The sequence below is a fragment of the Pelophylax lessonae genome (assembly GCF_965119305.1).
Source record: "Pelophylax lessonae genome assembly, chromosome: 2".
Taxonomy (NCBI): domain Eukaryota; kingdom Metazoa; phylum Chordata; class Amphibia; order Anura; family Ranidae; genus Pelophylax; species Pelophylax lessonae.
This window is the reverse complement of record NC_138769.1, coordinates 730,864,874-731,007,996: the sequence shown is the minus strand read 5'-3', so window position 1 is coordinate 731,007,996 and position 143,123 is coordinate 730,864,874. Positions and strand designations below refer to the sequence as shown.

At 46.8% G+C, this 143,123-nt stretch overlaps 1 protein-coding gene across 1 annotated transcript; it reads right to left on the bottom strand.

Moving 5' to 3' along the window:
* Positions 1-30,146: 30,146 nt before the first annotated feature.
* On the bottom strand, positions 30,147-84,194 carry TRIM3 (tripartite motif containing 3). Its single transcript, XM_082248516.1, has 12 exons — positions 84,089-84,194; positions 79,383-79,527; positions 64,723-64,960; positions 64,470-64,621; positions 58,747-58,927; positions 52,506-53,229; positions 49,097-49,200; positions 48,841-49,008; positions 48,187-48,367; positions 43,057-43,127; positions 33,519-33,659; positions 30,147-31,515 (listed from the first exon to the last, which is right to left on the bottom strand). Exons 2-12 carry the CDS (start codon positions 79,493-79,495, stop codon positions 31,363-31,365), a joined length of 2,226 nt encoding a protein of 741 aa, XP_082104642.1. The 5' UTR covers positions 79,496-79,527; positions 84,089-84,194; the 3' UTR covers positions 30,147-31,362.
* Positions 84,195-143,123: the final 58,929 nt, after the last annotated feature.

Genomic DNA, 143,123 nt, shown 5'->3' with positions numbered 1-143,123 from the left:
CTGGTTCCAACCCCCCCCCCCCCCCCTGCGGATTTTTACATTTTTTTTTTTTTTGGGAATGTTATATAGCAGAATGTGAAAAATAGTGATTTTTTTTTTTTTTTTCAGAATTGTAGCACTTTTTTGTGTATAGCACAAAATAAAAATCACACAGGTGATCAAATACCACCAAAAGAAAGCTCTATTTGTGGGAAAAAAAGGACGTTTAGGTACAGCGTCGCACGACCGCGCAATTGTCAGTTAAATTCACGCAGTGCCAAGTTGAAAAAAGTGGCCTGGTCATTAAGGGGGCAAATCCTTCTGGTTAGTGGTTAAAATAAAAAAAACTGTTTAGACCTGGTTCACACTGGTCCAACATGTCGCATGACATGTCAATATCAATGGTTCCCAATAAGAGCCGTCTTAACTGGTCCCACTTTGAAAATGCTTTCTGCACTACTTTGGTCCGACTTGGGCATGATTTCAGCCCATTGATTTGAATGCAAGTCGGGATCATCATCTTAACTGATCCGACTTGTGCTCTGAGTATCTTGAGGGGGAACCCTATGCAAAAATTTGAAAAAGAAAAAAAAAAGTTTTTTGTGTGGGGTCCCACCCTGAGACCATACCAGACCCTTCGTTCTAGTATGGATTTCAGAGGGAAAACCCCAGGCCAAAAAAAAAAAAAAAAAACACGGCGTGAGGTCCCCCCCAAAATCCATACCAGACCCTTATCTGAGCATGCAGCCTGGCAGGTCAGAAAAGAGGAAGGAAGAGAGCGCCCCTCCCTCCTGGACTATACCAGGCCACATGCCCTCAACATGGGGGGGGGGGGGCTCTGTGCCACCCCACAGCAACTTGTCCCCATGTTGATGGGGACAAGGACCTCTTCCCGACAACGCTGGGCGGTGGTTTTAGGGGTCTGCGGATGGGGGCTTATTGTAATCTTTAACAAGGGGGGCCCCCAGATCCTGACACCAACCTATGTGAATGAGTATGGGTCTGGTATGGATTTTGGGGGGGCCCCCATGGCATGTTTTTTTTGGCGTGGGGTTTCCGTTTAAAATTCATACCAGGCATTCATACCAGACTCAAAGGGCCTCATATGGTTGGATCCCGTTCATTGAAGTCTCAGGGCAAAGTCAGATCAGAAGTTGTATGACTTTCGTGTCGTATGAATGTAAACATAGCCTAACCACTTGAAGACCAGGCTTTTCTGGCATTTTTGTTCACATGTAACAATCCGATTTTTTTTTTTTTTTTGCTAGAAAATTATTTGGAATCTCCAAACATTTATATGTGTTTTTTTTTTTAGCAGAGGCACTAGAGAATAAATTGGTGGATTTTTCAATTTTTTTTAATGTCACATGGTATTTGTACAGTGGTATTTTAAATGCAATTTTTGTGAAAAATTTTTACTTTTTCTTAAATATTAATGCAAAAAACAAAACCACAATACATAACCCGATTTTTTTTTTTTTTTTTTTTTTGTAAAATATAAAAATGATTTCACACCGAGTAGATAGATTCCAAACATGTTATTCTTTAAAGTTGCGCACGCCCACACAACGATGAAAAACGACATCAATTTTACTATCCATAGGCGAAGCATTAAAAGCCTTTACAGGTTACCACTTTATATCTACAGAGGAGGTCTGGTGCTAGAATTACTACTACTGATACTGATCTCATGTGTGGGACAATCGCTGTTTGCATGCGTGCGGGGCCTTTGTGCGCTAGGACGGAGAAGGATGGGGGCACTTTTTTTTTTATTTATTTATTTTTACACTTTTTACATTCCTTGTGACAGCCATAAAAATGAAAGCAAAACTTCTTTGTGACAGCAATAGGCCCCTGACAGGTGCTCTTTATGGAGGGATCTAGGGTTAATCAGACCCCAAACTCCTCCTTTGCACTTGAAAGCATTCATAACGCCAAGATCTGGGTTTTTGAATACTTTATATTTAAAAAAAAAATGGCGCTATTGACAGCCAGTTAAACCGGAATACCGTATATACTCGAGTATAAGCCGAGTTTTTCAGCACATTTTTTTGTGCTGAAACCGTCCCCCTCGGCTTATACTCGAGTCAAGGAAAAAAAAAAAATTCCCTGTCCGCTCCGACGGGCTTAAGCTTTAAAAATGACGCCGCCCGTCGCATACATGTCACCGCGCACGCGCCGCCGCCGCTCGTGTAATTTCGGCTATTCCCGGCCTCTCCTGAGCGGCGGCGCCGCTCGGGAGAGGCCGGGAATAGCCAAAAGTATACGAGCGGCGGCGCATGCGCAATGACGTGTCGGCGCCGGGCGGCGCCATTTTTAAAATGAAGGCGCCTCTGGGACGGGTAAGTGAAACAGCTTCACTACCTGCCATTATGCAGGGCTGCGGGCATACTACAAGGGATGCAGTGCTGCGGACATGGTCCACCTGTACCATGCCCACAGCACTGCATCTCCTGTAGTATGCCCACAACCCCAGGTCCTCTTGCACCACGCCAGTACCCTGCATTCTCCTGTACCATGCCAGTACCCTGCATTCTCCTGCACCATGTCAGTCACCCTGCATTCTCCTGTACCATGTCAGTCACCCTGCATTCTCCTGTACCATGTCAGTCACCCTGCATTCTCCTGTACCATGCCAGTACCCTGCATTCTCCTGCACCATGCCAGTCACCCTGCATTCTCCTGCACCATGCCAGTCACCCTGCATTCTCCTGCACCATGCCAGTCACCCTGCATTATCCTGTACCATGTCAGTCACCCTGCATTCTCCTGTACCATGTCAGTCACCCTGCATTCTCCTGTACCATGCCAGTACCCTGCATTCTCCTGTACCATGCCAGTACCCTGCATTCTCCTGCACCATGCCAGTCACCCTGCATTCTCCTGCACCATGCCCGCCGCCCTGCATGCTCCTGCACCATGCCAGTGCCCTGCATTCTCCTGCACCATGCCAGTGCCCTGCATTCTCCTGCACCATGCCAGTACCCTGCATTCTCCTGTACCATGCCCACCGCCCTGCATTCTCACCCTAGGCTTATACTCGAGCCAATGATTTTTCCCATCTTTTTGTGGTAAAAGTAGGGGCCTTGGCTTATACTCGGGTCGGCTTATACTCGAGTATATACAGTAGGTGTAATTGCTTCCGGGTTACCATAGTGAAGACCCGATCAAAGCTGATTCTGGCTTTATATGGGTCTCTGGTCAGCTGGCAGATGTGCTGGCTGGTAGCTCGGGTCTCCCGGTGGGACAGGAGAGCCCCAGAGAGCTGCGGGAGGGGGGCGGGCAGCTGCAGGCATCATTCTGGCACAACCACTTGAAGTCAGATAAATGATGTACCAAGTAACTGATTTGGTGGCAAGTGGTTAAAGAGGTTTGCATTGGGGATCTAGAGTATTTGTGAGCAGGAATACTAAGAATTATGTCTTAACCACTTCAGCCCCGGAAGATTTGGCTGCTCAAAGACCAGGGCCTATTTTGCGATTCGGCACTGCGTGACTTTAGCGGACAATTGCGCGGTCGTGCAACGCTGTACCCAAATTAAATTGACGTCCTTTTTTTCACACAAACAGAGCTTTCTTTTGGTGGTATTCGATCACCTGTGCGATTTTTATTTTTTATTTTTTGTGCTATAAACAAAAAAAGAGCGCCAATTTTGAAAAAATAACAATATTTTTCATATGAAATTCTCAAAAAAAAAAAAAAAGTAAAAATCAAATTTTTTTTTTTTAAACATTTTAGGCCAATTTGTTTTCTGGTACATATTTTTGGTAAAAATAAATAAGCGTATTTTGATTGGTTTGCGCAAAAGTTATTGCGTTTACTAAGTACGGGAAAGATTTGTCATTTTTTATTTTAACTAGTAATGACGGCGATCTGCGATTTTTTTTTTTTTTGCGGGGCTGAGACATTGCGGTGGACAGATCGGACCCCTGACTGACATTTTTGACACTTTTGGGGGTACCAGTGACAATACTACAGTAATCAGTGCTATAAATATGCACTGTTACTGTAATAATGACACTGGCAGGGAAGGATTTAACTTTATTGGTGATCAAGAGGTTAAGTGTATCCCTAGGGGCGTGATTCTAACTGTCGGGGCGTGGCTTGTTAGATCATAACAGAGACATACGATCCTACATAGCAGGATCACATAGCCTCTGTCATGATGTAAGGGAGAATGACAGACAGCTGTGTTTGCATCAGCCGTCTGTCCTTCTCCCTCTCCTGCGGGAGATCGCGAGTGGCCGGCAGTATAGGTGTGCGCAGCCTATTGCATTAGGGTGTGCACCCCAAAGCACTAGGGTGTGCACCCCAAAGCTCAAACGCATGCCTTTCTCTGCAGCCTCAGCTGCACTGCACAGTGAATGAATGGAAAGTGCGCTGTGCTGAGCGGCTTCCTGTTCATTCACAAACTGAAGCATAGTAAACCTAGTTGTGTTCACAATGTTCATTTGGAAAAGGAAGGAACCAGTAAATTACATATTTACTAGCCCCTTTCCCCACTCTCCATCCTGCAGCGTAGTGATTAGGGTGTGCCCAGGCACACCCCCTGCGCACGCCTATGGCCGGCAGACATTGGAGCCGCCGGTCACTAGGCTGGCTAGGCAGGGAATGAGCTGGGATGGGGAGCGTGCTCGCCCCCTGCAGGCTCTTTGGTAAGTGACGTAGTACTACGTCACTTTGCCTGTAAGCGGCTGCCTGCCGCAGTAAATGTACAGGAGGCAGTCGGCAAGTGGTTAAAAGAGAAGTATGGGGTTTGGTGTTATTGCCCAGTTATACTTACCAGGGTGGATGGAACTACACTAAACGAAGGGTGTGTCCCTACGCACCATAAGCATTAAAATATAACTTTTATTTATTCCTATAAAACGTTGTCTGGACTGTATATATATGTACAAAAAGGAAGGGCGAGTTTATTGGTTGGCCAATAATGTACTGATTTAGTGCAGGGTTTTTCAACCTTTTTTCACTGAAGCACCCTTTAGAATTCTGCAATCGCGGGGCACACTGGGAGGTGAGTTTAAGCACACTTGCATGTTTTTTTTTTGCGTTCCTGCACATTGCAGATGAAGCACCCTCCTAGAAAGGTGCTAGGTAGGGAGTATAATTAGCTCTGCCTGCTTTTCAGGAGAGCGGTAGGTAAAACCTAGTTGCTCTATCTGCTTAACAGGGGGGCAGGATTTCTAGTCAGGCCTGTTGCATGTGTCTATGTGTGATTCATCTGGTCTGAGGGAGTGTCCCCAATGTGTCCAATAGGGGAGCTTGTTGGACAGTGGAGGAAACCCAGCCAGTGACGCACAGGCTTTGTAACTGTCCCAGTGGGTTGGCACAGACAGTGGTGCATCCTGGGATATGTTATAAAAGCCAAGGGTCCATGTGACAGGGTGTCTTTGGGCAGGAAGCCAGGTCCCAGGAGGAGGGTGACGGCTGTCTCTCCTCCTGTTTGCTAAGGAAGGTGGTCACAGGCAGTTGGCCTAGTGAACCAGTGGTGTGGCTAAACCCAGAGATCCAGTGAAACTGTTTTTCCAAGAGTGGCTCTGCCTTCACCTCCACAGTCAGTGTCTGTGAGTACAGGGGAGTTTGCCAAGGGGTCTGCCCAGGAAGGAGACAACTCCAGTGGCTAGAGTCGGCAGACGGGTGTCAGCACACAGGCAGTGATAGTAAAGTGGGTGCCAAGTTGTTAACCCTGAAGAGAATATTTAAACAGGAACAGTCTATTTATCTTCACTTCTGTGGCAAGGTGAGGCAGCGGCCTTGCCACACACTAAAGATCGTCCTCAAGTTTGTGCATAGTTTATAGTTGGAGTATCCCACTCATCCCTTCTCCTATCCAAGATCTCAATAAAAACACAAAAACAACATCCCCTGGATTGATTATTGTCTGAGACAAGAACTGTTACTGCCGTTTATCTACTGTCAGTTGCTAATGGTAACCCAGGGGACTCAAGAAAGTGTAATTCTTAGCAGCTCTCTAGGGGGCAGTGCTACACATCTTTCAATGGGCTGCCTTATGCGCAGAGTTGCCTTGTAGCTGTAGATATATGTGGGTAGTATGTACTGACATGACAGGGCAGTAGACAGGGGGTAGGGCAGTCAGTGATTGGTATGGTAGCAGCAGTCAGCGGAGTCTCTGGCAAGAAGTGTCCACTCTGCGGCTCTCCGTAACACCATGGGAGTGTAGAATCGAGCCTCCTGCTCTGGGCTCCTGGATCTCCTCCTACAGGATCACTGGGTGCAGGTCCAGGCTGAGACTCTCCTTGGAGCAGGAACTGGTGGCACTGAACTGGCTCAGCAGTGGCCCCCAACCAGACACCCCTCGAACGGGACCTCTAAGGCGCTTCGGTCCCACCAGGCGCTTCGGTTACCGCACCACTGAAGATGAGAGGGAGGGAGACTTTCAGGGCTGTTTTCTCTGCTCCTTCTGCTGCATCAGCCGTAGCAGTCATTGTGCGAGGAGTGCAAAATGGCCACACCTCCGGTCCCGCCCAACACCTCCTGCAGCAAGGGTAGAAGCTGGGAGAGGGGACCTGCAGAAGGCAAAGGCAAGGGGAATGCCACAGACAGCCCCTCTCTTGCTGGCCTGTTCCTTCTAAATAATCTACGCAGGCGAGTGAGGGGAAACCAGGGATGCTGTGTGGGCTCTCAAGGCCCTCCTTAGCTACCAATGACGTCATTGGTTGGCAGGACGTGGGTGGGGAGCCCGCACAGCATAGAGTACCCTAACAGATTTTATGCATGTTTAAAAGGCACAAGACCAGCACTGTAATTAAAAAAGGTTAAAGTGCAGTAAAGATTATTATGTTTAACTGTCTTACGTAGTTGTGCTCTTGCTGAGGCACCCCCGAGGACTCCTTGCGGCACACCAGTTGGAAAATCCTGATTTAGTGCACACAGTAATAAATGATCAAGGCAAAAAAGAAAATGCTACAATGTAAACTAGTGAATGTACAGCTTGTATAACAGTGTAATTTTGCTGTCCCCTTTAAAATAACTCAACACACAGCCATTATTGTTTAAACCTCTGACAACAAAAGTGAGTACACCCACAAGTTAAAATGTCCAAATTGAGCCCGAAGTGTCAATATTTTGTGTGGCCACCATTATTTTCCAGCACTACCTTAACCCTCTTGGGCATGGAGTTCACCAGCGCTTCACAGGTTGCCACTGGAATTCTCTTCCACACATGATGACATCACGAAGCTGGTGGATGTTAGAGACCTTGCGCTCCTCCACCTTCCATTCGAAGATGCCCCACAGATACTCAATAGGGTTTAGGTCTGGAGATATGCTTGGCCAGTCCATCACCTTCACCCTCAGCTTCTTTAGCAAGGCAGTGGTCGTCTTGGAGGTGTGTTTGGGGATGTTTTCATGTTGGAATACTGCTCTGCGGCCCAGTCCCCGAAGGGAGGGGATCCTGCTCTGCTTCAGTATGTCACAGTAAACGTTGGCATTTATGGTTCCCTCAATGAACTGTAGCTCCCTAGTGCCGACAACACTCATGCAGTCCCAGACCATGACACTCCCAGCACCATGCTCGACTGTAGGCAAGACACACTTGTCTTTGTACTCCTCACCTGGTTGCCGCCACACATGCTGTACACCATCTGGACCAAATAAGTTTATCTTGGCCTCATCAGACCACAGGACATGGTTCCAGTAATCCATGGCCTTAATCTGCTTGTCTTCAGCAATCGGTTTGCGGGCTTTCTTGTGCATCATCTTTAGAAGAGGATTCCTTCTGGGACAACATGCATGCAGACCAATTTGATGCAGTGTACGGCGTATGCTCTGAGCACTGACAGGCTGACCCCCACCCCTCCAACCTCTGCAGCAATGCTGGCAACATTCATACGTCAATTTCCCAAAGTCAACCTCTGGATATGATGCTGAGCAAATGCACTCAACTTCTTTGGTCGACCATGGCGAGACCTGTTCTGATTGGAACATGTCCTGTTAAACCGCTGTATGGTCTTGGCCACCATGCTGCAGCTCAGATTCAGGGTCTTTGCAATCTTCTTATAGCCTAGGCCAACTTTATATAGAACAACAATTCTTTTTTCAGATCCTCAGAGAGTTCTTTGCCATGAGGTGCCATGTTGAACTTCCAGTGACCAGTATGAGAGAGTGAGAGCGATAACACCAAATTGAACGCACCTGCTCCCCCATTTACAGCTGAGGCCTTGTAACACTAACGAGTCACATCACACCAGGGAGGGAAAATGGCTAATTGGGCCCAATTTGGACATTGTCACTTAGGGGTGTACTCACTTTTGTTGCCAGTGGTTTAGACATTAATGGCTGTGTGTTGAGTTATTTTTAGGGGACAGCAAATTTACACTGTTATACAAGCTGTACACTCACTACTTTACATTGTAACAAAGTGTCATTTCTTCAGTGTTGTCACATGAAAAGACATAATAAAATATTTACAAAAATGTGAGGGGTGTACTCACTTTTGTGAGATACTGTACATCCCCACAACTAAGGAATTTGTAAACCCAAAGAATGACCCAACGATCCAATTGAAATTGTTCTATAATTGCAGCTCAGAAGGAATGATCTGCACAGCCAAGTGTCCATGTCCCAAGTTATATGTGGGGAAGACCATTTGGCAGTTTCAGCAATGGATTTTGGAGCACATTGGGGATATGACAATTAACTAGAGATAGAACTAGACATATGTGACAGATGCATTGTAAGGAACCATACCAACTGAAGTTCTGGGTTATTGAACAACCAAAACTGGGTGCAAGAAAGGCAAACCTGGATAATTATTATTAAAAACAGAGGCAAGGTGGATTTTTATGCTAAACTCGCATGCACCATCAGGCTTGAATGAGGGTTTCCCCTATTTGCCGTTCATCAAGAAATGATTAGATCTTGCAGTGTGCATCCCGAGTTCCACTTTAAATGGAATAGAAGACCATAATAATTTTCTAGACTGTAAAAAATGGTTAGAGAAGGCTAGGAATGTAAAGAAGGTTTTTGCTGAGATCTATACAGGAATATAAATTTGTCCTTATTAAATTGTCTCAATGACATTTAGCCTTCTTATATGTACATTCAAAGATGTCTCTTGGCGATTTGAGTGAATTTTTGACAATCCCCCAGATTGGGAGACCGTTTTTTTTTTCCCCCCAATAGATAGTGATATTCCCCACTGAAATTGCGTCTGGATGTATATTTACGTCATGACGCGATTCCGCGGTAACGTGATGACGCAAATGCAGAAATTACATGGGAAAACCCTATAAATAGAGGGAAGAAGGGGGAGGCCGCCATTTTGACTCTAACCCTATGGGGATAGTTTGGTCCCCTTCATTTTCTTGCTTTATTTTCGGACACTTTTTATTTGGTGCATTTTTTTTTCACTCCTGATGAAGCTTATTTATCAAGTGAAACATGTAGAGTTACAGGTTTTTTGGAGTACATGTCGCTTGGTTCATAGCTGCACCAGCTTTAGATATACATGTTCAGGGTTTGCTCCCCCAATTTTTTGCTTGTTTATTATGTATTCGGTCTGACCAGACTTCTGGGGTTGAGCACCCCACCCCCCACACACACACCTGTACTCTATCAGTGTCCACTATCAAGTAGATATAGGAGGAGTCCCTTGTAGTGCATTGGCACATCTCTCCCAGCAAGGAGTGTTGTCTCCAAGGGTTATAGAGGCTGGATTCACCCCTTTTTTATGGATAGTGTAGGACCCACTGACAATAGGGTACTTTGACGTAGTGGTGGGCTTGAGCACGATATGGCCATATGGTGGGACCAAATCCCCATTTTTATTTATGGATTGTCTCCATATTTGATAGTCATTTCTTTTGCATGTGTGCACTATTCTTTTTTAATATACATGTCGCTTGGTTCATAGCTGCACCGGCTTTAGATATACATGTTCAGGGTTTGCTCCCCCAATTTTTTGCTTGTTTTTGGAGTACAGCATGGTTTGTGGGGAGGGTGTTTTTTTTAGGGTTGGCAGGTAGTATTAGTGCTATTAGCACCTAGCTTTTTTATGAGGCAGGCTTGATCAGCATTTCTAGCCTTTAGAAACAGACTAGATCTTGCATTTGTTCGTTCGTTAGCCAGCCATCTAAAGGCCTGTACACACGATACGAAACCCGGAAGTAAAATTTTGTCCGACGAATGATCTGCCGATTTTCTGATAGTATAGTGCTTTTGACAGCCGATTACGGATTTTCCGATTACAAAATCTGGATGTGCAGGCTATAAAATTTTTATCGTATGCGAACACAACGTCCGATTTTCGTTTAATTAGTACAGTTTTCGTCCGAAAAAAATCGTAAGAGCAAGACTAGGCATGCTCAGAAATGAAAGAACATATACAAAACAATTCAACACATGACATCACTTCTGAAGTTGAATTCTGTCGTACGAGAATTTTCGTATGAAAGGAAACTCACTTTCCATATGAGACTAGCATGCAACAAAAAAACGGATGAAAGATCGTTCCGATAATCTGATCGTGTGTACGAGGCTTTACTCTGCGAGCTATTTACATCAGGAAGACTTGACGAGCAAGAGGAGCCTGACAATTGAATGGTGTGTAGCTGTTTAGTTTCTGACAGACTATATTCTCTGAGATAGCTTTATGGGGGAGAGATTTGCTATAAGGCAGGTTTGAATATTTTTTTCAGATTAAAGCCCCGTACACACGCACCGATTGTTGGCCGACCGATCGGCCGTCTTTTGTCCAGTGTTGTTGTGTTGGTTGAAATGTGCTCTAGACTGCACACGAATTTTATCGGCCAACAACAACCAACTGCAGAAGTGATGTCATGTTCTGGTCTACTTTTCGTGTGTTTTTTCTTCACTGAGCATGCCCAGTCTTGATCATCACATTTTTGTCGGCCGAAATCTGTACTGACTGACGAACAATCGGCCGTTCTGTTGTTGGCCAACAAAAATTTTATAGCCTGCACACCAGATTTTGTTTGGCCGAAAAGTCGCAGTCGGTTGGCAGAAGCATCATACTAACAAGCCGATAATCGGCCGATTGGACTTGGCCAAAAATTTACGGCCAACAATCGGTGCGTGTGTACGGGCCTTTAGACTAGGCAGGCAAATATTTGCTACTCCAACTGCCAGACAGCCACCAAGCTCTGTGATCAGAGAATATACAGATATCAGCTCCAGTGGATAGCTCTATTATAAAAGAAGATAATCATGATCTTTTTAGACATTAGCCAGAGGCGTCTAGTCTTATTTATTAGGTAAGCTTGATGAGTAAGAGGAGCAAGCATAATCAGTGGTGTGTAGCTACCTAGATTTTTATAGACCATTTTGTCTAGATAGGCACACTTTGAGACTCCATAAAGAGTAGTTGCCACCTTTTTCCTCATCGTTTTCTCTTTTGCCTTGATCATTTATTACTGTGTGCACTAAATCATCAGTAAATTTTAGGCCAACCAATAAACTCACCCTTCCTTTTTGTAAATATATACCGTCCAGACAATGTTTTATAGGAATTAATAAAAGTTTTATTTTAATACCTATGGCTTATGGTGGGTAGGTAACGCACCCTTCGTTTAGTGTAGTTTCAGTTTTTTGCCAGTACAGTAAACCCCCCTCCATTGCGGGGGTTACGTTCCGGACCCAGCCGCGAAAAGTGAAATTCCGTGAAATAGAAAAACCCTATTAAAATGCATTGTAGGCATGATTTTTTTACTATCACTGTACGTGTAGAAGCATTTTAAGGTCTTTAAACACACTTTTAAAACAATAGAGACTCATTTAAACACATAAAAGATACTTAGAGACATAGCAAGAGCTATGAAAAACACAAAAATCTTTCAATTTTAATGATTTATATAGTAAAATAACATTACAAAAAAAAACGCGAATTATCGGGACCGCAAAAACTGAACCGCGATGTAGCGGGGGATTACTGTATGGTATTTTTTTGCTAAATTTCAGGTATTAGTCTGTGTTGATTACCTAGGTGGGTGCAGCATCGGTCCGGTGCTGCATCTGTCCCCCGCCGCCTCTGCACTGAGAACCGAGCGATCAAACACTGCCAATCGCTTGATTCTCACAGCTCCCTGAGCAGAGAGCTGCTGTCAGTCAGCAGCTCTCTGCTCTGCCTCCTACTCGCTCATTGGAGTGCTGGGCTATGGCTTGCTGAGAGGCTGAGCCGGGTGTCGGTCCAGAAACCTGCCAGATTCCGACTCCATGGTCATGATAATGTGGTGCCTGGACCAACATCTGTGACGTCAGCAGAGCACGGATTTCAGACTACTCTCTGCTGAAAACGGGCCACAGGAGTGCAGAACTAACTGCACTCCTGTAATCCATAGGAGATGTACAGCCAAAGCTTGGCTGTACATCTCCTTTAATATAAAATATTCTGATGGCCATTATTATTGCTGCTTCAGCTCTTCTTTTTTTTCCTCACTACTTGACCTCCTGTCAGCACTTGCTTGCTGTGGAAGGGGTAGGCCTGGAAGAGCTTAAGATTTACACCGAGGCCCTAAAAAAAAGACTGAAATCATTGACAGTAGGAACAAGGAGGCTCCGTCAAAATCATGGTATGGGGCCCAAAGATCTATAGGTATGCCTCGGGAATTCCGTTCCCCAACATAGGTGGGCAGTGGCTATGACAGCTCCTCCTCCCCCAAAATTACTGGGGTTCAGTGGAAGTACAAAGAATACAAACAGTGGTGCTCAGTTTGAGAACATCTGTAAAGATTCTCATCCCACATACAGTATCTGCCAGAGTGGTAACATCACCAATGGTACTATATAAGCACTCCACCTGGCAGTGCCCTAATAGATTCAAAGCCAAGTGGTGTAAAGGGCTTCCAACCGTTCCAAGACCCACTCTGGCTGGATAGGCGTTAAGCCTCGTACACACGCATCGATTATTGGCCGGGAATTTTCGGCCAACGTCCGATCGGCCGATTTTCAGCTTGTTAGTATGATGCTTTCGACAACCGACTCCGACTTTTCGGCCGAATAAAATCTGGTGTGCAGGCTATAAAATTTTTGTTGGCCGTCAACACAACGGCCGATTTTCCGTCAGTCAGTACAGATTTCGGCAGACAAAAATCTGATGAGCAAGACTGGGCATGCTCAGAGAAGAAAAACACACGGAAAGTAAACCAACACATGACATCACTTCTGAAGTAGATTTTTATTGGCCGAGAAAATTCGTGTGCAGTCTAGGCACATTCCAACCAACAAAACACAACTCTGGACAAAAGACGGACGATCGGTCGGCCAATAATCGTTGCGTGTGTATGAGGCTTTAGTATGTGCAAATAATAAAGCTCCTATTGAGCATTAAAGTAGAGATGGCTATATCTGTCTATTGTTTAAACAAGCCTTTCTCAACCTATTGACCACAGAGGAAACCTTAAAATATTGTTTTGGTCTTAGGAATCCCTAATGAAAATTTTGTATACAACTCATGGATACCACTTGTGGTCAATGAGCCTAACATTTCCCTTAAGCTGGTGGTCAGTGCATACAATGCCCTGTTACACTGGTGGTTATTGGGAAGAATGCCCATTACACTGGTGATCAGTGAATTGCTTCCATATGTTTGGGGCCAGTGAGAAGAATACCCCTGCCATTGGTGGTCAGGTGAAACCCCCCCCCCCCCCCCCCCCATGATCTTTGGTGGTTTGGTGGCAGTGTTTACTTCTCCAAGAGGAAGCAGATGCTCCCCTGGCTCTGCCAAATGGTATTGGTGCCAGACCTATGCAAGCGCCATAAGGAGGGAACTTAATCCAACACTGCTCAAGGAACTACTGGCAACCCAAGTTGAGAAAGGCTGGTTTTAAAAAGAACACTGCCATCCTTTTATGTGACAGCTGCAGAACCCATTTTACATTCTGTGCCCGGTATAGAGTATGTTAAGTTTGTTTCTGAATATAAAAAATATTTTTTTTTTTACTTCCCAATAGGGTTTTCAAATTGCATTAACATACTAGAATAAAACATTTGTCTGGTGCTAGTCTTTTAAATAGCTACACAATATAGTGGGGTCCAATGATGAAGCCAACAGGTTCCTGCACAGGAGCTCACTTTTGTGATGTCTTCCTTGGGCCCACCGCTTTGCTGGCTTGTTATAGCGAGTATTGGTGTTTGTGGTGTGTAATGGAGATGGTCAGCAGTAAAGAGACACTTTGTGGTGTGATATGGGTTTTATTTGCAGTGAGCTGTTCAGTCGTGTCTTTCCATACATCATTTATAATACAGTGCATTAATCAGCTGCCTAAGTTTGTCATCTCCCTGAATTTTACCTACCATATGCCAATCATTCCATGACACCTCACACACCCAACAACACTTCCCATTGCATACTACTTTATAATATAGTCTAGCAAGTCTGTTATGCTGGGCTGACCAGAGTCACCAAAGGGCACAGGCCCCCCCATGTGAGACCAATTTTTAAGCCTCCAAGTCAACTACTGGCCAAGAAAAAAAACACATTCATTGTGTGTTGACTGCTAGACAGCAGCGAGCTGTGTCCTGGTCTTCGTGACCGTAAGAGGAGTCCCAGCACCCATATCTAGTAAAAACGGACCCCTGTGCAGTGGCACAGTCTGCACATTTGGCATGTCTACCCCTGGTGATGAACTTGGGACCACACTGTCATATTCCCTCCTTCCTGCCTGTCTTGTAGTGGGCCTTGATAGTAACCTATTTCCCTAAGAACAGGCACCTTGTACTTAAATCTCTCAGAGAGGCTATCTGCTCATTGGAGAAGAGGCAGCAAGCAGAACCTGTGCTAAGCCCCAATATATACATATCTATATTTAAGCTACGTATCATTTGTACTTCTATTCATAGGGCTACTGTTATACACTATGGCCATGTGCCAGGCATCTGGTGGCACCATGACATTGACAGGGCAGTGTAAGAATATTTTTGAAGTTCTTCATGGCTGTCATCTGTATGGCATTGTTCATCATTTGACAAGCCAGTGATCTGCTAATAGTAGATTCATGCTGGATGTGCCACTGTTTTATCAGCTGCCTGCTGGTCTAGGCCAGTGAAGCAATAGAGGAGGAAGACAGCGCTTGAACATTTAAAAGCAAGTCATGCCCCTGATTATATCTGTATTTCTATCTTGACAGGTTTCCTTTTTAGGTCTGCTTTTTATGAAGCCCCTTGTTTTTAATAGACCTCTACATACAGACGCATAATACGTAGACCATGAAAAGATTAGCAAAAGAGAAAAAAAAATTGCATTGCTGGACATAAGGATGCAGTTGATGTAACTTAAGCATCTAGTCAGGAGATGGTCGGGGCACCAGTCCCAAAAAAGGGTGAACAAAATATATTTTGTGCCCATCTGATTCAGTTTACGTAAAGAAAACCTGTCAGCAGAGAAAATGTGATTTTTGACTTACCGTAAAATCCATTTCTCTGATGTTCATTGACGGATACAGCTCCGTATTCATAACCATTGAGTTATATTGCCCCCTACAGGGGTAGGACACTAGGCAGAAAAGGATTCTTGCTACACCCATGGGCAGCCCCCAAGGGTATACTCCCTCTCTCTGCTAAAGGGGCTCAGATTTGTCAGTGTCAGGAGAATAATAACTCCACAGAGGGGTGGGTGCTGTATCTGTCAATGAACATCAGAGACAGTAAGTCAAAAATCCCATTTTCTCTTTCGTTCATTGATGAACACAGCTCCTGGTATTCATAACTCTTGGAACATCCCAAGGCTAAATATTAGCCAACCAGGCAACAGGAGCTCAACCAAAACAACTGGAGCTCACCTGAAAAAAACAATACACCCTCAAAGAGGATCAGGTCCTTTTAAACAGCAGCCTGCAAAACCTTGCAGCCAAAAGAAGCATCCGCAGATGCCAAACACATCCACTTTATAAAACTTTGTAAAAGTGTGCACCAATGACCAGATGGCAGCCTTGCAAACCTGCGTCACTGACGCCTAATGATGGAAGGCCCAGGAGGCACTAAGCGCCCTAGTAGGGAAAGGAGGAACCTGACCCTACTACTATGGGTCTGATCCATCTGAAAATAGTTGCAGAGGAAGCAGACAACCCTTTTCAAGGTCTGTCCGTGAGCAAAGAGAGGCTGACTTCCTGAAATGCTCCGTAGCTTCCAGATACATCCAAATTGCCTGGACCACATCCAAGGCATGCAAGGCAATTTCACTGGATGTTTAGGCCTGGGACACAGGGAAGGCAACACCATGTTTTCATTCAAATGAAAACCAGAGACAACCTTTGGAAGGAAAGACGGACAGGGGCGAAGAACCACCTTATCCCTGTGAATCACCAGATAGGGTGAACGACAGAATAACACCGCCAGTTCCGAAACCCTGCGTGTGATAGCCGCCAAAACAAAAGCCACCTTCTGGGACAGCATAAGCAGGGGAATCTACAGAATATTTTCAAAGGGAGGCTTCTGTAGAGCTGAAAGCACCAAAATTGAGATCCCAAGGCGGAAACGGAGTCCGCACTGGAGGGACCAAATGTCAGACACCCTGAAGAAAGGTACACACCAGGGAGTGTTTGGCCAAAGGTCATTGGAAGAAGACCACCAAAGCCGACACCTGGCCCTTGATTGTACTCAAGGTCGAATTCTGTTCAACCCCCTGTTGAAGGAAGATTAAGATTCGAGCCACCGACAAGGAGCGAGGATGAACCCCAAGTGATTCACATCACGCAATGTACGTCTTCCACATACGATGGTAGATCTTCCTAGAAGTAGATTTTCTAGCTTTTAACAGTGTAGGAATCAACGATTCAGATAAACCTATATACTTCAGCACCTTGCATTCAGCAGCCAAGCCGTCAAAGCCATTAACTGTAAAGCAGGATGGAGGATCGGTCCTCGGGACAGCAGATCTCTCCTGAGAGGAAGCTTCAAGGAATGTCGGCGACCAACCGCACAAGATCGGCGTACCAAGCCCGATGAGGCCAGAGCCACAAAGATGACCGGAATCCCTTCTGCCTCGATCCTGCTTAGAAGTCTGGGCAGGAGCCTGAGAGGACGGAAGGCGTAAATCAGCCAATACTGACCCCACGGGGGCCACCAGCAGGTCTATGGAATCCACCAGAGGATCCCTTGCCCAAGCCACAAACCTCTGCACCTTTCTGTTGAGCAGAGACACCAACTTATCTACCTCGGGGGTACACCACCGGAGACACAGCTGATGAAACACCTCCGGATGTTTCATCAGCTGTGACCACTCCCCTTGGTCTAACGCCTGCCGATTGAGGTAATCCACCTGCCATTTTTCCACCACCCCAGGAATGTGTACGGCGGAGAGGGCTGGATTGAACAGTTCTGCCCACCTTAGAATGCCGGCTGCCTCCAGAGTCACCAGGAAACTTCTTGTGCCCTCTTGGTGGTTGACATAAGCCACTGCCATGGCATTGTACGATTGAATGTGCACTGGAAAACCCTGAAGCCGATCCGTCCAATGATCCAGACACAGTCTGATCACTTGGAGTTTCAAGACATATCGGTAACCTGAACTCTTCCAGGATCCAGATCCCCTGAGCAGAATGCATGCCAAATGCGTGCCAAGAATGCCTCCCAAGCAGGACAGGCTGGCATCTGTAGTGACCACTGTCCAATACAAGGGGAAGAAGGATTTTCCTAGCCGAAGCGCCACAGAACGAAGCCACCATATCAGGGACTCCATCGTTCCCTGACTCAGCTAGATCTGATTGTCAAGAGACTGTGGAGTCTTGTTCCATTTGGTTAGAATCTACATTTGCAGGGACCTTGTATGGGACTGTGCAAATGGAACTGCCTCGAAGGTCGACACCATCAGACCCAGCACCCACATGCAAGTCCAGAGGGATGACCATCTGTTGGACAGCAAGAGGCGAATTGCAGCCTAAAATTTCTGGAGTTTGTCCAGAGGAAAGAGCACTCTGGCTAAGGCTGAGTCCAGAGTCAGGCCAAGATAGTCCAGCTTCGTGGACAGAGCCAGAGCAGACTTCTGTAAAGTCAGAATCCAGCCGAACTCCCATTCTTGATATTGATAGAGGCGTGGAAATGTCCCTGACGCAGGGATCCCACCACAGTTTGAATGTATTCCATTCTGAACTTCTGTACCCGCACAAAGCAGTTGAGCGCCTTGAGGTCCAGGATTGGATGCACTTTGCCTTCCTTTCTGGGGACTGTGAACAGGTTTGAGTAAAAACCCTGAAAATGTTCCGAAGTCGGAACCGGGATAATCACCCCTTGAAGGAACAGGTCTTGTACCGCCCCAAACAGGCCCTGTAAGCAGTCTAGGGACAGGCGCAAATTGGAAGGAAAAAACCTTGCCGGGGGACAAGAGCGAAACTCGATCTTGTAGCCGGACCACATAACTTTGTGGACCCACTTGTCTTGCAGTAGTGAAGTCCACGGATACGGAAACCAGCGAGGACTTCCCCCACCCCAGATACAGGTGAGGGCGCAACTTCATGCGGAAGGAGCCTTATCCACGGGATCTGGAGAAGCCTAATTTTGGCTTGCCAGACCAGGCCCGTTTGGATTCTCCTGAAGAGGCCCTGAAAGGCTTCGAGTCCTTGTCAGTCGACCCTGAGTTACGAAAAAACTTTTTATGAGCTGAGAAGGAAGGCCCACATCTACGACGAGGATCCTTGCCCTTAGTAGACTGCGGAAGAAAAGTACTCTTCCCCCCCTGTGAGATATTTATTGCTATCATCCAGAGTAGCTCCAAACAGGCGATCTCCTTGGAAAGGGAGATCAGTCAAGGCCCTTTTGTGAAGTCTGATCCGTAGACCAGCACTTGAGCCAAAAGACACGCCAAAAGACCACTGACAAAACAGAGCCATCAGGGGGGCGCATCCAAAGAGGCAACGCAGATAAATTGCAGCCCCTGGAGCCCCTGCAGATCCGCCAGCTCTGCAAAGGCAGGGGGGAGCTGTTCCCCCCTCCAGGTCATGGCATAAGAGCTTAGCCCACTCGTTCAAAGTTTGCAACACTAGGGCAATGGTGAATACCGGCCTCATTGCCGAACCAGCCAGAGTGTACATACTGCAGGCAACAGCCTCAGCCTTCCGGTCAGCCGGATCCTTAAAGGCCAGGGACTCAACCAGAATTATGGTTGCCTTGTTCAATCTGGAAACCGGAGGGTCCACCACTGGAAGCACAGTCTACTTCTTAAGAAGGGACTCACAGGGGTAACGCCTAGTAAAGCCAGGAACCCCACAGGGACGCTTTGGTTGGTGTGTATAGGAATACACAGGCTACAACAAAATGGCGGCTACACGAGGCATACAGGGACCCAGGAGGGAGACCAGGCCTCAGGAACAGATCCAGGCAGGATTGGGGGGCCCTAGCAGGAGCCCCCACCAGGTCTAACCCCTCTCACACAGTCGATCGTCCGGTTGCTGGCGGTGCACCCCCCCCCCCATTGCTAGTAAGCGCCCTGCCCCCACACAAGGAAGAGTGGCCAGACCACCCAAACAGCCCCAACATATGTGGAGGGGAAAAGGGGGGCAGGTGAGGGACTCGGCAAGGTGGGGTGCCTGTGGTAAGAAGGGGAACCCGGGGATCCGACCGTCCCAAGGAGGGGCCCATGTCCACCCCAAAAACTCCCCAGAAGGAGAGGGGGGACAAGAACTTACTAGATATACCAGGAACAAGGTGGGCACCCCTTCAGGCAGAACCCCTCTCCAACTAAATGGGGGGGGCTGTCGGCCAGGAGGAACGCTGCCGCTCGGGCTGAGACCCGGTCCTATGCGACCCCACAAGGAGTTTAACTCGCAGGCCAGCCTCCGTCCAGTGGGGCTATGTCACAGGCCGACCTAGCGGGGAGCCAAGGTCTGTGCATGCTTGCTGGCCAGACTGAGGTGACCACTGAATCTAGATTATCCAGCCTGTCGCCCAGTCCGGCAGTTGATTGTAGATCTCACAGAAAACAACCAGGAGAAAAAAATTTCTATCTATAAAGAAAAAAAATTGCCAGGACCAGAGATCCCAGCAAGGAACTAGGTCCTTACTCCTGACTAGGCAGAAAAAAACTGATTGGTTATAGCAGAGAGAGGGAGTATACCCCCTCAGACTGCCCATGGGTGTAGCCAGAATTATTTTATTCCTAGTCTCCTACTCCTGTAGGGGGCAGTATGACCCAATGGTTATGAATACCAGGAGCTGTGTCCGTCAATGAACGAAAGAGAAATACAGGATGTTCTATTGCTGATCCTCTTTAGAAAATACAAGTTCCCTGGTGGTCTCCAGCATCAATACCTCCCAACTGGCCTAGAACTAACAAGCAGATCTGAATAGTCATAACTCCAAATCTATACTTTTAGAAGAGGTCAGCAATAGAAGACAGGTCGTCTTTAACACAACCCTCTAAATCAATATGTCCCAACAAAGCCATCTATCCAAGACGAATGCAAATACTGAACTCTCCTGCAGCCTACACTGCTGAATGCCCTTCTGATTGGGAGAAGTGACTCCCAGACGTTTGCTGGGAAACATACACTGGCAGGACCAAAAATTTCACTTCAGGCTCCTGCTGACCGCCACGTCACTACTGTATCATGTAGTAGTCAAAGGGAGTAAAACTACCAACTACTACAATGCAGCGAGAGCTGTGGGGGAACCCAAAAGATGGGGAAGCAACACACTCCTGGGTCCGCTGCAGATTCCGTTTCCAACTACAAACTGCTACAGGATACAACAGTGACAGAGGTGGATAGGAGGAACCCAAGAGACAGCCAAACCCGTAAGTGTTGCTCTTCCAGCTCCTGGGTCCACAGTTCTGTTTTTCCTCCTGCCAACCTCCACATTACTGTTATATCAGTAGTAGATTCAAGTCAGAGTGATAAACTAGTAAGTTTACCTTTCTGATCTCAGAGTCCTGTAGCAGCTGTCAATGGTTTCTCCCCCTAGGCTGCACCTATCAAAGGATATAGCCATGATGTGGAAGTTAACAGGATGAACCAGTGAGAGCCGAGGACCAGGAGATTGGAAAATGACACTTGCAGAGTTGCCAGTCTCCTGGGTTCCCCCCACAGCTGTGCCTTCTCCCTCTTTTTATTATTTACTACAGAATACAGCAGTGATCTGGAGCAGGGCCGCCTTAATGCATGGGCAATCTCAGGCACTACCCAGGGACCCCATGATAATCTTGCATAACAACATACTTACTGACTGTACCAAATTTGCCGGGACAGTCATGCTTTTTACTAAGCTGTCCGTGCAGCATCCCAGAACCTGTACTGTGGCCTTTGTGTTTAAAATCAATTTTATTCAAAAGTACTAATGAATATATGTTTAATTCTATCAACTATTTATACTGTAATTATTGAGAGTGGTTGCGTAAATTGGGGCAGGCTGTGTGGGAGCCCCAGTACATTACTTTGCCCAGGGGCTCATAATGCTTTTAGGACAGCCCTGATGTGGAGGTCAGCGAGAGCAACAAGTGAGATCTATGGGGAACCAGGAGATAGTAAAACACTTGCAGAGTTGCCCATCTCCTGGTTCCCCCACAGATCTCACTTGTTCCTCTTACTGACCTCCACATCACTGTTGTGTGATGAAAGTTGGATTGAGAAGCCACAGAGAGCTGCGGGGGGAACCAGCAGATACGAACACTTGCAGGGTTGCCTAGCTGCTGGGTCTTCCCGCAGCTCTTGGTGGTTTCTCCCTTCACTTTCTATCACAGAATACAGAAGTGACATGAAGGTCAGCAAGAGGGGGACCAAGAAATAGACAACTATAAAAGTGCCATTTTCTTATCTGCTGGGTACCCCCCACAGCTCTCTGTGCTTTCTTCCTCTGACTTCCACCTACCACTTCTGGGAGACCGCGCTGGACTGACTGCCTTGGTTGAGGGTCTGTGAGTGATGGTGGGGGTGTGTTGGAAGAGTATGCTTCCTGATGGATCCGCCTTGGCGGAAAGATGGGAGTGAATCCTTTTGAGGGACTATGGCTGCTTCCTCTGGGTAGGACCTCAAGGTCATTTCCATATGTACCTGTGAGGGTAGATAAAAGGAGCGCCCGGTATCCAAAAATTGAGGTGAAGAAGTTAAGGCTTTATTGGAAATAGTAAAGCATGACATAGCCAACGCGTTTCAGGGGGAACAGAGACTCCCCCTTTTTCAGGGCTGCTGCTGTGTGATGTGATGGGTAGGGATGTACCCGAACTGCTGTGTCGGGGACCCTAGAATCTAGAGGGTGGCTGCATACTTCCGCAATAGCAGCACCTACTACAAGATACAGCAGTGACATGGAAGGTTGGTGGAAGGAACCAATGAAAGCTGTGGGGGACCAAGGAAATCATCAGTTCTGCAAGGGTCTGTTTCCCAACAAACTTCAGGGGATCCCTTCTTAAGATTAGAACCATATTCGTCAGCAGGAAAGGCTTTCAAAGGTATGCCTTTGTTGGGAGGTTTTAATACAGCGATAGGGTTGCTTTAAAGATAACTGTTCCGGAGAGAAATATAGGAGCTGCTGTTCCTGACTTGCCTTTAAATCTGAAAGTTCAAAGGGCTGTCTGTCTGATCCTGGCTTCATTACCTAGTGGGGTCACTGACCTTGAGTATGTATGCAGGCCGGAAATTTACTGGCTGCATACTGGCTCCAGGTCAGCTAGAGCAGTGGTCCTCAACTCCGGTCCTCAGGGCCCACTAACAGGCCAGATTTTAAGTATTACCTTGGGGAGATGCAGACTAGAGTACTGCAATCACTGAGCAGCAAATTAGATCACCTGGGATGTATTTCAGTTATCTTGCAAATCTGGCCTGTTAGTGGGCCCTGAGGACCAGGGTTGAGGACCACTGAGCTAGAGAAATTGGGACAGCTCTGGAACTTGCACCTTTAAAAAAAATAAAAAGTCAACAATGTCAGTTCCCATTGTTCTGTCATTCCAGGGTTACTTTAGGTAAAACCCCATTTCCATCCTAAAAGGCACACAAACCCCCTTCTTAAAAAAAAAAAATCTCCCTTGTGCTTAATCGTATGTATTAAGTAATAACGGTTTAAAACAGAACTTTTGTACAGAAAAGTAACAGAAAACTATGATCAGGGTAAGCGCATGGGGTGATTTTCTGGTGAAGCAAAACGCATTAGCTCTGCCCTAGTCTGATAAATGCAACACACAGCTGTTGGGGAGAGCTCTGTACCGACCCTGGAAGAAGGTGGCCAAACTCCAGGCAAACAGCTAATAAGTTGGATGATAATTTGCATTGGAGTTCAGCCAGTTTTGTGCCCTCACTTTTTACTACTAAAGTTATTCAGTACTCCTCGATCACCAGCCTGTGTTTAGACAATCAAGTAGTGCAAACACAGATTTTCGCTCCTCCTATAAAGCATGATCATGCATTTGGCTGACAGTGCCACGCCGGCCCCTTAGCCCCCATTCATATTATACAGTGTGTTCTTACAATTAAAGCAGCCAGGTCATTTTGAATGGGCGGCCAGAGCATCTGAACACAGAAAATGGACATGTACTAATAATAAAGAGCACCATAATGCACAGAGGTTCCACATTTGTGTCTTGTACTGCCTCATTATGTTTAAAAATGAATGGCACCACAACATAATGTGTATAACTTGATGCCGTATGTTACCCTTTCGTCGCCACAGCCATTTTTTGCACACATTAAATCCACATTTTAGGCTTGGAGATTACTTACAAGGCCTTCAGTTTACAGTTAACCATAAATGATGGTCCTTAAATAGTTGCTCTCACTTTGGCACGCGTGGCAATACCCATTATGTTTGGCGCAATTGTTTTAATTAAATACGAATTTGCAGACATGGGACGGGGATTTTTTTTCTGGGGAGGGGGGTTAGAAATGATTGGAGGCTGTAAGGCTCCATTCACACTTGGTGACTTTGGAGTGCAACTTTAACGTAACTTTGGATGGGTGCGACTTCTTGTCTCTCTGCAAAGTCAGACCCACTGTTGCATGTAAAACATTCAGGTACGACTTTCATGCAACTTTTGAAGGTTAACATTGAAGTCTATGGCCCTCAAGTTGCACAAAAGTCAGACCAAAGTAGTATATAAACTACTTTGAAGTCGCTAACTTCTGAATCCAGAAGTGATCAGAGCTCAATGATTCCATGTTCATACTAGGTAGAGGAGATCATCGAACACATGGGCTCTCTCCACTCTGCCAGCTGCCACCTGGGATACATAAGCCCAGGAAACATATGAGCAGCAAATTACCACACATGCAGAAATGATTGGGTAAGGCTTCATTCACACTTGGTGACTTTGGAGTGCAACTTTAACGCAGCTTTGGATGGGTGCGACTTCTTGTCTCTCTGTAAAGTCAGACCCACTGTTGCATGTAAAACATTCAGGTATGACTTTTATGCCACTTTTGAGGGTTAACATTGAAGTCTATGGCCCTCAAGTTGCACAAATGTCAGACCAAAGTAGTACATAAACTACTTTGAAGTCTCAAACTTCTGAATCCAGAAGTGATCAGAGCTCAATGATTCCATGTTCATACTAGGTAGAGGAGATTATTGAAAACATGGGCTCTCTCCACTCTGCCAGCTGCCACCTGGGATACATAAGCCCAGGAAACATATAAGCAGCAAATTACCACACATGCAGAAATGATTGGGTGGCTGTAAGGCTCCATTCACACTTGGTGACTTTGGAGTGCAATTTTGGATGGGTGCAACTTCTTGTCTCTGCAAAGTCAGACCCACTGTTGCATGTAAAACATTCAGGTACGACTTTCATGCAACTTTTGAAGGTTAACATTGAAGTCTATGGCCCACAAGTTGCACAAATGTCAGACCAAAGTAGTACATGAACTACTTTGAGGTCGCAAACTTCTGAATCCAGAAGTGATCAGAGCACATTGATTCCATGTTCATACTAGGTAGAGGAGATTATCGAACACATGGGCTCTCTCCACTCTGCCAGCTGCCACCTGGGATACATAGGAGCAGCAAATTACCACACATGCAGAAATGATTGGATGGCTGTAAGGCTTCATTCACACTTGGTGACTTTGGAGTGCAACTATGACGCAACTTTGGATGGGTGTGACAGCTTGTCTCTGCAAAGTCAGACTTATAGCGCTTTTCCACTGCATGGAACCGAACGGTTCGGCACGCTTTTGTGCTTTTCCACTGCTGGTACCGCATGGTGTAGTGTAGGAACGGTTCGGTACGGTACGGTAGCGCTTTTCCACTGCATGGAACCGAACGGTACGGTACGGCTCTGAAAAAACAGTACCTACTCGATTGTGGTTCCAACAGGTACCAAACTGGTACCATATCCCACAATCCTTTGCATGCAGTCACTACTAGCCACTGATTGGTCAGAGAATCCCATCCACCCCGTTGTTATCCCACCCACTTAACTTTAGTACTACTTTAGTGGAAAAGCAAACCATACCGTACCGAACCATTCCAACACCGTACCATGTGGTACCAGCAGTGGAAAAGCAAACCGGGCCGAGTAGAGCCGAGCCGGTACTTGCAGTGGAAAAGTGCCAATACTGTTGCATGTAAAACATTCAGGTACGACTTTCATGCAACTTTTGAGGGTTAACATTGAAGTCTATGGCCCTCAAGTTGCACGAAAGTGAGACCAAAGTAGTACATGAACTACTTAGAAGTAGCTGCGACTTTAAGTCACACATATGAATGGTTATCGTTGGAAAACAGAGTCTGCCTTGTCACACGACGATGTCCAAAGCCGCACAAGTGTGAATGGGGTGTAAAACTGAATCACTTCCACAAGAAAACAGTCGGCTGGGAAAATGTAAACCAACTCCTGGCCTCTTTAGCAGCCAGGAGTTTGCGTACAGGCGGGCACTGTTGCCGACTTATGATATCTTCATTGAGGTTAGTGGAAATTCACCTGAAAGCTTTCACATTTTTGCTGACCTGACACATTCATTTGTATTTACTTATCAGCCTAGAGCGGAGATTGCATTTTGCAGTTCAGGATCACCGTCAGAAAACAGACTTTCCCACAAATCACCAGATTCTATTACTTGGCTGATTACTCGCAGAATTAGCAGAGTTGTGGGTTGGCACATAACTTGCAAACTGCCATTAAAATGTCAAAATAAAAATTAAAAAAAATATTAATAAAAAAAAGTGGCATGCAAAATTCTCCTCCGACTCCTCCGCTGTAAAGGAGGAAGGGGCGGAGAGGAAGAGGAGGAGCCGCCATCTATAAAAGGCGACCTCCTTTTATGTAAACCGTCTCCAAACAGAAACGCTATTATAAATATTAACATATAAAACAGGACAATAAATTACATGACTACACACAGCACAAACACAGACCTGTGAGTTTAGTGTCCCTTAAACCGTTCCTTTACCCCATTTTTCTGCTCCAGCTAATCCGTCTCTCTTCTGATCCTGCCTGTCCGCTTTTATCACCTGCTTCATCCATCCTCTCCTATCCACAGAGGATCACATGAGCGGGAAAACCAGACCGCGGCCCATGGCTGAAGGTGTGTCATTACTGGGTTTAGGAAGCCAAATATTCGGTCTAAAAATATAATTGGACGGGCTTTCTCAGGAACAACTCATTTTATAATGTAATCTTAATCCTCCTGTATTTTATTGTATTGTAACTGTATTGTCTCCCTTTTATATTGTAAAGCGCTGTGTAAACTGTTGGCGCTATATAAATCCTGTATAATAATAATAGTGCATTGGGGTGCATTTTTAGTGCACCTTACTGTGAAGTAGGGATCGACCGATTATCGGCACAGCCGATATATATCAAAGGCCGATCTGCACTTTCCCCGATATATCGGAATCGGCCCCGGAGGTTACCGATATTTCGGAAAGTGCTTGTACCGGAGTGATGCCTGCAGTTAGAGGCATCACCTTGGTACCGGCGTCCATAGCCAAGGGTCAGCTGTCTTGTAATGACAACCGATGTGGCTGAGAAGCCTCTTGGCTGTCATCACAAGGAGCGGGAGGGGAAGCCCCCATTCGGCTCTGATCGGGTCTCCATGCAAAAACCCGGAAGTGATGTCATGACATCACTTCCGGGTACTGGCACCAGATTAAAAAAAATTACAGCATTCAAAACAGCCAAACTTGGCGTTTTGAATGCTTTTAAGTGCAGAGGAGGGGTTTGGGGTCTTTTAGACCCCCAGATCCCTCCACCAGAGTACATGTCAAGTAAAAAAAAAAAAAAAAAAAATTTACAAAAATATCGCCCCATATCGGCCGATACCGATACGCGATGACCAAAATATCGGTCTCGGCAATGAAAAAACGTAAAAATGTAGCTTAACTTCCTATTTTTTTACCACCCCCAAGCCACAGGTGTGAGCTGGCTCTTAAGAGAGAGAGAAAAGCTAGTCATACACTGTGGGGCTGAAAGAAAGAAAGAAAACTAGCAATTTCCCCCTATCATGCTAAACAGCATAGATGGAGGAATGCCCCCTGCTGGCTACTGTAATCAGACAGCTCCTGCTTGAATATCCAAACAATGGCTGCACATGATTGGATGCAGCTGATTCTCGGCTGACAATTTTCTGCCTTGTTACTTTGATTTTCAGATTGAAGAATATTGGACAGGGGGGGCCAACTGGGCTGTGCAAGGCTTGAATTGGAGCCACACCAAAAAAAAAGTGACAGTGGCTGCCGAAGAGGGGAACCCTTGCATGCTGCCAGGGGTGAAGTGGAGATCAGCTATGGGTTACATCCTAAATTCAGGTGTAACATGTTGCTATAGTTAGAATTTGTATTTAAAGTGGAACTAAACCCTCCTATCCTTTTGAACCAAGGAAGCTGCCATCTTAGCTTCTTTTTGATCAGCAAATGCCATGGTGCTACACATGTGGTTTGACAGTTGAGGACACAAGCAAACCTGACCGTTGGCATCCCCGGCATTTTTTAAAACGTTAAATTGATGGGTTTAGTTCTGCCTTAAGCAAGTTAAGCTGAAGAATCACCATGACATCCACAGAACTGGAACCTTCTAAAGGAGAAAGATTGCACTTGTTTGAAAGGCGTTGATGTTTTCCCGCTCATGCAGCACTACGCTCGCCCTCTGTACAATAAGCCGCCACTGTCCCATATCCCTCATTTCGGACTATCCTAACCTACATCGTTCTGCCCGCTCATTCTCTCAGCTGGAGCAATGCACACTCACTCCCCATCCAACGCTCCACCACAGTCTACACCTCTGTGCCGTAAAGTTACACTTTACCGCTATCCTTCCACAGTGACTGATCGACCTGTCATTGCCGATGAGAGACCACTCACCTGCGGCGGGTCACCTCCCACCTCTACATTGTCACCATATCATAAAGACAGGGCATAGCACATTGCTCATTGCAGTCGCCGGTCTCTAGTACTTGTGGCACCGTGACGAGTGGCAAAATTATATGGCAACATAGTGTAAAAAACAAAAAAAAAAAAAAACACAGAAAATCATAAAGACACAAAATAAAAAAATAATAAAAATACAAAAACAACTTGAAATGCAGAATCGAAAATTCAGATAGGCCCCGGCCAGCGCTGTGCACACCAGCAAAATGGATTACTTACTGCAGGGGATGGATGGGCTAGTGCTTAGGCCACCAAAAATCTCAGTAGGCACATTTAAAGTGGATTTCCATAAAAAAAAAAAAAATTCTGATCCGGATACCTTTTACCAGGCTGTTCTTTCCCCACAATGTATTCCTCGATTTTGGCACCATAAGATAGGTTTTGGCTACTAACTGGCTTTTATGCAGTATGACACCCCCAGTGGAATAGTCTACCCCACTAGCACTACAAATGTGAAATGCTATTCGGCTTTTCAGCCAAGTTACAGTTATCACCAGCCTAGTTAGATACTGACCAAATGGCACTTTCTAGGGTTGGTTAAAAAAGCGTGCCAACGTGGAATGATGCGTGTGCTGTAAAGTGGTGCTGGTGGGCACGACCTGCATGGCTAGCCAGCCACGTTTTGCAGGAAAGAAATTTGCTTGATTCCCCCATCAACACAGACAGTGTTGATGCGGGAATCCCTCCTGCCGAGCCCTCGTCCTCTTCCGGGAAGGGTCCCGGGGGAAGCCGTCACCGCCAGCAGAACACAGTGATTATTGCTAGCGGCTATAAGAGCCGCAAGTGATAACCGCAAGTAAAATCTGGCAGGCTGGTCGATCGATCAACTTGGTACATTCAGCCTGCCCATAGACCGTTCGAAATCTCAGCCGGTTGCTGCTGAACCAGCTGAAATTCGAACCGTCTATGGTCAGCATTAGTTCTGACCAGGGCTTTTTTTCAGCGGGAACGCAGTTCCGGCACCTCCAGAACTGAATGTATGTAATGGCATGGGGTGCTGGGGTGTGCTGGAGGGTCTATTGATGCTGGCTAATAGGGAATCTATTGCTGCAGAGGATGGGGGGTCTATTGTTGCTGGGGAGGTCTTCTGTTGCTCATAGGGATTTATTGTTGCTGGGGAGGTCTTCTGTTGCTCATAGGGATTTATGGTTGCTGGGGTGGGTCTTTTGCTGCTGGTGGGTCAGTTGTTGCTGGGAGGGATATATTGTTCAGGGAAGGTTTTTTTGTTGCTGGCTGCTGGAGGGTCTATTGATGCTGGCTACTGGGGAATCTAGTGTTGCTGGAGGGGATCTATTTGCTGATGGAGGGGATCTATTTGTACAGAAGGTCTATTGGTGCTGGGGAAGTCTGTTGTTGCTGGTGGGGTATCATGTTGCAGGGAATCAATCATTGCTGGGAGGGATCTACTGTTGAGGGAGGGGCCTAATGCTGCTGGAGAGTCTATTGATGCTGGAAGTCCATTGTTGCAGGGGTGGATCTATTGTCGCTGGGGTGGTGTCCATTGTTTCTAGATCTATTCTATTGCCTTTCTTGTTATCGTTAATTCTCTAAAAGGGGTGATACTGGGAGGTGGGTAGGAGGTGAAGGAATGGTGCTCAGGGGTGGGTAGGGGACAGAGTTAAGGGGTGACTCAGAAGGAAGGAGTTCCTGCACCTATTCTCTGAGAAAAAAAGCCCTGGTTCTGACAGAACCCTTCTTGTGGTAACCAGAAAGAAGCCAATAGCTAGAAAGGTGGGAAAATCCGCCCAGAGTTTTTCTTTTGTTTTTATGGAAATCACTTTAAAGTGTGACGGTGCAGTATTTGGCACAAACTTTGTAGATCAGTACAATCTGTGCACTGACATACATGCTGAAAAGGTTAAGACATGAATAAAACAAATATGTAAAACAAAAAAAATGAAAAAAAAAAAAAAGGCCACAAGTATAAGTGACCTGGGGTTACAGTCACCTTGGAAAGGCTGAAGATGAGGATCCCCCCTACAGGGGTGGATGAGAGACCACCAAGTCTCTGGCCTTGAGGAAACCATCTATGCAGAAGAGGCCGCCATCTTGTGTAACAATGAGGAAGCCCCTAAAGGGGTAATGATAAACAAATGAATCTTGGGTAGACCCTGTAACACTGGGGAGACCCTGTTTATCCTTCAGGCATTTACATTCAAAAAGCCGGCCCCCTTGTATCTCCTGGTAGAAGAAAAAAAAACGCCTTGGAGCTCCCTCTACCTAGAAGACACTGGGAGATGCCATGGGATGCAAAGCGTATAAAGCCACAGAACCGGTGTGTATTACTGGCTGATTAGGGTGGATGTGCGGAAACCGGTCCTTGAAGGACTGCTCCGATATACTTTGCGGCCAGGACCTGTTACTTTTGGGGATAATTCAGTCTCAGTCCATCAGAAACTATAACCGGTCAGTGCAAATGCCCCACAAGCAGCCACCTTTACCACTGCCGCGATCCGGTAGACATCCATGGTCAAAGTGTCCTTGTAGGGGAGAGCTCCATGGTAGAGATATTTAGTTGGACCCATTGGATTCCCGCAGTTATCCATGAGTGCAAAAAGCCAGTGAACAGTCCTGAACCACCATTATGCAAAGCGCATTGATAAGTAAAGTCTGTAGGTCAGTGCCCTCTTTGGCCTGTAAACAATGAAATCTAGACCAGGGATGCCAGAGAGTCCACAATTCTCTGTTACCGACATTCAGCAGTGGTCCTTAGCAGATTTGTTGGGACCATAAAAGTTCTTAGTACAAGGAACTGCAGAGTTGGCAGAATACCCTTAGATATATATAGAAAGCAAGCAAAATCTTTTTTTTTTTTGGGGGGGGGGGGACATTAACAGAACAAAGCCTGGGAGCCTCACAAACAGCTGGGCAGGTCAGCGAAAGGTCATTAGACGTCATTTGTGCTAAGAATGAACCGTTTGGCAGGAGGACAGAAGGTTACAGCCGTTTGTACACATCGCATCTGGCACTAGGACGAGCAGCTGGCACTGGCGGCTTAGAACAGACAAAGAGGAAACACCACTTCGGGCTGAATATAGCGCTGGGAAGAGAGCTTGAAGACATCTCGGACATGGCAAGGACAGCATGGTATGGTGCCAGCTGGGTCTCCTGTCCCTAAAAAAAAGATTATTGGAGATACCGGTACACCTTGAAACAGTGGTTTCCTGAATCGGCCACCACCACATGACCTTCAGAGGTGAGGGCCAGACCTTGCGGCCCATACAGAGGGTCTGCCATAGTGTTAATGTAGGACAAGAAGGAGCCAGAACTGTCAAACACCTGCATGGAGGAAATAGGGAAAAGAGAAAAGAGTTTATTAGTTTCATGGCATCTTGGTAGCATCCACAGATGTTTCCAAGCTATACTCTACTTGAAGGTTTTAGGAGTATCTAATTTTCCCAGTCCTGGTACCAAGCACAATGGGCAGCAGCTTAGCCAAAAGATCTACTCAAAAATCTAATATGTAAAAATCCCAAGTAAATACTGGCTTCGGTCCAAACTTGGGTACAGATCGAAACCCAGAAGGAAGCCATCACTCCCCCCACTGCCATCCAATCAACTGCGGTCAGGGCAACCCTCTCCAGGCAGCTGTGTGTACACTGGGATGCTCTGGACATCACTGACTTAATATGGTCAATATCATTGACCTATTTATATAGCCCAAGTTTGGACCAAACCCAAGCTCATCTCTAATGCTAACCTGTCCTACAGTAGGAGCTCCGGGAAGTCTGATAGAGCCCGCCTCATTTCCTGGTTGGAGGATGTACATCATCATCCAGTCTTTTCCTCCCCTGCCATTTCCATTTTGGTGATTGGATTTCAGTTCTTCCAATCATAGATGCTTAAAATCACATGTGGGTGTTACCTAGGACAGTCTGGATGCAAATGTGGGCCTCATGAACACAGGGCTTATTTTTTTTCCTCTCTCCCAGGATGCCATTTGCTCTGGGGCAGGAAAAAGCAGCATTAAAAACGCGCCTAAAACCCCGTTTTGCAAACAGGTTTAGGTGCATCAAGAGTCTGGGCGTTCATTCCACTGGCCAGAATAATAATTTATTCTAGCCTTTGGAATGAATAAGCATTCAAGTGGTAAATATGTCTAGTGCTTAATCGTGTTTAGGCATGTTGGAGAAAAACCTCCTCTCAGGAATCGCTGGCAATGGGTTTTTCTGCCTGTAAACACCTATATGTGCAAGGACACATAGGCTAACATAAAGGGGGGTTTAGAACAAGGAAAAAAGAAAAAAAGTAAATACTCCCTTAAAAGTTGCATTTTTGTTGCCCAGAATGCATGAAGCCTTCCTTTACCTGCCTAGGAACACTCACTTTTCCAAACTGACATCCTTCTAGCCATCAAGGCATTTTGAAATTTGCATAAAACTCTTTTTATAGAAGAGCTCCAGTCTCCCCCAAAAAATAAAAGTCAGCAGCTACAAATACTGTAGCTGCTGACTTGTAATATAAGGACACTTACCTATCCCAGGATCCAGCACTGGCCTCACCCGTGCCGACACTTTAGTTGGCTTCGGGTGCAGATGCCGGCATCTTAGCTTTGGGAAACAAGCAGTGAAGCCTTGCGGCTTCACTGCCGGTTTCCCATTGCGCATTGTGAAGTGTCCCACAGTCTTCTGGGACCTGTGATGTGTACCAGAGGGCCGCGGGGGGAGGGGTACTTCTATTGAATAGCCACGGCGATCTCAATGGGAGTGGGAGCAGGTACCTGTAAAAACCAGGTACCCGCTCCCCCCCCCCCCAAAAAAGTGCCAAATGTGGCGGGAAGAGCTTGCAAACAAGTGGACCTCCCCTTTTTGGATGAAGTCCGGCTTTAACAGCCAGACTACTGCTTGCAACAGGGCTGAGGGCTGTTGAGAGGAATACTGAGGCATGTAAAGTTTTTAGGAAGAAAGTACAGCACCCTGCCGCCCCCTCCCACCAGCCAGGATCTGCCTGCATTGTGTAGAGAAGCAAAGAGACCCAGTGATGTCAGCAGGTATAAATAAGGTATGTAATGAAAACAGATCGGTTTGATTTGAAAACTGCATGTTGTTTGCAGGGAAGTAAAAATATAAAAACCTATACCCAGCCTCATATATGGAAACTCCTAAATTAGAGTTAGGGTCCACACTTCAGAGATGCTATGACCATGCAGTGTGGCTTTTTTTTTGCAAGTTTGCTAGCAAACTATATTTGATTGCAACTGTTGCAACACTAAAAAGGTGAGTAAAATAATATCTCAAAACTCCCCATCAGGAACCCCCCCACCATCGTTACCAGATCCGCACCTGAATCCGGCTGTTGCCCCAGTCAGCCACAATAATGTTCCCATTAGAATCCACAGCGACACCGGTGGGAGCATTAAACTGACCATTTCCCTCTCCGTGTGAGCCAAACTTAAAGAGGAACTCTCCTTCTGCATTGTAAACCTACAAAGGAAAAGAAAAAAGGAAATAGGAGGAGAAAGACCAACATGTGTGACCAATCACCCAACAGCAATTATTCAAGAAGAATGAAAATACAATTTAATGAAAACTGCTTCGCTGTATGGCCAAAAGATTTGTGGACCATCACACCTATATGAGCTTGTTGGAAACCCCATTCCAAAGCCAAAGAATTTGTGCCGGTTCAGCCATAGGAACATTTGTGAGGTCAGGTACTGATGTTGGATAAGAAGACCTGGCTCACTATCAACATTGAATTTCATCACAAGTCATGGACATTAATGTGTAGAGGGGCTATAATAGCCTGCATTTCCCAAGGAAGGCTTTCTCCAAGATTTTAGAGAGTGTCTTGTGGGAATTTGTGCCCATTGGTGAGGTCGTGTACTGATGTTGAGTGAGAAGACCTGACTCACAACAAATGTTCCAACAAAGGTGTTTAGTAGGGTTGAGGTCAGGGCTCTGTGCGGGTCACCCAGTTCCACCACACCAAACCAAGTCTTTATGGAGATGGCTTTGTACACAGGGGGTACAGTCATGTTGGCACAGAAAAGGGTCTTCACCAAACTTTCATGGAAGCATCTGAGACACGATCTCGGCAAGGCGATGCCACATCCCAGAAAAATACATGTACCTGTGACGGTGTTCACCGTCACTGGGATTTAAGGACAGATGGGTAATGGTTTGGATTGCTTCATATTTGTCAGCAAGGTCTCCATGTAGAAATATTGAGATTTGTTCCCATTTGCCATGAGGTCTCTGACCAGGAAGTACAACTCCTAATATGGTCATTCCAGGAAGTTCAATGAGGAGACTGACTGTCTAACAATGTTGCTTTTGTCTGAGGTGGCTTTCCATTCACCTATTGTCGGGTGTGCTAATGAACTCACCTGCTGTCTGATAAGGGATGTATTGACACTCAGAGTAATGTGTATTGGGGGCTTGTTAGGGAACCATTCTTCTGTGTCTGGCTATTGTGTACATTGATTGCCCCCTGGGGCTTCTGTCTCATTACACATAACAGTCCTTCTGGTCAAGCTATCGCACCAATCCCTGCGGACTCATTTTCAAGTCCTCATTTGCATGGCTAAGTAGGACCTGAAGGGGAACTGCAGGTACTTTGCAATTGACCAATAGGAGGGCGGTTCTTGGGGGCAGGATGTTCCAAATTCTGTATAAAAGTGGGTTGTGTACTTCCAATAAACGTCTTCCTGTTTGAACTTACATACAGCCTGCCTGGTATTTGTTCTAATGGATTCCGAACGGCACATAGCTGTAGTTCGGATCCCGGAGCCTGGGTTGACCGAACCATCAGACGTTGCGATCTGCAAGCTGACTCACTGGTAGCAGAGGAGTGTCGGGAGAGCGGAAGCGAGTGAGCAAGGGTCTCGTCACAGTACCAAAGAACTAAAAGGGGGAAGAAAAGGAACGAATCTTCATCTCCTGGAAATAATAGGGCTTTAAAGCGGAGTTCCGGCCTCAAATACCTTTTTTAACTAAAAATACCCCTATAATACTAATCCATCGCCCTTTACAGAACCGCTATTCTCATACTTACAAGGTGTACAGTATTGGATTTTAGTCAAAATCTTACTTTTAAAAATGCTGCCTGGGTACGGCCATCTTAGACGTGGGCATCTGAAGCCGCAGTGTAATCTGCTGTGTCCTTCTTCCTGATTCTAGGGAGTGTTCTGGGAGTTTTTCCTGATTCCAGCCTCCTGGGAGTGATAACAGCTCCCAGGATGCAATGCAAAGGAGGAAGTGATGTCGGTGGCCGTGGCCACAGAGGGGGGAGAAGGAGGAAGTACAATCAAAAATGCCCTGAAAATAAGGTAAGGGACCCCCCAAAAAAATTGAAAATGCCCAATTGTTGATCGGCATAGCGAGCACTCCAGGAAACACTAAAGTTGCAAAATAGGCCGGAACTCCACTTTAAGGGCATCTATTGGACTGATCTCAAGAGGAATAAACACTTGGATACATATATGTAAAAAAAAGTTTATTGTACAAAAAAATCATATAATATCATAAAAACCATTGTGCAAACATACATGAACGGTCATATAACAGTATGCTCCGAAATTAAGAGAACCCTTGTGCATAACAGACACAGCATATTCAATGCATTCGATTCGGACCATGAAATGGGCGAGACTTTAACAGTTTTTAGAGTATGCAGTGTTCACTTGCAATGGAAGCGCAGCCAGAGAATCGCTACGCAACTTCTTCAGGCGATCCCGTGGAGTTATGGTGACAAACACATTAGGTGTCTTCTCTTCTCCCCAAATATGGGCTTGAAAGGTTACCAGGAGCATGTAACTTTTCCAGAGGGACTATACCGTATGTGTCTCCTCTTTGTTATGTTTGCCGATCCTAATGTGTGCCCGTCAGCCTCTCCGGGAGACGCTTGCAGTGTCTCCTGCGAGCGTCTCCTGGAGAGGCTGGCGGGCACACATTAGGATGAGCAAACATTTGGACTCTACACAAGAGGAGAAACATACGGTATAATCCCTCTGGAAAAATTACATGCTCCTGGTAACCTTTTCAAGCCCATATTTATGGAGAAGAGAGGACACCTAATGTGTTTGTCACCATAACTCCATGGAAATTGCCTGAAGAAGCTGCGGAGCGAAATGCGTAGCGATTCTCTGGCTGCGTTTCCATTGCAAGTGAACACTGCATACTCTGAAGACAAGTCTGGCCATTTTCATGGTCTGAATCTAATGCATCGAATATGCTGTGTCTGTTATGCACAAGGGTTCTCTTAATTTTGGAGCATACGGTTATATGACCGTTCATGTAGGTTTGCACATTGGTTTTAATGATATTATATGATTTTTTTGTACAATAAAACTTGTTTTTAGATATATTTATCCAAGTGTTTATTCCTCTTGAGATCAGTCCAATAGATGCCTTTAAAGTCCTATTATTTCCAGGGGATGAAGATTCTTTGCTTTTCTTCCCCCTTTTAGTTCTTTGGTACAGGTCTTCATCAAACTGTCACAAGGTTGGAAGAGCACAATTGTCTACAATGTCTTTGTACAATGTACCAGTACCCTTCACTGGAAACACCTGAACCCAACCATTTGTAGGACTTTTGGCCATATAGTGTAGCTTTCTCATGTATTAGCATGTATGATAATTACCAAACCATTATTATAATTCTCAAATCGTAAAGTGTATGAATAGGCAAAACACAAATATGTAGTACATCCATGCAAGACATGAACGCTTCCCAATGAAAACTCTAGCAAAGACTGGTTAGACCTTTATCAGCAGATATATATATATATATATATATATATATATATATATATATATATGTATATATATATATACATATATATATATATATATATATATATATATATATATATATATATATATATATATATATATATATATATATATATCTCTATAAATAAATATCAATCAATCTAATATATATATATATATATATATATATATATATATATATATATATATATATCTCTATCTATATATACACATACATACAGTGCCTTGCGAAAGTAATCGCCCCCCTTGAACTTTGCGACCTTTTGCCACATTTCAGGCCTCAAACATAAAGATATAAAACTGTAATTTTTTTGTGAAGAATCAACAACAAGTGGGACACAATCATGAAGTGGAATGAAATTTATTGGATATTTCAAACTTTTTTTAACAAATAAAAAACTGAAAAATTGGGCGTGCAAAATTATTCAGCCCCCTTAAGTTAATACTTTGTAGCGCCACCTTTTGCTGTAAGTCGCTTGGGGTATGTCTCTATCAGTTTTGCACATCGAGAGACTGAAAATTTTTGCCCATTCCTCCTTGCAAAACAGCTCGAGCTCAGTGAGGTTGGATGGAGAGCGTTTGTGAACAGCAGTTTTCAGTTCTTTCCACAGATTTTCGATTGGATTCAGGTCTGGGCTTTGACTTGGCCATTCTAACACCTGGATATGTTTATTTGTGAACCATTCCATTGTAGATTTTGCTTTATGTTTTGGATCATTGTCTTGTTGGAAGACAAATCTCCGTCCCAGTCTCAGGTCTTTTGCAGACTCCATCAGGTTTTCTTCCAGAATGGTCCTGTATTTGGCTCCATCAATCTTCCCATCAATTTTAACCATCTTCCCTGTCCCTGCTGAAGAAAAGCAGGCCCAAACCATGATGCTGCCACCACCATGTTTGACAGTGGGGATGGTGTGTTCAGGGTGATGAGCTGTGTTGCTTTTACGCCAAACATAACCTTTTGCATTGGTTTCATCTGACCAGAGCACCTTCTTCCACATGTTTGGTGTCTCCCAGGTGGCTTGTGGCAAACTTTAAACAACACTTTTTATGGATATCTTTAAGAAATGGCTTTCTTCTTGCCACTCTTCTATAAAAGGCCAGATTTGTGCAGTATACGACTGATTGTTGTCCTATGGACAGAGTCTCCCACCTCTGCAGTTCATCCAGAGTGATCATGGGCCTCTTGGCTGCATCTCTGATCAGTCTTCTCCTTGTATGAGCTGAAAGTTTAGAGGGACGGCCAGGTCTTCGTAGCTTTGCAGTGGTCTGATACTCCTTCCATTTCAATATTATCGCTTGCACAGTGCTCCTTGGGATGTTTAAAGCTTGGGAAATCTTTTTGTATCCAAATCCAGCTTTAAACTTCTCCACAACAGTATCTCGGACCTGCCTGGTGTGTTCCTTGTTCTTCATGATGCTCTCTGCGCTTTAAACGGCCCTCGGAGACTATCACAGTGCAGGTGCATTTATACGGAGACTTGATTACACACAGGTGGATTCTATTTATCATCATTAGTCATTTAGGTCAACATTGGATCATTCAGAGATCCTCACTGAACTTCTGGAGAGAGTTTGCTGCACTGAAAGTAAAGGGGCTGAATAACTTTGCATGCCCAATTTTTCCGTTTTTTATTTGTTGAAAAAGTTTGAAATATCCAATAAATTTCGTTCCACTTCTTGATTGTGTCCCACTTGTTGATTCTTCACAAAAAAAATTACAGTTTTATATCTTTAGGTTTGATGCCTGAAATGTGGCAAAAGGTCGCAAAGTTCAAGGGGCCGAATACTTTCGCAAGGCACTGTGTGTGTGTATATATATATATATATTTATAAATAAATAAAAAAAGACGTCTATTGTCCTAGAACACAGACAAAAAACCGGAGACCAGGGTAGAGGAGGGTTATTCTGTCCAGACCACCTGTAGGAGGCAATATAACCCTACAATATCTGATTTTGTTTTTAACACAGAACAGCCCTGATCCTCTTCCTTTTGGGCCCCCCGTCGGCGCTAATGGCTCATTCCCCCTGTGAAGTGCCCCCAATAGCAAGCCTGCTAGAGGTGCACTTGAGCAGGCTCATTTCCGAGCCATGCTCCTGTGAATGGATATTGCCCATTCACACATGGAACATGGTTCAGCTCTGCCACCTCCTCATTGGTTCACTGGCTGTGATTGACAACAGCAGGAGCCAATGGCTCCCCCTGCTGTGTGAGCCAATGAGGAAAGAGACACAGGAGAGCTGATGCTCTCATGCACATCGCTGGATCAAGATGGGGCACAGGTAAGAAAAAGGAGGGCGGAGCTACACACAGAAGTTTTTTTTTTTTACCTTAATGCATAGAATGCATTAAGGAAAAAGATCTTTTGACTTTAGAATCACTTTAGGGGATGAGAATGAAATACCTGTTGGTACCTGTAAATGTCAATGTAATCCAACGATATCTGAACTAATTTGTTCCTCAGTGGACAAGAAATAAATGCCTGGTAATCTGTTAGACATCCAGCGAGCTCCTAATTTCTTGTAGTGAGCTGACAACACTCTCCCTTGCACTGTATTTCCAAGCGGTATTGTCAGGCCTGCTAACTTCTCTGCTGGACTAAAGTACACCTCCATATTATATTATGAACATGACATGAGGGAGGTGTTTAGTAGTTCAACAGGGTAGAACTTAGGCAGAGCCAATAACACTTATTGTGATGCAGTATCATCAGCCAACAATACAAAGTTAGGAGCTCACTATATTTCTGGCAGATTCAAAGGGTATTTTATTATCCTTGCAGTGTTTTTAAAGCTAAACCTTGGGGAGACTCGCGTGTATTGGAGAAATGTACCAAATTATACACATGATCCATTCAGGGACACAGGAAGTTATATTATGGAGTTATATTGCCACCTACAGAAGAATTTGGACACTGGCAAACAAAGATTCTGTAGGCCAGCCCAGTATAAACCCTCCCCAGGAATCAGTAGCAGATTATAATCAGAAATGCAAAGGGGTGCAACCTGTGCCCCTCAATGGACTCCAAGAAACAGATTTTACAGCGAGTACAAAAAACTGAATTTTTGTAAAATCTTACCTGTAAAATTCCTTTTCTCTGAGTCCTCCGACAGTCGCCGCCTCCTCTAAGTCATCACTGTTGGGTATTGACTTCCGCTCCGCAGGAGTAGCTAGGCATAAGACTTAGTCAAAAGAACAAAGGCATTTGCATATACACACCCATGGGGGCTGTTCTACTGGTCAATACCCTCCTGCAGAGACCACTCCCAACTCAGTTTGGTAGCATAGCAGTAGGGAATAAGAACACAACCCCAAAAGAGGGGCGGGGCGGCGACTGTCGGAGGACTCAGAAAAAAGGAATTTTACAGGTAAGATTTTACAAAAATTCAGTTTTCTCTTACGACATCCGACAGTCGCCGCCTCCTCTAAGTCATCACTGTTGGGATGTCCTAAAGCAGTGTAGACATGAGGGGTGGGAGACGCAACCGTAGAAAAGGCAACGCAGTACCCACATCAGAGAAAGGAACCTTACCAGCACAGTAAGAATACCTTCTGGGCAATAGAAAAAAACAAGGCTCAACAGGAGCAACAACCCAGGAAAGCAAACACCAACAGCCAGGGACCCACAAAAAAACACAAGGGTCCTTCATGGCACTGCCGCACTGAGAACTTTGCGGCCAAAGGAGGCATCAGCTGATGCCAGAACATCTACCTTGTAGAATTTGGAAAAGGTGTGCGCCGACGACCAGGTCGCAGCCCTGCACACCTGGTTCACCGAGGCACAATGCCAATAGGTGCAATAAAAAAGGGAACCGTCCCTTTAACACCGCTGCGGAGTGCGCAGCCCATTCCTGACGCTAGGCAGAAAGAAACTGAGTTGGGAGTGGTCACTGCAGGGGGGGTATTGACCAGTGGGACAGCCCCCATGGGTGTATATATGCAAATGCCTTTGCTCTTTTGACTAAGTCTTATGCCTAGCTACTCCTGCGGAGCGGAAGTCAATACCCAATAGTGATGACTTAGAGGAGGCGGCGACTGTCGGAGGACGTAAGAGAAATCCAATTTTTATTTTACTCCTCCATTGAAGGATACAGGGAGTCATATACTGTTGGGATACCCAAAAGAGTCCAACTGGACAGGTGCCTAAAGCAGTGACATCCACTAACAGGCCTAATGGAATCAAGACTGGGGATGTGTGCAGCGTTGAAGGACTATTGCCCAAACTGGCATCAGATGAAGCCCAACCTGCACCTGGTAGGATGGGGCAAGACCAGGTGATAGGATAGCTCAGGAACTTAGTTGAAGGCATGCTGGTAGTGAGAGGGGCTATCCTAAGCTAGTCTAAAATTAATTTGATAGCCAGCATCCAATCCTCCTGTAGATGGCAGTATAACAGTACAGTATTTGACTTCCCGTGTCCCTTTTTTGATAAGGTCAGGCAAATATTGAACCTCCTTGTATATTGGCAGTCTGACACAGGATAACGCACCCATAATACCCATGTTGCTTAAGGGATTGACTCATTATGGGATGGTAAGCTAAGCTTGGAACGCCGCTCAAAGTAACCTATGACTAAGCCCCAGTGGGTGAGGCTTTTTGGCAGAGACATGTAGGCTGAAGCCATTCCTTACATGTCATGTTGGCTGGCTGGGAGAGCAGCACTTTTTTGTTTACTGCTCATTAAGGGATGTTGCTAGGGGCATTCTTACCTCATGCATTTTAGGATAGAAGTTAGTTTTGAGTCACTATTGAGCAGGTCTATAACTCCTATATAGCTGCACACATTACATGCATTAGTGTAATGTGGTGCGATTAATTCTGAATAGGACCCCAACACACCTTGCCGATAGATGGATGCTGCACTGCCACAAATGTTACATGCAATTTTTGGTGCACTCTGGTTTATTACACAGACCATTCCAGTAATTGGCCTACATTACCGCAACGCACCTTAAAGCGGTTGTATACTACCTAAAAAAAAAAAAAACCCCTGCAAGACAAAGGCATAATGAGCTAGTATGCATCGCATACTAGCTCATTATGAAATACTTACCTTAAAACGAAGCCCCGACACGTACCCCCGGACACCGCTGTGGGAGCGGACATGCTCTCTCAGTGTCTCTTCCGGGTTCGGCGGCTCTGTGAGTGGCCGGAGTCGCGATGACGTCACTTTCCGGTGTTCTGTCATAATACCATACCCCATCAGAATTCAATACCTCCATCATTTCCGGTGCGGATCAGCTGTGGCTTTGTCATGCACCAGCTGTAGCCGCGTCACACATCTTAGTGCGCATGCGCGTAATATGTAGGGAATTTAGATAACATCGTAATGGATCATGCAAAAGTCCTAGTGCGCATGCGCACCAACAGGTCGGACAGCGGCATCTATTATAACAGACATCCATGCGATCTCCATGCCCCACACTGGACTGACCCGACAATCCGATCTGAATGCCCCACACTGCACCGACCCGACAATGGCACATAGCTATCAAATGGAAAGTGGGCGTGCGTGTGGGGGCAGGGAATAGGATTGTCTCATTTTTGGGTCGGTGCAGTGTGGGGCATGGAGATCGTTTGCATGTTTGTTATAAGAGATGCCGTGGCCCGACCCGTTGGTGCGCATGCGCACTAGGACTTTGACCTGACGTTGCAATGTTATCAAAATTCCCTACCTAGTCCACACATGCGCACTAGGATGTGTGACGCGGCTACAGCTGGTGCATGACGAACCCACAGCTGATCCGCAAACCGGAAATGACGGAGGTAGGGAAATCTGATGGGGTAGGGTTTTCTGATAGAACACCGGCAAGGAACTCTGAAGGTCCACCGGACCTTCAGAGCGCATGCGCCGCTAGCGTCAGCAGCTGAATGCAGGGCAAATATCTCCTAAACCGTGCAGGTGTAGGAGATATTAATTGTACCTACAGGTAAGCCTTATTATAGGCTTACCTGTAGGTAAAAGAAAAAAAAAAAAGGAGTATACTACCGCTTTAACATGAAGCATACAGCGACTGCGTTAACACACAACAAAAGGGTGAACCCAGCAGATATGATTTCTTGGGGCACAGAGTGTGAGAATAACTTACCTTAACAGAATGGTTGTGGAAATCTGTCACCACAATCTCATTCTTGTTGTTAACCGCCACAAAATGTGGCCCTAAAAGAAAAAAAAATATATATATAAAGGATATTATATTACAAAAATAAAAAGTAGTATAATAGTAATAATAGTGTAATAGAGAGAGAGGAAAAAAAAAAAGTAAAAAGCTTAATTAAATAGAAATAATAAAAAAAAAGGGGGTTTATTTAGTAAAGTTGGAGAGTGCAAAATCAGACTTCTGCACAGAAACATATCAGCTTTTAACTTTAATTTGGCTTTGGCAATAAAACCTGGAAGCTGATTGGTTTTCTATGCAGAAGGGAGCCCAATTTTGCACTATCCAGCTTTAGTACACAAACCCCCTTGTCTTTAGCCAGTACTCCCACTCATCTGCTCTCTTGTCCAGACTACAAGTACAGAGCAGCCTGTCAACAAAACTCCACCTACTACCACCAATGTCTATAGTCTTATAGACCAGTGATCCTCAACCCTGGCCTACAGGGCCCACTAACAGGCCAGGTTTGCAAGATAACTGAAATACATCCCAGGTGATATCATTTGCTGCTCAGTGATTGCAGTACTCTAGTCTGCATCTCCCCAAGGTAATACTTAAAATCTGGCCTATAAGTGGGCCCTGAGGATCGGAGTTGAGGACCACTGAATATAGACTACTTAAAGGAATATCTAAACCCAAGAACAAAGATGTATATATTTCGGCTCACCAGTCCTTAGGTGTGGTGGCTGCATTCATTTTCTTTTTTACAGGCCAAGCACAGAAAAATACCCGCTGATCCTAACAGAAATCCAGCGCCTTTGTCACTTCCTGTGGACTGAACTGAAATTAAAAAAGCTTTCTCAACTATATTCTGTAAACTACAAAGCAACACCCCTCTGGAGAGCAGGAGGTGTTTCTAATTAATATCAGGAAAGCAGTCTTGCACCCTAAGACAAAGATAATCTAATGAGAGCACCAAACATCCAAGAGTCCAAGGTAATATGATAAAATTGCAACAAACAAAATCACCTATAAACCCACAAAAGGTGGAAAGTATGACCCCCAATGACGAAGTCCGATATGACAAAACGCGTTGGGGCGTGACCAGACGGCATCCACTTCCTGGTTACCGTAGAGCTGTGAGTGTCTCCAACCATTGCTTTTTTACCAGCGTGGGGATGGTGTGGAGGATCAATGGCAGCCCCATCTCTTGGTTTGTAACAGCTTGATGCGAGTTGTACTTTGTCTAAAAGTGAGTGCAAGGTTTGTTGCTTTTATTTAACCACTTGCCGACTGCCTAACGCCGATCTACGTCGGCAGTCAGCCCCTCACAGGCAAAGTGACGTAGGGCTACGTCACTAGCTTGTGAGGGTCTAGGGAGCGAGCGCGCGCTCCCGCGTGGTCACGGACCCCCCCCCCGCGCGTGTGACCGGCGGACCCGATGTCCGCCGGTCACTCGGCGATCGGCGGGGGAGAGGGAGAATGTCAGGCAGCTTGTGTAAACAAGCCACCTGTCATTCTCCTTGCTGTTAGGATACTGATCACTCGGATCTAGTATGTAGATCCGTTGATCAGTGTCCATACAGCTCAAGCCCCAGCCAATCACAGTAGAAAGCACGCCCCTAGAGATACACACAGCCCCTCCCTCCCAAATAAAGTTAACCCCTTCACTACCAGTGTATTTTTACAGTAACAGTGCATATATATAGCACTGATTACTGTAGAAATGTCACTGGTAACCCCAAAAGTGTCAAAAATGTCAGTCAAGGGTCCGATCTGTCCGCCCCAATGTCGCAGTACCGCAAAAAAAAAAAAAAAAAAACGCAGATCGCCGCCATTACACGTTAAAAAAAAAAAACAAAAATGACAGAAATCTTTCCCTTTGTTAGTAAACGCGATAACTTTTGCGCAAACCAATCAAAATACGCTTTTTGCGATTTTTTTTACCAAACATAGGTAGCATAAAACAAATTGGCCGAAAAAGTAAAAAAATTTTGATTTTTAAATTTTTTTTTGGGGAATTTCATATAAAAAAATGTGAAAAATATTGCTATTTTTGCAAAATTGACGCTCTTTTTTTGTTTATAGCGCGTGATCAAAAAATCGCACAGGTGATCAAATACCACCAAAAGAAAGCTCTGTTTGTGGGAAAAAAAGGACGCCAAATTCGTTTAGGTACAGCGTCGCACGACCGCGCAATTGTCCGTTAAAGTCACGCAGTGCCGAATCGCAAAATACCCCCTGGTCGGAATGGGGGTAAAATCTTCCGGGGCTTAAGTGGTTAATACACTTGATCCAAAAAACTTTATCATGCTAGTGGAGGCTTCTGTTTATACCCTTACATGTGAGCACATGAAGAGATATCTTATCAGAGGAACAGCTGGCGTTTTGAGAGGAGTATTTGATTAAACCACATGCCTATTTGCCTCATCAATACAAGTGGGTAGGCAACTCTTATCTGGTGAGTCCCCGTTTTGCCCCGTGTGTTTCTGACACTGTGTTGGCGGAGTGTGTTGGTGACCCTATAAAGACACAAGTACCTCTCAATCGGACAGTTTTTTGGACTCTTATGGACTTTTATTGGTGGATTTTATATGTTAACTGCAGATGAGCTGTCTGGTTTGCTTGCACAATTAATACTTGTGTGCATCTCTATAGAGGTGTACTGGGGTTTTATGTCATCCTTTTAGTCTTGCGCTACTGGAATTTTGTATTGTGTTCTCCATTGTAACCTATGATATTTCATGTCTTTTAATATGATAAAATTGCTTCATAGCAGAATAAAGCCTACAGATTTAAGGACCAAACCCTCCCCCGTAGCGAATCACAGTGCAGGTTTATCTGGTATCTGCTCACCTGAGTCTGTTCTTAAAATTCTTAAGCCCTGATGATAGAGTAAGGAGGGGGTGTTTGGCCCCCAAAATTAACTGGCTATCATTAAATCATCTTGGACATTTGTTTGGCGCTCTCATTTGATTGGTATGGATTCTCAACTCTGAGTCCTTTCCCTGAAGGTAGTTCCATTTTTTACGAGAGTGCTGCTGAAACTGAGCCAGTGTTCCCAGCAACAATTTTAGTGACCCTTAGAAAATCTGAATTCAGTGCCTCTTTTGTTCTTGTGTTTGGTCATCAGGGTGCCGACTGTCTCTCCCATGGCTTTGAGATGGCTTGATGACTCAGGTTGGCGCATACACAGTGCAGTGGAGACTTCCGAGCGCATGCACAGTTTGCCCCAAAAGCCTCCTGGGATGCTTTACCTCAGTACCCCGAGAGGCTTCAGGCAGGGAGGGGGGCATCATTCTTGGCAAGGCTAGAAAGTAGGATTACAAGTCATTTGCACTTAGAGAGTTCTCTCTTAATTCCCCTGCAAATGTACAAAAGACATGAAGGGGGGACACCCCAAAACGCGTAAGCGGTTCTTTGGAGGTCCACGTCCCACCACGGCCTGCATCAGTAGAGGAAGCCCAGTGGAGAGTCTTGGTGGTCCTTGATTGCATGTTTGCCAGTGTTCCAACTTGTTTTGGGAGTACAATGTGTATGCCATTTTATTTTAATAAATTGTTTTAAAGATAATGCGCTAGGCTGGTGCGCCCTCTGTCCGTTCCTTTTTTAAAGTCCTGCAAATGCCTGTTGATCCTGCTAGTGGAGTACAAATATTGCAGTTTCCTGTGATGGTGTGACTGCAAAACCTATGTAAGCCCATGTAAGCCACGTAAAACCCATGTAAGCTGTGCCTGCTTGCACTACAGTGGGAGGAGAATATGTTGTACGGGGTGTGGCTCCCAGCATTATCACTGCTGATTTACAGCATCCGCCACACCTAGTCCCACCCACTGCTTTCTAGCTTGACAGCACTGCCTCTAATGAAACTCTCCCGTGAGCTGCAGTGTCTGGAAGGGGGAGCACTGGAGACACAAACGAACGAGCAATTAGCTCAGTCAGGGCAGGTTAAAGTTAGTGATCAACCGACAAAGCCGATATATCGAGAGCCGATCTGCACTTTCCCCGATATATTGGAATCGGCCACCAAGATCACCGATATTTCGGAAAGTGCTGTACCGGAGTGATGACTGCAGATAGAGGCATCACCCCGGTACCGGCGTCCATAGCTGACGGTCGGCTGTCTTGTAATGACAATCGATGTGGCTGAGAAGCCGCTCGGCTGTCATTACAAGGAGCGGGAGGGGACGCCCCCCCTCCCGTGGCTTGCCTGGGTCTCCCGCCCCACCGGGAGACCCGTATAACCAGCCTGCACGGCCGCCGAAGACGCGATCAAAGGCGCATTTGGCTCTGATCGGGTCTCCATGTAAAAACCCGGAAGTGATGTCACTTCCGGGTACTCGGCGCAAGAGTCAAAAAAATGACAGCATTCAAAAGAGCCAAACTTGGCGTTTTGAATTCTTTTAAGTGCAGAGGAGGGGTTTGGGGTCTTTTTAGACCCCCAGATCCCTCCACAAGAGTACCTGTCAAGTGATAAAAATAATATTTTTTTAAATGTATGAAAATATCGGCCGATACCGATATGCATTGACCAAAATATCGGTATCGGCAACGAAAAACCGATATTGGTCGATCACTAGTTAAAGTAGGTCATTTGTTTATTTTATAAGCCTTGAATTACATAGTAACTGAGTAGCCAGAAAAAGAGAAAACAAATTCAGCCACCACATCTAAGACCCCGTTCACACAGGGGGCGACGCTACTTGCTGGGGCGACCTGTGAAGTCTCGGCGCGACATGCACGGACTTCATATCATTGAAGTCAATGCAGGTCGCCCCAAAGTAGTACAGGACCCTTTTTCTAAGTCGGAGCGACTTGTGTCGCTCCTATTAGAACGGGTCCTGTGCATTTTTAATCTATGGCAGGCGACCCAAGTCGCCTGACAAGTCGCGCTAGTGTGAACCGGGTCTAAGCATTGGTAAGCTGCAAAATATTACTTTTTTATTTTTTGGTTTAGATATGCATTAAGTGTGCTAGTCACTATTAAGCTGGTTCTTCAGCTAGCTTTCCCCCTTCTGCCATTCTTCAGTCCAGACGATGTCAGTTTTCCAACTCATCTGCAGCCCCATTAACCTCCCTCCTACCAAGAACCTCAATTTGTTTTACTCTGATCAGGATTACCGTCTAGTGTTCCAGACTGCTGCTTGTCTCCTGGGCTTCGGCCTCCAAACCTCCCCACTAATTTTCCATTGGATTGAAAGATGAAGATGCAGCAGGATTTGTTGTCCACTACTATCAGATGACCGTTACGGTCTATGGCTACTCCTTTGGGTCCCATTAAACGGCCGACACCAATTTTGTTCTGTGGTTACAAGACAGGCAGATGAAAACAGATGGAAAAAAGCCAGGAATACAAAGTATTATTATTTTCAGGTACTTGTATAGCGCTGTCAATTTACGCAGCGCTTTACATATACATTACACATTCACATCAGTCCCTGCCCTCAAGGAGCTTACAATCTAAGGTCCCCAACTCACATTCATACATACATAGTAGGGCCAATTTTATACAGGATCCAATTAACCTACCAGCATGTCTTTGGAGTGTGGGAGGAAACCGGAGTACCCGGAGGAAACCCACGCAGGCACAGGGAAAACATGCAAACTCCAGGCAGGTAGTGTCGTGGTTGGGATTCGAACCAGCGACGCTCTTGCTGCTAGGTGAAAGTGCTAACCACTACACCACTGTGCCGCCCAAGTAATTGGAGTGGATGATGACACAAACGTTTCTTTGTATGGACAGCAGTGACACAAAAGTCCAACCTGTAATCATACCTTGAACTTCCCCTCTGGAGAGAAAATGCTGACCCAGCGATTGTCATAATCCGCCACAACGATGTCACCATTTGTGTCCACAGCCACACCTGTTGGACGCTGCAACTGCCCCGGGGACCGTCCACGAATCCCAAAACGCAACTTAAACTGGCCCTCATTGGAGAACACCTGCCATGGGGAGAATACATCAGACCTAGTAAAAAAAAGAATATAGGAGAGGAAAAACCAAACTGAAAATGGCAAAATCCAACCTCACCTGTATGCACTGATTGTTACTGTCCGCAACCACAATCCGATTGTTACTGGAGGCACAGATGCCTTGCAGGTTGGAGAATTCACCTTTGTCTCTACCACGGCTTCCTGAAAGACACATCTGCTATGAGACTGAAGTACTGGCAGCCTGACACCATATCTGTCCAATATTATAACTATGTATTATACAGTATATGATAAACATTTACTATCGACATTCATAAACTATATTTAAAGTGGTTTTAAAAGCTTAAAGCGGAGTTCCAGCCTTTTCACTCACCTGTACAACGGTCCAGCGATGCGGCCGCCCGAAGCCTCGATCCTCTCCCTCTGGTCTCAGCGGCGCCGGCATCACTGCTGTGGGCACGCGGCTGTGACAGTTTGCGGCTTCACAGCCGGGTACCCACTGAGCATGCGCGAGTTGCGCTGCGCATCTTGATTGGCCGGCAATCTTCTGGGACATGTCAAAGGTGGGAGGGGGAGAGGAGAACTTCCGTTCAGGGCGCCGCGGCACTCCGAGCGGAAGTGGGAGCGGGTACCTGTCAAATCTAGGTACCCGCTCCCCCCTCAAAAAAATGACATGCCAAATGTGGCATGTCAGGGGGTTAGAATACCTAAAGCGGAAGTTCCACTTTTGGGTGGAACTCCGCTTTAAGGTTTTATACCTTCATGCATTATACACATGAAGGTAAACCCCCCCCGCCCCCCCCAACAATACTTACCAGAGCCGATCAGCCTCAGCTCTCTGCTGACTCTCCCTCCTCATTGGCGGAGACAGCAGATGGCGCCATTGGCTCCCCCTGCTGTCAATCACAGCTAGTGAGCCAATGAGGAGAAAAAGTGAAGGGCCGCGGCTCTGTATGGGAATGGACACACAGAGCCGCGACTCGTAAACGAGCCTGCTTGGGTGCCCCCCATTGCAAGCTGCTTTCTCTTGGGGCACTCGGCAGGAGAAGAGGAAGAGAGCTGCTATGTGCACAGAGCAGGTAAGTATAACCTGTTTTTCTTTTTTTTGTAAAGAGAGCCTTTAATATTACTTTAAATCTTTCAAGTATCCTTGATTTTCCTTAGTTTGTATGTGTTTAGCCTCGGGACTAGCCGAGATGCTTGGCAGCCTAAAATAAATACTCTGAGTGTTGCATTAATGGCAGCACATTTGGAGCACTTTGTTGCGTTGGTGTTCTAGTAGTCAGATTTTTCACCCACCAGATCCCTTTGCATTGAGATACAGTGCCTTGCAAAAGTATTCGGCCCCCTTGGACTTTACAAACTTTTGCCACAATTCAGGCTTCAAACATAAAGATATAAAACTGTAATTTTTTGTGAAGAATCAACAACAAGTGGGACACAATCATGAAGTGGAACGAAATTTATTGGATATTTCAAACTTTTTTAACAAATAAAAAAACTGAAAAATTGGGCGTGCAAAATTATTCAGTCCCTTTACTTTCAGTGCAGCAAACTCTCTCCAGAAGTTCAGTGAGGATCTCTGAATGATCCAATGTTGACCTAAATGACTAATGATGATAAATAGAATCCACCTGTGTGTAATCAAGTCTCCGTATAAATGCACCTGCACTGTGATAGTCTCAGAGGTCCGTTTAAAGCACAGAGAGCATCATGAAGAACAAGGAACACACCAGGCAGGTCCGAGATACTGTTGTGGAGAAGTTTAAAGCCGGATTTGGATACAAAAAGATTTCCCAAGCTTTAAACATCCCAAGGAGCACTGTGCAAGCGATAACATTGAAATGGAAGGAGTATCAGACCACTGCAAATCTACGAAGACCTGGCCGTCCCTCTAAACTTTCAGCTCATACAAGAAGAAGACTGATCAGAGATGCAGCCAAGAGGCCCATGATCACTCTGGATGAACTGCAGAGATCTACAGCTGAGGTGGGAGACTCTGTCCATAGGACAACAATCAGTCTTATACTGCACAAATCTGACCTTTATGGAAGAGTGGCAAGAAGAAAGCCATTTCTTAAAGATATCCATAAACAGTGTCATTTAAAGTTTGCCACAAGCCACCTGGGAGACACCAAACATGTGGAAGAAGGTGCTCTGGTCAGATGAAACCAAAATCGAACTTTTTGGCAACAATGCAAAACGGTTATGTTTGGCGTAAAAGCAACACAGCTCATCACCCTGAACACACCATCCCCACTGTCAAACATGGTGGTGGCAGCATCATGGTTTGGGCCTGCTTTTCTTCAGCAGGGACAGGGAAGATGGTTAAAATTGATGGGAAGATGGATGGAGCCAAATACAGGACCATTCTGGAAGAAAACCTGATGGAGTCTGCAAAAGACCTGAGACTGGGCCGGAGATTTGTCTTCCAACAAGACAATGATCCAAAACATAAAGCAAAATCTACAATGGAATGGTTCACAAATAAACATATCCAGGTGTTAGAATGGCCAAGTCAAAGTCCAGACCTGAATCCAATCGAGAATCTGTGGAAAGAACTGAAAACTGCTGTTCACAAACGCTCTCCATCCAACCTCACTGAGCTCGAGCTGTTTTGCAAGGAGGAATGGGCAAAAATGTCAGTCTCTCAATGTGCAAAACTGATAGAGACATACCCCAAGCGACTTACATCTGTAATCGCAGCAAAAGGTGGCGCTACAAAGTATTAACTTAAGGGGGCTGAATAATTTTGCACGCCCAATTTTTCAGTTTTTTTATTTGTTAAAAAAGTTTGAAATATCCAATAAATTTCGTTCCACTTCATGATTGTGTCCCACTTGTTGGATTCTTCACAAAAAATTACAGTTTTATATCTTTATGTCGAAAAGTTCAAGGGGGCCTCCACTAAGATTTCCCATAGATCATTCTACCACCAGAATCTTCCAATGGGTCCTTTTACTACCACCAAGTCCCCCCCCCCCCCCCGTGGGTCTATCTGCCACCATCAGGATCCTCCGCATAGATTTCTTTGCTACCACCAAGATCCTCCCATAGTTCACTCCTGTACCTCCAAGAACTCCTCTTAAGTGCTTCTACCATCACCAAGATGCCCTCACAGATCCTTCTACTACCATCAGGATCCCTCTATAGATTCCTCCGTTAACTGTTAACTAGATTTCCACCCAACTCCTCCATTAGGCCCCTGATCAATCACAAAGATTTGCCTAGAGTATACCTGGCTATTATCGAAAACCCTTCAGTGGATCATTTTGCTTATCTAATATATAGATAGTTTCTTGAAGATCTTCATACTAAAGCAGAGAATTCCTTCAAAATTTCAAAGCAGAAACTCGATTCCCTTCCCTAGGACATATTTCCTAACCCATAAAATTCTCTGAGACTCTTAAAAGAAAAAAAAAAAAAAAAACCTTACAAATTGTAAATTCCAAATCAGCTTCCCTTTGCTGATCTTCCCTCCACCCTTCAAGTCTCCATTCACTCACCAACTCGCAGGATCATCTCATCTTCAATTGGGTTCTCCTTCTTCTTGTTGGTGCTATACATACTTGATGGTCTTCTCACAGCCTTCTGTCGTATGTGCCCTCCGCTGGGGGACTTAACTCTGCGCTTGACATCCTCTGGTGAGGCCGGTACATCCCCAGGTTTTACAGCTCTCACTTTAAATGGACTTCCGCGTAGTGGCTGTCCATAAAGCCTCAGAGAGAGTTGGTGCTCTCCTTCATGACGTGGGGTATAGAGCACCTCATAAGTCCCGTTCTTATTGTCAGTCACCTCCCCGTCCTGGGAGGCTCCATCTGGACCAGTCAGCTGAGCTTGTAGGATGGCGTTGCCACTTCTGACCAACTCTCCATCTTTGTCTTTAGTGGTGACCGTGACAGAAATCTGGTGTCCCACCAAGGCTTGGCGCAGACCCTCCCCTGTTGCAACTGAGGAATGAGCCACGGCGCTAGTAGTAAGAAGGGCCCCTAAATTTTGGAGGGATCGGCGGAGGCCATCAGTCTCTACCCGGAACTCAAGCTGTGGGTTCTGCTGAGGGTGGAAAGGGAAGTCACGTGAAGCCAATTCATTTAATCTCTCGCTCATCTGCTTCCTCACCAAGAGAACTTCTGTCTCTGAGCCATGGCCAAGAGCCTGTTCCGTAAAACGCATGCTGCTCTCCATGTTGTCAAGGCCTTGTCTTAATGCTGAGAGCTGCGCCTGAAGTACCTGGAGTTGGAGAGACAAATTTGCAAGATAAGAAAAATATAAATAAATCGTTCTGCACTCCTGTGACCCGTTTTCAGCAGAGAGCGGTCTGAAGTTTGCTCTCTGCTGACATCACAGATGTGGGTCCAGGCACCGCATCATCACGACCATGGAGTCAGGATCTGCCAGGTGCCTGGACCGACACCCGGCTCAGCCTCTCGGTCAGCCGGTGAGAGCCTGAGCCGGCCGCTAACCACCCCTCCACAGGTCAGCACTCCTATGAGCGAGGAGGGGGCAGAAGAGACTGTCAGTCAGCAGCTCTCTGCCTGGGGAGCTGTCAGAACCGAGCGATCGGCGGTGTTGGATTGCTCGGTTCTCAGTGCAGAGGCGCCAGGGGACAGATGCTGCATCCACCTAGGTAAGTATAAATATGCAATAACCCCAAACCACATACTTCTCTTTTAAAGAATATGCAAACCCAAACTTTCTTATTACTTATACACTATATTACCAAAAGTATTGGGACGCCTGCCTTTACACGCACGTAAACTTTAATGGCTTCCCAGTCGTAGTCCGTAGGGTTCAATACTGAGTTGGCCTACCCTTTGCAGCTGTAACAGCTTCAACTGTTCTAGGAATGCTGTCCACAAGGTCTAGGAGTGTGTCTATGGGAATGTTTGACTATTCTTCCAGAAGCACATTTTTGAGGTCAGGTACTGATGTGGACGAAAAGGCCTGGCTCCCAGTCTCCGTTCTAATTCATCCCAAAGGTGTTCTATTGGGTTGAGGTCAGGACTGTGCAGGCCAGTCAAGTTCCTCCACCCTAAAACTCACTCATCCATATCTTTATGGACCTTGCTTTGTGCACTGGTGCGCAGTCATGTTGGAACAGGAAGGGTCCAACCCGCAACTGTTCCCACAAAGTTGGGAGCATAAAATTGTACAAAATGTCTGGGTATTCTGACGCCTTAAGAGTTCCCTTCACTGGAACTAAGGGGCCAAAATAAACCCCAACCCCTGAAAAACAACCCCACACCATAATCCCCCCTCCACCAAATGATTTTAACCAGTGCACATTTTATTTCCATTTTATAGGAGTGATCACATAACCTCTGTTCTCAACTGCATAAGAGCAAGCTTGTTAAAAGGGGGCTTCCAGATTCCAATAAGCTCCCTGCCTGCAGACCCCCACAACCACCAGCCACAGTTGTGGGGGTGAGGCCCTTGTTCCCATTAACATAGGGACAAGGTGCTGTTGAGGGAATGTGGCCTGGTATGGTTCAGGAAGGGGAGGGGGGAGCGCTCACTCATTTCCTTCCTCCACCCTTTCCTAACCTGCCGGGCCGCATGCTTGGATAAGGGTCTGGTATGGATTTTGGGGGGCCCATGCCATTTTTTTTCTATTTTGGCATGGGGTTTCCCTTAAAGTCTATACCAGACCCAAGGGCACCCATGGGGTGGAGGGGGCAAGCTGTTTTCTTTTCATTTTTTAATTGTTGGCATTTTTTTTTTTGACAGCTGGCGAGTCATCCGTTGTTAAGGACTCGGCGGCCGACTTCCCGGCCCGCTCCTTACACTTCCATAATCAGACTGCACTCAATATTGCTGGGATACACTGACATTCTTAGCCCCATGCTCACCTTACAGTAGATCTGTAGGCTTTACCTAACTAGTCTTAAAAATGTTCCCTTCCCCCCTCCTAACACCTATTCTGACTTACCTGTGTAAGAAAAATCTGTACACTTACCTATTTTAAGGCTGCTCTGGTCTGGTCACATGATCTCCCGTGTCAGCCAGCGCCAGCTGCAGGAGAGAGCGCTCAACACTGGCTAGAATGCCTGAGCTCCTGCTTCTCCCCTGCAGCAGCTGCTGACTGAGACAGGGGAGGCGGATGATGTGACTGCCCCAGTCAACGTCACACTGTTAGCTGGACCTAAACTAGTCGGCTGGATTATAAACTTGGTGTCATTCGAAGACACGGGTCACATATTGGGTGTCAACATTGTTTATTTGTGTTGGAATGATTCCAGTCCTCAAACTTTATCAATGGTCTCCTGCCTGCCCTTTTCAGGGACACAGAAAGTCATTTACTGTTGGTCCATTTCCAACACCAGCCAACAGTGACTTGATCCCCTCCAACAGCCTTCCAGCAGTTGGGTTTGTGAGTACTTGAGGCCTTGCCGAACCCTGAGCTATGATGCTTTCCACTTTTTTGGTGCAACATTTCTGGCTGTAGACACAGGAGTAACCAGTCCTGATAGTTTATGACTTCCTTCCTCAGGTACTCATGAATCCAACTGCTGGAAGCAAGTGTAGAGACAGGTGGCCACAGGTGACTGCAGGAGGGCAGTAGGAACAGACCAACAGTATATGGCTTCCTGTTTTCTAAATAAATGAGCAATAAAATGTTTCTCCCTCTTGGGAAGTACTGCCCTCATCCACAGTGGGGACAAAACCAGCAACAGAAACCAGGCTTAGGTTTTAAAAGACAGGTGGAAGATTAAAAACAAAAAAACAAACACAGATACTCACCGAAGACCATTGGTTGCTCAGTTCTCAGCCCTCAGACTGTCAGTCACCTGCTCTCTGCTCTGCCCCTCCAGTGCTCACTGGAACGATGAGCTGTGAAGGGGACAGTAGCGGCTGGCTCAGGCTCTAAGTGGCGCACTGAGAGGCTGGGCCAACCACTGCTCAGGCATATGGGTGGATTCCGACATTAACCACTTGCCTACAGTGCACTTTCAACCCCTTCCTGCCCATGCCAATTTTCAGCTTTCAGCGCTCTCACATTTTGAATGACAATTGCGTGGTCATGCTACATTGTACCCATATGAAATTTTTATCATTTTTTTTAACACAAATAGAGCTTTCTTTTGGTGGTATTTAATCACCACTGGGTTTTTTCTTTTCTTACAAAAAAAAGAGAAAATTTTGAAAGGAAAAAAAAAAAAAAAAAAAAAGTTCTTATTTTCGGAGAGTAAATTTTGAAAATAAAATGTCTTTCTCCTTCAATGATGTGCGCTGATGAGGCGGCACTGATGGGCACTGATAGGCTGCACTGATGAGGTGGCACTTATGGGCAATGATGAGGTGGTACTGATGAGGAGGTGCTAATATGCCGCACTGATACAGTTGTGTTCAAAATTATTCAACCCCCAATGCTGTAAAGGGTTTTAGGGAATTTAGTGTACATTTGTAAAGGACTTCTTAAAGAACCATATGCAACTAAAATGACATCAATTGGTTTTGTAATACAGTAGTAAATGTTTCTTTTGTGAATTCTTCATTGACACAATTATTCAACCCCTTAAAGACTACCACTCTGAAGAACAGAGGTTCATTGAAGTGTTTTCAATCAGGTATTGAAAACACCTGTGGATGTCAGGAAGCAGCAATAAAGCCTAATAAGCACCAATTAGGCAGCTTTAACCACTTGCCGACCGCTCACATGGAGCGTACTGTGGCACAGTGGCTCGTTCCCGTCCAGCGACGTAGACCTACGTCGCTGGACTCCTCCCCCTGTAGGCGGCGCTCGCGAGCCGCCGGAGGCGCGCTCCCGCTGTTTTCATTCACAGCGGGAGTCGGGCCAGGGGAGGAGCAGCTGCGTTCGCCGCCGCTCTTCCCCGGTCGGGGAATCGAGTGAGGAGATCCGCCCGCCTGTGTAAACAGAGCGGGCGGATCTCCATAGTGACAGGGACTGACAGATCGGAGTGTTCAGCATAGCTGGACATCCGATCTGTCCTTCTGTCACTCAGTCACCCCCCACACGTTAGTAAGCACCAGGCATACATTAACCCCTCCCTCTCCAATAAAATTAACCCCTTCACTGCCAGTGTCATTTTTACAGTAACAGTGCATATATATAGCACTGATTACTGTAGTAATGTCACTGGTACCCCCAAAAGTGTCAAAAATGTCAGTCAGGGGTCCGATCTGTCCGCCGCAATGTCGCAGTCCCGCAAAAAAAAAAAAAAAAAAAACGCAGATCACCGCCATTACGCGTTAAAAAAAAAAAACACCAAAAATGACAGAAATCTTTCCCTTTGTTAGTAAACGCAATAACTTTTGCGCAAACCAATCAAAATACGCTTATTGCAATTTTATTTTACCAAACATAGGTAGCAGAAAACAAATTGGCCAAAAAATTTAAAAAAAAATTGATTTTTACATTTTTTTTGGGGGGAATTTCATATAAAAATTTTTTAAAAATATTGTTATTTTTTCAAAATAAACGCTCTTTTTTTGTTTATAGCGCAAAAAGTAAAAATCGCACAGGTGGTGATCAAATACCACAAAAAGAAAGCTCTGTTTGTGGGAAAAAAAGGACGTAAATTTCGTTTGGGTACGGTGTCGCACGACCGCGCAATTGTCAGTTAAAGTCGCACAGTGCCGAATCGCAAAAAGTGGCCTGGACGGAAGACAGCAAAATCCTCCGGTGGTCAAGTGGTTAAAATGACTGTGATACTCAGCTCCTTCTAGACATTTACTGGTGTGGTTACAAACATGGTGAAGTCAAGAGAATGGTCCAGGAAGACAAGAGAAGAGGTGATTACTCTTCACAGGAAGGGCAATGGCTATAAGAAGATTGCAAAGATGTTAAACATACCAAGAGACACCATAGGCAGCATCATTCGCAAATTCAAGGCAAAGGGCATTGATGGGCATTGACTGGCAGTACTATAGGCACTGATTGTGGGCACTGATGATGGGCAGTAATTGGCACTTTATTTACATTTTGTGTAATCAGGGCACTGATGATCAGTGCCCTGATTACTTGTATTTGTCTCCCCTATGAGGAGGAGCCGCTGACCGGCTCTCCTCGGCTCACACTCTGACAGTGTGAGGCGAGGAGAGCCGAATAACGGCACTTCCTTATTTACATGTGACCGGCTTATTGGACACAGCCGATCACATGGGTAAAGAGTCATATCATTGACTCTTTACCGAGATCGGGGTCGCACCGTGTCCTAGCAACACGGCACGGCCACGATCGCGCCCCCCCAGGGGCATGCGAGAGTGGCTGTTCTGGTGTGTCGTCATATGACGGCGTCCCAGAACAATAGCTGCACCGCTCAAGCGTCATTTGACGGCAGGCAGGTAGCAAGTGGTTAAAGTATGGATCCCTCTAGAGAATGGACTAGAGTGACATCAAAAAAACAAAGTGCACTCCACAGGAGTAGCAGGGCCAACAGAGATTTAGCCCTACTTCTCCTTCAACTCTCTCCCACTCTATCCAAAACTAAAAACATTGGGGGTCATTTACTAAAACTGGAGAATGCAAAGTCTGGTGCAACTCTGCATATAAAACATTCAGCTTCTAGTTTTTTTTTGCCAAAGCTTAATTTAAAAAGCTGAAGATAGAAGCGGATTGGCTACCATGTTCAGCTGCACCAGATTCTGAGCGCTCCGGTTTTAGTAAATCTACCCTGCTAGGTGGAGTTTGGCTTTTAAAGGCCACTCCATCCAAAAAGTTTTTTTTTAATTATCTGGTTAGATACTGACATGTCCCCCCCCCCCCCCCTTAAAAGACATACCCACCTTCTGCTTGGTGATAGAGATGGCCTCCAGGTCTTGCAAGAGAGCATTCTTTCTGTGCTGCAGGGCTCGCTCCAGCTCATCAAATGTGGTACAGATCTCGTTGACAGCAGCGTTCTTCCGTTCGCTCAGCTGCCGACTGATGTCCGTCACAAGGTCGATGGCGGATGTCAGCTGAGGAATTCTGCCAGGGAAAGGAGAAGCTTTGTTAAGGCTACGTTCACATCTTGGCGTTGCTAATTACAGGCATTTTAAGGCGTTTTTTCAGGCGTTTTTAGGTTGACTAGTGACCAATGGAAAAAAATTAAAACGCCTGTAATCTGCCCAAAAAGAAGCTCATGTACTTTTTTGAGCGTTGGGTGTTTTGCTTAAAACGTCAAAATGCTCAGATGTGAACAGGGGCCATTGAAATGAATAGGATTTGTCTTGTTGGGCGTTTTTTGAGCTGATCCTAGAGCAGAAAAACTCCCCAAAAACGCCCCAAAACGCCTACATGTGAACTTAGCCTAAGGCTACATTCACACCTGAGCGTAGCGTTTTCCGCGCGTTTTTTACCGCGATTTACAGGCGTTTTTTTGTGCAGGCGTTTTTAGATTGAATAGAGACCAATGGAAAATGCCTGTAATCTGCCCAAAAAGAAGCTCATGTACTTTTTTGAGCGTTGGGCGTTTTGCTTAAAACGTCAAAATGCTCAGATGTGAACAGGGGCCATTGAAATGAATAGGATTTGTCTTGTGGGGCGTTTTGAGAGCTGAGCAGAAAAACTCCCCAAAAACGCCTACATGTGAACTTAGCCTAAAAGGAGCCCGTTTTTTTTTCTCTTAAAAATAGAAGAGCTCACTGAGACAAGAATCCCATAATATGGGGAATCACACTGGTTTCTTTTTTTCACAATTATTTTTCACCAGTCCTCCCCTCACCCCCCCTTTTTTTTTTTCTCTTCTTCTCATGGGGAAAAACAAAGTTCATTATTCTCAGAAATGCCATATTTTTATGTATGTTAAACGTGATTTATATGTCTTTCTTTTTTTTTTTATATATATATATATATATATATATATATATATATATATATACATATACATATATATATATATATATATATATATATATATATATATATATATATATATATATATATATATATATATATGTATGTTTTATTATTTGTATTACCGTATTTTTCGGACTATAAGGCGCACTGAAAATCCTAAAATCTGATCAAAAACCAGCAGTGTGCCTTATAATCCGGTGCGCCTTATATATGAACCTTGAGTATTGAAGGGATCTCAAAACAATTTCTGTTTCACATTGATTGATGAACTCCGATACGGAGGATGAAGAGTTCGAAAGGTTTCATGGAAGATGAATAGAGCCTACTGTAAAATAAAGCTGTTTAAGGGCTCTTTCACACGGCCGCTCCGTGTGTCCGCAAATCATCCTATTTTTTTGCGGATGATTTGCGGACATAATGTAGGTCAATGGCATTGCGGATGTCAGCGGAATACCATCCGCTGACATCCGATTTTCATCCTTTCAGTTCTGTTCCGTTTTTTGGAACGGAACAGAACCCTATTTTTCCTCCGTGTAAAAAACGGAAAGGAAGGAAAATCGGATGTCAGCGGTGTCATCCACTGACATCCGCAATGCCCATAGACTTACATTATGTCCGCATATCATCCGCAAACGGATGGGATGATATGCGGACTTACGGAGCGGATGACACAAATGTCATCCACTCCGTGAAAAAAAAAAAAAAAAAAAAGTCCCGCAGCGGAGCTTTCACACGGAGCGGCCATGTGAAAGAGCCCTAAAAGTTTAATAAAAGTGAGTGATTTTTTTCTGTATTTTTTTTAGTGTTTTGATTCTTTTTAGGCTGCGTTTAACCACTTGCCGACCGCCGCAAGTACATATACTGCGGCGGTCAGCCCCTCACAGGCAAAGTGACTTACCGGTACGTCACTAGCCTGTGAGGCTCTGGGGAGCGAGCGCGCCGCCGGAGGCGTGCTCCAGCGCGGTCACGGAACCCCGCGCGCGCGTGAGCGGCAGACCCGATGTCCGCCGCTCACTCACGATCGTCCGTGACAGCGGGAGAAAGGCAGACGGCTAATGTAAACAAAGCCGCCTGTCATTCTCCCCTGTGTAGGAATGGTGATCATACGGTTCTACTATGTAGGACCGTTGATCACTGTTCCTACACCTCAAGCCACAGCCAATCACAGTTAGAATCACGCCCCTAGGGACACACACAGCCCCTCCCTCTCAAAAAAAAAAAGTTAACCCCTTCACTACCAGTGTCATTTTTACAGTGACAGTGCATATGTATAGCACTGATTACTGTAGTAATGTCACTGGTACCCCCAAAAGTGTAAAAAATGTCAGTCAAGGGTCCGATCTGTCCGCCGCAATGTCGCAGCCCTGCAAAAAAAAAAAAAAAAAAAAAAAAAAACGCAGATCGCCGCCATTACTCGTTAAAAAACAAAGAAAAACAAAACAAAAATGACAGAAATATTTCCCTTTGTTAGTAAACGCGATAACTTTTGCGCAAACCAATCAAAATACGCTTTTTGCGATTTTTTTTACCAAACATATGTAGCAGAAAACAAATTGGCCGAAAATGTTAAAAAAATGTTGATTTTTACATTTTTTTGGGGAATTTCATATAAAAAAAATGTTAAAAATATTGTTATTTTTTTTAAAATAAACGCTATTTTTGTTATATATTATAGCGCCAAAAGTAAAAATCGCACAGGTGATCAAATACCACCAAAAGAAAGCTCTGTTTGTGGGAAAAAAAAGGACATCAAATTAGTTTAGGTACAGCGTCGCACGACCGCGCAATTGTCCGTTAAAGTCACGCAGCGCTGAATCGCAAAAAGTGGCCTGGACGTAAGACAGCAAAATCCTCCGGTGGTAAAGTGGTTAAAAGTTTAATAAAAGTGAGTGATTTTTCCCTGTATTTTTTTTAGTGTTTTGATTCTTTTTAGGCTGCGTTTAAAGGCTACGCCAGTCCATGAAAAACGTTTGCAAATCGAGGACCTGCCAGTAAACCCCGTGCGGATCAACGTTGCACAAAAAAAGTGCGCCTTATATTCCAGTGCGCCTTATATATGAAAATAGTTTAAAAATGTACTGTTAACTGATACTGCGCCTTATAATCCGGTGCGCCTTATGGTCCGAAAAATACGGTATATGTATTGTAGAAAATAAATTAAAGATATTAAAAAAAAAAAAAAAAAAAAAAAAAAGGAGCCCGTGTCATTCCAGTTTTTACAGAATTATCATGCACACGATGCTGAAACTTGAATTAGGACATTAAGGGCTCTTTCACACGGGCGGTCCGATCAGATCCGCCTGTCAGTTTTTTAGGCGGATCTGATCGGATCCTCTATGCAGCTCTATGGGGCAGCGGATGTCAGCGGAGACACCTCCGCTGACACCCGTTGCCATCCGCATCCGATCCTGTCCGTGAAATCCGGACGGATGGAAACCCTATTTTTCCATCCGTTCAGGGATCGGATGAGAGCGGACAGGTGGTCCGCTCTCATCCGATCCCCCATAGAGAGCAGCGGGGGCTGTGACACCTCCCTCTCCGCACTGCAAGCGGAGACGGCGCTGTCATCCGCCGGCTCAGCGGGAATCGGCGGATCGATCCTCGCTGAGCAGCACGGATCCGCCTACGGAGGCGGACCGTGTGAAAGAGCCCTAAAGTGTAGGTCCAGTCAAAACTTTTTTTTTTCTTTTCAGTTTCGATGGAGTGGGTAAGGATTAGAACCCCTGTATGGTTTTTACTGCTATCCAGCGCTTTATTAATGAGATTTTCCCTCAAGTCCTGTCCTGTTGATAACGTTTCACCAGTCAGGAGGTGAGAGAAGATCAGCATAAAAACGCTTTTTTAGTAGCGTAGAAGCTAGAACCCCTGTCAGATTTTTATTTCCATCTGTGTCCCTGTTGCTGATTATGCCCTACTTCCTGACTGCCATTTTTTTTTTCAGGTAGCACGTACCTTTTTTGATAGGTACCTCCTCCTGCTGTAGGACCAGTCTCACTGCTCATGCAAGCACAGTGGGAGGCTGTCTGGGATTCATCAAGTCGTCGCAGGTAGTACCCAAATCAAAGATGGTGGCACTAGGGACCTACAGCTATGACAACAGCTAAGCCATGACAGCGCTGGACTCCATGGACTGGTAAGTACTTGACAGTGAAGTGGTGTGAACTGAACAAATAGGACGTAAGGCAATTTGTCTTGTCCGTGCATTGGGACTGGGCTGAGCAAAGTCGCCTAGTGCAGCCTATTGCATTTGGTACAAATAGAACCTGGGTCTTGGTAAATGCAGTCAGTGACCACATAAGATCACTCCAGAGACTTGTCACTGAAGCAACAGGCCGTTCTGTAAATAATAGAATTTTTGTAAGAACTTACCGTAAAATTATTTTCTCTGAGTCCTCTGACAGTCGCCGCCCCCACCCCTCTTTTGGGGTTCATGGACCTATATACTGCTTGCTACCAAACTGAATTGGGGATGCTGCTAGCAGGGGGGGTATTGGACCAGAGGGACAGCCCCCTGTAGGTGTGTCTATACAAAGGTTTTGTGAATGTTTGCTAACAAAATCTTCTGCCTAGCTTACGCCTGTGGATAAGACCAATACCCAGTAGTGAAGACTATGAGTGGGCGGCGACTGTCAGAGGAGGTAAGAGAAAATAGAATTTTTGTAAGAACTTACCGTAAAATTATTTTCTCTGAGTCCTCTGACAGTCGCCGCCCCCACACCTCTTTTGGGGTTCACGGACTATCTACTGCTTGCTACCAAACTGAATTGGGAATGCTGCTAGCAGGGGGGTATTGGACCAGAGAGAGTGGACATATCCACAGGAGTGGACATCCCAGTAGTGAAGACTGTATGAGTGGGCGGCGACTGTCAGAGGACGTAAGAGAAAATAGAATTTTTGTAAGAACTTACCGTAAAATTATTTTCTCTGACAGTCGCCGCCCACTCATACAGTCTTCACTACTGGGTATTGGTCTTATCCACAGGAGTGGACATCCCAGTAGTGAAGACTGTATGAGTGGGCGGCAACTGTCAGAGAAAATCAAATTTTTGTAAGAACTTACCGTAAAATTCTTTTCTCTGAGTCATCTTACAGTCGCCTCCCCCCACCCCTCTTTAGGAGTTCATGGACCTATATACTGCTTGCTACCAAACTGAATTGGGAATGCTGCTAGCAGTGGGGTATTGGACCAGAGGGACAGCCCCCAGTAGGTGTGTCTATACAAGGTTTTGTGAATGTTTGCTAACAAAATCTTCTAGAAAAGAAAGAAAGAGGAGGCGCAAACACCTAGTGCATTACCCGTGGTCAATTTGCAAATTGTTTAATAAAAAATGCCAAATGCATACTCACAGACGTAGAGATAAAAACATGTTACAAGAATCCACCATGTGTGAACTGGGACACGTCCTTCAGTCAGGACCGCTAACGCGTTTCGGGGGTCAGGCCCCCTTCCTCAGAGCTGAATTTTTGTGTTTTTGTAACAAAATCTTCTGCCTAGCTTACTCCTGTGGATAAGACCAATACCCAGTAGTGAAGACTGTATGAGTGGGCGGCGACTGTCAGAGGACGTAAGAGAAAATATGTTTATGAGACAGATCCTGCTGCCTCCAATCATGGTGGATCTACCTCAGACACAGCCCACCAAAGAGATGACCTGAGCCCCCTTCGCCATTACCTGCCCTTGATGTTGTCCAGCTGGCTGCGGAGTGACGCTTTGTGCTGCTCTAGAACGTCTTTCAGCGGGACGGTGCAATGCTCTCTGTGTTCTCCCTCCGTGCATTCTACACACATGGCGGTCTCGCAGGGTCCGCAGTAATACTCCATGGTCTGCAAGAGGACAGAGAACAGACTCAGTGACCGACGGGGGGGGGGGGGGGGGGAGAGAGAAAGCTTTTCTACATTAGATCTGCAGAGGGTGCTGCACCTACCTTGCCCTGGTGGTTGGGGCAGGAAAGCGGGGTACCAGAGGGGTGTCCCTCTCCTGGAAGCACGCTTTGCTCCTGGCGGCCGCCGCTCTCCGGGCTGCGTTGGAGAACCTCCATGAGGTTTGTGATGAAGAAGTTGTTCTGCAGGGCGGACACCCCCCGTTCTGGGAGGATGGAGGTCTGGCGGCATACTGGGCAGGAAAGGGTCAGGCTCTGCGGCGGGATGTAGCTCTGCAGGCACCTGCAGAACCAAACAAGAGAATAAGGAGAGCGTACAGAAAGGAGCCCAACACTCTAACACAACAAGTAAAACAATAGAGGTAAACCTAGTCAGTGGATCAATAAAAAGGGATATTAGGAATTTCCCCCAAACATAACTAAAGAAGTGGTGCTGTGCAGCTTTTAGCCCTACGTCGGTTCGCGCAGGAGGGGCTGCCTGCTGCAGTATATCTGCGGCGGGCGGTCCGGAAGCGGTTAAATAACATTTTGTGCCCGTGCCTGTACTGTATATAAAAGATGCTAATTTCCACTGTATCAGAGCGTCTCCCGGCGCTCACGTGACTTCTCGGCTCTCTGATTCTCTTCTGCCCTCCTCCCCGGATGACGTTAGCAGGAGTGATCGGCCCCACCCGCGGGGGAGAGCAGAGAGACGAGGAGTCACAGGAGCCCCGGGAGACACTCTGATACAGTAGAAATCAGCATGTTTTATATACAGTACAGGCACACAATGTTATACAACAAAGGGAATGGCATGCTTATACTGTACTACACCACTTTAACAATGTGAGTCTAATACTGCTCATACAGTGCCTTTACGAAAGTATTCGGCCCCCTTGAACTTTGCGACCTTTTGCCACATTTTAGGCTTCAAACATAAAGATATAAAACTGTAATTTTTTGTGAAGAATCAACAAGTGGGACACAATCATGAAGTGGAACGAAATTTATTGGATATTTCAAACTTTTTTAACAAATAAAAAACTTAAAAATTGGGCGTGCAAAATTATTCAGCCCCTTTACTTTCAGTGCAGCAAACTCTCTCCAGAAGTTCAGTGAGGATCTCTGAATGATCCAATGTTGACCTAAATGACTAATGATGATAAATAGAATCCACCTGTGTGTAATCAAGTCTCCGTATAAATGCACCTGCACTGTGATAGTCTCAGAGGTCCGTTTAAAGCGCAGAGAGCATCATGAAGAACAAGGAACACACCAGGCAGGTCCGAGATACTGTTGTGGAGAAGTTTAAAGCCGGATTTGGATACTAAAAGATTTCCCAAGCTTTAAACATCCCAAGGAGCACTGTGCAAGTGATAATATTGAAATGGAAGGAGTATCAGACCACTGCAAATCTACGAAGACCTGGCCGTCCCTCTAAACTTTCAGCTCATACAAGGAGAAGACTGATCAGAGATGCAGCCAAGAGGCCCATGATCACTCTGGATGAACTGCAGAGATCTACAGCTGAGGTGGGAGACTCTGTCCATAGGACAACAATCAGTCGTATACTGCACAAATCTGACCTTTATGGAAGAGTGGCAAGAAGAAAGCCATTTCTTAAAGATATCCATAAACAGTGTCATTTAAAGTTTGCCACAAGCCACCTGGGAGACACCAAACATGTGGAAGAAGGGGCTCTGGTCAGATGGAACCAAAATCGAACTTTTTGGCAACAATGCAAAACGTTATGTTTGGCGTAAAAGCAACACAGCTCATCACCCTGAACACACCATCCCCACTGTCAAACATGGTGGTGGCAGCGTCATGGTTTGGGCCTGCTTTTCTTCAGCAGGGACAGGGAAGATGGTTAAAATTGATGGGAAGATGGATGAAGCCAAATACAGGACCATTCTGGAAGAAAACCTGATGGAGTCTGCAAAAGACCTGAGACTGGGACGGAGGTTTGTCTTCCAACAAGACAATGATCCAAAACATAAAGCAAAATCTACAGTGGAATGGTTCACAAATAAACATATCCAGGTGTTAGAATGGCCAAGTCAAAGTCCAGACCTGAATCCAATCTAGAATCTGTGGAAAGAACTGAAAACTGCTGTTCACAAACGCTCTCCATCCAACCTCACTGAGCTCGAGCTGTTTTGCGAGGAGGAATGGGTAAAAATTTCAGTCTCTCGATGTGCAAAACTGATAGAGACATACCCCAAGCGACTTACAGCTGTAATCGCAGCAAAAGGTGGCGCTACAAAGTATTAACTTAAGGGGGCTGAATAATTTTGCACGCCCAATTTTTCAGTTTTTTATTTGTTAAAAAAAGTTTGAAATATCCAATAAATTTCGTTCCACTTCATGATTGTGTCCCACTTGTTGATTTTTCACAAAAAATTACAGTTTTATATCTTTAGGTTTGAAGCCTGAAATGTGGCAAAAGGTCGAAAAGTTCAAGGGGGCCGAATACTTTCGCAAGGCACTGTATATATTAAGGCAAAATGTAACACGTTGTTCGTCTTTCAAAACGTTCATAAACCAGGTTACTCTCAAACCAATGTATTACTGTACTGTGCAGAATCCATACATACAGAATAGGAACAGATACTGAGAATTACTCCCGGGCATACAGGACAAGAGAAGTGGTACTGTGCAGAGTCCATACATACAGAATAAGAACAGATACTGAGAATTACACCCGACATACATGACAGGAGAAGTAGTACTGTGCAGAGTCCATACATACAGAATAAGAAGAGATACTGAGAATTACTCCCAGCATACAGGACAAGAGAAGTAGTACTGTGCAGAGTCTGTATATATCGCAGGGGTACAAATTGTACTTGTGACACACAAATACTCATGAGAAGTAAAAGTCTAGAAAAGGGAAGTCTGGAGATGATCCTCCTGTGTCGGTATCTATAAATGTCCCTCATTGTCTGAACTTCCCTTAGTAACTTCCTGTGTTTGGGGGGGGGGGGGGGGGGGAGCATGCTATAGTAGTTCCTCATAGTTTACAGAGTTCCTCATAGTTTGGAGAGTTTCTCAAGTTATATGAATGACAGAACTTCAGCAGTGGCCTACACGTGGCTTCCTGTTTAAAGTAGAACTCTAACCTCCCCTTAAAAAAAAGTGCATATCTACAGTGCCTTGAAAAAGTATTCATACCCCTTATAGTTTTCCACATTTTACCATGTTACAACCAAAAACATAAATGTATTTTTTGGGGTTTTATGTGATAGACCGACACAAAGTGGCACATAATTGTAAAATGGAAGGAAAATGATAAATGCTTTAAAGAATATTTTACGAATAATTATCTGAAAAGTGTGGTTGCATTTGTATTCACCCCCTTTACTCTGATTTCCCTAACTAAATTCTAGTGGAACCAATTGCCTTCAGAAGTCGCCTAATTAGTAAATAGAGTCCACCTGTGTGTAATTTAATCTCAGCATATTATACAGCTGTTCTGTGAAGTCCTCAGAAGTTTGTTAACCACTTGCCTTCTGTGCACTTAAACACCCTTCCCATCCAGGCCAATTTTCAGCTTTCAGCGCTGTCACACTTTGAATGACAATTGCACGGTCATGCTACACTGTACCCATATGAAATTTTTATCATTTTTTTCACACAAATAGAGCTTTCTTTTGGTGGTATTTAATCATCTCTGGTTTTTTTATTTTTTACAAAAAAAAAAAAAAAGAAAAAAAAAAAGACAGAAAATTTTGAAAAAAAAAAAAAAAAAAAAAAGTTTTTCTTATTTTCTGCGAGTAAATTTTGAAAATAAATTTTTCTCCCTCACTGATGAGGCGGCACTGATAGGCTGCACTTATGGGCACTGATGAGGTGGCACTTATGGGCACTGATGAGGTGGCACTTATGGGCACTGATGAGGTGGCACTTATGGGCACTGATGAGGAGGTACTAATATGCCGCACTGATGAGCGGCATTGATAGGCGGCACTGCTGGGCACTGAGAGGTGGCACTGCTGGGCACTGAGAGGTGGCACTGACGGGCGGCACTGATGGGCACTGATAGGCGGCACTGATGGACACTGACGGGTGGCACTGATGGACACTGACGGGTGGCACCATCAGTGCCCACACTCAGTGCCCATAGTGCTGCCAGTCAGTGCTCATCAGTGCCTAGAAGAGCAGGCACTGATGGGCACTGACTGGCAGCACTATGGGCACTGATTGTGGGCATTGATGGGGGCACTGATGGCGGGCACTGTGGGCACTGATGGGGGGGCAAGGTGTGTGGTTTTTTTACCTTCAGTAATCAGGGCACTGGTGATCAGTGCCCTGATTACATTTGTCTGTGTCCCCAGCGGCTGTCGGCTCCCCCTTCTTCCTCACACTGCAGTGTGATCGGAGCGCGCGGGGGGGGCGTGTCACTGGAGGCCGTTTAAAAACGGCCTCCCGAAAATTCGAGTCCACGCTGCAGCCGTATATAGGCTGTAGCGCGGATGGGAGGGGGTTAAAGAACCTTAAGCCTCGTACACACGTTCAGATAATCGTTCGCATTTTGTTGCATGATACTAATATCGAATTCAACAATGCGTAAAAAACGTATGATTTTTGTCGTACGTTTCGGGAAAAGCTTCCTGGTTGCGTAGCTACGTATCAGATGGTGCAAAACAAAAACAATGGCAGCCAGGCTTTTTCCGTGCTATTTTAGTGTTTCTGATCATGCGCGGTCTTCGTTGATCGATTTTTAGCGAACGCATAGCGTACTGATGAAACGATTGTCGTTCGCAGGGCTATCGTACGACAGAATTTTTCCTGTTTGTCCCTTCAGATGTTGTTGGACAAACTGTCGTGATCGGCTGTCGAAAGCTGTGTACTGACGATCAGATTATCGTGCGATCAGGTCGAAAGCGAGTTTTATCATACGATTATCGGAACGTGTGTACGTGTTGGTGAACGTGCAGCATCGTACAGGCCAAGGAACACAGCAGACAGGTCAGGGATAAAGTTGTGGAGAAGAAGTTTAAAGCAGGGTTAGGATATAACAAAAATATCCCAAGCTTTGAACATCTCACGGAGCGCTGTTCAATCCATCATCTGAAAATGGAAAGAGTATGGCACAACTGCAAACCTACCAAGACATGGCCGTCCACCTAAACTGACCGGCCGGGCAAGGAGAGCATTCATCAGAGAAGCAGCCAAGAGGCCCATGGTAACTCTGGAAGAGCTGCAGAGATCCACAACTCAGGTGGGAGAATCTGTCCACAGAACAACTATTAGTCGTCCACTCCACAAATCTGCCCTTTATGGAAGAGTGACAAGAAGAAAGCCATTGGTGAAAGAAAGCCATAGGAAGTCCCAATTGCAGTTTACGAGAAGCCATGTGGGGGACACAGCAAACATGTGGAAGAAGATACTCTGGTCAGATGAGCCCATCTGAATTGAACTTTTAGGCCTAAAAGCAAAAAGCTATGTGTGGCAGAAAACACTGCACATCACTCTGAACACCCCATCCCCACCGTGAAACATGGTGGTGGCATCATCATGTTGTGGGGATGCTTTTCTTCAGCAGGGACAGGGAAGCTGGTCAGAGTTGATGGGAAGATGGATGGAGCCAAATACAGGGCAATCTTAGAAAAAAAAACCTGTAGAGTTTTCAAAAGACTTGAGACTGGGTCAGAGGTTCACCTTCCAGCAGGACAACGACCCTAAACATACAACCAGAGCTACAATGGAATGGTTTAGATCAAATGACCCAGTCACAGTCACAGTCCAGACCTAAATCACATTGAGAATCTGTGATAAGACTTGCTGTTCACAGACGCTCTCCATCCAATCTGACAGAGCTTGAGATATTTTGCAAAGAAGAATGGGCAAACATTTCACTCTCTAGATGTGCAAAGCTGGTAGAGACATCCCCAAAAAGACTCGCAGCTGTAATTGCAGGGAAAGGCGGTTCTACAAAGTATTGACTCAGGGGGGTGAATACAAATGCTCCCCCCACAGTTTTCACATATTTATTCGTAAAACATTTTATAACCATTTATCATTTTCCATCCACTTCCCAATTATGTGCCACATTGTGTCGGTCGATCACATAAAATCCCAATAAAATACATTTACATTTTTGGTTGTAACATGAAAAAATGTGGGAAATTTCAAGGGGTATATATTAGAGATCGATTGATTATCGTCAAAGCCGATCTAGCGAGGACCGATATGGACTTTCCCTAAAATATCGGAATCGGCCTTTTTTTTACCGATATTGCCGATATTTAGGGAAAGTGCTGTACCGGAGTGATGTCTGCAGCTAGAGGCATCACCCCGGTACCGGTGTCCATAGCCGACGGTCGGCTGTCTTGTAATGACAACCGATGTGGCTGAGAAGCCGCTCAGCTGTCATTCCAAGGAGCGGGAGGGGACGTCCCCCCCCCCCCCCCGCCGCCTTCGGTGGCTCGCCCGGGTCTCCCATCCCACCGGAAGACCCGGGAACCCTACCTTCACCGCCGCCGTCTGACCTGGTCTCCATCTCTTTGAATTCGGCGCCGCCGCGTGCCCGGAAGTGATGTCATGACATGAAATCACTTCCGGGTACTGGCGGCGCCGAATTAAAAAAAACGTACAGCATTCAAAACAGCCAAACTTGGCGTTTTGAATACTTAAGTGCCGAGGAGGGGTTTGGCGTCTTTTAGACCCCCAGATCCCTCCACCACAGTACCTGTAGACATTAATGTAATGTTCGAAATTATCGGCAGATATCGGCCGATACCGATACCCGATGACCAAAATATTGGTATCGGTGGTAAAAAAACAATATCAGTCGATCACTAGTATAAATACTTTTTCAAGGCACCGCACAATTCAACACCAACACAGTGGCTAAACATTTGCATGAAAAAACTAGACCTAAAAAAAAAAAAAAAAAAAAAAACACAAAGTCGAACACTTTTTTGAAGACGCTAGCCCCGGTCAGAGGCTGAAGGGGACACAGAGCAGCAGCAGCAGCTGGATTGCACGAGTCACTATGGGTGTATGTTACTGGCACAAACAGGTCCTGTAGCCTTGGGATAATCAGTGCTGTGTGTGCGACGCTGTATAAGCTTGGCACAAGCCTTGAGTACACTGAAGTTAGTACCTCAAATTTGTCTTGCTATAAATCAATGTCCACCCGAAAGAGGCCTGGGGAGGGCACAGTTAAAAGGGAAACTACGATGCCACCATCAGGCCTTGAAGGTCCTAGCCATATTTCCTCTGTGTCTACTCCCCCTGAAGAGCCAGAGGCAGCTAGCCAATCTGAGCCATTACAGTTGTCAGGCACAGTAGCTACTCCAGGTGCTTCTGCCATAACCTACGTCACTAAGGACGACTTGCCATTGGCATTAGCCAGCCTTGAGGGTAAGGTATCTGGCATGATTTCAGCATCTCAAGGGGAGAGGAAATGTGACAGATCCCTCTCACCTGAGCCACCCCCTGAATCAGTTCAGGATTGGGCAGAGGATGTGGAAGAAGTAGCTGATGGTGACCCTATGGAAGGTCAAGCTGAGGTTTCCACTTCTGGGGAGTCAGGGTCAGAGGAGTCTTCATCAGCCTCTTAAACCCAGAGATTGTTAGTTCAGTCTCTTACTGAAATGGTCTGGACACAAATTTCCTCCCTTGGAGACAGCTGAAGTCTCTTTTCATCTCTAGGCTCATTGTGCCCTCCTCATAGTCCTCGGACGTTTCCCATACATCCACTCTTGGAGAAAAGTAACTAATAATGATTGGGATCATCCTGATAAGATTTTTTGTTCCTCCTAAAAGGTTTTCTCTATTGTATCCTATGGAGAAAATGTTTACTAAGGAATGGAATATACCCACTGTGAATGCTGCCATTTCTTCGGTTAACCACTTACCGCAAACTGACGTAGATCTACGTCGGCAGACTTTGAGGGGGTACCGTGGTTTGGTAACGACCGATGCGGCTCAGGAGCCGCTCAATCGTTACCCGTCCCACCAGGAGCCCCGAGCACCCAGCTGGCGCGTCCGCCGGCTGGATGGAGTCCCGATCAAAGCCGGAAACGCCTTTGATCGGGTCTCCGATGACGTAACCCGGAGGCGGCGTCCATGACGTCACTTCCGGGTTAGTGTGCTGCAAAAGGCGGCAAATTTAAAAAACGGCTGTATGCAAAAACGCTATTTTCGGCGTTTTGCATACAGGGAAGTGTAGTGGAGGGGTTTGGGGTCTTTTAGACCCTCGATCCCTCCATAAAGAGTACCTGTCACTACATATTGGTGTCACAAGGGATGTTTACATTGCTTGTGACAGCAATAAAAGTGATCAGATTTTTTATTTTTTTTTTAAAAACCTGTAATAAAATTAAAAAAAAAAAAAAAAAATTAAACAGGAAAAAAAAAAAAATTAGCCGCCCCCGTCACTGTTAGCTCGCGCACAAAAAAAGAAGATCTCTCTTTCTGGCGTTGGACCAGCTGAGGGCCCAAAGAGTGATAATGGAGGTTCCAGAGAACGAAAGGTTCAGGGGTTTTTGCTCAAACCTGTTCATAAACCCCAAACCAAACGGGAATGGGAGACCTATTCAGGATCTCAAAGCTGAAAACCAGTTTCTGAACGTTCGTACTTTCCGTATGGAGTCAATTCGTTCAGTCATAGCCTCCCTGCAGGGAGAGGAGTTTCTAGCATCCATAGACATTAAGGATACATATCTTCACATGCCTATGTTCAAGGATTTCTACGCTTTGCAGTAGAAAACCGTCATTTTCAATTTGTGGCCCTGCCCTTCGCGTTAGCCATGGCTCCAAGAGTGTTCCTAGCTCCAGTATTGGCTGTTCTAAGGTCCCGAGGGATATCTGTAATAGGATATCTGGATGATCTATTACTTATAGATCGATCTGCTTCGGCTCCAAGCCAAAACGTCCTCCAGATAGTACAGTTCCTAGAATATCTGGGTTGGATGCTGAACTTGGCAAAGCCAGCATTACAGCCGATCCAGAGTCTGCAATATCTGGGTTTCCTTGTGGACACAGTACAGGCAAGAGTATTCTGGTCAACAAGAAAGGTCACAGACCTGAAGGATTTAAGCCATGTCTCTGCACTTCCTGTTTGCCAGATTATTGTAATCTCTCCAGCCAGTATCTCACTCCTGTCTTCCCTGCTGCCGTCCATATTTTGCTACCACTCGTTATCAACCCTTAGATTGTTCCTCGACTATGCTTCCACCTAATCCCAACTTGCAAATACTTGTTACTGACCTTTGGGCCGTTACCGACTACACTTCGGTTTGATCCTTACCTGCCTTATCCGCTACTGGACCCCCAGCTTGCTCACCTGAGGACCACGACCTGGTGCTAACATGCAGCAAAATCCATCTCCACTATCAGGAGCTCTCGTAAACAGCAGTTAGTATCTAAGACTCTGCACCGCAGTTGAGCCTGAGTGATCCGCAAGGGTGATTGCCTGTATACTTATCCTGCTGGTCAGTAATAGTCCCACTACTGCTATAGCAACTGGTCTTCGAGCCTGACCCCTGATCGTGACAACATGTCTATGAAGACATCAGTGTCTTACTTCACATCAACACCATGGTGTACACGTCTATGAAGGCATCAGTGTCTTCACATCAACACCATGGTGTAAACTAGGGATGCACCGAAATTTCGGTCACCGAAGTTTTCGGCCGAAAATGAGCCTATCCCATTTCAGCCGAAAATGGGTTAAACATGCCGAAATGAATGGCCGCCGTGAGGAAGGAGGAGGGCGCAGCGCAGGTTTGAAAAGTCCCGCCTCTGGCCGGCCGCCCGCCTCCCTGTGATGTCACTACTACTACGATGTGCATGAATGAACTGACACACCGGGCGGGAGGGCGGGCGAGCGGCCGCTAATAACCATAACTATGTGAGCGCTTCACTTCACTGTCAGGCATGTATCTCCTCTGACAGGGAAGTGAAGCTCACATAGTTATAGCCATTAGCAGCCGCTCGCCCTGCCGCCCGGTGTGTTAGTTCATTCATGGACAGATCGTAGTAGTAGTGACATCACCGGGAGGCGGGCCGCCGGCCAGAGGCGCGTCTTTCGAATGAAGGACACCGGAGGAGCAGAGTGTCTGACAGTAAGGACACTGAGGCGGGGGGGGAGCTGAGGCGAGCTTACCATTGGTATTATGCAGCATGAGAGGGTTAATGTATTGCCACTGCTGGTCACTGATGCATTAGTGACCGACCAGTGGCAGTTAATTAACCCCTTTGTGCTGCATTAGTGCAACCAGTATCAGTGTTAATTAACACTGGTTGCACTGATACTGGTTGCACTAATGCAGCACAAAGGGGCTAATTAACTGCCACTGGTCGGTCACTAATGCATCAGTGACCAGCAGTGACAATACATTAACCCTCTCATGCTGCATAATACAAATACCATTGGTAATTAAATTAACCTCTTGCCAACCCATCACAGTACTGTGATAGGGTGGCAGCGACAGGTGTACGTCGCTGCCTGTTTTTGGTGTATGCCCCTCTTATATCTATTTTAAAATTATTTGGGGGAAAAAGTCATTTTCGGTTTTCGGCCAAGGGCATCCTGCATTTTCGGTTTCGGCCCAGAATTTTTATTTCGGTGCATCCCTAGTGTAAATGTCTATGAAGACATCAGTGTTTTAACTCACATCAACACCATGGTGTACACGTCTATGAAGACATCAGTGTTTTACTTCACATCAACACCATGGTGTACACGTCTATGAAGACATCAGTGTCTTCCCATCAACACCATGGTGTACATGTCTATGAAGACATCAGTGTCTTACTTCAGATCAAGACCATGGTGTACACGTCTATGAAGACATCAGTGTCTTACTTCACATCAACACCATGGTGTACACGTCTATGAAGACATCAGTGTCTTACTTCACATCAAGACCATGGTGTACACGTCTATGAAGACATCAGTGTCTTACTTCACATCAACACCATGGTGTACACGTCTATGAAGACATCAGTGTCTTCACATCAACACCATGATGTCTATGAAGACATCAGTGTCTTACTTCAGATCAAGACCATGGTGTACACGTCTATGAAGACATCAGTGTCTTACTTCAGATCAAGACCATGGTGTACACGTCTATGAAGGCATCAGTGTCTTCACATCAACACCATGGTGTACACGTCTATGAAGACATCAGTGTCTTCCCATCAACACCATGGTGTACACGTCTATGAAGACATCAGTGTCTTACTTCACATCAACACCATGGTGTACACGTCTACGAAGACATCAGTGTCTTACTTCACATCAACACCATGGTGTACACGTCTATGAAGACATCAGTGTCTTACTTGACATCAAGACCATGGTGTACACGTCTATGTAGATGTCAGTGTCTTCACATCAATAAACACAAAAAAATTTTAGGCGCTAGTCCTTAATACAGATTCCTGCTTGGTCATAAACCCAGATGTTGTTATACTATGGCTATGGTTTGATTATAATCAATTGCACCTAGGCTGCCCAATCCTTAACACGGGATGATGTTCAAAGACTGTCAATAACAAAAAAGAAGGATGGCTAGCTGGGTCCTGTGTGCGGCCGCTACACAGACCCAGAGCCGATATGTACTCCGTGGCCAGGTCCTCCGCAGTAGCCGGAAATGGCGCGTGGGTGACGTCACCGGAAGTGACGATCAGGAGCTCAACAGGAAGCCGGGCTGGATCTTTGGAGATGACTTGCAAGCTTCTGTTTGCCGCTGACTTGGGACATCCGGGATTACCTTTTTTCATATGGCAACACCTGATGCAATTGGATTCCCCCAGTTTACCATCAGGGTTCCCAACAGCACCCCAAGGAGATCGGGAGACTACTGGACTGGTTTGGAAGACTGTTTATATTATTTATGTCTATTTCTGCATTAAACTTTCATGGTTCATCCTGAGACAGATCTTTGTCCAATTTCTACACAGTAATTCTCTTTATGTGCACAATAGAGCGCCCTCCTTCTTTTTTGTTATTTACTTTACATCAAGACCATGGTGTAAACGTCTATGAAGACATCAGTGTCTTCCCATCAACACCATGGTGTACATGTCTATGAAGACATCAGTGTCTTACTTCAGATCAAGACCATGGTGTACACGTCTATGTAGGATGTCAGTGTCTTACTTCAGATCAAGACCATGGTGTACACGTCTATGAAGACATCAGTGTCTTCACATCAAGTATATTAGGGATGCACCAAAATTTCGGCCACCAAAATTTTCGGCCTAAAATGAGCCTATCCCATTTCGGCCGAAAATGGGTTAAACATGCCGAAATTAATGGCCGCCATGAGGAAGGAGGAGGGCGCAGCACAGGTTTGAAAAGTCCCGCCTCTGGCCGGCTGCCCGCCTCCCTGTGATGTCACTACTACTACTACGATGTGTATGAATGAACTGACACACCTGGCGGGAGGGCGGGCGAGCGGCCGCTAATAGCTGTAACTATGTAAACCTTCACTTCCCTGTCAGGCATGTATTTCCTCTGACAGGGAAGTGAAGTGCTCACATAGTTATAGCTATTAGCAGCCGCTCGCCCGCCCTCCCGGTGTGTTAGTTCATTCATGGACAGATCGTAGTAGTAGTAGTGACATCACCGGGAGGCGGGCCGCCGGCCAGAGGCGCGTCTTTTGAATGAAGGACACCGGAGGAGCAGTGTCTGACAGTAAAGATGCTGAGGCGGGGGGGGGCACTGAGGCGGGGGGGGGGGGGGGAGCTGAGGCGAGCCTACCATTGGTATTAGTATTATGCAGCATGAGAGGGTTAATGTATTGCCACTGCTGGTCACTGATGCATTAGTGACCGACCAGTGTCAGTTAATTAACCCCTTTGTGCTGCATTAGTGCAACCAGTATCAGTGTTAATTAACACTGGTTGCACTGATACTGGTTGCACTAATGCAGCACAAAGGGGTTAATTAACTGCCACTGGTCGGTCACTAATGCATCAGTGGCCAGCAGTGGCAATACATTAACCTCCTCATGCTGCATAATACGAATACCATTGGTAATTAAATGAACCTCTTGCCAACCCATCACAGAATACTGGGATGTATAAAAAAGGGGATTCACTCCAGAAATAAAGAGATTATTCTCCCGCTCTACAAGACTCTGGTCCGGCCACATCTGGAGTATTCTGTCCAGTTCTGGGCACCGGTCCTCAGGAAGGATGTGCTGGAACTGGAGAAAGTCCAGAGAAGGGCAACAAAAATAATTAGGGGAATGGAGGACATCAGCTATGAGGAAAGACTACAAGCACTGAACTTATTCTCTCTGGAGAAGAGACGATTGAGGGGGGATATGATATCAATGTACAAATACTGTACTGGTGACCCGAGCATAAGGAACAAACTATTCAGAGAAAGGAGATACAATAAGACACGTGGCCACTCACTAAAACTAGAGGAAAGGCAGTTTAACCTTAAAGTGCGTAAGGGGTTCTTTACTGTCAGAGCAGTAAGGATGTGGAATTCTCTTCCACAAACAGTGATATCCGCAGGGAGCATCGATAGTTTCAAAAAACTATTAGATGGGCACCTTAAAGACCACAACATACAGGGGTATACAATGTACAACATACAGGGGTATACAATGTACAACATACAGGGGTATACAATGTACAACATACAGGGGTATACAATGTACAACATACAGGGGTATACAATGTACGGGTAACAGCAAACACACACACACACATCATAGGTTGAACTGGATGGACTGATGTCTTTTTTCAACCTCACTAACTATGTAACTACATATACTGTGATAGGGTGGCAGCGACAGGTGTACGTTGCTGCCTGTTTTTGGTGTATGCCCCTCTTCTATCCATTTTAAAATTATTTGGGAGAAAAAGTCATTTTCGGTTTTCGGCCAAGGGCATCCTGCATTTTCGGTCCAGAATTTTCATTTTGGTGCATCCCTAGTGTGCACGTCTATGAAGACATCAGTGTCTTCCCATCAACACCATGGTGTACACGTCTATGAAGACATCAGTGTCTTCCCATCAACACCACCGTGTACACGTCTATGAAGACATCAGTGTCTTCCCATCAACACCACGGTGTACACGTCTATGAAGACATCAGTGTCTTCCCATCAACACCACGGTGTACACGTCTATGAAGACATTGGTGTCTTCCCATCAACACCATGGTGTACACGTCTATGAAGACTTCAGTGTCTTCACATCAACACCATGGTGTACACGTCTATGAAGACATCAGTGTCTTCCCATCAACATCATGGTGTACACGTCTATGAAGACATCAGTGTCTTCCCATCAACACCATGGTGTACACGTCTATGAAGACTTCAGTGTCTTCACATCAACACCATGGTGTACACGTCTATGAAGACATCAGTGTCTTCCCATCAACATCATGGTGTACACGTCTATGAAGACATCAGTGTCTTCCCATCAACACCACGGTGTACACGTCCATAAAGATATAATCCGCCTCCTTCTCAAACCTTCTTAAACCTATACAATGAAGTCTGCTTAGAACATTATGACCAGTGGCTATTATTTACATTCCACCCTGGCCAAAAGAGCCAGTCTTCAGATTAAGGACCACATAAAGGAACCGATGAACACTGCCTATAGGTCCAGTGCAATTATCCATCAATAAATCCATACTAGCCAAAAAGGTAAATGGTACATGCCATCAGAGATCTATAGAATGTCATTTAGTCAGGAAATAATAGGAACCATCCATGGAAACATGCACTCACCTCTCACAGAATGTGTGTAGACACGGCAGGACCTTCGGAATGTGATAGCGCTCCAAGCAAATACTGCAGACGAGGAACTGCTTGTCAATCTGACGCACCACTGGGCTCGCCATGGCTGTATTTACACAGTGACCTGTTTAATAACCTAAGCAGAAAAAGGCAAGAGAATGAAAAAAACAACATCTGAGAAAAATGGGACACGGAACAGATTACATGGTGGACAGAGTGGGAGAGAATGTTCTAAAGGTGGACAGAGAAAAGGAGAGAATGTTCTAAAGGTGGACAGAGAAAAGGAGAGGAGGCGGCTGTACAAGGCAGGTGGATAGAGGGAGTCCTTTCTGTATCGTACTGCCTACTCTTTTCATCTCTTCCTTGTTGAACCTCTTCTACTTTACATTGCAGATAGGTGGATGGAGGGAGAGGAAGCTCTATAGGACAGATAGATAGACAAATAAGAGGCTGCACTGGGTCAAAGGAGAGAGGAACTGGAGGCTCTACAGGACAGACGGATAGAGGAAAAAGAACAGTCTACAGGACAGACGGATAGGGGAAAAAGAACAGTCTACAGGACAGACGGATAGGGGAAAAAGAACCGTCTACAGGACAGACAGATAGGGGAAAAAGAACCGTCTACAGGACAGACGGATAGAGGAAAAAGAACCGTCTACAGGACAGACGGATAGAGGAAAAAGAACCGTCTACAGGACAGACGGATAGAGGAAAAAGAACCGTCTACAGGACAGACGGATAGAGGAAAAAGAACCGTCTACAGGACAGATGGATAGAGGAAAAAGAACCGTCTACAGGACAGACGGATAGAGGAAAAAGAACCGTCTACAGGACAGACGGATAGAGGAAAAAGAACTGTCTACAGGACAGACGGATAGAGGAAAAAGAACTGTCTACAGGACAGACGGATAGAGGAAAAAGAACTGTCTACAGGACAGACGGATAGGGGAAAAAGAACCGTCTACAGGACAGACGGATAGGGGAAAAAGAACCGTCTACAGGACAGACGGATAGGGGAAAAAGAACCGTCTACAGGACAGACGGATAGAGGAAAAAGAACTGTCTACAGGACAGACGGATAGAGGAAGAGGAGGCTCTACAGGACAGATGGATAGAGGAAGAGGAGGCTGTACTGGGTCAAGGGATGGTGGAAGTGGAGACTCTACAGGATGGATAGAGGAAGAGAAGGCTCTAGAGCAGTGATGGGGAACCTTGGCACCCCAGATGTTTTGGAACTACATTTCCCATGATGCTCCTGTACTCTGCAGTGTAGTTGAGCATCATGGGAAATGTAGTTCAAAAACATCGGGGGTGCCAAGGTTCCCCATCACTGCTCTAAAATATAGATAGGTATCTACAGAACAGAGGGATAGAGGAACAGGAGGGCTCTACAGGTTGGACAAACAGAGAGAGGAGGATCTACAGGACAGACAGATAAATAAAGAGGAGGATGTACAGGACAGACGGATACAACCTGTATAGGAAGAAGGGTTATGGGAAGAAGAGGCTCTACAAAACAGTCAGAGGAAGAGGAGGCTGTACAGAACAGATGGATAGAGGGATGGAATAGATTAAGAAAGTGGAGGCTCTACAGGCTTGGGTAGCTATAGAAAGAGGAGGCACTACAGGACAGACAGAAAGAGAGGAGGCCCTACATGACAGGCAGACAATGAGGAGGCCCTACAGGTCCATGTACAGAGGAAGAGGAGGCTCTATAGAGAAGGATATCGGAAGAGGAGGCTATTACAGGACAGATGGGTAGAGGGAGAGGAGGCTGTACAGGATAGGTGGATAAAGAGGAGGCTGCACAGGACAGGTGAATAAAGGAAGAGGAGGCTGCACAGGACAGGAGAATAGAGGAAGAGGAGGCTGTACGGGACAGGAGAATAGAGGAAGAGGAGGCTGTACGGGACAGGAGAATAGAGGAAGAGGAGGCTGTACGGGACAGGAGAATAGAGGAAGAGGAGGCTGTACGGGACAGGAGAATAGAGGAAGAGGAGGCTGTACGGGACAGGAGAATAGAGGAAGAGGAGGCTGTACGGGACAGGAGAATAGAGGAAGAGGAGGCTGTACGGGACAGGAGAATAAAGGAAGAGGAGGCTGTAGGGGACAGGAGAATAGAGGAAGAGGAGGCTGTACGGGACAGGAGAATAGAGGAAGAGGAGGCTGTACGGGACAGGAGAATAGAGGAAGAGGAGGCTGTACGGGACAGGAGAATAAAGGAAAAGGAGGCTGTACGGGACAGGAGAATAAAGGAAGAGGAGGCTGTAGGGGACAGGAGAATAGAGGAAGAGGAGGCTGTATGGGACAGGAGAATAGAGGAAGAGGAGGCTGTAGGGGACAGGAGAATAGAGGAAGAGGAGGCTGTAGGGGACAGGAGAATAGAGGAAGAGGAGGCTGTAGGGGACAGGAGAATAGAGGAAGAGGAGGCTGTAGGGGACAGGAGAATAAAGGAAGAGGAGGCTGTATGGGACAGGAGAATAGAGGAAGAGGAGGCTGTATGGGACAGGAGAATAGAGGAAGAGGAGGCTGTATGGGACAGGAGAATAAAGGAAGAGGAGGCTGTATGGGACAGGAGAATAAAGGAAGAGGAGGCTGTATGGGACAGGAGAATAAAGGAAGAGGAGGCTGTATGGGACAGGAGAATAGAGGAAGAGGAGGCTGTATGGGACAGGAGAATAAAGGAAGAGGAGGCTGTATGGGACAGGAGAATAGAGGAAGAGGAGGCTGTATGGGACAGGAGAATAGAGGAAGAGGAGGCTGTACGGGACAGCTGAATAGAGGAAGAGGAGGCTGTACAGAACTGATGTGTAGAGGAAGCAGAGGCTGTACAGGACAGATAGAGGATAAGGAGGCTCTACAGGAAAGAGACTAAAGGAGAATCAGGGTGAATGTATAGGATGACATATAGGAGGCTGAGAGGGGGGAGGAGACACAGACATCGATGGAGGCTAGATTGAAACTATACACATATATATATATATATATATATATACACAGTGAGCTGTATGGGAGGCCACAGGGATGGAGGCTGGAGATGGGGGGAGGCCACAGGGATGGAGGCTGGAGATGGGGGGAGGCCACAGGGATGCAGGCTGGAGGCCAAAGGGATGGAGTGTGGAGACAGGTAGAGGCCAAAGGGATGGAGGCTGGAGGACACACAAACACAGATTGGAGACTGGAGATGGGTGCCGGATACCGTTGGAGGCAGGCGGAGGACACACAGACAAGGATGAAGGCTGGAGATGGGTAGATGGCACAGGGATGGAGGCTGGAGATGGGTAGATGGCACAGGGATGGAGGCTGGAGATGAGTGGAGGACACAGGGATGGAGGCTGGAGATGAGTGGAGGACACACAGACAGAGACTGGAGATGGGTGTAGGACAGTGGTCCTCAACTCCGGTCCTCAGGGCCCACTAACAGGCCAGATTTTAAGTATTACCTTGGGGAGATGCAGACTAGAATACTGCAATCACTGAGCAGCAAATATCACCTGGGATGTATTTCAGTTATCTTGAAAATCTGGCCTGTTAGTGGGCCCTGAGGACCGGAGTTGAGGACCACTGGTGTAGGAGACACAGATGAAGGCTGGAGATAGGTGAAGGGCACAGGGATGGAGGCTGGAGCTGGGTGGAGGACACACAGACAGGGATGGAGCTGTGTGGAGGACAAAGTGACAGGTATTAGAGGCTGGTGATGGACACACAGACGGAGACTGGAGATGGGTGGAGGACACAGGAATGGAGGCTGGAGATGGGTGGAGGACATAATGGCAGGTATTAGAGGCTGGAGATGGGTGGAGGACACAGGGATAAAGGCTGGAGAAGGACAGATGAAGGCTGGGGATGGGTGGAGGACACAGGGATTGAGATGGGTGGAGGAGATAGTGACAGGTATTAAAGGCTGGAGATGAGTGGAGGGCACAGGGATGGAGGCTGGAGATAAGTGGAGGACTCACAGACACAGATGGAGGCTGGAGATGGGTGGAGGCCACACAGACATGGATGGAGCTGTGTGGAGGACAGGTATTAGAGGCTGGAGACGGGTGGAGGACACACAGGTGGGGGCTGGAGATGAGTGAAGGACACACGGACATGGGCGGAGGACCTAGTGACAGGTATTAGAGGCTGGTGATGGGTGAAGGACACACAGACAGGGATGGAGCTGTGTGGAGGACAAAGTGACAGGTATTAGAGGCTGGTGATGGACACACAGATGGAGACTGGAGATGGGTGGAGGACACAGGAATGGAGGCTGGAGATGTGTAGAGGACATAGTGACAGGTATTAGAGGCTAGAGATAGATGGAGGCTGGAGATGGGTGGAGGACACAGGGATAGAGGCTGGAAATGGGTGGAGGACTCACAGACATGGATGGAGCTGTGTGGAGGACATATTACAGGTATTAGAGGCTGGAGAAGGGTGGAGGACACACAGGTGGGGGCTGGGGATGGGTGGAAGGAGATGGGTGGAGGAGATAATGTCAGGTGGAGGGGGATGGGTGGAGGATATACTGACAGGTGGAGGGGGATGGGTGGAGGATATACTGACAGGTGGAGGTCGGGGTGGATTGTGGGTGGAGGGAGTCAGTGACAGGAGGAGGGGGATGGGTGGGGGACACGGAGGGTGGAGTCGGATGGTTCAGGGTGCGGTAGGTGAGCTGTCGGTGGGTGGGGGAGGGGTCGGTCGGTCGGTACCGGTGGGTCTCCTCCGCTCAGGCCTCCCCGGCTGCCATTGTAGCGAACAGCTGAGAGCGGCGACGTCACTGCAGCGACTCCCATCACACGACCCCGCTTACGTCACTGGGCTCCGCCCTCTGACGCCGTGACCTCACCCGCTCGGCGCCCATTGGCCGCTTCAGATGCGGTGGGAGAGCGGGAACCGCGATAGGAGAACCCTGACTGACAGAGTCCGGGGCCCCGCCTCCCGGACCGAGACTTCCGGTGTGAGCGACGTCACCCTTTCACCTCACCTCACCTCTCTACCTCCACCTCACCTCCGTCCTACCTCCACCTCACCTGTATGATATATCCAGCACTCCTCCCTTCACATCTTCATCTAACCCCCTCCTACACCCCCCCCCTTCCTCATCTCAGCCCCCCCCCCATCCTCATCTCAGCACCCCCCCCCCATGTCCTCATCCTAGCACCCCCCCAGTCCACCATCATTGGAATTCATACAGCGCCAGGAATCGAGGCGTTTGGCGATCCGCGTCCCCTTCCTCAGGAGGCGCTGAGATTCCAGCGTTTTTCATATCCCCAACATCCATAATCTGTGGGAAAACCCCCCAACAGGTGAAAAGAGGTCCCCAATAGGGGGGGGGGGGGTGACATTAGCTATAACTTTTTGCCCACCCACCTAATATTGAGTAGGTCCCCTTTTACCACCAGAACAGGCCGACCAATCACTGGACTCCACCAGATGTGTGAAGGTACGCTGTGATATCTGCACTAAGCTGATCCTTGGAGTCCTGTAAGTTGGGAGGTGAAGCCTCCGATGTTCAACTTGTGATCTGGAGAATCTGAAGGCCAAGTCGACACCTCAGACTACTTGGGTTCCTCAAACCATTCTTGAATTCATCCGTCCTGGCCACCTTCTTTCATTGCATCAATGAGTCTCCTTCCCCCACCTCCATCAATGAGCCTTCCCTCCCCAACACCATCAATGTGTCTCCTTCCCTACCTCCATCAATGAGCCTTCCCTCACCAACGCATCAATGAGTCTCCTTCCCCACCTCCATCAACGAGCCTTCCCTCCCCAACACATCAATGAGTCTCCTTCCCCACCTCCATCAATGAGCCTTCCCTCCCCAACGCATCAATGAGTCTCCTTCCCCACCTTCATCAACGAGCCTTCCCTCCCCAAGGCATCAATGCGTCTCCTTCCCCACCTCCATCAACGAGCCTTCCCTCCCCAAGGCATAAATGAGTCTCCTTCCCCACCTCCATCAATGAGCCTTCCCTCCCCAACGCATCAATGAGTCTCCTTCCCCACCTCCATCAATGAGCCTTCCCTCACCAACGCATCAATGAGTCTCCTTCCCCACCTCCATCAACGAGCCTTCCCTCCCCAACACATCAATGAGTCTCCTTCCCCACCTCCATCAATGAGCCTTCCCTCCCCAACGCATCAATGAGTCTCCTTCCCCACCTTCATCAACGAGCCTTCCCTCCCCAAGGCATCAATGCGTCTCCTTCCCCACCTCCATCAACGAGCCTTCCCTCCCCAAGGCATAAATGAGTCTCCTTCCCCACCTCCATCAATGAGCCTTCCCTCCCCAACGCATCAATGAGTCTCCTTCCCCACCTGCATCAATGAGTCTCCTTCCCCACCTCCATCAATGAGCCTTCCCTCCCCAACGCCATCAATGAGTCTCCTTCCCCACCTCCATCAACGAGCCTTCCCTCCCCAACACATCAATGAGTCTCCTTCCCCACCTCCATCAATGAGCCTTCCCTCCCCAACGCCATCAATGAGTCTCCTTCCCCACCTCCATCAACGAGCCTTCCCTCCCCAACGCATCAATGAGTCTCCTTCCCCACCTCCATCAACGAGCCTTCCCTCCCCAAGGCATAAATGAGTCTCCTTCCCCACCTCCATCAATGAGCCTTCCCTCCGCAAAGCATCAATGAGTCTCCTTCCCCACCTCCATCAATGAGCCTTCCCTCCCCAACACATCAATGAGTCTCCTTTCCCACCTCCATCAATGAGCCTTCCCTCCCCAACGCATCAATGAGTCTCCTTCCCCACCTCCATCAATGAGCCTTCCCTCCCCAACGCCATCGATGAGTCTCCTTCCCCACCTCCAATAATGAGCCTTCCCTCCCCAACACATCAATGACTCTCCTTCCCCACCTCCATCAATGAGCCTTCCCTCCGCAACGCATCAATGAGTCTCCTTCCCCACCTCCATCAATGAGCCTTCCCTCCCCAACACATCAATGAGTCTCCTTTCCCACCTCCATCAATGAGCCTTCCCTCCCCAACGCATCAATGAGTCTCCTTCCCCACCTCCATCAATGAGCCTTCCCTCCCCAACGCCATCGATGAGTCTCCTTCCCCACCTCCAATAATGAGCCTTCCCTCCCCAACACATCAATGAGTCTCCTTCCCCACTTCCATCAATGAGCCTTCCCTTCCCAACGCATCAATGAGTCTCCTTCCCCACTTCCATCAATGAGCCTTCCCTTCCCAACGCATCAATGAGTCTCCTTCCCCACCTCCTTCAATGAGCCTTCCCTCCCCAACGCATCAAAGAGTCTCCTTCCCCACCTCCATCAATGAGCCTTTCCTCCCCAACACCATCAATGAGTCTTCTTCCCCACCTCCATCAATGAGCCTCCCCTCCCCAACACCATCAATGATTCTCCTTCCCCACCTCCATCAATGAGCCTTCCCTCCCCAACACCATCAATGAATCTTGACTGCCCATGACCCTGACACAGATTCTCCGGTTTTCCTTCCTTGGACCACTTTTGGTCGGTCCTGACTGCTGCAGAATGAGCCTTCCCTCCCCAACGCATCAATGAGTCTCTTTCCCCACCTCCATCAATGAGCCTTCCCTCCCCAACGCCATCAATGAGTCTCCTTCCCCACCTCCATCAATGAGCCTTCCCTCCCCAACGCATCAATGAGCCTCCTTCCCCACCTCCATCAATGAGGCTTCCCTCCCCAACACATCAATAAGTCTCCCTCTCCACCTCCATCAATGAGCCTTCCCTCCCCAACGCATCAATGCGTCTCCTTCCCCACCTCCATCAATGAGCCTTCCCTCCCCAATGCATCAATGAGTCTCCTTCCCCACCTCCATCAATGAGCCTTCCCTCCCCAACACCATCAATGAGTCTCCTCCCCACCTCCATCAATGAGCCTTCCCTCCCCAACGCATCAATGAATCTCCCTCCCCACCTCCTTCAATGAGCCTTCCCTCCCCAACGCATCAAAGAGTCTCCTTCCCCACCTCCATCAATGAGCCTTCCCTCCTCAACACCATCAATGAGTCTCCTTCCCCACCTCCATCAATGAGCCTTCCCTCCCCAACACCATCAATGAGTCTCCTTCCCCACCTCCATCAATGAGCCTTCCCTCCCCAACGCATCAATGAGTCTCCTTCCCCACCTCCATCAATGAGTCTCCCTCCCCAACGCATCAATGAGTCTCCTTCCCTCACCTCCATCAATGAGTCTCCCTCCCCAACGCATCAATGAGTCTCCTTACCCACCTCCATAAATGAGCCTTCCCTCCCCAACGCATCAATGAGTCTCCTTCCCCACCTCCATCAATGAGCCTTCCCTCCCCCAGGCATCAATGAGTCTCCTTCCCCACCTCTATCAATGAGCCTTCCCTCCCCAACGCATCAATGAGTCTCCTTCCCCACCTCCATCAATGAGCCTTCCCTCCCCCAGGCATCAATGAGTCTCCTTCCCCACCTCTATCAATGAGTCTCCCTCCCTAACGCATCAATGAGTCTCCTTCCCTACCTCCATCAATGAGCCTTCCCTCCACAAGGCATCAATGAGTCTCCTTCCCCACCTCCATCAACAAGCCTTCCCTCCCCAATGCATCAATGAGTCTCCTTCCCCACCTCCATCAATGAGCCTTCCCTCCCCCAAGGCATCAATGAGTCTCCTTTCCCACCTCCATCAATGAGCCTTCCCTCCCCAACGCATCAATGAGTCTCCTTCCCCACCTCCATCAATGAGCCTTCCCTCCCCAACGCCATCGATGAGTCTCCTTCCCCACCTCCAATAATGAGCCTTCCCTCCCCAACACATCAATGAGTCTCCTTCCCCACTTCCATCAATGAGCCTTCCCTCCCCAACGCATCAATGAGTCTCCTTCCCCACTTCCATCAATGAGCCTTCCCTCCCCAACGCATCAATGAGTCTCCCTCCCCACCTCCTTCAATGAGCCTTCCCCCCCCAACGCATCAAAGAGTCTCCTTCCCCACCTCCATCAATGAGCCTTCCCTCCTCAACACCATCAATGAGTCTCCTTCCCCACCTCCATCAATGAGCCTTCCCTCCCCAACACCATCAATGAGTCTCCTTCCCCACCTCCATCAATGAGCCTTCCCTCCCCAACGCCATCAATGAGTCTCCTTCCCCACCTCCATCAATGAGCCTTCCCTCCCCAACACCATCAATGGGTCTCCTTCCCCACCTCCATCAATGAGCCTTCCCTCCCCAACACCATCAATGAATCTTGACTGCCCATGACCCTGACACAGATTCTCCGGTTTTCCTTCCTTGAACCACTTTTGGTCGGTCCTGACTGCTGCAGAATGAGCCTTCCCTCCCCAACGCATCAATGAGTCTCTTTCCCCACCTCCATCAATGAGCCTTCCCTCCCCAACGCCATCAATGAGTCTCCTTCCCCACCTCCATCAATGAGCCTTCCCTCCCCAACGCATCAATGAGCCTCCTTCCCCACCTCCATCAATGAGCTTTCCCTCCCCAACGCATCAATGAGTCTCCTTCCCCACCTCCATCAATGAGCCTTCCCTCCCCAACGCATCAATGAGTCTCCCTCCCCACCTCCATCAATGAGCCTTCCCTCCCCAACGCATCAATGAGTCTCCTTCCCCACCTCCATCAATGAGCCTTCCCTCCCCAACACCATCAATGAGTCTCCTCCCCACCTCCATCAATGAGCCTTCCCTCCCCAACGCCATCAATGAGTCTTCTTCCCCACCTCCATCAATGAGCCTTCCCTCCCCAATACCATCAATGAGTCTCCTTCCCCACCTCCATCAATGAGCCTTCCCTCCCCAACGCCATCAATGAATCTTGACTGCCCATGACCCTGACACATATTCTCTGGTTTTCCTTCCTTGGACCACTTTTGGTCGGTCCTGACTACTGCAGACTGGGAACTTCCCACAAGAGATTCAGTTTCGGAGCTCCTCTCACCCAGCCATTGCAATTTGGGTCCTTGTCAAAGTCACTCAAATCTTTACACCTGACCATTTTTTCTGCTTTCAACACAATAACTTCAGGGACAGCATATTAATATACAGGACTTATATAGCGCCAACAGTTTGCGCAGCACTTTACAATATAAAGGTAGACAATACAATAAAATACAAGAGGGCCCTGCTCTTGGGAGCATTAAATCTAATAGGGTGTGGCAAGTGGTACACAAGGTTATAAATATGAGTGAAGGGCTGATGGAGAAGGTAAAAGTTCAGTTGTTAGTTGGAGGGAATAGGCCTCCTTGAAGAGATGAGTTTTCAGGGATCGCCTAAAAGGTGGCCAGAGTAGGTGATAGGTGGACAGATTGAGGTAGAGAGTTCCAGAGGATGGGAAAGGCTCTGGAGACAAGCATGGGAGAAGCGGAGAGGACGGTTTGGGTAATATTTGAAGTCAAGATTGGTGATGTGGCTCAGGGCAAAGCTGTGGATGGTTTTGTAGTAAGTATTTTGAATTGAATTAGCTGGTCAATCGGAAGCCAATGTAGGGATTGGCAGAGAGGGGTAGCAGAGATTGTGTGGCTGGTAAGGTAGATGAGTCTGGCAGCAGCATTCATTTATAGACTTAAGAGGAGAGGTAGGCCTATGAGAAGGGAGTTGCAATAGTCAAGGCGAGAAATAACAAGGGAGTTAATGAGTACCTTGGTGGTTGCATTAGTTAAAAAGGGGTCAATTTTAGAGATTAGAGGTGAAGTCTACAAAACTTTTACAGTGATTGGATTTGGGGCTGAAGGACAGGGCAGACCCCAGGATTACACCTAGTACCCTGGCGTGAGAAGAGGGACTGGTAGTTGTATTCTTGATCTTGATGGAAAAGTCATAGAGATGGGCACGAGCAGCAGGGGGGAATATTACCGGCTCGATTTTAGAGAGATTTCGTTTAAAGAAGTGGTGTGACAACCATGTTGATATGTTGGTTAGTAATACGTGAGGAGACTGAAGGAGTAAGGTGAGGAGTAGAGAGCTAGATTTGGGTGTCATCGGCATTGAGATGTACTGGAAGCTGTGGGAGATTATCAAGTGACCAAGAGAGGAGGTCTAGATAGAGAAGAGGTCCAAGAACAGAGCCTTGGAGTACCCCTACAGAAAGAGGAAGTGGGGAGGAGGAGACATAGTTATTGAGAAGGAGCGGGTAGTCAACAGTATCAAAGACCGCAGAGAGCTCTAGTAAAGTGAGTATGGAGTAGTGGCTGTTGATTTTTGCAGTTAGTAAATCGTAGGTGGGTTTTAGTAGGACAGTTTCTGTGGAGTGCTGCAAATAAAAGCCAGACTGTAAGGGGTCAAGAAGGTTGTTTTCAATGAGGCAGGAGCTCAGATTGTTGTAAATTAGGTATTCTAAAAGAGAAGAGGTGAATGGGAGAAAGGAGATGGGTTCAGGTTGGTGGAGTCCAGTGAGGGCTTTTTAGTTATGAGGGTGAGCTGTGCATACTTTAGGGTGAGGGGAAGGTGCCAGTAGACATGGAGAGATTGTAAATGTTAGTGAGAGAACATAGGATTGAAAAGGGTGACCATATTAGTTGTCAGGGAACAGGATCCAGAGGGCCAGTTGGTTAGGTGGGCTTCTGGGAAAAGTTTGGTAAGCTCTTTAGTAATAGCCAATTCAAAAAGCGAAAGCGTTGAATGTGTCAATAGGGTATGTTAAGTGGGAAAGATAACTGTACAGTGGAGATGTCCTCAGGAATTGCATCAATCTTGTTTTGAAGTGATTGGCAATCTCTTGGGCAATGAGTGAGTTGGTGGGTAGAGGTGGGGGATAAAGCACAGAGTTAGAAGTAGAGAAGAGCTGATGACGATTGGATGACAAGGTATTAATAAGTGTGACAAGGTTCTTTTTTTTTTCTCGAAAGGGAGGCAGGAATTGTATTTTAGGAGGGCAGATTTATATAGGCTAAAGTCCTGCAGTTATTTAGCGTTACACCACAGTCGTTCACGAGCACGGCTATATCTCTTGAGATTTCTGGTGTCATCAGTTTCCCAAAATTGTAATGGTCTTGGCCTGATTCTGAGAGTAGTTAGAGGAGCAAGGGCCTCCAGGGAGGATGAAAGTTGTAGACAGAGATGGCCAGGTCAGGTTAGGACAGGGGTGAGGTTTTGTCATAGAGGTGGTTAGTAGCAGAATAGAGAAGAGAAGGGTTAAAGTGGCAAAGCTTTTTACAAGTAATTGATACTTAGAGGGATAGATGGTTAAATACATGGATACTGTGAAACTGATGAGGTTTTGATCAGAGAGAGGAAAGGTAGTGTTTGTTAAGATTGCCAGAAATGCAGAGGTGGGAGAATACAAGGCCAAGGGTATTACCATCGAAGTGAGTGGGAGTGTGTGCATTGTGTTAGGTCAAAAGATGAGGTTAAATTGAGATGTAGCGGGCCTGTTAACATTACCCAGGGTGTTAGAGTCACCAAGAACGATAGTGGGTATTTCAGAGGAGAGAAAGTAGGGTAGCCAGGCTTTAAAAAAGTGTGACACTGGTCCAGGAGGCTGATAAATCACTGTAATCCTCAGAGAAATTGGAGAAAACCAACTAATACAGTGCGCCTCAAAAGAGGAGAGGGATAGAGAGGGAGGGTTAGGAAGGACTTGAAAGGTGCTCAGTGGGGATAGAAGGAATCCAACTCCACCTCTTTTCCAACCACTGACACTAGGTGAGTGAGTCCAGCGGCGGTCACCATGGGAAGGGGAAGCAGGAGAAGCCGAGTCAGAATCTTGAAGCCAGGTTTCAGTAATGGCCAATATGGTACAGCAATGGGAGATGAAAAGGTCATGTACAGATGTGAGCTTGTTAAGAAAAAGTGGGCAATCCAGAAGGCTCATGAGATTGGGGGGCTGTTTTTTGGAGGCAGGGGAATAGAAATTAGGCTGAATGGATTGCTGCTGTTGCCAGAGGAGAAAGTGTGCTGGATATGGGGGTTGCAGTTAGAAAGTGGAGGGCCAGGATTGGTTGAAATGTCCCAAGAGATTAGAAGGAGGGTGAGGAAGGTAAGATGGAAGTGGGATGTTTATGGATGCACATACCTCACTGTCCTGGTGTTTAGATCAGTGTGCATGTTCAGTATTTGCAGGAGGGTGTAGTAATTGGGAGAGGGTAAGCTTTGGGATAGAGCGGAGGGGTATAGTAAGAACAATCTGAGGACAGAGAACACTAATGTTAGAAGGAAGATAAGAGGGAGCATATTAGAGGGAAAAGAGAGTGTGAATCAAACTTCATAGGAAATTATTTACAAAATGTTAGTTTGCTTGCAATCTTTCTCAGAGTGGAGCAGAGTTCCTCTTGTTGAACCTTCATACTGCTTTACTTATCCTGCTTTAACCTCCTCCCACCTGTCCACTGCACATATACGGCCCGGTGGGCGTTTCCTCTGACTGTGTGGACTTTCCTGTACATCCTGCAGAAGGAGCGATATTGCGCGGGCGAGTGGCCGCGCAGCTGCGCGATCCCGGTGTGCCTCCGTCCCCCAGACACAGCACAACACCGCTCGGCTGTGATTGGCCCTCCTGATCACATGATGGCTGTGTCCAATCACAGCTGTCATGTAATGTAAACACAGCCCTTGTAACGGCAATTGGCTCTGCTTCTCACACAGAGCCTTCCAGTGAGGGGAAGGAGTGCGGGATCTGTGCTGCCAGCTTGGGATCAGTGAGTTTGAGCTGTTTTACTGCTTTTAACACACTGATCACCCAGCTAGTGTCCACGAAACAGTGTCCCCAACACAGTGAAAAACACCTGTCACACATCTGTCTGTGAGCATCTGGCACATTTGTCTGTGATAATCTGGCACATCTGTCTGTGATAATCTGCAACATCTGTCCGTGATCATCTGGCGCGCATCATTTGCCATATCTGTCTGGTATCATCTGCCACATTTTTCCATGATCTGCCACATCTGTCCCAGTGAACATCTGCCATATCTGTCCCAGTGAACATCTGCCACATCCCAATGATCAACATCTGTCCCAGGAATTATCTGCATAAATCTGTCAACTTGTGGAAAAAATAACATGTTTAAAAGACTCATTATGACTCGTAGAATATACATTCGGTGTTTTCTTTCCAAAATGGGGTCATTTTGTGGGTAATTCTATTGTCCTGGTGCTCCAGGGGCTTCAAAAATGTGATAGGTACTCAGGAAATGAAATATGTAATTTTTGTCTTTAGAACTCCTGACGGTGCTACTTGGATGTTGGGCCTCTGTATGTGGCCAGGCTGTGGAAAATGTTACACATGTGGTATTGCCATACCCACGAGGGGCAGCAGAATGTATTTTGGGGTGTAATTGCAAGTTTATCTCTGCCATGTGTAAGAAATAGTTGGTAATATGACAATTTTGTGGGGAAAAAAAAATCTTCGTTACCCAAACTATTGTGGGCAAAAAATTGCAACTTCAAAAAACTCACTATGACTCTTACTAAATACCTTGGACTGTTTTACAAAAAGGGGTCATTTGGGGGGTATTTGTTGTCCTGACATTTTAGGGCCTAAAGAAATGAGATAGGTGGTCAGTACATCAGGACTGATCAATTTTCAGTGATACATAGCCTAGCTTGTAGACTCTATAACTTTCACACAAACCTATTGTCATACACTTATCAGGATTTTTTTTTTTTTTTTTACCAAAGACATGTAGCACAATACATTCTGGCCTAAATGTATGACGAAATTTGATTTTATTGGATTTCTTTTAGGCTACATTCACATGTCAGCGTAGCGATCGCGGGCAGAATCACCGCGATTCTGCCCGCAATCCGGAAATCATTGCAAATCGCGGGACGCCTGTGCGTTGCCCGTGATTTGCAATAGCACCCCAAACACTATGCGATGTTGCCGCGATTTCCACCTGCCGAATCGTGGTAACATTGCGCAAAAAAATATACATTAACCACTTAAGCCCCGGAAGATTTTACCCCCTTCCTGACCAGGGCCTATTTTGCGATTCGGCACTGCGTGATTTTAACGGACAATTGCGCGGTTGTGCGATGCTGTACCCAAACGAATTTGACGTCCTTTTTTTCCCACAAACAGAGCTTTCTTTTGGTAGTATTTGATCACCTGTGCGATTTTTTGATCATGCGCTATAAACAAAAAAAGAGCGTAAATTTTTCAAAAATAACAATATTTTTCACATTTTTTTATATGAAATTCCCCCCAAAAAAAAAATGTAAAAATCAAATTTTTTTTACATTTTAGGCCAATTTGTTTTATGCTACATATTTTTGGTAAAAAAAAATCGCAAAAAAGCGTATTTTGATTGGTTTGCGCAAAAGTTATTGCGTTTACTAACTAAGGGAAAGATTTTTGTCATTTTTGTTGTTTTTTTTTTAACGCGTAATGGCGGCAATCTGCGATTTTTTTTTTTTTTGCGGGACTGCGACATTGCAGCGGACAGATCGGACCCTTGACTGACATTTTTGATACTTTTGGGTTTACCAGTGACATTACTACAGTAATCAGTGCTATACATATGCACTGTTACTGTAAAAATGACACTGGCAGTGAAGGAGTTAACTTTTTTGAGAGAGAAGGGTTAAGTGTGTCCCTAGGGGCGTGCTTCTAACTGTGATTGGTTGTGGCTTGAGGTGTAAGAACAGTGATCAATGGTTCTACATAGCAGAACCGTATGTTCACTATTCTTATGCAGGGGAGAATGACAGGCGGCTTTGTTTACATTAGCCGCCTGCCTTTCTCCCGGTGTAACGGACGATCGCGAGTGCCCGGCAGACATCGGGTCCGCCGGGCACACGCACGGGGGGGGGGGGTCCGTGACCGAGCGGGAGCGCGCATCCGGCGGCGCGCGCGCGCTATCCCAGAGCCTCACAGGCTAGTGACGTACCCCTACGTCACTTTGCCTGTGAGGGGCTGACTGCCGCTCACACCTGACACTGCTTGTCTTCAGCAAACTGCTGCGGGCTTTCTTGTACATCATCTTTAGAAGAGGCTTCCTTCTGGGACGTCAGCCATGCAGACCAATTTGATGCAGTGTGCGGCGTATGGTCTGAGCACTGACAGGCTGACCCCCCACCCCTTCAACCTCTGCAGCAATGCTGGCAGAACTCATACATCTATTTCCCAAAGACAACCTCTGGATATGACGCTAAGCATGTGCACTCAACATCTTTGGTCGACCATGGCGAGGCCTGTTCTGAGTGGAATCTGTCCTGTTAAACCAATGTATGGTCTTGGCCACTGTGCTCCCTGCTGCCGCTCAGTTTCAGGGTCTTGGCAATCTTCTTATAGCCTGGACCATCTTTATGTAGTGTAACAATTCTTTTTTTCAGATCCTCAGAGAGTTCTTTGCCATGAAGTGCCATGCTGAACTTCCAGTGATCAGTATGAGAGAGTGAGAGCGATAACACCAAATTTAACACACCTGACCCCCATTCCCACCTGAGGCCTTGTAACACTAACGAGTCACATGACACTGGAGAGGGAAAATGGCTAATTGGGCCCAATTTGGACATATTCACTTAGGGATGTACTCACTTTTGTTGCCAGCGGTTTAGACAATAATGTTTGTGTTGAGTTATTTTGAGGGGACAGCAAATGTACACTGTTATACAAGCTGTACACTCACTACTTTACATTGTAGTAAAGTCTTATTTCTTCAGTGTTGTCACATGAAAAGATAGAATAAAATATTTACAAAAATGTGAGGGGTGTACTCACTTTTGTGTCTGTATGTGTATGTTCATATGTGTGTGTGTATATGTATGTGTGTATGTATGTTACTTTTAATCTTGCCCCCCCTCATTCCTATACCATCAGATAGCAGCAAGGACTGCTGATCCTCTGAAAAGCAATTAATGCTCAGGTCGCTTTTCAGAGGCATTTGGCAGGCGGTAAAGAGGCATTATGTTGCCTCCTCACCACCTGTTTTAAGACTGTAAATGCAGCATCACAACACGCAACGGTGCACTACACACAGTTGCGGGGTAGTTGCAGTGCAGTCCCATTCACCCTGGGTATACCTCCAGGTGCAGTCACATCATGTGTACACCCCCAGCTGCTGCCTCTGCAGCTAAAGGGAGAGAAGTTGGGGGTGGTAAAAACAGCTCAACCATGTGGTTTTAGCACCCCTCCAACCTGACGTGAACAAGCCCTTGTTTCACATCTGCGTGGCTGCGTGCTGCGTTTAGGGCAGCCCATTAATTTCAATGGGCTTCCCTACCCGCAGAAATGCAGAGAAAGAAGTCCCTGACCCTTTTTTTTTCAATTATGCCACACCAAAACCACCGTATGTTTGTCAATGTGTGGGATACCATTAGGAATTATTGGCACCCCAAAAGAGCAGAGCATTTGTGTGTGTGTCAGGAATGAGCGCGATTTTGCGCACGTTCAGTGACATACAGTAACGGGAACTTTAAATAAATACTTTTCAAGGGCGCCCCGACTGGAAAGAGGTTGAGAAACACTGATTTAAACAGACACAAGATGTCTCATATTTGAGACCGAGAATGGGAAAGAAGACACAGATTCCCCAGTCCCTTTCTCTGCAGCCCCAGCTGCATAGATGAATAAATGGTAAGTGCTCTGAAGCTTTCTGTTCATTCACAACCTGAAACATAGTAAACACAGTGCTTCAGTGATGAATGAACACAGGAGCTATCAGTACTGATCGCTCACTGTGTGCATTCAGGAAAGAAAAGGGCTGGTAAATAGGACATATTTACTGACCGCCCCACACTCTCCGTCTTGAAACCGACTCTCATGTAAGCCCTTTGGAACTGATGTGGCCTGGGCACCTGCCAAGCAAGTGGGTCTGCTAGACTGCCTTATTTCTGACACTTGTGACTCTTTCTCCCTCTGACTGTGCTGCAGGGGAATCAGTTCTTGGATGTGCTCCCTCTTCCACCTGTTGTCCCTTGTTCTATCAGAATATCGCTACCTATGAGATTCTGCAACCGGAAGTGACGTTCGGACGAGAACAACTTACTACGCATGCGTTTCAACATGGCCGTTATGCGTTCCATTAGCTTTCCTAATGTGACAGAACACGAAGCAGTGGCGGACATCTTCTTACACCCACGCAAGTCTTGGATCTTACAATTATTTTAGCAGTAAACTCACCTTTTATACATCCTCCTGGTACACCCCGCACTGCTCAGCAACAAACTGATTATATAGTGAAATAGACTATTTCACTCAGTCGTGGTGAAATAGCCTATTTCAGTATATAAGGTGAGTTTACTGCTAAAATAAATGTAAAATTCAAGACTTGCGTGGGTGTAAGAAGATGTCATCCACTGCTTCATGTATTGTCACATTAGGAAAGCTGTTGAAACGCATGGATAAGAGTCAGTGGACTACCTCTGCAGTAGGGTACTCACTGCAACTGAAATTTGAAATTTTAAGCCCGTAGCGTGTGAAACACACTCAAAAGACTTCACCCGGTGCATAAAAAGTGCACACACGCAAACGTGAACACACAAAAACTGCACAGGGTGTGCGAAAATGGTCTGGCCTCCGAAGAGGTTGGACCTATACCTTGATCCCCCGGGGCGCAAGACTCCTGACAGGGACTGAGGTACTTCCTATGGTTTGCCTGGCCGAAACCTGGCAAACCCCGTTCTCCAGGGGGACTGCCGAAACAGCCCACCCCAAGTACTGGGTGGGGCTCCCCCGAAGGGAGACCCCATGAGAGAGGGCGAACTAAGCCAAAAGGCCATGTCCACCCCCTCCCAAGACTTTCAAGGTAGGCCCAGAGACCCACACCGTACTCGTCGTGCAGAGGAAGAAAAAGGTGATAGTGAAGTGACAAAACACTACAAAGAAAAAGCACACACAAACAAAAAGGTGGGGAAGGGGAAGTGGAGAGGTGAATTAGTGCCTAAGTGAAAAACAAAGGCAGGCCTTCCGGCCGGAATAAAAAATTCCTCTGGTCAAAGCCAAAAGGCCTTGCCCAAGAGGCAGGTGCTTAAAAAAGTGTGCGTAGGTGCAGTGACCATGGTGCCGAAAAACTCAAGGCGAGCTGCCCCTCACCAGTGAGAATTAAGGCACCCCTGGGCTGCCACCCCAGGGGCACATACACTACGGGCTTTCTCTACCCCGGCCCTAAGGCCAGACCGAGTGTAGCCCTAACCTACCAGGAGGCATCAGAACTTTAGACAGCTTAGGGTGAGCCTGCCTTCAACTGGGGACAAGCCTTTTGCAAGGCCAGATTCAACCCAGGAGGAAAGGCCCTCCCACCGCCATCCGCCGTTCCTTACCAATCACATCCAGGAGCAGTACTAACTGGCCACGGAACCAATCCAGTTTTCTCGCTCCCTTCAAACTGGTAGGGGCGGACCCATTCAAATCAGAGGCAATGGACCCATCCGGCTTTCTCTGATGTGGCTTACTTCCCAGTCCCCCGGTTGTTCCGGAGCGCCCTGGCTCATTTCGGCCCCCACCGATACTAACCATCAGGTTCCATACCAACTGATAAGAACAGATACTACACTTGATCTTAGCCAACAGGCCGAGAAGCGATACTCACTGCAACTACTGCAGTCAGTGCTAAACTGCTAGAAAAAATCTAGGCAACAGCTAGACAGTGGATTGGAGTCAGTGGACTACCTCTGCAGTAGGGCACTCACTGCAACTACTGCAGTCAGTGCAAAACTGCTAGAAATAAATCTAGGCAAAAGCTACACAGTTGAATGGATTGGAGTCAGTGGACTGCCTCTGCAGTAGGGCACTCACTGCAACTACTGAAGTCAGTGCAAAACTGCTAAACAAAAGCTAGACAACAGCAAGACAGAGGATTGGAGTTGGTCTGGAGTCAGTGGACTACTGCTGCAGTAGTGCACTCACTGCAATGATTTACTGCAGTCAGTGCAAAACTGCTAGAAAAAAAGCTAGGCAACAGCTAGAGAGTGGATTTGAGTGGACACTACTCTTTTCAATACTCCCAGTTAAGTAGAACATTTCAGAATGTCCATGGTCACCTGTTAAAGGGTTCTGTTTTGTTCATATAATGCTGCCACTTCATAAACATGCTCAGGAGGAACAGAGGAGCAGAGAGAGAGAGGTATCTTCTAGCATGGGAAGCAAATATTTTGTAGTGTGCCTCATTTTCTTTCCACCACTGAAGAGGTTGACTTCTGTCAATTACTGGTTCCTTCAAATATAGATGAAGTTCATCATCCAGGCTCATTACTGCAGATTCAGAAGAAATTAATCCTCTGCATGAGGCCCCAATAGAAACACTGAAAATGTCCTGATCAATTCGACCACAATGAAGAAGATTCTCTTCTGTTCATTTACGTACTTTTGGACATTTTTCTGTTTTTGCAGCATGCTGCTCTTTCATATTATAAAAGTAGTGATCTGGACTTGTCTTTTTTTGGCAGGAACCTCCTGCACCTCCTGTTGAATATCTTCTGTCAGCCACTGTTTTGCCTTTGCCAATACATCATCAGAAGAGAAAGCATTGTTCTTGTATTGAGGATTCAAAAGACTTGCAAGCACAACATTTTTAATATGTTCATGCTTCTCAAAACATATATCAATCAAAGCTCTTTGGTTTGACAGACCATCATTTGAAAGTTGGAGGGTGTTGTGTGCCATGACACTGAGGTATGACATATCATCAAGCCTCATTCCTTTCCGCAGGTTTGGTCCACTGTCTCGAAGTAGCACAAGCATCACCCGATCTTTGGTGATTCCCCAGTCTTCAAGCATGCCTAGAAACATTTCTCAACTGTACTCATTGTTTGATCCTCGCATCACTTTTGTATTTAACACCAATTGCCTTTTTGTTCATCCGCTGTCAAAGAAGTGGCATGTAAGAATCATTAGTGACTCTGATTATGTTTGTCCTGACCAGCAGCCAGTCTGTGCTGTTTTTTTCTGTGCTGCATGATGAACTCTTAGATGGGCCCAAAGATTTAACGTATTTTTGTTTTTTGCAGTTACTGATCCAATGCTTATGTTGTTTGTAAATGTGTTGCACACTGCTGCTTTTCCTGGAGAAGGTTGAGACGAGAAATAGTCCCAGACCACACTTTTACTTTTTCTGTCCTCATCCATCTCCATTTCAATTTGGAAGACACAAAAAAGATTTAAAAAATGGCTTGCTGAAGTTGCTGGCACCCTGTTGTGGGTTGGTGGCAGACGCCGGGCAGTGTGGGTTGCTTGCTGGCACCCTGTTGTGGGTTGGTGGCTGACGCCTGGCAGTGTGGGTTTCTTGCTGGCACCCTGTTGTGGGTTGGTGGCTAACGCCTGGCAGTGTGGGTTGCTTGCTGGCACCCTGTTGTGGGTTGGTGGCTGAGGCCTGGCAATGTGGGTGGCTTGCTTGCTGGCACCCTGTTGTGGGGTGGCTGGCTGCTGTCACCCTGTTGTGGGTTGGTGGCTGATGCTTGGCAGTATGGGTGGCTTGCTGAGTTGCTGGCACCCTTGTGGGTCGGTGGCTGACGCCTGGCAGTTTAGGTGGCTGGCTGGCACCCTGTTGTGGGTCTGTGGCTGATGCCTGGCAGTGTGGGTGGCTTGCTTTCTGGCACCCTGCTGTGGGTGGCTGGCTGCTGGTACCCTGTTGTGGGTTGGTGGCTGACGCCTGGTAGTGTGCGTGACTTGCTTGCTGGCACCCTGTTGTGGGTGGCTGGCTGCTGTCACCCTGTTGTGGGTCGGTCGCCTGGCAGTGTGGGTGGCTTGCTGAGTTGCTAGCACCCTTGTGGGTCGGTGGCTGATGCCTGGCAGTTTGGGTGGCTTGCTGGCACCCTTTTGTGGGTCGGTGGCTGACGCCTGGCAGTGTGGGTGGCTTGCTTGCTGGCACCCTGTTGTGGGTGGCTGGCTTGCTGGAACACTGTGGTTGGTGGCTGGCTTGGTGTCACCCTGTTGTGGGTGGCTGCCTTGCAGGAACACTGTGGTGGGTGGCAAGCTTGGTGTCATCCTGTGGTGGGTGGCTGGCTTGCAGGAACACTGTGGTGGGTGGCTGGCTTGGTGTCTCCCTGTGGTGGGTGGCTGGCTTGCAGGAACACTGTGGTGGGTGGGTGGCTGGCTTGGTGTCACCCTGTTGTGGGTAATTGGCTTGCTGGAACACTGTGGTGGGTGGCTGGCTTGCTGGAACACTGTGGTGGGTGACTGGCTTGGTGTCACCCTGTGGTGGGTGGCTGGATTGCTGGAACACTGTGGTGAGTGGCTGGCTTGCTGGTACACTGTGGTGGCTGGCTGGCTTGCTGGAACACTGAGATGGGTGGCTGCTTCGGGGTCACCCTGTTGTGTGGGTGGCTGGTTTGGTGTCACTCACCCTGGCCTGTTGTGGGTGGCTGGCTTGCTGGAACACTGTGTGGTCACTGGTCACGGTGTCGGGCGGCTGGCTTGGTGTCATCTGGTTGGCTTGCTCGCTGTAACCCTGTTGTTGGGTGGGTGGCTGGATGTTGGTCGGCTGGTACACTGTTCTGTTGTGGGTCATATGGCTGGTGGCTGGCACCCTGTGGTGGGTGGCTGAGGCCAGGGCCTGTGGGTGGATGGCTGGCATCGTGAGCACTGTGAACGGACCGTACTGCAGCTGGATGCACACGAAGCTGTCCGAGGCGTGGGAGGCGATCTTAAGGCAGAGAACGTTTACAGCGCGTGGTGAAATTATGTCACGTATGGGCCTCGCAGGCGTGGGAGGCGGTGTTAGAAGGCAGAATGTGTGCACGCAATGACGTCACGAAAATATTGGTAAATCCAATGGTCGATTCCGATATATCGGGGAAAGTGCATATCGGCCCCCGATATATCAGTGTTGCAGATAATCAGTCGATCTCTAGTTAACACAACAATTTGTTTTCCATCAATTCCTTTGCCAGAGAACCAAAACAAGGTTAGAAAAAAATTTGCCAAACTAGAAAGTTTTTACCCAAACAGGTGACCACTGGCTTGGGGACAACTTTAAATTTTGGATTTTCCCCTAACTTCCCTTTTTTGTGACAGGAAAAAAAGGGTTGGGGGGATCCTCCCATTTAGGACACAGACAATAAAAACATATTCTATATCCACGGGATGTGCATACCCACGCATCAAAGCCTAAGGGACGGGGCCTAAGTATATTAGGACTTTTCTTTTTTAACCACTTTACCACCGGAGGATTTTGCTGTCTTACGTCTGGGCCACTTTTTGCGATTCGGTGCTGTGCAACTTTAACTCACAATTGCGTGGTCGTGCGACGCCATACCCAAACGAAATTTATGTCCTTTTTTTCCCCACAAACAGAGCTTTCTTTTGGTGGTATTTGATCACCTGTGCGATTTTTACTTTTTGCGCTATAAACAAAAAAAGAGCGTTTATTTTGAAAAAATAACAATATTTTTAAAAAATTTTTTATGAAATCCTCCCCCCCCCCCAAAAAATGTAAAAATCTGATTTTTTTTACATTTTTGGCCAATTTGTTTTCTGCTACCTATGTCTGTTAAAAAAAAATTACAATAAGCGTATTTTGATTGGTTTGCGCAAAAGTTATTTCGTTTACTAACAAAGGGAAAGATTTCTGTAATTTTTGTTGTTGTTTTTTTTTTTTTAACGCGTAATGGCGGCGATCTGCGATTTTTTTGCGGGACTGCGACATTGCGGCGGACAGATCGGACCCTTGACTGACATTTTTGACACTTTTGGGGGTACCAGTGACATTACTGCAGTAATCAGTGCTATATATATGCACTGTTACTGTAAAAATGACACTGGCAGGGAAGGGGTTAATTTTATTGGAGAGGGAGGGGTTAATGTATGCCTGGTGCTTACTAACGTGTGGGGGGGGGGGAGGTGACTGAGTGACACAAGGACACAATCTGTCACTCCTTGTCACTTAGGAGATCCGCCCGCTCTGTTTACACAGGCGGGCGGATCTCCAAACTAGATTCCCAGGCGATCGCCGCCGCTCCTCCCCTGGCCCGACTCCCGCTGTGACTGAAAACAGCGGGAGCGTGCCTCCGGCGGCGCGCGCGCGCCGCCGAGAGAGGGGAATGTCTGGTGACGTAGACCTACGTCGCCAGACGATAACGAGCCACTGTGCTGCAGTAGCAGCACAGTGAGCAGTGCGGAAGTGGTTAAATAAAGTGATAGTTTGTGTGTATTTTTACTTATAGGGGAGGTGGGGTAACGAGAGTTCCAAAATAGCCTCCAAACTAGTATGTGAGTTGCCCTCACACTCAAATATAAGGGACTGTATTACAGAGGCTTCAATATCGAGCAGTGCTAAAGTCTTGTGGCAAACACACTTTCTATCTCCAGGAACAGAGGCGCTCCATTGTGCTGACAATGTAATATTTACATTTAGTCACAGCCTTGTACGGGAATAAACATCGGTCCTCTGACTAATCAAAACAAGCCTCTGAATTCCAGTCAAACAAAAAGGATGTACCCCCCCCAAAAAAAAAAAAAGAAAAGTCTATCAAAACCTCTCCCCAGTAGCCATGTGAGCTTTTAGCTTTATTATTTGATGAGCACCCCCTGACAAAACTCTAATCAGCGAATCATGTAGGGTCGTTTCATTTGGTGCACTTATTATTTTTCACTTGGGGTTCACATGCCAGACTCTCGTTGGTAAGCAAGCGCTGATGCTACTGAAGCCCTTGTAAATGGAAACAACTCTATTAGAAATGTCCTCAGAGATGCTGAAAGTGACTTGTAAACAAGATATGAAGCTCAGGCATTGAGAAACAACATGGACTGTCTTGAACCGGCTAAGATCTGGAACATATTTCTTGTATGGTTCAACAGTAGAACCAGGGGCGTAACTACAGGGGTTGCAGGGGTTGCGATTGCTACCGGGCCCCATGCTCCAGGGGGCCCAGTAGCAAACCAGTGGGTGAACTTCCAGGATTGCAAAAGTCACACTTGCGACCGGGCCCTGGCATTGCACCACTGTGGGGAGGCCCAAAGATTGCAGGAAGGGAGCCCACTGCAGAACTTGTGAAAGGATCCTGCTGCGGGACCGTAATAAAAGGCCATGCAACGAGTGTAAAGAGCCCCAGGATTAGTGGGAAGAGCCCTGGGCTTGAAGGGAAGGGCCCCGGCCAGGGATCTGGGGGGGCCCTTCATGGTTTCTTGCATCGGGGCCCTGAAGGCTCTAGTTACGCCTCTGAGTAGAACTAAAGCTTTCCAAGACACTGACCTTAAAAAGGTGATGGATCTAATTGATTCTCTTGAAAAGTTTTTGGAATAACTTTGAGATTGGTATAAAGAGCTGGAACTAGATGCCAGAAACCTCTGTGGCAATGCAGACTATAAATTAACTACTGTCAGGTCAAGAAAGAGAAAAAAACAATATGATGCAAATAGGGATTGGCGAACGGTTTGGCCCAAGCATACGTTTGGGCCGAACATTTGCCTGTTTGTTGAACACCCGAATTTGCAGGGTGTTCGCCTCAACGAACACCCTGCAATGCATTGAGCGCTGCACAGTGCATTCTGCGACCTGATTGGGCAAAGCTGGTTAAGGAGCGGAACATCCTTAACAACTGATGAGTCATCAGCTGTCAATGGGTTTCCCCGCTGAGAACTAAACAAAAAAAAAAAAGGTCCGGTTAAAAAAAAAATGGCACCCCCCCCCCAAAAAATCAATACCATACCAGACCCATTGTGGGCATGCAGCCTGGCAGATCAGGAAAGGGGGGGAGTGAGCACCCCCCCTCCTGAACCATACCAGGCCACGTGCCCTCAACAGGGGGTGGTGGTTCCCCATGTTGATGGGGGACAAGGGCCTCTTCCGGACAATCCTGGGCGGTGGTTGTCAGGGTCTGCGGATGGGGGGCTTATTGGAATCTGGAGGCCCCTTTAACCACCCCCAGATCCCCCCCCCATGTGAATAGGTATCGGGTACCCCTACCCATTCACCAAAAAAGTGTACTAAAGTAATAAACACAAGAGACAGTTCCTTTATAAAAAAAAAACAAAACAAAAAAAAACCTGTCCCTTGATTTAAATTCATCGTCAATTTGCCACCCACCGGACCTGAAAATGAAAAAAAAAAAGAAAAACGCTATAAGCCCCCGCCTGCAGACCTTGGCAGTCACAGCCCAGGGTTGTCGTGAAGAGGCCCTTGTCCCCATCAACATGGGAATAAGGTGCTTTGGGGTGGGGGAGTAGAGCCCCCCTGCCCCAAAGCACCAACCCCCCATGTTGAGGGAATATGGCCTGGTATGGTTCATGGTTCTGGTATGTTTTTTTTTTTTTATTTTGGCATGGGGTTTCCCTCCAAATCTACACCAGACCCAAAGGGCCTGGTATGGACTAAGTGGTGAAGGGACCCCATGCCATTTTTTTCTATATTTTTTCAATAGCTGGGTGCCGGCAATTGTAACAGCGAGAGTTCTGCTGCAAACTGAACAGGGAGGTGTTCGGCTCATCCCTAGATGCAAACTTAGTCTCGGAGGAAACTGTTTTTTCTTTCAGAGAAAAATTCAGATGTGAAACTTTCAATGTTATTGTAGTACTGCCCCCTAGAGGACTGCTGGATTGTTCACTTTTCGGATCCCCCTGGGTTACCGTTAGCAACTGCATGCAGAAACTTAACACTTTACTTTTCCGGCTCAGTCAATGAACAGTCTAGGGGTTTTGGTTGTTTTATTATAAATAGGGATGGGAGAAGGGAAGAGCGGGATACTCCGGAACTTGAACTATTCCCAATTCTGAGGACTTCTATCTGAAGATGCAGCCAGGCTGCACATTTCACCTTGCCACTAGATGAATTGTAGATACTGAGTCTCTGAACAAAAGACTTGGTTGCACACTATCTTCAGGGTACTCGCCTATCACCCCCTTTCACTCCACCAACTGACACCCGTCCTCTGACTACTCAACTCCAGGGTGACCCCCTTCCTGGTCAGGCCCTTAGACACGATCCCCTGAACTCACGATACTGTTTTTCCAGGTGCTCCAGTGTCTCAACCCCTCTAGTCAGCTCTCCTGGACCCCTGGGCTCAGCTCCTTCCTTCTGGCTCACCAGGCCAACTGCCTGTGACCATACACCAACTGTTGCAGAAGAGAAGTCATCCGCCACCCTCCTTCCAGGACTCTGCTTACCAGCCAAAGACCCAGAACACATGTGCTCCTGGCTTTTATACCACACCCCACAAAGACAACCAGTCTGTGCCAATCACTGGGGCTGTATCAAAGCCTGTGTACCCATTGGCCAGGTTTCCTCCACTGTCCAACATGCCTCCCTATCGGACCAGTGGGGACACTCCCCAGACCAGATGAATCACACACTGAGCACTATTACAGTGGCGGGTATCAGATCCCTGCCCTTCTCACTAACTCGTGACCAAGGACCAGGCAATCTCACACCCTGCCGTCACTTGCGTAACAATGCCACTCTCAGCTGCACCCGACACAAAGATTTTCCAGCTTGCGGGACCACAGTCTAGATGCCAGCAGGCTGAGAGCGATTGACACCGGGCTAATTGAGCAATTAACCCTTTCACTGCCACCACCACTGCATTATGAGCCCAGAGGATGCTCGAAATTTTAGAAATATCAATTATGACTTTAGAATAATCATCTGTAACACGCGCTGTCACCACAGACAGGAATGTTCAGAGGATTTATTCTATACAGTAGCACTCTTCAAGAGACGGGTTTGTTGTTAGTTTGCATTAAGAGCTTAGGGACAAGATTAACACTTTGCAAAATAAAGTTTAATAATAAAAAGGTTACATTTGGTGCAAATAAAATATTTACAGAAAAACGTGTTTCAAAGAAATAGCGACATAATTCAGCAATTTAGAAAAATAAGATATAGAATTGAGAAGTAAGAATACTTGCATTCAATGTCCTTGGTGTTACCAGAGTTCAGAAGCTGAGCCATTGTGATCGGTTCTCAAACTTGATAGATGTTCCTTCTTGATGTTACCATGAGAACTTTCAACCCCCGTCTGCTTCTCTCTTTTTCTCTGAGACCGCAGGGGGTGTTAACAGATGTCCCTGACCAATAAACACAGTGGCCAATGGCGGCCCTAAGGTTTACGACAATACCAAGGAACCTCCCGTATAGACAGACTTATAACATAATTCCTATCTTCCAATATCTACCAGTTGCCTTCTTGAAACTGATAGATTATTGTGCAGCATTGAATTTTATATCCGTAGATACCAAACACAGGCTATCTCAAAGTAACCTCTGACCCGTAAGGCTTCTGACAGCTAGCTTGTCTTACATAGGAGCTAAAGTGGTCATGTATGATCTCGTTCCGTTCAGTATTTTATTTTGCATTTACCTATACACTTTCTAGAGACATATCTTGTTTGTGTTTAAAGTTATGAATTTGTGTGTGAATGTGTTCAATTAACAGAGCTCTTGAATGGCTCTGTTTTACGACCCATTAGCCATTATCCTTCTTTGCCCGGTTATGGCTTTACGACCTGGCCTGAGTATCAGAACAGATATCCGTCCAGACATCTGTTCAGATAACGGCTTGTTTAAAGTCGAAACTCTCTGCATTCCAGGAATTAATTGAGGTAGGGGAGGGGGCTGGGTGAGTGAGGATCTTTTGTAAACTGTCATGGCATCCTGAACAAAATGGTTGCTTGCGACAGCTTTTAGTATATCCAGTGCAGGATATCATTACAAGCACCATGAGCAGACCTAACTCACAGATCCTGCTCTCTGTTAAGCAGAAAGCAATATACAGTAGATTTGGCTTCTGCTCCTCTGATAGGCAGACAGAGCCAAAACTATACTCACTCTCGAGCACCTACCTAGGAGGGTGCTACAATATTTAAGGATCAGTTGTATGTTGCCTTACAAGAGCGCAGAATACCATACCAATCAGTGTATGACACAGGTTCAAAGTAATAGTTGTTTTATGTAGTCTACCTGATACAGAGATAATTGAGGCTTAGAAACGTATTAGTGCTTTACTTTAGTAGTGTGTTCGTTGAGGAAATTGTCCAGTTTGCAGCCTTTGCCAAGCTCCAGTTATGTCTCACTCCATCTCAACAGGTAGTTTATTTGCTGTTCAAAGAGTTTTAATGTGGAACACAAACATAAATGCATATCCAGCAACAAGCCAATGTATATGTCGGCTCAGCCGTATAACATTTTACAGGGTATACAAAAGTAAACACAGTGTATAGAACTTCAGCTCAAGAGGACCAGTAAGAATGATTAACCACTTAAGCCCCGGAAGATTTTACCCCCTTCCTGACCAGGGGGTATTTTGCGATTCGGCACTGCGTGACTTTAACGGACAATTGCGCAGTCGTGCGACGCTGTACCTAAACGAATTTGACGTCCTTTTTTTCCCACAAACAGAGCTTTCTTTTGGTGGTATTTGATCACCTGTGCGATTTTTTGATCACGCGCTATAAACAAAAAAAGAGCGTCAATTTTGCAAAAATAACAATATTTTTCACATTTTTTTATATGAAATTCCCCCCAAAAAAAAAGTAAAAATCAAAATTTTTTAAAATTTTCGGCCAATTTGTTTTATGCTACCTATGTTTGGTAAAAAAAATCGCAAAAAGCGTATTTTGATTGGTTTGCGCAAAAGTTATCGCGTTTACTAACAAAGGGAAAGATTTTTGTCATTTTTGTTGTTTTTTTTTTTAACGCGTAATGGCGGCGATCTGCGATTTTTTTTGCGGTACTGCGACATTGGGGAGGACAGAGCGGACCCTTGACTGACATTTGTGACACTTTTGGGGTTACCAGTGACATTTCTACAGTAATCAGTGCTATACATATGCACTGTTACTGTAAAAATACACTGGTTGTGAAGGGGTTAACTTTATTTGGAAGGGAGGGGCTGTGTGTATCCCTAGGGGCTTGCTTTCTACTGTGATTGGCTGTGGCTTGAGCTGTAAGGACACTGATCAACGGATCTACATACTAGATCCGTTTTATCAGTGTCTTTACAGCGAGGAGAATGACAGGCGGCTTGTTTACACAAGCTGCCTGACATTCTCCCTCTCCCCCGCCGATCGCCGAGTGACCGGCGGACATCGGGTCCGCTGGTCACACGCGCGGGGGGGTCCGTGACCACGCGGGAGCGGGAGTGCGCCTCCGGGGGCGCGCGCTCGCTCCCTAGACCCTCACAAGCTAGTGACGTAGCCCTACGTCACTTTGCCTGTGAGGGGCTGACTGCCGACGTAGATCGGCGTTAGGCAGTCGGCAAGTGGTTAAACAAACAACGAGGAAAGTCCATTAAAACAGAATAACAGTAGTTACAGCCAAATGGCAAAATGACTTGAGATATAAAACAAGAAAAAACCTCTCTCAGTCGTGGTATAGTTACAGATAACATCAATCAGCATAATAAGAAATCCTCTGTATAGATCAAAATGTGGCTCACTTTTTAGGTTTGTATAAGAATATTTAAAAAATTGCAAAAAAAAAAAAAGGAAAAATGGGGGAAAAAAAAGGGAATAAAACAAGGCTCTAGTGTGAGCCATGTAAAGGAAACGAGAAGGGAAATAGGGAAATGGAAGAAAAAAAGAAAAAAAAAGAATATAGAAGGAGACCCAGAACTCACAGAAGACTCTATTGTAAAAATTCATTCAGGTGCTGAAGATAGAAGTACCTTGACATAATTCACAAGTTTGTTCAAAAAAACCTTGTTTGTCGTTGATAATACTGGCCACCTTCTCATGTAACATGATCCAAGATATGTTATGCTTCATGCGGCGAACTGATACAGAGCCAGTCAGAACCAGAACAAGGGGTGGGCAGGAGGAACAGCTGCCCTGGGCACTGTGGTATCATGTGAGGTGGGGGGGGGGGCACCACAAGGAAATTGGGGGAGGGGATTTGTATTGGGAGGAGGAAACTGGGGGGATGGCAGAAGGTAAAAATGGTTCTAGGAAGAGGATTTGTGCTAGGATGGGAATTGGGAGTGGAGGATTTGGAGCGGGGGGGGGGACATTTGAGGGGTTGTGCATGCAGACTATTGCTCTATTTTTATGGGGTGGGGATTTTTGCTGACAAATAATGCTCATACATCTTTGGGGGGGGGGGGCAATTTGGTATGTTTGCCCTAGGCTTTAGATTACCTAGATAGCCAGTAGCATAAAATAAACTATTCACTTCATATAGGGTGACATATCCTCTGAGATATCACTCAGAAAAGTAATTGAAGGTTGTTTTTCAAGTACAATGCCTGTTATTTTGCGAATCATGGAAAAGACTTGGTTCCAATAGCTCCTAATTTGAGGGCACTCCCACCATATGTGAAGCACGGTACCTCGTAATAAACACCCTCTAAAACAGGGATCTCTAAACTTTCTAAACAAACGGCCAGTTTACTGTCCTTCAGAGTTTAGGAGGGCTGGAATGTGGATATTGGGAGTAGAAAAGGTCCCAACAAGAGTTGGAAAAAATTGTGTCCCGTCGTTGTGAGGAATTCTGCCCCATCGTTGGAGTCATTGGGAGGAAATGTGCCCCAACGTTGGAGTCATTGGGAGGAAATGTGCCCCATCTTTGGTGTCATTGGGAGGAATCATGCCCCATTGTTGGTATCAGAGGAAGAAATAATGCCCCAAGGGCCGGATAAAAGCAAGCAAACAGCCGCACCTGGCCCCCCGGGCCGCAGTTTAGAGACCACTGCTCTAAAAAAATCCACTGATGAGGCAGTTTATTTATATGATGAAGGGCTTGCTGATATCTTTCCAGGTATTAACTTACTTAGCGCCTGTTCACATTGTACTGTGAACAGGCAGCAGCTGTAGGCAAAGTGACATACTGGTATGTCGCTGCCTACATCCCAGTTTAGGGCACATGCGCTCCCCCTGGCCGGTTCCTGCTGTGATTGTACACAGTGGGAGACTGTCAGCAAGTCCCGGCTAATGATTCATGGCTGGGACGTGACAATCAGCTGTGTACATTCACAGTGACAGAGCATATTATTATCACTGATCACTGTATTAGTGTTACTGGTGGTATCAGCGGCAGTTAGTCAGTTCCCCCCTAGCATCAGTTAGTGTCAGATTGCCTTATTTTTTTTTAACAAAAAATACCCCTGGGTCAGTCAGGGCAAGTGCATTTAAGCAACGATAGCGCCGTCCCGTTTAACTTACCTGTAAGAAGAAAAACGTACCTTGAAAATGTCTTATCCAGCGCTGCCATCTCAAGTGTGGGCAGCTGAAGCCGGAGCATCCTCTTCAGTGTCCTCTTTCATGATGTCGGAGACCTAGAATGCCCTGCTCGTCACTTCGGGGTCATCCTGCAGCTGGTTCTGCATATGCCCAGAAGCTGTTCAGCAGAGAATGACGCGCCTGCACTGGAAGTGACGAGTGACACCGGTGCAGGCACATTGACTCCTGGGATTGATGACGCTTATCTCCCAGGAGTCAATGCAAAGGAGGAAGTGACGTCGGGGGCCGCGGCCACAGAGGGAGGAAGTTGAAGGAAGGTGAGTTAATTTTCTGAAAAAATAAGGTAAGTGAAACAAAAAAAAAAATAACTATCCAATTCTTTTTCAGTTTTTTTTTAAGCTAATGAACAGTGTAACGTTAATTTTTAGGGTGGAACTCCGCTTTAAGTTGTTGATCACTGCCATTAGTAAAAAAAATTTAAATTCCAGGCTATATATAAAAGTTTGTATCCCCTATAACTTTCACGCAAACCAATCAATATACACTTATTGGGATATTTTTTAACCACTTCAATGCTGGGCACTTTTACTCCCTTCCTGCCCAGACCACTTTTCATCTTTCAGTGCTGTCACACTTTGGATGACAATTACTCAGTCATACTACACTGTACCCAAACAAACTGTTTATGATTTTTTTTCACACAAAAAATGAGAGCGTTTTTTTTTCGGTGGTATTTATTCTGCACTGGATTTTTTATTTTTTTGCGATATATGCAAAAAAAGATCAAACATTTTGAAAAAAAATACTTTTGTTTAGTTTCTATTATAATATTTTGCAAATAAGTAATATTTCTTCATAAATGTGGGCCAAATTTTATACTGCTACATTTCCTTGGTTAACATAACCCAAATTAGTGGATATTATTTAATCTGTGTAAAAGTTATAGAGTTTACAAGCTATGCTACGTATCATTGAAAATTGATTGTAACTGATGTTATGACTGTCTAGCTCATTTCTCGAGGCCCGAAATGTCAGGACAGTACAAACACCCCCCAATGACCCCTTTTTGGAATGAAGTCAGTCCAAGGTATTTAGTAAGAGGCATGGTAAGTTTTTTTGAAGTTGTCATTTTTCCCCACAATTTTTGTGAAAATTATAATTTTTTTTTTTTTTTTACACAAAATTGTCATACTAGCAAGTTATTTCTCACACACGGCATAGGCATACTTGCAATTACAGCCCAAAACACATTTTGCTACTCGTCCTGAGTATGGTAATTCCACATGTGTGAGACTTTTACACATACAGAGGCATAAATTACATATCTAATTTCCTGACTAGCAATCACATTTTTAAAGAACCTGGATCACCACGACAATAGAATTACCCACATAATGACCCCATTTTGGAAAGCAAACACCCCAATGTATTTTCTATGAGGCATTATGTGTCTTTTGAACATGTCATTTTTTTGTCAAGTTTTTGGAAAATGTGGAAGGAAAATAAAAAACATATATTTTTTACACAAAGTTCTCGTTTTATAAGAGATTTCTAACACATAGCATGTACATAGCAAATATTAAACCCCAAAATACATTCTGCTACTCGTCCTGAGTATGACGATACCAACGTGTGAGACTTTTTTTACAGCCTAAACACATAGAGAGGCCCAACATCCAAGGAGACCCATCAGGTTTACTAGGGACATTAATTATACATATAGTTTCCTGACAATCTATTGCATTTTTGAAGACCCTTCATTTCTAACACATAGCATGTACATACCAATTACACCCCAAAATACTTTCTGCTTGGTGCATGCGCGCAGCTGATTATGGCAGATGTAGCCTTATTCAGCTCTGACAGAGAACGATCAAACCCAGCTGCATGTGGCCGATCCAGGGGACCCAGAGTGCCACAAATGGCCCATGGCTCACCATCAGACTCTGGGCCACCAGTCCATGGCCAAAGGAAAGTGGAAAGAAGACCGTTTAGCAACCACCTGGTCCCGGCAATATGACAGCGCCGTTCGCACACAAGGCACCTCTCCAGGCTGACCATCCTGAGTAGGGTTCGACCGAAACAGTTTTACAGATTTTTCAGGGCTGATACCCATTTTCCGGCCACCCTTCAGACCGATATTCTGCACATTTAAAGTTTTTATTTTAACACTGTCCTTTAAAAAAAAATTTTTTTTGATCACTTTTATTGCTGTCACAAGGATTGTAAACCTCTCCTGTGACATTAATAGGCAGTGACAGGTACTCTTTATGGAGGGATCTGGGGTCTAAAAGACCCCAAACCCTTCCTCTGTGCTTAAAAGCATTCAAATGCTGAGTTTGGCTGTTTTGAATGCTGTTATTTTTTTCTATTTCTGGCACCTTTAAGGCTCCAGTACCCAGACATGACATCAGATGTTTTTACATGGGAGACCCCATCAGAGCCGAATGCAGCTTTATTCAGGTCTTCCGCCAGCTGGTGGACATGCTGGCTGGTCGCTCGGGTCTCCTAGTGGGACGGGAGAACCAGTTGAGCTGCAGAAGGCCCGCTCCTTGTAATGACATTCGGTTGTCATTACAAGAAAGCCAACCATCGGCTCTCAAAAACAGTACCGGGTTGATGTCTGTAGCTTCAGGCATCACCCCAGTACAGCCATTTGGAGCAATATCGGTCAGATCTGCAAGTTTGTGGCTGATACTTCAAAAGAAGTGAATATCGGCCTCCGATAATCGCCCCCCCCCCCCCCCGATAATCGGTCGATTCCTAATCCTGAGTCGGACCAGGCCTCAGAACACTCCCAAGCATTAAGGAATGCGGTCCTACCACTGCTGCCCTATCTACTCCTCCTGGTGGAGACGTATTAGGCAGTGAGTCTCCTTTTTGTCCAGGCTCCCCTCTAGACAGGGCTATGGTGGATATTGTCACCAGTCAAAATAGCCTACAGGCCTCCCATGAACTCCCCAGTGCCCAGCCTATTGCCCTTCAGCCTGCTTATTCAGGTGATCCCATCATCCTGGCCAGATTCTCAGCAATGCTAAAGCAGAGTCTGGAAAAAGGTTGAAAACAGGAATTTAAGGACTTGGGGACGAGAATGAACACTATTGAAAAAAAGCTGGACATCACGGTGGGCAGGACAAACCAAAATATGGACCCCGTATGCAATCTTGAAGTACGTTTAGAAGAGGCAATGGCAAAAATTGACAATTTGGAAAACAGATATAATTTTGGCATTAGGAAACTACCCGAATCGATAACTGATGTTTAGGAAGCCACCACTGAACTGCTAACCCCATTGTTACCAGATCTTCCTACTTACAAGCTGGAGCTGGTTTGGGCCCACAGGGCTCTCACGGCCGTGCGTTCCGAAGGACCCCCTAGGGACATCATTGTCAAACCCCATTTCTCTTACGTCCTCCGACAGTCGCCGCCACCTCTAAGTCATCACTATTGGGTATTGACTTCCGCAGGAGTAGCTAGTCATAAGACTTAGTCAAAAGAACAAAGACATTTGCATATACACACCCATGGGGGCTGTCCCACTGGTCAATACCCCCCTGCAGTGAACACTCCCAACTCCAGTTTGTTTCTGCCTAGCGTCAGGAGTAGTTAGGCTTTCCCTGTGCTGGGGCTCTGGTCTCAGCCTTCTGATCTTTTTTTATTTGATTTTCTTTCAAAATGTCAGTTTTTTCTTTGTTATACTAGCTGTTTCTTTTGTCAGCTTTAGTTTTTAGTCGACTCTTCCGATGAAGATGGATTCATGCGGAGCTGGGAATCGGACTGACCGCCCGGGTTCTCCAGGGCAGAGGGTCAGAGGGACCCCCAGCCCGCCATCGAGCGTTCAGCCATGGTTCGTCCGGGCATTATAAACGACCCATCCCTGCTCGCAGCAGGGATGCAGCTGTGAGGTGGTTACCTCACTGGACACATCTGTGATATTGCAGTGTAATATCCTTGGCAAAACGGCATTCCCTGTCAGATGAGGACAGCGACTTTCCGTTCTGAGAGGCACCCCACTCCATCTGGTACAGGTAAGTACTTCTGTGTGGGGCCTCTGTCTGGGGTGGCAGTCCTGTGTTGCTGTGTGTCCCCCATGTCTGTGCCAGTGTGGGGCTCCCTGTTGCGATCCCTGTGGGGGTCTTCTTTATACATGCGCTGCGGTGCATTATATATTTGGGGGCCCCTTCCCCTGTGTCACTTCGGTGTGTGTTTGGGGGTACAGACGTTGTGTGTGTGGCGGCCGCAGCGGGGGAAAAAACGCGCGGTCCGCCATCTTTACTTTGGGCAAGCATGTTTTGGCTTCACTGTGGGCTGATTTACATGCTGTTTTGGCACCATCCGGCGCCATCTTGCGTGTGGCAGAACGATCGTTCCATACACATGTTCGGCGGCCATTTTCCAGAAGCCTCCCATTCAGTTCTATGGGCAGCCATTTTTCCTGGGTTATTTGCAGCTTATAGTTCAGCCTCTCGTGACCTCACTTCCTTTTCCTCTGAAGCAGCGATCTATGTGGTAACACTCTGTGATCCTCTTCAGACGGTCTCTTCCATAACCTTCTGTTTTGTCATTTCTGGCTCAGTTTTCTTCTCCTTTTGGGGTAGTTTGTCACTGTACATATAGCGGTGGGCTGCGCACTCCGCAGCTGTTTTAAAGGGACAGTACCCTTTTATTGCACTGTTATTTTTACCTTGGGCAATGGAATCTCAGGACAGCAAATTCCCTACAGATCTGGTGGGGGACCCCAGTCCTGCTGTGGCCCCTGTTATGCCTGATTTGGCCGCTGTAGTGGCGTCTTTAGTGTCCAAAATGGAGGTGCTGATGGCTGAAAGTGCTGCTAGGAAGAGGCCCAGATTATCTCTCTCCTCTGATTCAGATGGTGATATGGCTGCTGCGGCGGGCGTGCCCTTTTCAGGGTCTCGCTCATCCTTGGACCCTCTGGGGTCTGAGGGGGAGGCGGAGGTGGAGGGGGTTGATGATTCTACCCCGGGGTCGCTTGCAGAACGCGCAACTATGGATGAGTTGATTTCCTCTGTAAAGGAAACGCTACATTTGGTGGATGAGCCCAGTCCTCCGGGCATTGTGTCCTCTTTTGGTACTCACAGGACCCGCAAGTCGGCGCAGGTTTATCCCTGCCCCGCTGAGTTTCATTACACTGTTAATGAACTGTGGCGCACTTTAAAACGTCCATTCATGGTGCCTAGTCGGTTTAAGTTACTTTATCCCTTTGCACCGGCTACGGAATCGCGATGGTGTGTGCCTCCACAGGTGGATCACACTGTGGCCGTATTGAACAAGGCTACCTTGATTCCTACTGAGGAGACCCCGGTTTTTGGGATCCCACGGACAGAAGGTTGGAGTCTCTAGCCCGCCATTCCTACACGGTGGCGGGTTCCTTGCTCAAACCTGTTTTCGCGTCCGTTCTGGTGGCTCATTGGACTAAGGTGCTTAGGCGCAACCTCGTGTCTGATTCTGCCCCACCTGCCACGCTGGCTATGGTGGATAAAATTCACTGCGTATTTGTGCGATGCGGCCTTAAATGAGGCCCCTTTGGTAGCACGCCTATCTAGTGTCGCGGTGCTTAACCGTCGACTGATCTGGCTGAAGAGCTGGTCGGCTGACCAGACATCACGGAAAACAGTTGCTGATTTTTCCTATGCTGGTTCTCGCCTTTTTGGCGAGGCGTTGGATACCTTGGTAAAAGGCGTCACGGGGGGCAAGAGCACCATGCTGCCCCAGAACCCGAAGCACAAGTCCTTTCGTGGCAAGCGGGGTTCCGCCCCTCGACCCACTCAGGGGTCCTTTCGTGCCTTTCGGAATCAAACCAAGGGCAAGCCCTTCAAGGGCCAAGGTAGCCAGAAGAAGCCCTGGACGGGCAAACAGAAGTCCGGCAGTGCCGGTGCGGCGGGTCAATCCGCCTCTGCCTGAAGGGGCTCCCTCACCCGTTTCAGGGGTGGGGGGACGTTTGCGCTGTTTCCTCCAACCTTGGCTGCTCTGAATTCCGGACAGGTGGGTTCAGGAAATCATTTGATCAGGGTACAAGATCGAATTCCTTTCCCGGCCGGCGGACAGATTTTTTCCCTCAAATCTTCATTTGACCCCAGGGCGTCTGCAGGACCTGCATCAAGCGGTGCAGGACCTCCTTGCCCAGGGGGTGATTGTCCCGGTGCCTCATCGGGACAGGTTTCGGGGGTTTTATTCCAATCTGTTCTTGCTATTCTGGACCTGAAAGCACTGAACCGCTTCGTGCGCGTTCGAAAGTTCCGTATGGAATCTCTCCGTTCGGTGGTGGCATCCCTGAGTCCAGGGGGAATTCCTCGCCTCTATAGACCGGAAGGATGCGTACCTGCACATCCCCATTTTCGAGGGTCACCAGAGGTATCTTCGGTTCGCAATAGCGGAGGACCACTATCAGTTTGTGGCGTTACCTTTCGGTCTCGCTTCGGCTCCAAGGGTCTTTACCAAAGTGTTGGCGCCTGTTCTGGGCCTGCTAAGGGCACAGGGCATTGCGGTCTTGGGATATCTGGACGATCTCCTTTTAAGATCGAGTGTCCGCCAGGACCTATTGCGCGATCTGTCCACCACGGTACAGGCGCTTCAGGAGTTCGGATGGACCATCAACGTACAGAAGTCGACCTTGTCTCCTTCGGTTCGACTTCCCTATCTGGGAATGGTTCTGGACTCTGCTCAAGCAAAGGTGTTCTTGCCGGAGGACAAGCTCCGGACCTTACAGGACGAGATCAGGTCCCTCAGGGACAAGCCATCCTCGTCCCTCAGGACCTGCATGCGGTCCCTGGGGTTGATGGTGTCAGCCTTCGAGGCGATACCTTTTGCTCAGTTCCACACACATGCAAGCGGAGATCCTGGCCAGGTGGGACAGACTACCTCAGTCCTTGGAACTGAGTGTCTCATTGAGTCGCCGAACCAGAACGGATCTTCTGTGGTGGCTTCAGTCCCCGGCTGTGTCAGAAGGAAAATCCTTCCGTCCGCTGCTGTGGACGGTGATTACCACGGATGCCAGCCTGTCGGGCTGGGGTGGAGTCCTGGGCAACCTGTCTGCCCAGGGCACTTGGTCGGGGGAGGAATCCTCCCTTCCGATCAACATATTGGAATTGAGAGCGATCAAACTCTGTCTCTTCCAGTGGTCGAATCGACTTCGGGGCCGTCCGGTTCGGGTACAGACGGACAATGCTACCGCGGTGGCTTACATCAACCACCAAGGGGGCACCAGGAGTGCCCGGGCGGCCCGGGAGGTGACCGACATTCTGTCTTGGGCCGAGACTCATGTCCCAGCGATTTCAGCGGTTCACATTCCGGGTGTGGAGAATTGGCAGGCCAACTATCTGAGCCGCCAGACCCTGGACCAGGGGGAATGGTCTCTACATCCGGAGGTATTCAAAATGCTGTGTGCGAAGTGGGGATCCCCGGACGTGGATCTGTTCGCATCTCGGCTAAACCACAAGGTGGAAAGGTTCGTGGCAAGAACGCGCGATCCTCTGGCAGACGCCTCGGATGCGTTGGTGGCCCCTTGGCATCAGTATCGTCTGATGTATGCCTTTCCTCCGATTCAGTTGTTGTCCAGGTTCCTTCGCAGGTTAGCCTCGGAACCGCACCTGGTGATTCTGGTGGCGCCGGACTGGCCACGCCGGTCCTGGTACGCCGACGTTGTTCACCTGGCAGTGGCGCCTCCTTGGAGGCTGCAAATGCGGGAAGATCTACTGTCTCAGGGACCGATCTTCCATCCTGCTTTACAGTCGCTGGCTTTAACGGCCTGGCTGTTGAAACCCAGGTCCTGAGAGACAGGGGTCTCTCCCCTGAGGTCATTCCTACTCTGATCAAGGCCAGGAAAACCTCCTCTGGTAAAATCTATTACCGTACCTGGAAAGCTTATTTCGCCTGGTGTGAGTCCAGGGGGTTCTCCCCTCGCTCGTACTCGGTGTCAAGAGTGTTGGCTTTCCTCCAGTCTGGGGTGGACCAGCGCCTGGCGCTGGCCACAATAAAGGGCCAGGTGTCTGCACTGGCTATCCTTTTCCAACGCCCTGTGGCGTCTCATTCCTTAATTCGCACCTTCATTCAAGGTGTGCGACATTTGGCTCCTCCCAGGAGGGAGCCTTTACCTCCATGGGACTTGAACTTGGTTCTGTCCGTGTTACAGTGTTCTCCCTTTGAAAACATCCAGGAGATATCGTTGCCTCTGCTGTCTAAGAAGGTTGCCTTTTTAGTGGCGATCACTTTGGCTCGCAGAATATCGGAACTGGCGGCGTTGTCTTGCCGCTCTCCTTACTTGGTAATTCACAAGGATAAGGTGGTCTTGTGACCACATCCGTCTTTTCTTCCTAAGGTGGTCTCTGAGTTTCACCTTAATGAGGACATTGTCCTGCCTTCGCTTTGTACGAAGCCTAAGCATCCCAAGGAGGTGGCATTGCATTCTTTGGATGTTGTCAGGGCGATCAGGGTTTACCTGTCGTCCACTGAATCCTTTCGGAAGACGGATTTCCTCTTTGTCCTTCCTGAGGGACCTCGGAAGGGCATGGCTGCGTCTGCAGCGACCATTGCCAAATGGATCAGACAGACCATTGAACAGGCTTATGCTTTGACGGAACGGGTTCCACCCTTCCCTGTTAAGGCGCACTCTACCAGATCTTTGAGTGCGTCCTGGGCCTACTGGCATCGTGCCTCGGTGGCCCAGGTGTGCAAGGCTGCGACTTGGTCGTCAGTGCACACCTTTTACAAATTCTATAAGGTAGATGTTCTGGCATCAGCTGATGCCTCCTTTGGCCGCAAAGTTCTCAGTGCGGCAGTGTCATGAGGGACCCTTGTTTTGTTGTGGGTCCCTGACTGTTGGGGTTGTTTATCCCCTGGGTTATTTGCTTTCCTGGGCTGTTGCTCCTGTTGAGCCTTTTCTGTTGCCCAGCAGGTTCTCTTACTGTGCGTGTAAGGTTCCTTTCTCTGATGTGGGTACTGCGTTGCCTTTTCTACGGTTGAGTCTCCCACCCCTCATGTCTACACTGCTTTGGGACATCCCAATAGGGATGAATTTGAGGTGGCGGCGACTGTCGGAGGACGTAAGAGAAAACTGAATTTTTGTAAAATCTTACCTGTAAAATTCCTTTCTCTGAGTCCTCTGACAGTCGCCGCCCCTGCCCCTCTTTTGGGGTTTTTTCTTGTACACTTACTGCTATGCTACCAAACTGAGTTGGGAGTGTTCACTGCGGGGGGGTATTGACCAATGGGACAGCCCCCATGGGTGTGTATATGCAAATGTCTTTGTTCTTTTGACTAAGTCTTATGACTAGCTACTCCTGCGGAGCGGAAGTCAATACCCAATAGTGATGACTTAGAGGTGGCTGCGACTGTCGGAGGACTCAGAGAAAGGAATTTTACAGGTAAGATTTGACAAAAATTCAGTTTTTTTCAGTTTATTAATCTAAAGCGGAGCTCAGACCAGTTGGTTGGGCTCTTGCCATAATGTGCAAGTATGTTGTGCGTTATGGCAGACTTGGCTACTAGTGCACCCCCTCCATTGGTGGCTGGTCCACGCTTGCTGTTGCGGTTCTTATCCCTCTTGGTTGTTCTTCCCGGTTCAGCGTTGTTCCTCTTCATTCACTGGGTGGCCACTGGTCATGTAATTCCTGTACATTGTCCCTGGCACCTGGCTGTAATCTTTTACAGATGTCAGAAGTATACACTGCACTGTGCATGTCTCTTCTGCCAAAAAAAAACCAAAAAACTCTTAACTCCTAGCGATTTTTTTATTTCTTTACTTCAGTTTCACTGGAAATTACCTTGAATTTCTGTGGTTCGGAAATCATTATAACAATCGAATAATATGAAATATTGCCCCTGTAATACTTCTTATTGTAATACTTCTACAACCTTTGTGGTGAATGACAGGGGCAGAGACATGTGCTCCATAATACAATTGGCACTCATTTACAAAATTGGTTCATAGTAAATAGATAGTAAGTGCAATCAGTTGTGGATTGGTTGAACTTTGGAATTTCTGAACCAAAGTCCTGCTGAAGTCAATGAAAATCTAAACCAAGGTTTAAAAACTGTATAGTAAAGAGAAGAAAACTATGTAAAATTGACCAGGATAGTTTAAGATAGACTTAGAGAGTTGAAGTGTATTGATCACAAGAGTGGTTGAATAAAATGATCAAGTCTTTGGCAGCCTGGATTTCTGCTTGAGTGCTCTTACTTGTTGCTGTATTGTAAATGTATATGCTCTTGAAACTGGACATTGAGGGGTTAGAGGTATACATGCTGCAGACTAGCCTATAAGGGATAATTTAGCGTACCCTGAAGATAGTTTTGTATAGAGGATCTAACCCTACCCTATTCCATCCAAAATGTGTGTTTATAGCCAAACATTTTGACTATACATACACTTTGATGCACATATTCTGTGGACTAATCACTAAAGAGTTAAAGTGCTTACCTGGGGACTAATCACTAGGGATGATCGAACTTTTGAAAAGTTCGGTTCGGCCAGAACATCCGAATTTCCCGAAAGTTCGGCCCGGATTTCAGAACCCCATTGAAATCAATGGGACCCGAACTTCGGTAATCAAAAAACACCATTTTTAAGCCCTAAAACCCAATAAACGCCCATAAAAAGTGCCCAGGGTTCTGGGTCATGCCCCATTAACTATTAATCACAAAAAAAGTTCTTAAAAATTGTCATTTTTGATAAAAAAGCCAATTATTGAAAAAAAAAAAAAAAAGAGATTTTTTGATTTTTACTTTGGATTTAGTATCTGGGGGGTCTAAAAGGTGTACATGTGAAGTTTCAGCTCTGTAGCATGTCCAGAACCATGAAAAAAAAAAAGATAATTTTTCAGTAGAACCGGGATGTGGGTCGGGAGCCTCCTTTAACTTTAACACCTATATGATCTGTTTTTATGGTTCTGGACATGCTACAGAGCTGAAACTTCACAGGTACACCTTTTAGACCCCCCAGACACAAAATCACACAAAAAAAGTTCTTAAAAATTGTCATTTTTGATAAAAAAGCCAATTATTGAAAAAAAAAAAAAGAGATTTTTTGATTTTTTTTTACTTTGGATCTCGTATCTGGGGGGTCTAAAAGGTGTACATGTGAAGTTTCAGCTCTGTAGCATGTCCAGAACCAGAAAAAAAAAAAGATTGTTTGTATTAGAACACTTTCTTTCAGGACAGGTAGTTAGCTTCTCTCCCGGTTTAATAGAAGGCATTTTTTGGGGTTCTTTTCAGTCAGGAAAAACATCTGAACTTGTGTATAGTGGTACTGTGCACAAGTTCTGATGTTTTGCCTGCCTCCAAAAACCCCCAAAAAATGGCAGCAAAAACACGCCTGGGCATTTTTTTGGGTTCTTTTGAGGCAGGCAAAACATCTGAACATGTGTATAGGGGGTATATATACACATATATGTCTGAATATATACCCCTAGACATATATAGGTGTAATAGTAGCAGAAATATATTACTGTAAATGAGTTCATTAGCGCAAGCATTTATTTCTGATACTATCACACCTATATATGTCTAGGGGTATATATTCAGACATATATGTGTATATATACCCCCTATACACATGTTCAGATGTCATGTCTGACATCAAACATGTCCTCAAAAAAGCACTGACAGTGGCAGCCCCTGCAGCATAAAAAATGCTTGCTGGTGAGAAGCCATAATGGTGTTCCGAAGCTATTCAGAGAAATGATCATTTCTCTATTGCGGTCACCCTGACATGGAAGGGTTTGGTCACCCTGCCATGGCAGTCACTGTCAGTTCACCCTACACTACATTACGGTCACCCTGGTATGGAAGGGTTTGGTCAGTCGGTCAGCCTGCCATGGCAGTCAGTTCCCCCTACACTACATTACGGTCACCCTGGCACTTCATACTTTCCCTACAGAAACTAAATTTTTGAAGCTAACTTAAGTGTAAAGGAGCACTCTAACTACACTAAATATCCCTTTCCTCACACTAAAAATAGCTAAATGACACTTTTTAAGTAAAATTAACAGAACTGCTTCCACTCTCTTCCATGTCCAGTATAACAATGCTAGGAATTTGGCGGGGGCTATCTTATATACTGGGGGGCGTATTCACTAATGATTGGTCTAGGGACCCCCTAGTCACTCCAATCACATTCCTAGCATTCTCCTGCCCCCTCAATTGGCTTTTGCTAATGGTTCTGGTCCAATCACGGGCTTTTAAAGCCCATTTCCTGAAGCATTGCATTTTGGGCGGTTCTGGTTGCCGAATTCCGAACTTTTTGGGCAAAAAGTTCTAAATTCGGCCGAACCTCGAACACCCAATGTTCGGGCCGAACCGATGGTCGACCCGAACCGTTCGATCATCCCTACTAATCACCAAGCAGTTAATGCACAAAACTGATCGATAAGTCTTTTTCAACCCTTTTACCCTAGAGCAGTGATGGCGAACCTTGGCACCCCAGATGTCTTAGAACTACATTTTCCAATGATGCTCGCCTACTGTACACTGCAGAGTGCATGAACGTCATGGGAAATGTAGTTCCAAAACATCTGGGGTGCCAAGGTTCGTCATCACCAGGGCCGGACTGACCATAGGGCAGACCGGGCAGATGCCCGGTGGGCCGGGGCCTCCGCTCTCAGTCCGTCAGTGTCACTGTCTGTGTCCCGATGCCGGCGGTTGCCGGCCGCTGCTGGCCTCTCCGCGGCTGATTCCGCGGAGACTGAGGGCCGCCCGCCGCTGTCCCTGACTCCCCGCCAGTGGCCGCCACTCACTCCGAGTCCTAGCACTGCCTGGGCTCAGCTGGCAGCCGGCTGATGCTGAGCTGAGCCCAGCGCCGCTCACTGCGGCCGCCGGCCACTGTCACGTCGGATTGCAGCGGCATCCAATGTAGGCGCTCTGGACTGGAGGGGTGGACCGGCGTCAGGTGACTGAAGGCGAAGGGGTGGAGCTAGAGGCCGGGGACCGTCACCCCCTGCTTGATTCAGGAAGAAGCGGGAATGAAGTCGCCGGCGCCGCACCGCAGCTGAGCCAGAGTGAGAGACAGAACAGAAGTTGAACACCAGGACGACGAGCCAAGGGCTGACTGCTGCAACAGACACAACAGCTGGGATTTGTGGTTCTGAGCTGGCCTCCATTGGCAGAGCAGTGTTCTGGTCAGACTGGTCTGGAACTGTCACTGCTAGAAAACATGTGCCATCATGCCAGTTTGCTTGTTACATGTGATGTGACAGCCAGGTGCACATTTTCAACTTGAGCCGGCGGATGACAGCTCCGTCTCCGCTTGCAGAGCGGAGAGGGAGGTGTCTCAGCCCCCGCTGCCCTCTATGGGGGATCGGATGAGAGCGGACCGCCTGTCCGCTCTCATCCGATCCGATCCAATTACTGAACGGATGGAAAAATAGGGTTTCCATCCGTCCAGATTTCACGGACAGGATCGGATACGGATGGCAGCGGGTGTCAGCAGAGGTGTCTCCGCTGACATCCACTGCCCCATAGAGCTGCATGGAGGATTAGATCAGATCCGCCTAAAAAACTGACAGGAACTGGATCTGATTGGACCGCCCGTGTGAAAGAGCCCTTACTGCTAGAACATGTGCCATGTAAGGAAAGGGCACAAAAACAAACACAACACTGCTGGGATTTGTGGTTCTGGCCTCCGGCAGAGCATTGCTCACTTCTGGCTTAGCAGGCAGGCAGGCGTAAAAAACAGAAAACAGTTACACACTCTGTCACTAGTGCTAGAAAACATGTGCCATGCCAGTTTGCTTGTTACATGTGATGTGACAGCCAGGTGCACATTTTCAACTTGGAAATGTGCACCTGGCTGTCACATCACATGTAACAAGCAAACTGGCATGGCACATGTTTTCTAGAAGTGGCAGAGTGTAGCTGTTTTCTGTTTTTTATGCCTGCGGCCTGCCTGCCTGTTGCTAAGCCAGAAGTGAGCAATGCTCTGCCGGAGGCCAGAACCACAAATCCCAGCGGTGTTGTGTTTGTTTTTGTGCCCTTTCCTTACATGGCACATGTTTGCTGGCAGTGACAGTGTGTAGCTGTTTTGAAAACAGCTACACACACACACTGTCACTGCTAGAAAACATGTGCCATGCGGCATGCAAGTTTGCTTGTTCACTTCTGGCTTAGCAGCAGTCAGGCCGCAGGCGTAAAAAACAGAAAACAGCTACACACTGTCACTGCTGCTAGAAAACATGTGCCATGCCAGTTTGCTTGATACATGTGATGTGACAGCCAGGTGCACATTTTCAACTTGAAAATCTGCACCTGGCATGCACATCACATGTAACAAGCAAACTGGCATGCCACATGGCACATGTTTTCTAGCAGTGACTGATCTGAAGTGTAACAGTCAGTGCCGGGACAAGGTCATTTGGTGCCCAGGGCGAATATGGCAAACTGCGCCCCCCCCCCCCCCCCCTCAGATGTAAAGAAAGATTCAGTGTATTTCAAAAATTTCAAAACAAGAAAATACTTTAAACAGCAGCCAATTTACGCAATAATAATCCACAGCATTCGCATCAGTTTCTGCAACAATGATCCCCAGCAATGGTGCTAGCTTATTTAATAACCCCCAGCATTAATGGCAGTGTCTGCAATCCCCATGTGAACTGGCTGGAGTGGTTAACTCTCTGGGAGGTTAATTAACCACTTGAGCTCTAGAGGATTTTACCCCCATCATGCAATGCTGTACCCAAACAAAATGTATGTATTTTTTTTACACAAAAAAAAAAAAGCTTTCTTTTGGGGGTATTTGCACACCACTAGATTGTGTTAGCTTTTATGTGAATAAAAAAATAAAAAAACAAATTTGAAAAAAAAAAAAAAAAAATGTTTACTTTCTGCTATAAAACATCCAAAAAAAATAAAAAATTCTTCCAAAACTTAGACCAAAACAAAATCTGCTGTCTTTAGTAAAAAAATAAGTGTATATTAATGTGTTTGTGTGAAAGCTAAAATGCCTACAAACAAGATATATAATGTAATTTTTTATATATACTAGAAATGGTGGTGATCAGCAACTTAGGGTCCTTTCACATGGTCCGCATCCACCGACAGAGTCCGTTCTGCTCAGTGGGGGACGATCCGCAGATCCCCGCTGAGCAGGCGGATGACAGCTCCGTCTCCGCCTGTCCATTCTCATCCGATCCAATCTGCTGGAAGGATGGAAAGTAGGGTTTCCATCCGTCCAGATTTCACGGATAGGATCGGAAGCGGATAGCAGCGGAGAGGTCTCCCCTGACATCCGCTCCCCCATTGGGATGCATGGAGGATCCGATCCGCCTGAAAAACTGACAGGCAGATTGGATTGGATAGTTTGTGTGAAAGGGGCCTAAGAGTGGGACTGTGATCGTGACACTGACACTTTGTGGGAACTGACTAACTGCCACATTACCAGTGACACTAATACAGTGATCAGTGATAATACTATACACTGTCACTGTACTAATGACACCAGCTAAGAAGGGGTTAACATCTAGGGGCAATCAAGGGGTTAATTGTGTGCCTAACTATGTGTAATGTGTGCTGCTTTTTACTACAGATCGATTTCTTTATTTTCTCTGCTTTGCAGGGAAAAGAAAAAAAAAAAGCAATCATTCCCTCTGTAAAGAGCCCTGTATTGTCAACACAGAGCTCTGGGCTGTGATTTGACACAGCCGATCAGCAGGTCTCAGCCATGAATCATTGGCTGACATCTGCTTACAGTCTTTCTGTGTCAAATCACAGGGGAGTAGGTGGGTGGGAGCATGCGCCAGAAACCCTGAAATAGGAAGGGACGTACGCCCCATCACAGTACATATACCTCGACGGGTCAGCAAGTGGTTAATTGCCAATGATATTTATAATATGCAGCATGAGGGGGTAATGTATTTCCACTGGTCACTGATGCATTAGTGACCGACCAATGGCTGTTAGTTAACCCCTATGTGCTGCATTAGTGGCACCAGTGTCAGTGTTAACACTAACACTGGTTCCACTAATGCAGCAAATAGGGGTTAATTGACAGCCATTGGTCGGTCACTAATGCATCAGTGACCAGTGGAAATACATTACCCCCTCATGCTGCATATTATAAATATCATTGGCAATTAACCTCCCCACAGCCTCAGCCTCTCTCCTCCTCCCCATCCAATCCAAAGAGGTATTGCTTACTTATGCCATACGAACTCGGTTCCTCTTCGCGCTCCTCCGGCAGCCCTGGGTAGCACACTCTGCTCCTCTGAGTCCTCTCCCATCCCGCCGGCGCCGGCATCTCAGTGACGTCACGCCAATCTGGCGCCTGTGTCAGGGGGAGTGTCTCTTCTGACCGAGAAGGGAAGGACTCTGGCTCTGCTGTTCTAGGCTTGTGCCGAGTGCAGGGGCGCACTCGGCACATCATTGCAGCTATGTAGCGGATGATGTAGTGTACAGTCATACACAAACAGTGTATTCTGCGGGCACTTCACCTGCGCCCCCCCCTCCTCTAGCAAATGGTACCGCCCAGGGCACCCGTCCCTTCCGCCCACCCCTTGTACCGGCCCTGGTAACAGTGCAGGAATTGGGGTGATCTGAGGTGAGAAAGTGCAGGAATTGGGGTGATCTGAGGTGAGAAAGTGCAGGAATTGGGGTGATCTGAGGTGTGAAGTTGCAGGAATTGGGGTGATCTGAGGGGTGACCGTGCAGGAATTGGGGTGATCTGAGGTGTGATAGTGCAGGAATTGGGGTGATCTGAGGTGTGACGGTGCAGGAATTGGGGTGGTCTGAGGTGTGATAGTGCAGGAATTGGGGCTGATCTGAGGTGTGATAGTGCAGGAATTGGGGTGATCTGAGGGGTGACGGTGCAGGAATTGGGGTGATCTGAGGGGTGAAGGTGCAGGAATTGGGCTGATCTGAGGTGTGAAGGTGCAGGAATTGGGGTGATCTGAGGTGTCATAGTGCAGGAATTGGGCTGATCTAAAGTGTGAAGGTGCAGGAATTGGGGTGATCTGAGGTGTGAAGGTGCAGGAATTGGGGTGATCTGAGGTGTGAAGGTGCAGGAATTGGGGTGATCTGAGGTGTGATAGTGCAGGAATTGGGGTGATCTGAGGTGTGAAGGTGCAGGAATTGGGGAGATCTGAGGTGTGATAGTGCAGGAATTGGGGTGATCTGAGGTGTGAAGGTGCAGGAATTGGGGTGGTCGGAGCTGTGAAGGTGCAGGAATTGGGGATGATCTGAGGTGTGATAGTGCAGGAATTGGGGTGATCTGAGGTGTGAAGGTGCAGGAATCGGGGTGATCTGAGGGGTGACGGTGCAGGAATTGGGGTGATCTGAGGTGTGAAGGTGCAGAAATTGGGGTGGTCGGAGGTGTGAAGGTGCAGGATTTGGGGATGATCTGAGGTGTGATAGTGCAGGAATTGGGGATGATCTGAGGTGTGAAGGTGCAGGAATTGGGGTGATCTGAGGGGTGACGGTGCAGGAATTGGGGTGATCTGAGGTGTGAAGGTGCAGGAATTGGGGTGATCTGAGGGGTGAAGGTGCAGGAATTGGGGCTGATCTGAGGTGTGAAGGTGCAGGAATTGGGGTGATCTGAGGTGTGATAGTGCAGGAATTGGGGTGATCTGAGGTGTGATAGTGCAGGAATTGGTGTGTGACGGTGCAGGAATTGGGGTGGTCTGAGGTGTGAAGGTGCAGGAATTGGGGTGATCTGAGGTGTGATAGTGTAGGAATTGGGGTGATCTGAGGTGTGATAGTGCAGGAATTGGGGTGATCTGAGGTGTGACGGTGCAGGAATTGGGGTGATCTGAGGTGTGAAGGTGCAGGAATTGGGGCTGATCTGAGGTGTGAAGGTGCAGGAATTGGGGTGGTCGGAGGTGTGAAGGTGCAGGAATTGGGGATGATCTGAGGTGTGAAGGTGCAGGAATTGGGGTGATCTGAGGTGTGAAGGTGCAGGAATCGGGGTGATCTGATGTGTGAAGGTGCAGGAATTGGGGTGATCTGATTTGTGAAGGTGCAGGAATTGGGCTGATCTGAGGTGTGAAGGTGCAGGAATTGGGGCTGATCTGAGGTGTGAAGGTGCAGGAATTGGGGTGATCTGAGGTGTGATAGTGCAGGAATTGGGGTGATCTGAGGTGTGAAGGTGCAGGAATTGGGGTGATCTGAGGTGTGATAGTGCAGGAATTGGGGTGATCTGAGGTGTGATAGTGCAGGAATTGGGGTGATCTGAGGTGTGAAGGTGCAGGAATTGGGGAGATCTGAGGTGTGACGGTGCAGGAATTGGGGTGATCTGAGGTGTGAAGGTGCAGAAATTGGGGTGGTCGGAGGTGTGAAGGTGCAGGAATTGGGGATGATCTGAGGTGTGAAGGTGCAGGAATCGGGGTGATCTGAGGGGTGACGGTGCAGGAATTGGGGTGATCTGAGGTGTGAAGGTGCAGAAATTGGGGTGGTCGGAGGTGTGAAGGTGCAGGAATTGGGGATGATCTGAGGTGTGATAGTGCAGGAATTGGGGTGATCTGAGGTGTGAAGGTGCAGGAATCGGGGTGATCTGAGGGGTGACGGTGCAGGAATTGGGGTGATCTGAGGTGTGAAGGTGCAGAAATTGGGGTGGTCGGAGGTGTGAAGGTGCAGGAATTGGGGATGATCTGAGGTGTGATAGTGCAGGAATTGGGGTGGTCTGAGGTGTGAAGGTGCAGGAATTGGGGTGGTCGGAGGTGTGAAGGTGCAGGAATTGGGGATGATCTGAGGTGTGATAGTGCAGGAATTGGGGTGATCTGAGGTGTGAAGGTGCAGGAATCGGGGTGATCTGAGGGGTGACGGTGCAGGAATTGGGGTGATCTGAGGTGTGAAGGTGCAGAAATTGGGGTGGTCGGAGGTGTGAAGGTGCAGGAATTGGGGATGATCTGAGGTGTGAAGGTGCAGGAATTGGGGTGATCTGAGGGGTGACGGTGCAGGAATTGGGGTGATCTGAGGTGTGAAGGTGCAGGAATTGGGGTGATCTGAGGGGTGACGGTGCAGGAATTGGGGTGATCTGAGGTGTGAAGGTGCAGGAATTGGGGTGATCTGAGGTGTGAAGGTGCAGGAATTGGGGTGGTCTGAGGTGTGAAGGTGCAGGAATTGGGGTGATCTGAGGTGTGATAGTGCAGGAATTGGGGTGATCTGAGGTGTGATAGTGCAGGAATTGGTGTGTGACGGTGCAGGAATTGGGGTGGTCTGAGGTGTGAAGGTGCAGGAATTGGGGCTGATCTGAGGTGTGAAGGTGCAGGAATTGGGGTGATCTGAGGTGTGAAGGTGCAGGAATCGGGGTGATCTGAGGTGTGAAGGTGCAGGAATTGGGGTGATCTGATGTGTGAAGTTGCAGGAATTGGGGTGATCTGAGGTGTGACCGTGCAGGAATTGGGGTGATCTGAGGTGTGACCGTGCAGGAATTGGGGTGATCTGAGGTGTGACCGTGCAGGAATTGGGGGTGATCTGAGGTGTGACGGTGCAGGAATTGGGGTGATCTGATTTGTGAAGGTGCAGGAATTGGGGTGATCTGAGGTGTGAAGTTGCAGGAATTGGGGTGATCTGAGGTGTGACCGTGCAGGAATTGGGGTGATCTGAGGTGTGACCGTGCAGGAATTGGGGGTGATCTGAGGTGTGACGGTGCAGGAATTGGGGTGATCTGAGGTGTGATAGTGCAGGAATTGGGGTGATCTGAGGTGTGACGGTGCAGGAATTGGGGTGGTCTGAGGTGTGAAGGTGCAGGAATTGAGGTGATCTGAGGTGTGATGGTGCAGGAATTGGGGTGGTCTGAGGTGTGAAGGTGCAGGAATTGGGGCTGATCTGAGGTGTGAAGGTGCAGGAATTGGGGTGATCTGAGGTGTGAAGGTGCAGGAATTGGGACTGATCTGAGGGGTGAAGGTGCAGGAATTGGGCTGATCTGAGGTGTGAAGGTGCAGGAATTGGGACTGATCTGAGGTGTGAAGGTGCAGGAATTGGGGTGATCTGAGGTGTGAAGGTGCAGGAATTGGGGTGGTCTGAGGTGTGAAGGTGCAGGAATTGGGGTGATCTGATTTGTGAAGGTGCAGGAATTGGGGTGATCTGAGGTGTGAAGGTGCAGGAATTGGGGTGATCTGAGGTGTGATAGTGCAGGAATTGGGGTGATCTGAGGTGTGATAGTGCAGGAATTGGGGTGATCTGAGGTGTGATAGTGCAGGAATTGGGGTGATCTGAGGTGTGAAGGTGCAGGAATTGGGGTGATCTGAGGTGTGAAGGTGCAGGAATTGGGGTGATCTGAGGTGTGATAGTGCAGGAATTGGGGTGATCTGAGGTGTGATAGTGCAGGAATTGGGGTGATCTGAGGTGTGATAGTGCAGGAATTGGGGTGATCTGAGGTGTGATGGTGCAGGAATTGGGGTGATCTGAGGTGTGAAGGTGCAGGAATTGGGGTGATCTGAGGTGTGAAGGTGCAGGAATTGGGGTGATCTGATGTGTGAAGGTGCAGGAATTGAGGTGACCTGATGTGTGAAGGTGCAGGAATTGGGGTGATCTGATTTGTGAAGGTGCAGGAATTGGGGTGATCTGAGGTGTGAAGGTGTAGGAATTGGGGTGATCTGAGGTGTGAAGGTGCAGGAATTGGTGTGTGAAGGTGCAGGAATTGAGGTGATCTGAGGTGTGAAGGTGCAGGAATTGGGGTGATCTGAGGTGTGAAGGTGCAGGAATTGGGGTGATCTGAGGTGTGAAGGTGCAGGAATTGGGGTGATCTGATTTGTGAAGGTGCAGGAATTGGGGCTGATCTGATTTGTGAAGGTGCAGGAATTGGGGTGATCTGAGGTGTGAAGGTGCAGGAATTGGGGTGATCTGAGGTGTGAAGGTGCAGGAATTGGGGTGATCTGATTTGTGAAGGTGCAGGAATTGGGGTGATCTGAGGTGTGAAGGTGTAGGAATTGGGGTGATCTGAGGTGTGATAGTGCAGGAATTGAGGTGATCTGAGGTGTGAAGGTGCAGGAATTGGGGTGAACTGAGGTGTGAAGGTGCAGGAATTGGTGTGTGAAGGTGCAGGAATTGAGGTGATCTGATGTGTGAAGGTGCAGGAATTGGGGTGATCTGATTTGTGAAGGTGCAGGAATTGGGGTGATCTGAGGTGTGAATGTGCAGGAATTGGGGTGATCTGAGGTGTGAAGGTGCAGGAATTGGGGTGATCTGAGGTGTGATAGTGCAGGAATTGGGGTGATCTGATTTGTGAAGGTGCAGGAATTGGGGTGATCTGAGGTGTGAAGGTGCAGGAATTGGGGTGATCTGATGTGTGAAGGTGCAGGAATTGAGGTGATCTGATTTGTGAAGGTGCAGGAGTTGGGGTGATCTGATGTGTGAAGGTGCAGGAATTGGGGTGATCTGAGGTGTGAAGGTGCAGGAATTGGGGTGATCTGAGGTGTGATAGTGCAGGAATTGGGGTGATCTGAGGTGTGAAGGTGCAGGAATTGGGGTGATCTGAGGTGTGAAGGTGCAGGAATTGGGGTGATCTGATTTGTGAAGGTGCAGGAATTGGGGTGATCTGAGGTGTGAAGGTGCAGGAATTGGGGTGATCTGAGGTGTGAAGGTGCAGGAATTGGGGTGATCTGAGGTGTGAAGGTGCAGGAATTGGGGTGATCTGATTTGTGAAGGTGCAGGAATTGGGGTGATCTGAGGTGTAAAGGTGCAGGAATTAGGGTGATCTGATTTGTGAAGGTGCAAAGCTCACTTGATTTCTTACTATTATTCAAGCGGTTTACAGCAGTTACTTTATATGAAGTTGACAGTTGTTTTTATGTATCTGGCACTCCCAATTTCTTTGAAAACATTTTTCGGCACACTGTGGCCAAAAAGGTTATCTACCCCTTGATTAGAGTAACCCTCATCTTGTGCTGCTTCATAATATTTTTAGGACAGCATCATTTGGCAGCTCGGATCTAAATTGGACCCAGTCTGTCAGATTAAACTAAAAAAAGGTACCATAATCGAATCCAAACATCCTGGAACATTAAATCCTGTCATCAACCATCCCGACGAACGCCCCGCCCCAGCCACGCCCCCGACACGCCCCCCTCCTGGGCTGCTCAGTCCAAAATGCCCGGGCCTATTTTTTTGTCCCAGTCCGGGCCTGGTCATCACTGCCCTAGAGGAACCCTTGCAATAGTTTTTATATCTCCAGAAACCCCTGCTAGGGCTAGTCCATCAGGGCAAAAGCCTCTTGAATTGTCAGTAGGAAGAATGATTTTCCATATGGTAATGGTCAGAATGCCACCCTTGCAGTCATGCCGCTGGCTCTGTCAAGTAGCGTTAGATCTGGAACTTGCAGGCACCATCAGATGGAAGGTCAGTTATCCACAGCTGAAGAAACCCAGAGCCACCTCTGGAGGAAAACAAGTTCAGAATAGCTGGTCTAGAGACTAATCACTGTAGGTTAAATGCTGATACAATGAAGACTACTCACTGAAGGTCATTGCAAAATTGGTTGGATTCATCAATCATGAAATCAATCATTTTACATTTGTCACCAGAAAAAACAGCAAGGGGAAAATTTCCCAACTGAGACACTGTGACGGTACTCCCCATCACTGGGAGTGAAAGACAGATACTTAATGGACACTGAGAATATGGTTTGGATTACTTCAATTGGGACGGTAATATTTGTCAGCCATGAATCTCGAGAAATATGTGAGGACTATTCCTGGCCTGTTTGATTCTGAACATATTCATTGAAAGAGCTAATCACATTGCCCTCTGTTCCATGCTCTTCAGTGTCAGAGACTTACAGTCTGTCACTGGTGGTCTCTTCCTATCAGTGGCGGCCGGCCGATAGGGGGCACAGGGGCGCCGCCCCCAAAAAGAAAAAGGAAAAAAAAAGATTTAAAAAAAAAAAAATCAATTTTTTTGCCCACTAGGGGTGCCCGCCTCATTGGTGGCTATGGGGGGGGGGTGGGGTTTTCACCCCGCAGAGGCGCCGATTGGCGGCCCTCTGGGGCGTAACTGTGGCGCAGAGCACTGCGCTACAACACACCCCTTTTGTGATGTTTTGGATCATAATTGGTCCAGACTCCAGCCTGGACCAATCATGATTCAGGACATCCATGCTGACTTTGTTGGGGGCGGTGCCGGTGCGTGCATCAGTCACGCACCGTCACTGCCCGGTCACCTTCCCGCCGCCGAAGAGGAGTCCAGTCCAGAGAAGAAGCTGGCGCCGCGTCCCCTTCCCGCCACCCGTCGCCCGCCGCAGAAGAGGCCGAGAGGGAGAAGCGCCGCTCACCTTCCCGCCGCCCGCCGCCGAACGAAGAAGAGGAGAGAGGGAGAAGCCGCCGTGACTCACAGGGCTCCAGCCTCCAGGTAAGTGCACTGCTCTCAGTCGGGCACGCACGCATAGCTCTGCATTGGGGACATGTATACTGGTGGTCACTGCATTGGAGGCACGCACGCATAGCTCTGCATTGGGGACATGTATACTGGTGGTCACTGCATTGGAGGCACGCACACATAGCTCTGCATTGGGGACATGTATACTGGTGGTCACTGCATTGGAGGCACGCATGCATAGCTCTGCATTGGGCACATGTATACTGGTGGTCACTGCATTGGAGGCACGCATGCATAGCTCTGCATTGGGGACATGTATACTGGTGGTCACTGCATTGGAGGCACACACACACGCATAGCTCTGCATTGGGGACATGTATACTGGTGGTCACTGCATTGGAGGCACGCACGTATAGCTCTGCATTGGGGACATGTATACTGGTGGTCACTGCATTGGAGGCACGCACACATAGCTCTGCATTGGGGACATGTATACTGGTGGTCACTGCATTGGAGGCACGCATGCATAGCTCTGCATTGGGCACATGTATACTGGTGGTCACTGCATTGGAGGCACGCATGCATAGCTCTGCATTGGGGACATGTATACTGGTGGTCACTGCATTGGAGGCACGCACACACGCATAGCTCTGCATTGGGGACATGTATACTGGTGGTCACTGCATTGGAGGCACGCATGCATAGCTCTGCATTGGGGACATGTATACTGGTGGTCACTGCATTGAAGGCACACACGCATAGCTCTGCATTGGGGACATGTATACTGGTGGTCAGTGCATTGGAGGCACGCACACATAGCTCTGCATTGGGGACATGTATACTGGTGGTCACTGCATTGGAGGCACGCACACATAGCTCTGCATTGGGGACATGTACACTGGTGGTCACTGCATTGGAGGCACGCACGCATAGCTCTGCATTGGGGACATGTACACTGGTGGTCACTGCATTGGAGGCACGCACGCATAGCTCTGCATTGGGGACATGTACACTGGTGGTCACTGCATTGGAGGCACGCACACATAGCTCTGCATTGGGGACATTTACACTGGTGGTCACTGCATTGGAGGCACGCACGCATATCTCTGCATTGGGGACATGTACACTGGTGGTCACTGCATTGGAGGCACGCACGCGTATCTCTGCATTGGGGACATGTATGCTGGTCACTACATTGAAAGGGGGCATTTATACTGGTCACTATATTGCAGGGGGCATGTACTGTGGGGTTTGTGCTAGGGGAATGTACTGTGGGGTTTGTGCTAGGGGGCCTGTACTGTGGGGTTTGTGCTAGGGGGCCTGTACCGTGGGGTTTGTGCTAGGGGGCCTGTACCGTGGGGTTTGTGCTAGTGGGCCTGTACCGTGGGGTTTGTGCTAGGGGGCACGCACACATAGCTCTGCATTGGGGACATGTATACTGGTGGTCACTGCATTGGAGGCACGCACGCATAGCTCTGCATTGGGGACATGTACACTGGTGGTCACTGCATTGGAGGCACGCACGCATAGCTCTGCATTGGGGACATGTACACTGGTGGTCACTGCATTGGAGGCACGCACGCATAGCTCTGCATTGGGGACATGTACACTGGTGGTCACTGCATTGGAGGCACGCACACATAGCTCTGCATTGGGGACATTTACACTGGTGGTCACTGCATTGGAGGCACGCACGCATATCTCTGCATTGGGGACATGTACACTGGTGGTCACTGCATTGGAGGCACGCACGCGTATCTCTGCATTGGGGACATGTATGCTGGTCACTACATTGAAAGGGGGCATTTATACTGGTCACTATATTGCAGGGGGCATGTACTGTGGGGTTTGTGCTAGGGGAATGTACTGTGGGGTTTGTGCTAGGGGGCCTGTACTGTGGGGTTTGGGCTAGGGGGCCTGTACCGTGGGGTTTGTGCTAGGGGGCCTGTACCGTGGGGTTTGTGCTAGGGGGCCTGTACTGTGGGGTTTGTGCTAGGGGGTCTGTACCATGGGGTTTGTGCTAGGGGGCCTGTACTGTGGGGTTTGTGCTAGGGGGTCTGTACTGTGGGGTTTGTGCTAGAGGGCCTGTACTGTGGGGTTTGTGCTTGAGGGGTTTGTGCGGGGTTTGTGCTTGAGGGGTTTGTGCTGGGGGGGTCTGTACTGTGGGGTTTGTGCCACTCTCAGTCCATGTATCCCATAATAGGATGTCTCTCACAGTATATCCCATAATAGGACCCTTTGTGTCTCCGGAATTGGAAATTAAGGAAAATTTTCAATATGAGACAAAGGCCCAAAAAATAAACCTACAGGGAGCCAACATTTCCATGTTTAGTCCAAAATGAAAAAAAAAATAAAAAGATTGGCTATACATACACTTCAATGTTTACCATTTGCTTTGAAATATTTGAATTTTGCAATGGTGAATGACTGATCACTGGTGTGCCAAAGATACCATATACAGTATATACCAAACCTACATTATATACCAGGGGTCTCCAAACTATGGCCCTCCAGTTGTTCAGGAACTACAATTCCCATCATGCCTAGTCATGTCTGTGCATGTCAGAGTTTTACAATGCCTCATGGGACGTGTAGTTCCACAACAGCTGGAGGGCCGTAGTTTGAAGATCCCTGTTATATACAATACCTACAGATATAGAATAGAATACATCCCAGCACACACTGCGAATCGCCGAATGACGTCTTTGCCGATTGGACCCGGAAGTGAGGAGAGGAGGAATAAAGCAGAAATTAAGGTATTTACTAGCAAAAAAAAAAAAAAAAAAGTTTCCATTGGTAAAAGCCATTTTAAAGGGGATTACATACATCTAAAGTTCCAAAAATGGGTGGAACTCCACTTTAAAATGATCCTTAGATAGACAGGATGTATAGATAGAGAGTTAATTGCAATAAAACCTCCTATGAAATATTGTGGAGTGATACACGTCAAGTTCTAGAGTAGTTGGTGAGATTATCTATTGTTACTGTTCAAATTGTGCTGAGCTGTACAAAAACTTGGAGGAAGGTATTGAGAAAAAAAAAAATGTCATGTGATGTGTCCTGTGGAATGGAGGAGTCCCCACCAGTGTTATGTGGTGAGTCATTCCATCCAACATAATGTTTCAGTTATGGGAGTTTGGTTGGACTGGATTCTTGGGGACTACAGCAATTACATCTCCCTGTCATGATTTCCATCTCTGTTTCTGCTCCTTCTGAAATTTTTTGTCCACTTTGAGATTTTCCTACTTCTAAAATGTATGAAAATGCAGCAGAATGGTAGGAGCCCCTTGGTGATGGCTGCAGCAAGCATACTGACCTAGAAACTCACAAATGAAGTCCCCAAGACCTATAAGAGTCCATTAGATGATTTGACTCTTCAGCGTATGGAAAGCCACTGGTATATGAATTTTGTGATGGCTGTATGGAGGAAGTCTAAGGGAGTCTCCACCAGTTTTGTGTGGTGAGTCATTCTATCAGATATTTTCGGCTATAATGGGGTTTTGGCGGACTCCACTGGATTCTTGGGGACTTCAGCAGTACCGGACTTCATACAGGACTTTTTTGCAGCTTCTCCTAGGGGTGTCTGGCGTTAAACTCCCTTGCATGTTAGCCTATGCCCTATGTGTTCATGCACACATAGACTTTTAGTAGCGTTTCGTGGCAGGTGAGTTTAGAGGCAGGAACAAAAAATCCAATGCAATCTCAGTATTTGCAGATGATACTAAATTAGGCATGCCAATATCTTCTATGCAGGATGTGGAAATCTTGCAAGCAGACCTGAACAAAATAACGGGGTGGGCAACTACATGGCAGATGAGATTTAATGTTGAAAAATGTAAAGTAATGCACTTGGGGGCCAGAAACCAGAAAGCAAGCTACTCACTAGGGGGGGAACCTCTGGGTGAGTCTAAGATGGAAAAGGACCTGGGGGTACTGGTAGACAACAGGCTTGGCAGTGGCATGCAATGCCAAGCCGCCGCAAGCAAAGCCAACAGAATACTGGGTTGTAAAAAAAGGGGATTCACTCCAGAAATAAAGAGATTATTCTCCCGCTCTACAAGACTCTGGTCCGGCCACATCTGGAGTATGCTGTCCAGTTCTGGGCACCGGTCCTCAGGAAGGATGTGCTGGAACTGGAGAAAGTCCAGAGAAGGGCAACAAAAATAATTAGGGGAATGGAGGACATCAGCTATGAGGAAAGACTACAAGCACTGAACCTATTCTCTCTGGAGAAGAGAAGATTGAGGGGGGATATGATATCAATGTACAAATACTGTACTGGCGACCCGAGCATAAGGAACAAACTATTCAGAGAAAGGAGATACAATAAGACACGTGGCCACTCACTAAAACTTGAGGAAAGGCGGTTTAACCTTAAAGTGCGTAAGGGGTTCTTCACTGTAAGAGCGGTAAGGATGTGGAATTCTCTTCCACAAGCAGTCGTATCAGCAGGGAGCATTGATAGTTTCAAAAAACTATTGGATGGACACCTTAAAGACCACAACATACAGGGGTATACAATGTACAACATACAGGGGTATACAATGTACAACATACAGGGGTACACAATGTACGGTTAAAAGCAAACACACACACACATCATAGGTTGAACTGGATGGACTGCTGTCTTTTTTCAGCCTCACTAACTATGTAACTATGTAACTATGTAACTATGTAACTATGTAATGCCAGTGCGTCCAGGAGCTGCAGAGTTTGGGCAGAAAAAAAATGTTTAGCGCTTGTAAACGTGTCTAAACAAGACATAACCCTAGGTTCGTTTAGTGCTTGAGTGTTAAATTATTTATTCAGGCCAACTGAATGAATAAACGCCCAAGCACTTGACACCTGTAAACGTGCCTAAAGACTTGTAAAATTGTTAGAAACTTTTAAGTTACCACTTGCCGACCAGTCACTGGGACTGTACTGCGGCAAAGTGGCTCGATTCCGTCCAGCGACGTAGACCTACGTCGCTGGACTCCTCCCCTTGTGGGCGCCGCCGGAGGCTCTCCCCCCGCTGTTTTCAGTCACAGCGGGAGTCGGGCCAGGGGAAGAGCAGCGGCGATCGCCGCCGCCCTTCCCCGATCGTCGGGGAATCGAGTCTGGAGATCCGCCCACTTGTATAAACAGAGCGGGCGGATCTCCTAAGTGACAAACAGTGACAGATTGCAGGGTTCAGCATAGCTGAACATGCGATCTGTCCCTGTGTCACTCAGTCACCTCCCCCCACACACGTCAGTAAGCACCAGGCATACAATAACCCCTCCCTCTCCAATAAAATTAACCCCTTCCCTGCCAGTGTCATTTTGACAGTAACAGTGCATATTTATAGCACTGATTACTGTAGAAATGTCACTGGTACCCCCAAAAGTGTCAAAAATATCAGTCTAGGGTCCAATGTGTCCGCCACAATGTTGCAGTCCCGCAAAAATCGCAGATCGCCGCCATTACTCGTTAAAAAAAACCCACCAAAAATGACAAAAATCTTTCCCTTAGTTAGTAAACGCAATAACTTTTGCGCAAAACAATCAAAATACACTTATTGTGATTTTTTTTTTACCAAACATAGGTAGCAGAAAACAAATTGGCCAAAAATTTTAAAAAATTTAGATTTTTACATTTTTTTGGGGGGAATTTCATATAAAAAAATGTGAAAAATATTGTTATTTTTTCAAAATTTACGCTATTTTTTTGTTTATAGCACAAAAAGTAAAAATCGCACAGGTGATCAAATACCACCAAAAGAAAGCTCTGTCTGTGGGGAAAAAAGGACGTAAATTTAGTTTGGGTACGGTGTCGCACGACCGTGCAATTGTCAGTTGAAGTCGCACAGTGCCGAATCACAAAAAGTGGCCTGGACGTAAGACAGCAAAATCCTCCGGTGGTAAAGTGGTTAAAAGCGTCAGGGGCTTTTATTCAAAAACACTCATGGCTTCTAAGAGAGTTAAAAAAACGTCCTGTCTGCATGGGGCAACAGTTTTTCCACCCTTCTGAAATTTTGTCTGTTTCTGTCCATTTTCTTACTTCTAAAATGTACGAAACTCACAACTGGGGTCTCTGAGACCTATAAAAGTCCATTGGATGGTTTAACTCTTTAGCACAAGGCCAACCACAGATATATACTGTAAGTTCTGAGTAGAGTGACCATTCAAAGGTGAACTCCAGCTCGAAAGAGGTTTTAAATTAATTCAGCTCCGTAATCATTAATACATAGCTCTCAACTGTCCCTGATTTAGAGGGACTGTCCCTCTATCCCTCTTTCCTCCTCATTTGTCCCTCATTTTGCTCTGATCTATATAGTTGTATATAAAATGCACTATATATCTATTAAAAAGTGTTTCCCAGTGCTAAACCTCTCATCCTATTTCTAAATTGCTGCATTTGTACATTTAAAAGCCAATATAAAGTAATACTAGTGGTAAAAAAAAAGCACTTGAAGTTTTAACCACTTGCCGACCGCCGCAAGTACATATACTGCGGCGGTCAGCCCCTCACAGGCAAAGTGACGTACCGGTACGTCACTAGCCTGTGAAGCTCTGGGGAGCGAGCGCGCGCCGCCGGAGGCGCGCTCCCGCGCGGTCATGGACCCCCCCCCCCCGCGCGTGTGAGCGGCGGACCCGATGTCCGCCGCTCACTCACGATCGTCCGTGACAGCGGGAGAAAGGCAGGCGGCTGATGTAGGAACAGTGATCATACGGTTCTACTATGTAGGACCGTCGATCACTGTTCCTACACCTCAAGCCACAGCCAATCACAGTTAGAATCACTCCCCTAGGGACACATACAGCCCCTCCCTCTCAAAAAAAGTTAACCCCTTCACTACCAGTGTCATTTTACAGTAACAGTGCATATATATAGCACTGATTACTGCAGTAATGTCACTGGTAACCCCAAAAGTGTCAAAAATGTCAGTCAAGGGTCCGATCTGTCCGCCGCAATGTCGAAGTCCCGCAAAAAAAAAAAACGCAGATCGCCGCCATTACGCGTTAAAAAAAAACAACAAAAACGACAGAAATCTTTCCCTTTGTTAGTAAACGTGATAACTTTTGCGCAAACCAATCAAAATACGCTTTTTGCGATTTTTTTTACCAAACATATGTAGCATAAAACAAATTGGCCGAAAATGTTAGAAAATTTTGATTTTTACATTTTTTTGGGGAATTTCATATAAAAAAATGTGGAAAATATTGTTATTTTTGCAAAATTGACGCTCTTTTTTTGTTTATAGCGCATGATCAAAAAATTGCACAGGTGATCAAATACCACCAAAAGAAAGCTCTGTTTGTGGGAAAAAAAGGACGTCAAATTCGTTTAGGTACAGCGTCGCACGACCGCGCAATTGTCCGTTAAGGTCACGCAGTGCCGAATCGCCAAAAACCCCCTGGTCAGGAAGGGGGTAAAATCTTCCGGGGCTTAAGTGGTTAACCAATCATTTTTTTTGTACAATTCTCCTTTTGTGTTTTATGCCTACATACTTTTGCTAATAGGTGTCCCCGGGGCTTTTTTTCTCAGCGAATAGGTACAGGAACTCCCCCCTTTTCGAGCCACCTCTTGTCTCCGCCCTTACCCACCTCAGAGCACCGTTTCTTGGTTCCACCCCCTATCCGCCTCCCAGTAATGCTGCTTTTAGAGAATACAGAACCAAATATTTTGTGGTGCTAAGTAATTTGTATGATAACAAGAAAGGCAGTAAAATAAATCTCCTGTAGTTAGTAACAATGAACGCACCCAGCAACAAAAGACTCCCAATAGCCAACATCAACAGATCCTCCAGCAGCCACCATCAATAGACCCTCCAGCAGCCAGCAACAATAGACCACCCTTCCTCAACAGTTGATTTTTTCCCAGCAACAATTGTCCCCCAGCAACATAAGATGGGTCCCCTCCAGCAAAAATGAATTCCCCAGCAGCCAGCATCAATGGACCCTCCAACACACCCCAGCACCCCTTGGCATTACATAGATTCAGTGCTGGAGGTGCCGCAACTGCGTTCCTCCATGTTCCTCCTGAAAAAAAAGCCCTCTCATTCCCATCTCAGAAAGTTAGGTGGTATGTTAATATCATTAATATATCAAATGTATGTTTTATAAATTCAAGCAGAGTAAGTACCTGAATTTAGTATCAGCCTCTTGCAGTCCCTGTACAGCAGAGCACATACTGAGGGAGAAGGAAGCAACACAAAAAGCAAATCAGTTGTTCTGCGCAAACATCTTTATAGAAGGAGAAAGCGAAGTGGCAGAGGGATGACCTCATCAACATGCTGCTTCTCCTCTTACTTTGCAGCCACAGGGTGAGGGAGCTGACCTGTAAGAGCCGGTTCACACTACTCCGACTTGGTCGCCTGACGAGTAGTGCTCCATGCTGTGCAATGGAACCTTTCTAATCAGAGCGACTCAAGTCGCTCCGACTTAGAAAAAGGTTCCTGCACTATTTTTGGGCGAATTTGGAGCGACTTGCATTGACTTCTATTAGAAGTCGCTTGCAAGCCGCGATGAAGTCGTGCTGCACGGGCGACTTCAAAGTCGCCCA

Coding starts and splice junctions, on each gene's coding strand:
- TRIM3 (XM_082248516.1), bottom strand. CDS start 79,495: ATGGCGAGCCCAGTGGTGCGTCAGATTGACAAGCAGTTCCTCGTCTGC. Junction 64,622..64,722: donor GCCCCAACCACCAGGGCAAG/GTAGGTGCAGCA, acceptor GTCCTCTTGCAG/ACCATGGAGTATTACTGCGG. Junction 48,368..48,840: donor CTCCAGAGGGGAAGTTCAAG/GTATGATTACAG, acceptor TTGTAACCACAG/AACAAAATTGGTGTCGGCCG.